Source organism: Netta rufina, assembly GCF_964035555.1.
Source record: "Netta rufina genome assembly, chromosome: 16".
Taxonomy (NCBI): Eukaryota; Metazoa; Chordata; class Aves; order Anseriformes; family Anatidae; genus Netta; species Netta rufina.
The window spans coordinates 14,250,988-14,374,490 of record NC_140140.1 but is presented as its reverse complement, the minus strand read 5'-3'; the positions used below and the strand labels follow the sequence as shown (position 1 = coordinate 14,374,490).

Here is a 123,503-nt window from a genome sequence, read left to right as displayed (position 1 = left end):
CCCGCGTTCAATACTTGTGCTCACAGCCTCAGGGGAGCAGTGTTGTGCAACATTTTTCATCTGTCGTGACGCAGGGCTAAGCCACCGATGTCTTCTGTGTTCTTCCCTAATTTACCAAATGTGCATGTTTGCTCTCTGGGCAGCAACCCTTGCAGTGGCAGCTTTGTCTTCCTGGGACCAAAACCGCTACTACCAGCAAAGCATAAATAGTGTTTCTGTTTTTACTACAAGCAGCAACATTGCAATTTGCCCTGCACACCTTTAAGCACTTGACGTACAGTGAGACAGAAGGACTTACCTACACACATGAAGGGTGCAGGATGGGATCGGCTGGTTTGCAGCAGGAATGAGGGGAAGCCACAGGCATTTGCCTTTCTTAGCAAGCAAATAAATGCACGCCTTTCGCTGGCCATTCCAGTTTGCTCTGTTCCCGGAATTTGGGCTGGGTACATAGCTCTCTTCCCATCCCTGCAATGTGTGACAAATATCTATTATAAGATAGTAGATAATGCCAGCAAGAAACATTTGCAAATACATCCCACATTGTATTCCCAATTCTTCCCCTTCACTACCTACGAATTGGTTCTAGCTTGAAAAGATATTACAAATATTACAAATATTTTTAGCACAATTGCCATTGTTATAATTGTTATGCCCAGAGTCAACCACATATGAAATGCGATGATAACAAACAAATTATAGGATAAAATAATAAAGCATTAGGCAGGCACAGGCTCTTTGAGCTGTATTCCATGCTGAGATTTTGCAAGTAGAAGTAATTTTACTGGGCTACAAAAAGATAACATTTGAACATGAAGCATAGTCTGATTTGAAAGCAGAGAAAACTGAAGCCCGATTCCACAAAAAAATAATAAATACATGCATCATAATTGCAGTGAAGAATAATCACAAGTGAAAGCTTATTGCTATAACCTACATAGCATGCGGCTTTGCTTGTAAGTTAATGATTTTGAATGATGGCTATGAAATTTCTTAGGTGAAAAAAAATGTCTCTGGAAGAGGATTTAAAGCAAAGAATGCTCATTTTCACATTTTCCTCTTTTACAGCTTTCCTGCAGCCTTTCTAATCTATTAATAGACTTGATTTTGTATAATTAATATTGCAGTCCCTGACATAAGTGAGGTAATATTGCCACCCAATTTAAATTCCAAAAAAAACACCTGAAAAAAATCTCTTCTGAAATAGCTGTCAACATGAGCATGGGGTTGGGAGAGATTCTTCATAGCCCATCAAAGATTAAAGGAAAAACAAAACAAAACAAAACAACAAACCTCTATTTTGCCTTGTTCAGTAACACCTATGTGGGATTAATATGATAGTACTGGTGGCACTTGTGGACTAAGCAGGTGTCAATTTTTACTGCCCCCTTGCCTCACAACGCACCTGAGATTATCTGCTACATCAGGGTAATGTGCAGGGTGTCACAACGATTAAATTGGAGGGGAGCAAAAAGAATAAGAGATACCCATGTTAGATAAATCTATTTAATAAATCTCAAGAGCAGAGAGGAATAAACCTGTTCGCATGATAAATGTCCCCGTTCGAGTTCTGCGTTGTCATTATTTGTGATTTAAGTAACTGTAACTGTGTGAAGAATAATAAAACATCAAACTTTTAGCTCTATGAGTAGTCTTGTTAGTTGATTGGAATCTGCTAACACCCTTTATTGGACGATCTTTCAGCATTTTCATTTATTACGTGCTATGAAGAGCACCCAGTGAGCACCCAGTAAGCACCCAGTGAGCACGTTGTCACCTGTGCCACCAAAGACCCAGTTCCATTTTTAAAAGAATGGGTTTGAGAGTTCAGCATGACTTCAGGGAGGTGTCTTCTTTTTGTAAATCTTGACAGAAGCTCATTCCTGCTAACATTATGACACAGAAAAATATGAGAAAAGTAATCTGGGAAATATTTTCTGCCATGGGGTGAAACATCAATCCTGTTCTTATTAAATATTTATTTTATTGTTATTATTTTCTGTGCTGAATAAATAATATTTGCTCATTATTAATTACAGCACTCAGGGCCATTGATATTCATGGCATTTGGCAGCCACGACGTAGCACCCTTACCCAGCTCCAATGAATTTTGCCACTAGGCTGTGGAAATGCCACCCGCACTTAATGAAATAATCACTTCCCTCTCGCCGTGCAGGGGAACATGGCTTTGTCCTTCCTTTTCAGCTAAGAAACCCCTGTATAAGGTTTTTTCTCCCATATTTTCTTGGTTAAATTGATGTTGCCAAAGCCATAACCACCACCAGTTACCCACTGGCCCTGCTGGTGCTGGGGCAGAAGAAGTTCAGGCGAGTCCCACAGCCAAAATGCAGGGCCCTGGGCCCTGTTGTAGGAAATTCACATCTGGTTTGAGGTCAGTGCTCAGTCAGGGCACTAAGACTTCCTTTGTGCTGCTGCAGTGACATTTCGTAGAGCTGGAGAAAAGCTTCAGCAGCCACTTGTGTTCGGAGACCTCCGCCGGACCTTCTGCCTACGCACGCCTTGTCATTCTGGGAGCGAGGCAAAATTCGGGAAGTCTTCATGCAAGACAGCGGGGATTCTTACCAGAAAAGCTTTGATTTAACATGCAGGGCTGCAGCTTTGTGTTATCATCCTTTAGGGGTGTGCAGCAGCCAGCACCGTGGTGCTGAGCCATGGCACGCGTGGCATCGTGCTGGGTCGGCACCGCCAGGGCAGGGGGCAGCAGCCTGGCGGTCCTGCTGGAGGGCTGCCACCTCCAGGGGGATTCAGAAGGGACTTTTGGAGGCTTATTTCCAGGGTAATTAATTCTTCCTAAACTAACCGTGTATAAAAAATGCTCCTTCAGCCTGGTGGCACCTGACACTGCTGACTTCTTAACGCGCGCAAGGTTTTACTGGCTGGGACTGGAAATAATATGTCTGGAAAAGGGCAGAAACGGGCTGGGACTGGAGAAAATACGGTGAAACAGGGCAGAAAAAGGCTCTGGTCAGTGTCTGTCCATGCTGGACTGGCTGTGCTCCTGCTGCACACTCCCCACTTCGGGCAGTGCAGCTGCCTCCTGACCCCCTGCCCTTCAGCAGGCACCCTAAAAGAACCCCACTATTGATTTCTTCTCTGTTGTATCACATGAGAACTTCTTTAATTGATTGGGGGAATTCTCTGGGAGGAAAACTCAAATCCTAAGCACTCAGGGAAGCAGCTTGGTGAAAAGAAAGACCGCAAAAAGGCTGCCCAAAATCAGAGGCTGCTCTCAGCCTTTTGGCCCGTTTGGTCCTATCATTTGAGAAATGCAACTGTTGCATGGAAGCCTCGAATAATCACTTGGTATCGATACCCGGGGACCTTGGCAGCTGCACTGAATTACTTCTTGGTCACACCGCCTGGAGAAACTGCAGCTGGAAATGTGGCTGCAATCATGCCAGCGACTCGGATTGCAGGGGCTGGGAGCTGGGCTGTCAGCTGTGACAGCTTGCTTTTCCTGCGGGAATTAACCCTTGGGGCACTCCCTCCTCCTTCCCCAGGAGGAAAAACGCATCGTGATGTGATACTGGTCATGGTTCCTTCATGCAAACCTTTGATCGTATGAACAAGGCGGCTGGATCACTAAATGTGGACAAATCTTGCACCTCGCTGTTGCTCTGGCACAGTGGAGAGCTCTGAAGCTGCCTCCCACCTCTGCCACCCTCCACCTCCTCGTCCAAGGGTGATGAGGATCCGTGGGGTTCAGCGAGCCAACAGTAGGGAAATACAAACACAGAATGTGGTTGATGGAGGTGTAGAAATGCCAAAAAGTCTGATCAGGATCCGTCCCCAAGCAGCATCCAAGACTTCAGGAGGAAAATGACAGATTCCACGCACTGCTTCTGATAAATTTTACAGGTTGCCCTGGGCTGCTGGGAAACTATTTCCAGACACGAAAGTCACTGAGATTGTCTCCTTGTTTGTGTAGTGATGAGACTGATTTTTAAAACTCTTGCTTCAACCTCACAGTGCTGCCCTGTTTTTTTTTTGTTGTTGTTGTTTTGTTTTGTTTTGTTTTGTTTTTGTTTTTGTTTTTCAGAGGGGGAGAGCAGCATGCTTATTCTTTCTGGACACCACAGGCTGAGCGTGCAGCACTGCGGCGCTGCTCACTTTGTGCTTCCCTGCCTCTGGTCCCTCTGGTGGAGGAAGGACGTGTGTGTGCTGCTGCCACCACTCAGGTCCTCTCCTCGGGTACTCTTGGCTTCAGCAGCTCTAAACAACTCCCTTGTTATTACCCCAGGGTAATGGGAGCTTAAAAGCATCACAAATTAAAAATGAGAAGATCAAAAGTGCTTGCCCTTTCCATAATCTCTTTCTCCAGAAAGAGATTTTTTTTTGTCTAGCTGGCTCAGTAATCCTTTCCTATATAAAAACATCTTCAGTAGGACACAGGGGAGGATCACAAGTCCTCTTTCTGCAGCCCTTGCTGTACGAGGTGAGCGGTGACACCTCTGTCACCACGGGCCAGGTCCTGTCACAGCATCCAACATTCCTCCTGATTTATCCTCATCCATTCCTTTGGAGCACCCCCAGTGTCCTGGAGCAGGAGCTTTTGCAGCTCACCCAGCTCCCACTGATTTCCAGTTCTCCAACTGGTTGTTTCGAATGTGTCCCTTGCAGAGTCCTGCACACAAAGGAAAGGAGCCATTGATCAGACGGCTGGCAGCAAGTTTTACTTTTGATTTGGGACAGGAGAACGGGGTGTGACATGCCACCTTGGAAAGGCTGCTGTTGGCCCTGAGGGAGCAGTAAGGGCACAAAGCCCGGGGACAGGCACATTTTGCCTTTTGGACGTGGCACTGATAGGGTTCTGACACTGCTGCGTTTGATCAGGCGTCCGTAAAGCCGCCGTGACCCAGCTGGGGTTATTAAAATGGAGAGGAGGTGAATGTCAATGAAGTGAGAGGAATAAAGCACCCACGCGCATTGCAGGATGTGAGAGCATCTACAGCTTCCAGCTCTGACTGCTCCAGGGTTTGGGCTGTGAAAAGATGTGTCCCAGGCTGATACCTCCAGCCCTGGGTGTGCTTCTTGTTGTCAGACCGAGGAGGCTGTGGACATGAGGGATAATGAGCTGCAGGGAGGCACTGCTGCTTTCTTTCAGGTGTGCCAACTTTGCTTCTTGGGTTCTTGCGAAGCACAACGGCGACCATGAAATTATTTAAATGTCATCACCCGGGAACAAGCAGCCACCAGTCCTCTTGTCTCAGGTTAACCGCCCTTGGCACAGCAAATTTCCCTCTCTGAAGGGATGGGACCGGGTTCCTGATTCAAGCTCTGGCTGAGAACGGGGACGTTCAATCTCTGGAGCCTCATGTGTACCTGGGAATAATTCCCAGCTGGACTTCATCCCAGGAGGAGGCTGGAGGAAGACAAAAGGAACCGCCAGGAGCTCAGATGGCTCCAGGGTGCTCACAGCTTTTAGCAGGTGCTGGCAGCTCCTGTGGCCACGCCAAGCCAAGTGTCCTTGTGCAGTGGCCCATGGCACATCCCTCGTGGTACAGCACACATCAGAGGTGGCACTGTGTTATGTACACCTCCAACAGCACCTAGCTAATCCACCCCTAATTAAATATACCCAATTAAGATCTAAATTCCATGTGTTTTACTCACTTAGGTCCAAATTCAGCTAAGTGAATGTTTCATCGCCGAGATAAGGGGTTTTCTGGAGCTCTGCAGGAGGCTTTTTAATTGGCTTGCAAAGAATGACCAAAACACCGGGCTCAAAGCTCACACACCTCTGATGGTGCCCACCATCAGCCGAGGCTGAAGAGCAGCCTCCGATGTGGGAGCAGCCCCGCTAACCCCAACCAGGGGGGTACCTGGAAGCTTCGGGGCAGATCCCCTCTGTGCAAGGGCCTCCTGCCATACCCATGCCGAGAAATCCCCAATACAGGTTGCAAAACCAGGCTCTGGGAGCTCCGGGTCTCTTTTTGAGATACCGTTGCGTTATCACTGCCGTTTTGCCCTGCTTAAGAGGCTAAGATGATTTAGTGTTCGCCTTCAGATGCATGTGGAGTCCCAGCCCACACGCAGTTGCCTTTTCCTTGGTTTATCGAGATGAAAGTGCGGGGGGTGGGGAAATCCTGCCTGTTTGTGTCAAACTTGTTATTTCAGCAGCGGTACCTTGGGCTGTTTCTCACAACGTCTCCTTTGTAGGATGGCTGTGCTGGAAAATAGCGATGCTTAGGGGAGGTTTTTAGAAGCAGGAGACAACAAAAGGTGCAGAAAACCTTGACACTCGCCGGAAAGGCCAGGTAGTAAGGGGCACAGCTGCAGCCCAGCCTTCTCCACGCTGCTCCCAGCAGTTTCCAGAGCACATCACACCCCTCCCGGTGGCCTTGAGCTTCTGTTACAGATCTGATGTCAGGCTGCCTGACCCTACAGTGCAGGGGGATGTCCCCATGCAGTTCGTAAGGAATGGTGCACCGACATTCATTAAAAAATAATCTGGTCTTTGTTCCTACTGCCTCTGCCATCCCAAATCCACCTTCCTGGGAAGACGAATGCTGCCACAGCTTCTTCAGTCCACAGTTTTCTGGGGGAAATAAATTGGTTTCTTCTCCGGGTGTACTCCTTTCACCTATAATAAAGTGTGTTTTATTGTATCTGACTGGGCTAATTGCTGCCCTCGTTATGCTCGGTGCACAGGTCAGATAATCAATACACTTCACCATTTAAAACCAGTAGGACTTGTGATCATTTCAGAGCCTGTCTCCTAAGCTTAGGTATTCACAATTTGCTTGTTTGTTTGTTTTTCTCCCCGTGGCTGATTTGAATGACAACGACGTTGTTAGTAGCAGGTTTCTGACACTCACAATGCCTCAGGACTAACCCTGGGGCTCTCTGTGATAATCAAGCAGCGCTTCCCTCCAGCCAGATGATAGAGCCTTTGTCATCTCAGCTGCTGTCTCCTTCTCCCACCACTGCAAGCAGCAGCCTGGTGTTTGTTCAGAGGGACGTGGAGCTGATCCCTCCTGGTACCAAAGTCACGCTCTGCTCGGCGGCAGGAGCAAACCCCGGTCTTGTGTCCGAGGAAAAAAAAGCAGTGGCAGAACAAACTTCACCCCACAGCCGCTGAAGTCGCTGGAGGCTGCCAAGAGAGCACGTCGTCATCAGATGAGTCTCCCCCAAAGCTTCTTATCCTGCTGTGCTGGAGCTTAGCACTAAGCAGGTCCCGCTCCCAGCACAAGTGTGTGTGCGCCCTGCTCCTGGGGCTGGCCAGGAGCCCCTGGCAGGAGGTGACACGAGCCTGTGCCTCCTGGTCCCACTCCTCCTTCTGGGCAGGAGGCAGCAGGGAGGGCTCAGAGGGTGAAGGAGGTGGCTGGGTGCTTGTGGCTTTGCTGTTTGAAGCTGAAGCAGCCTGCCCTGCTTGTCTGCACGTGGGGCTGGGATGTCCCCGGGGAAGCTCTCCACGCAGGAGGTGCTCCCCTGAGCACTTCTGCAAGCAGCCAGGTGGGATTCGTGCACAAACCTGACTTTAAATGCCCATAAACGTGCATTTTAAGGAATTCCTTGCCTTATCCCCCTGCCTGAGCTTGTCTTCCCCGTGCACTTTAGCTGACAAAGTTTATGGTAAGAACCATTGCGTTTTAGCTTAATTCGGGGCTTAATGATGTTGGGGTGAGCGAGCCAGCATCTGCACGGGGTAGAAGGTGAGGAGAACATGTAGGAATGGGGGAAGAGATCCCGATTCCCATCTCCTAGGACGCCCTACAGGCTCCGTGCCCTACATGCACAGCCTGCCCAGCACCCCCCCTGCCCCAGCACCCACCGAGCACCCCTGTGCAGCGGGCTGCCCCACCGGGGCGACCCTGCAAATGATCATTATCATGCAAATAAATCCAGGGGGCACTCGCAAGGGGTCGGCGAGCTGCCGGGCCGCGGCGCTGCCGGGCTCAGCCCCGGGGAGGGCTTTGGGGGGGGCGGCAGCAGCCGAAGGAGGGGGCTCGGGGGGCGCGTCCCAGCCCCGGCACCCGGCGGGACGGGAGCCTCCGACGGGGAATCGCCCTTTTTAAGCAGTGGTCCCTCTGCCTCCCCGGCTCCTGGAGGGGCTCCGGCAGCCTCTGAGACCTCCGTCCGTCTGTCCGTCCGTCTGTCCGCCCGTCCGTCCGTCCCTCCTCCTCTTCCCCTCCCGCCCTGCCCGGCTGCCAGCGGCGGCTGCGCTCCGTGCTGCGGGCGGGGGCGCGGGGAGCCGCAGGGCGGCGGTGGGGCTCTCCCTGTCCCCGTGTCCCTGTGTCCCCGTGTCCCTGTCCGTGCGTCTGTCCCTCTCCCTCTGTCCCTGTCCCTGCCCCGGGGCCGCGCTCGGGGACCATGGGATGCTGCACCGGGCGCTGCACCCTGATTTTCCTCTGCGCTCTGCAGCTGGTAAGTGCCGGAGCTCCGGGGGCTGCCCCAGCCGAGCCTCCCCCTTCGTGCCGGGAGCGAATTTGGGGGTGCCGAGGGCTGCCCGGGCCGGGAAGGGGGCAGTCGGGCTGGGACGAAGCCCCCCAGGTTGGGACGAAGCCCCCCGGTGCCCGGGGTCGGCAGGGGAAGGGGCGGTGGGGGCAGCCCGGGGCTCGCTGCGGAGCTTGTTGGTGTTTAAACCTCGGGGAAACGTGGGTTCGGTTGGTTTCTTGGTGGTTGCTTTGGGTTTGGTTGTTTTGGGTTTGGTTGTTTTGGGTTTGGTTACACTGGATTTAGTTGCTTTGGATTTTGGGTTGCTTTGAGTTCGGTCGCTTCGGGTTTGATTGCTTTGAGTTCTTGTCGCTTCGGGTTTGCTTGCTCTGGGTTTGCTTGTTTTGGGTTTGATTGCCTTGGGTTTGGTTGCTTGTTTGTTTGCCTGCTTGCTTTTTAACTCCTCGATGTACAAGTTTGTGCTTATCGACTCCAACTACACAACCCAGGCGTCCCAGCGGGCTCGGTGGCGATGCTCAAAGGCAAAGCAAACTTAAGCCGTGCCCAGACCCACTGGGTCTACATCACCCTGCATGGGATGGGGCTGCGCAGGCTGAAAGGGAATTATTTCAGCCAGCCTCGCGGTGGTGTGCTCATATCCGACGTGCTTCCATGTCCATTTATTTAGGAATAAGCTGCCTGGTGTGTCCCTTGAGGGGTCCCCATCCCTCTGCACACGCCGGTGGCAAACAAAGGTCTGGCTGTGCCGAGCCCTGCGCACCCCGCCTGGACCTGAGGGTACCCTTCTTGTCCATAGCTGAAGGCTCCAGGGCTCCTCCAGCATTAAAAAGGAAATGACAGCGTTCCTGTACTTAATTTCATGTAGATCTCCTGAATTTGCTTGATTTTGGAGTGCTAGGGGTGTGCAGGGAATGGCAATCTTTCTTCTAAGTTGTTGAAGAGTGAGCTGGAGCCAAGGGGCGAATCCAGCTAAAACTCTTTGTGCTGGGGTCGCTTGCTGTTACAGCAGCTTGTTTTCTGCCAAGAGGCAGCGAGCAGGCACTTGGCTGAAGGTGGGAGAGCCTCTCATGAGAAAAAATGGGAACCTGCTAGTTTTCTGCCCTAAATGAGAGGGGAGCAGAGTAGGAATACCCCCGTGAACTGTGAGCAGCACAATCGCAAGATGTGGATGGAAGATTTGACTCAGAGTTAAACAAAACGCAGAATAGAAGTTTTTCGCACAAAGCGCCTCCCTCGGCATATTTATGAGCGGCTTGAATGGCCGGGGAGTGTATTTAGTCTCCTGGATTATTTCTTTTGATTTCTCACCCGTGATCACAGAAGAAAGAAGCTGTGCCCTGTATTACGTTAGAAATTGGCATCTCCACCCTGACTGTCTCTGAACCCCATCACCATGCCATCCCACTTTAAGGCACACACTCGCATACACCGGAGGGAAAAAAAATGAAAAAGAAAAAAGCCACGGGCTGCTGGTGCTGTTCTTATTCCTGACAAGCGTGGGAGTTTTTTCGTATCCAAGATACGGGGACAAAGAACCCCCAGCATTTTATTTTCCTTAAGACCCTCCTCCTGGAAGAAAAGAATCAGTTTGGCTCATTCTTAAGCAAGTTTGGATGCCTCGGCCGTGGCGATTTCCCATGGCACTCGCGGGGTGAATTGGTAGAGCTGGAAAAATGTGAACTATGGGGAGGGAATTCCTGGAGCTCCGCTCCGATGGGGGTGAGGTCAGGAGATCCTGGCTGGTTCCCAGCAAGTGCTTGGGTGAGGGTGAGGTCCAGCCTGGTGCTTTTTTTTATTATTATTAATTTTATTTTAAGTGATGCTTGTCCGTAAGACTTCGCATCATTTCCACATCACTACGGCCAAGTGACCTGCAGGACTCACTGCTGCTTGGAGTGGGCTCTGCTGAGACAAAACACTGAAGCAATCAGGCCAAGATCATCAATAAATTATAACGACGTGAACTTCCTTTGTTCCTCTCGTGTCTCTGCTCTGCTTCATTTGATACTTTGAACCCTTCACAGTCTTTCCTGCGTGTTGCCAAGCTCTGTGCCTCCCAGTGCCGAAGTCCCCGGGGTGAAACCCTGGCTCCTCTGTGGGCAGTGGAGGTTTTGCCTCTAACTTGAACAGGCAGAGCACTGCAGCTGTGGCATTTCCCACTTCAGTTCTGCAGCACAGCCTTGGGTTTCTTTACATATTCTCATGTCAGTTCCTCCAGGCTTCACAGGGGCTTTTTGTAAACAATGAATGGAAACATGAAATAACACCCCCTGCCCCAAAAATGAAACAGAATTGGCTTGCGATGTGGTTTTTTTTGCAGTTTGTTTTATTATGAGGTGCAAGTCGCTGAGTTGGTGTGGGGGGAAGTGTTTGCAAACTGCAGTTTCAATGTTTCCCTGGGGAAAAAGAAACAACAACAAAAAAAGCCAAAAGCAGAAAACATATTAATCGCTGCTGTGTGCGCTCCCCAAACAAAAAAGTTTGTGATCCCGTGGCAGAGCAGAACAACTTGTGAATTCAAGGAGCTGCTACACAGCACGAATACCAACGAGATCCTCAGCCCCCCACGGGCTGAGCGCTCGCGGCAGAGGCGAGCGGAGCCGAACGCGGCCGGCTGCAGAAAATCAGGGCTGGCTCCCCAGCGGTTTGCTAATCAAGAGGGGGAGAGGCGAGGCTGTAGTTTGAATAAATAATTCGCCGTGTTCCAATTTTAGGTTATTGTTTCCTCGCAACGTCCACCTTCGGCTCTCGCTCCTGGCTGGTCTGTGCTGGAGGGAGGCCACGAGGAGGTTGGGGCTCTCCTTCCCGTGGGTCCTGCTGTGCGTTGCTGTCCCAAATCCCTCCCTTCTTCCCCGTCCATCCCTGTCTTCAGCAGAAGTTGGGGTGAGCAGCTAAATTGGGGCCACCCCATAGAGGGGTTTGTCCTCAGCCCCAGCACAGAGGAGGGCCACGAGCGAGGTGCAGGGCTGTGGTAGCCCAGAGCTCGAGGAGTAGGTTAATAGCTGCTGCAGCCTCCCACCCCAGTCCCAGTGGTGAAAGGGTAACAAGAAACACGTGTCTGACCCCATTGCCGTGCTGGCCAGGCCTGCAGGGGGATGCTCTGTCCTATTAATTTCCTCCGGTGTTGAAATACCCAAGGGTTTTGTCACCGCTTGGTTCTAGCACCTCTCCTCCAGGTGCTAACGGCGCCTTCAGCACCTTCGCGCCCTCGCTAATCCTGCCCAGGGAAAGCCCCAGGCAAGGCTGAAAAGAGACTGCAGGCCTCCCCATGAGCAGAGCAGCACCCGGATCCTGCAAGGGATCCTCTACGGGGGTTCAGGAATATCCCTCGTAGAAATTAGGGTTGGAAAGGGCTTGTCAAGGGCAGGCGTCCACGTGGTTCGCAGCCAGCAGGGCCACGGGGCTGCAGCCTGGGTCACGGTGAGGAACCACAGCTGGGGCTCAGGCAGCGAAATATTTAAAAAAAAATCCTTGATTTGCTTCTTTCCTCCCCGACAGCCTGAGATTGCACCCAAACAGAGTGTTTTCTAGAGTACTAAGCGATCGTGTGCTGAAGGCACTACGTGAATTTATTTCCACCAAGCTGAGCATGGAAAAATTCCCTCCCTCCCCATGCCCTGTCCCAATAAATCAAACAACTGCAGTTTCTTTACATTCTGTCCATGGATTGAGAGCTCAGATGCCAAGCAAAGCCTGGAGACAATTTTACAGATACATTATAAATCCCCCTAGAATAAGAGCTTCTAATGGAAAAAGTGACTAACACTTCAAATGAGCGCAGAACACGGCGCCCTGGGACGGGCCTGCAGATTGAGACTAACCAAAAGTAACTATATACCTTTATTTATTTATTTTCTTCTGCTCCTTCTCCCTCGCTCCCTTCTCGGCAATGCCTTTTTAATCTCTTGCAGAAGGGGGTGACCAGTGCTGGAAAGTATTTGGAACCAGCACAGATCCTTCCCTAGCTGCTCCCTCGTAACTGGAGCGGTCGTGGCGGCTTGGTCGAGATGCGAGGCGATGGAGAGCACGCGAGGGGTCGGGGCAAAAGGGGAGAAAATGGGCACGTGGGGTTGCACAGAGCGTCTGGGAAGGCAGGATTTGGGGGAAAAAAGAAAAAAAATGAGTTAAAATGGGTGGATTCAAGCTGGTCAGTGCCCCTGGGTCTGCAGGAGGGAGGTTGGCAGAGTGTTTTCCTCTCCAAGAGGCAAGCGGGATGGCGGTGTTGGCATTTTGGGGCTGCGGAGGTGGTTTTCTCTCCATCCCAGGGAGATTTTGAACGGGAGGCAGGGTGGGGAAAGCAAGGCCCATCTCTCCCCCTCCTTCAGCTGCCTCCGGAGCCGGGGCAGTTGGATGCATCTCCTGGGGGAGCCCTGAGCCCGGGCAGCTGTGGCACGGCTGAGCACAAAGCACTGAAGGCGAGAGCAGGTGCAGAGGGAAGCACGGTGTCCCTTTGCTCATCATGCTGATCAGGCCCACTCCAAAATTGCCTCGCGCTCTCCCCAGCTGTTTCTCTTCTCCAGGTTTTGTGCTTAGATTGCAATCCCGCTGGAGAAGGGACTGTCTTTTGTGCATACGCACAGCACCCAACACCGTGATGGCTCGATCCTTTCCTGAAGTCCTTGAACAATACTCCGGGCTAAATAATAACATAAGTCTAAGGCTATATTTGACAGATGCTGTCTTCTCCGTGTCTGTTCCAGACAAAGGAAAATTAAAGCTGTGCCAATAATAGAGCTCGTCAGCATTTTCCACTGATGCTGACTTTCAGTAGAAACCTGGGGATTTGACTAAATGAATATTTTCATGAGAAGTATCTGCTTTCCATAGACAATTCCGAGTTTTTCTCCAAAGTTTTGGCCAGAATATTTTGGCAAAAAATCAAAAATGTGCTGGCAAAGGCTTGCTGTGCTGGCGAACATTTTTAATTTTGGAGTTGTGGGGCTTTTCTTACAAAAAGTTGAATTTTTGCATGCGGAGATCTTTTTTTTTTTCTTTTTCCTGAACAACTGGAGTCCGTAATGGTTCAGCACAGCGGTCTGAGCCCAAAAGCAGCACAAGGCGAGAGGGGTTTGGGGTACACGCAGGGTGTTTGAGGCAGCCCGTGCCCGTGTTCCCCATCGCGGTGGCACAGCCTGCACGTGACTCACGGGAGCCAAGTTGCTCTGTGCCCTCTATCCAAACCCATCTAGCACTTTCAGACCAGGACTGACATTTGGCAAAGACCAAGCCAAAAAGCAGCTGAGGGCAGGGCTGGTGCTGGTCAACTCTTCTCGGACCCCCAGGGCTTTATTTCGGCTGGTGCGCTGCATTTGCCCGACCACGCTCTGTGGTTTTGCCTCCCCTTTTTTCTCTCCCCGAGCCCCGGGGCCACGCAAGAAGCAAAGGAGCTGGTTTTCCCCCAAAAGGGAGCCTCTCCCCTGCCTGGTGTGGGGCTGAGGGGCCGGGAGAGCTGCGCCTGCCAGGGGCCCTTCCCAGCGCGGAGCTGACGTTGCTCCATTGTGTGCTAATAATATACGGAAACGCGGCTCGTTTTGGCCGGGGTGCAGGATGGAGCCCTTCCAAGAATCTGCTCCAGGGGCCCTCCAGTAGGAACTCTTGGAGAATAAGCTGGATAACAAAGGCCAGATTGTGATGGCTTTTCCTCCAGGAAAACCCTGGAATAGCCTATCGCTTTCTGAGCACTTAAGAAAACGCATATGATTTCGCGAGGTCTGAGTGCCCCAGCTGGAGCTTTCCCTTCTCCCATTAACAAAGCGTTGGGTTTGAGGTCGGTAGAACCAGACCTTTCCTTGTTATTAAAAAGCAGAGATAATTTATGATTTAACGTCCCTATGGTTGTGGGGTTCCCTTTGTCCCCATTCCTCCTGGGCTGGAGCAAATGTGGTGAGCAGACCTGGCTGCATTGGTTGTGTCTGTGTTGAGACTTGGTAGGAAGAACATTTTCAACAAAGTGGAAACTTTTTTTGTGTGTGTCAAAGGCAGTGCATTCTTTTTCCATTCCCCATATCTAAAACACAAGTTTTTTGTTTTTGTCTTTGTTTTTTTTTAAAAAAAAAAAAAAGAAAAAAAAAAGAAAAAAAAGAAAAAGGACATTTCTTGCAAATACTCTGGCATTTAGCAATGTTTGCTGAAGATGATGGGAGTTTTATTGTGCCAAACCCCAGCTGTTTTGAACTTTTCAGAAGTGTTTTCAAGCTTCTGTCAAAAAAAAAATTGAGAAGTCTCACCAAGAAGAAGTTTTGGTTTTGGTGTTTTTTATCGGAATTTTGAGGTCTGAATATTTTCATCTTCCAAACATCTCTGATGTCATCACGTTGGGAGCTCCGATGTACTTCCTAAGGACTGGGGCTTAAGGGGAGAACTTCTCAAAAAGAAAGCACAGGCTTTGGGGTTGCTGCAGTGCACTGGCTCGTTGGGTTGATTTGTTACCTGTTTATAGGACACTGCTTTTTGGTCTATTTGTTGTTGAAGGAAACTCGGTGAATAACACCCAGTAGAACTGCCAATCTGAGATATTTTATAGTCCTTCAAAAATCATATTATGGCTCTTAAAGTTCACGAGATCTCAAAATAAGAATAAACGGCTCCTGCTTGGCTTGTTTATGGAGCTGTGGTAAGGGTCACAATCTTATTTCATCTTCTTCTTGTTGGGGATAGCAGCAATGGTTACAAAAGCAAGGATTAACAGCAGTAAAAAGAAGCGAAGCAGCACTAGTAAAGTAATAACAGGAAAGTGGTTATTAGCAGTAGGGATGAGAAAAACTGAAATCACCAAAAACCCGTTGAGCTGGGGTTTCAGCAGGGCTGCTGCTTCTTGCAGAACTGATTTCTGTGTGGATCACACCGAAGCTGGTGGTGATGTCCTCTGGCTCCTTGCTGGGACAGAAGTTTTATTTCGCTTCGTGTTCCAAGTTTCGCAGCCTGGAGAGGAGCGAGCGGCAGCTCTCTGCTGAGGGAAGGTCTGTGGATCGTCTCCTGACTTCCCTGCAGCTCATTAACATCGCGGTCTTTTCCAAGGGATGCTTTCTGGTCTCATTTCCGCACGGATTTAATTGCCATTTTCCTCCTGTCTGCGGCTGGTTCTCAGCACAGCTGCTCCTGTGGCAGGACGTTCGACACAGATATGTTGTTTATCGGGGAAGCTCGCATCCCAGATTTTCTCTCAAAGGTGCGGATTTGTGGAAATGAGGAGAGAAGCTCCTCTAATCCCCCTTCCTCCTTCCTCCCGGCTGCTGTGCGGATGAGTCTCGCTTTGGTAATTGAGGTGTCAGATTCCCTGACACCTTTCGGCTGAAAGGCTGACGGTGTGGAAGCAGTGACCTCCGCTGCCATCTGCCACAGCTTAATGAAAATATACTGTGGGAATCAAGACAACAGCTTGCCTTCGTCACCTGCGTGAAGGAGGCAGGCGTCAGGAGTCGCTGTGCCAGCCTCCTTCGACACCTCTCAGCGCGGCGCTGAGCTGCCCGCCTGCACCCTGCTCTCCCAGGCCAGCAAAACATCCACTTTCTTCTGGAAATTTTCTTCTCTGGCTCTTTGATGCAGTGCTCAAAGCTCTAGCAAACCAGGAGCATCGTCCTATTTCTTTCTGCAGGCACACAGATGCCGGTTTGCAGAGGAATTGAATACCACTGAGGAAAGTTTGGTTCAAGTTCTCCTCAGAAGCTAAGTATACTTGATAAAAAATGAATCACGGTGCTCAGATCAATACACAACTACAGTGAATACACAAAGCCTGGGACACTGCCTCCTGTGACCCCTTTTTGGGCAACAGGGACCTGTCCCTTGTCCCTGGTGACCCTGACAGCAGCCTTGGGCCCATTACAGTGCCTGGTGCTGAATTATATTTTCCAAGTGCTGTTCTCTGAGACAGTTCATCTGTAAGCAGCGTCTCAGCTGAACAGGGAAGGTGAGATAGAGGACACTGACGGAGGGGACGGAGTATTTTATTACCCACACAGAACTTATAAAATATGGAGTGTAACCTTGCATGGAGCTCTGTAGGGTGTGTTCATCCATCTCGGATAAACAGCCTCACCACAATTAACAGTTTGTCACTGTCTGTCCTCAGCTCCACCAGAGAACGATCTCTGTGGTAACAGCTCTTACTCCCAGTACCAAGAAGGTTCCCCCACCTGGAGATCAGGAGGAAGCCAAACCCTGGTCATGCTTGGTTTTGTTCATTCTTGCAAGGTTTGGACATTATTTCTACATCTTTACAAGTTCAGCAGCGAGATGATTTTTCTGTGGAGGATGTGTGGCAGGGCCTCCCGTTACTGCTGCCATGGTGCAGATATTCAGCAGCTCCTCGCTCCATGCCACGGGGCTTGAGAGCTTCCTTGCTCCTCTTCAAAGATTCTGTACCCTTGACACAACATCAAGCTGGAAATTGTCCCGTTTTTGTGAAGGCATGAAGTCCAAATCCCAAAGAGATGGACGCAGTCATGGACGCACAAACCAAACCAAACCAAACCAAACCAAACCAAACCAAACCAAACCAAACCAAACCAAACCAAACCAGCCTTTGCCTGCTTCCTCAGAGGGAATTACTGCGTGAAGCTGGCTGGAGAAAAACTCGACATGAACCAAAGACCCTGTGACCCTCAGCAGGACAGGACAGAGCTGGCCTGGAGTGCCTCTGTGAGCTGTACTTACAGTCCTGGAAGAACCAGAGCTCATATGTATGTATTTATGAGCTGCCAGGTCCAAAGAGGCAAGGGCATGGTCTTGCAGCTGATTAACCCTGTCAAGAAGGACTGACATGTGAGCCCTCGGCCTTGGGTGGGCTGTGGCACTTCCCAGAACCCAAAACGTGGGTTCTGGGAAACCCCAAACACCCCTGGTTCGACTGCAGGGCAGAGGAGCAGCTCTCACGGCACTCCCCTGGGGGACTGCGAGAAGAGCGGCCAAGTCTCTGGCCAGATTTGGAGGCTCTGTGCTTTTAGATAGCGCAAATATCCGAACTACTGGCTTCTTACCCACATCAAACCCAGTTCCTAATTTCCCATGGCTCCTGGTAATCCATCAGCAGCAGATTTCCGTGTGCGAGACGAGAACGGGCTCTGACAGGCGGCTGGCATCCGCACCTCCAGCAGACAACGCGCTTTTTGTGGGCTCATTGTGGGAACAGCCATACACCTGCTTAGATTGTATACGTACAGAATTAGGGGAGAAATCTGATTATCCTAATTACTCAGAAATGCTAAATATGTGCAGAATACATTTTGGCTAATTAGGCTAGGAGGCTGCTGGCTGTTCGGGTGCTGGGGGAGTGTAGCAGGATCTCGTGGTGGGTCCGTTTTGTGCCCTCTGCTTTGTGAGAACACGGAGAAAAATGAGCATGGGGGGTTGGAGATGGCATTGCCAGCCTTAAAACTAATTACAAAGCTGGGAAAGGGCAAATCTGTGCCACTTTTCAGGATTCTGGGTCTTCGAGTTTCCCATCTCATTATTTGGAGAGGAAAGATTCAAAGGAAGGATGGGGCTGCCTCGCCATGCACACAGCTGGGGAGAGCCTGTGCACAGCACCTTCTCAGACGGGTCTTTTCTGTGTGCTCTTTGCTCTGTGTTTGTGCAGGTTCTCAGCTGCTCTCAGAAGCCTGAGGAGAAAGTGCTGGCAGTTGGTTCTGGGAATGGTGCTGCTTCGTTTGCCTTTCACGGGCTCTATTGCACCACAGAAGCTCACAGTAGAAGAGGTCTTCTGGCCCCAAATGTGACTGCTCTTCCCAGAGGTGCTAGGCAGGGCAGTGGGAGGCTCTTGCTGAGTACATCCATCACTGAGGTGTCTAGATCCTGAGAACCGGGCTGGTTCCTCCACCTCCATGCTGGACATATACCCAGGGACACCACGATGCTGCATGGGAGGGCTGGTGGGCTGCAGGGTCCTGCAGGACCTGGCACACACACACCTTGTAATACTCTTGGGTCCTCCAGTCCCCACAAATCTCTGCCATCAGAGCCCAAACCCAGATCTTCTGGATATAAACAGTGCACAAACTACATGCTCATCCATCCTTGTGAGCCATGCATGCTCATATCTTTAAATAAACCAATGTGGTTTTTATTCCCTACCTAGCCAGAGGCTACCATCTACCTCAAGCTGTTCTGGGAAGGCGAACTTTGCTGCTTTTAAGTCACCAGCCGTATATTTTGGGTGCTCAGGATCAGTTGTGCTGCCAGATTAAAACATTAGCTGTGAAGTTGGCTAGGAGAAGTTACAGGAGCACTCGAACTTCCAGGGCTGCCACTGAACTAGTTTAAAACTGGGTTGTGTGACAGCCTGAAAGAACAGATAGGGGGATAGAAAAACTCTGCCATGGCTTCAGACAACAAAGCCTGTGTCTCTCCTCTGATGAATAATGGCTCTTTGTTTTATGCCTCAGATGACAGGGCCGTTACAACTGCTGAGAACTATTCCAGCGCTAAATATATGGCTGCGTAATAAAGGCTCTGCAATCTATGAACTGGGGCTGAATGGCTACTGGAGTGAATCATTTAAAGTGCGATGAATTTCTGAAGCAGCTCATGGTGACAGGAGGCGGAGGGGCAGTAACCTCGTTTTGCAGATCGCCCTGCCAGAGGATGCTTTCCTAGCGTGAGACGTAACCCAGGTTTCACGTCTGCCAAGTTTTTCCCTCGTGGTGGCTCCCAGGGCCGCGGGAAGTTCCTCACTCATTTTGGGCACTCACCCACAAAGGGCATTTCAGACAGAGCCCCGGTGTTGGGTGGTGACATACTACATGGATTTTCTAGCAGAAATCCTGGAAAAACAGCGCTGGCAGACCAAGTGGGAACGGGAACGCAGCAGCAAGTCCCTCATTCAGCTCAATGGGATTTTGTTGGACCACGTCAGAAACTGTGATAATCCTGAGGTGCTACATTAAGGAGGATAATGCTGTTTTTTACCCCAGTGGTGTTTGCACGCTGGTAGGAGAGGGGATGCATGGGTGCTGTTACCTCTTAAATTAGCTGATTTCTCCTCGGAGCCCTGCCAGATTAAACTTCCCTGAAACAACCTAATGTAGCGACGAGGATTTGAATTTCCATAATGTGGATTAGCACTCTTCTATTTTAGCTAATCCGTGCAGGCAGACCTCTGCAAGCAAGAAGGTGAAAGCACGTGAGCGAGGCGATCGGAAAGTTTGCAGCGGAGACAAGCCAGAGACGCTGCTGCTCCTGGGACGAGGAACCAGCTCCGTCCCCCACGGGGAGCGATACCCGCAGCAGGGAGGCAGGGCCACGTGTGGACAGAGCTTTTGTAAGAGATGTTAATAGAGGGCAAGTCTTTGTCCCCTTTCAGGGCTGGAGGAGGCAGAAGTGCTCACGGGTGCCCTACTTCAGAGCTGCCACCCCGGCAAGGTCACCAAACCGGCACGGCCGAGACTTGCTGCAAAAGAAGCGAGCTGCCAAAGTGGCATCTATTGAGCGGGCTTGTTGAAAAGGAGAGGGAGAGAAAAAAAAAAAAAAGAGAGAGAGAGAGAGGGAAAAGAGAAATTCAGCTCTGCTGTTGAATAAACCATGAGCTCAAGTCAGCAGGGGAGGGTAGGAGAACATCGTGCGAGGAGCGCAGCCGAGGAGGGGCCTGGCGGTTGAGGGATGCTCCTGGATGCTTAATTGGGGAGCGGGCTGGTGGGGGACCAAAAGACGCCCCCGATAACACGGAGACTGCAAAAAATCCAAACAAATCGGGTAGCACAACAGACAAGAGAAATTATGCTGGTAAGATAAACCATGGCCGAGTGACGCTGCACAAACGGCCCCACGGAAGAACGCCGCTCTTGTCTCAGCCGCCCTAATTGGGAGGCCGGGCAGCGGGTGGCGAAAGCCCCGCGTTGCACATTTTCCCTTCCTAATGAGGCCCATCCGCCCCCTCCCCCAAGAGCAAAATTCCCCCCAGTCCTATTTAGCTGAAAGGCCTGGTTTCAGTCCGCTTTCCCCCAGCAAACTCATCCTGGCAGGAGCTGCGTTAAGGAGGACGAGGAGGAAATGATAATAAATCGAGGACTCGCTCCCGTTTCACCTTGGGACGAATCCATCCCATGGGGGGACTCGGGAAGGGTGCTAAGAGGACGGACGGGGTTGCTGCTTTCCTTTTGACGCTTGGTCATGTGGAAAATAACCCCATTCCAGGCCTCGCTCAAAAGGGCTTTCCTTTTAAAATAATGCTCTTTAAAAGGCGCCGAGTCCGTATTTACGCCGTCAGAAAGGCAGCAGCTCGCCTCCATCAAAGGGAGCGTCACGGGTCTCGTTTCATCATCTGCCTGGACTGAAACGCCAAAACAAAGGGATTGCAGCACAAAAAGTAGTATGGTCAATGCCATTACTGCACGTCAGAGAACTTGTTAAATCTCAGTGTTTTTTTAAGCACAATACCGTATTGCCGATAAATCCCCGATAAGGATCTTCTGTCTCACTGAACTCCTCTCAAGCACAGCGTAGCCGACACCTACAGGAACACACGGTGTGGGGAATGGTGGGCACGAAAACCTCGAGCTGACCAACTTCCACCATGGCTCCTTCTCACATTTTGAAGCCAGCACCCTCTGGTGCCTAAACCTTCCACCATCTCCACTGTGCTTCACCCTTACTCGTTTAATCTGTTTGAGCAGTTTATGTGTCTCTGTTCTCCTGCTCTTATTAGCTTAGGGAAAAGAGAGCTCTCTTCCCAATCCATAATGCCCATGGGGAGGTTGCAGCTGGGGAGGAAACTCAGGGGACCTGGCACCCAGGGAAACTCCAGGACCACACCACTGGGGCCGTGCATGGGTTTCAGCAGCACCGAGATGTGGCTGGCACCTCAGGAGTCCCCAGCCCTTGGGTCATGGCTTTTCCTCCTCAAGTGGCTGCCAAAATGAAGCATCCCTAGAGTGCAGGTCTTGAGGGAGGCGAGGGAAGCTGGGTTTGTTACCTGCGATTACAAAAGTAATTAATCCATGATTTAAGCAGGATTGATTTCCTCCCAGTGAAGCACTCGGAAGATGAAAGTCAACAGTGATCGATGCATTTTTTAGCTACTCCATAGAAGTGAAGTTGTTTGTGGGGACTGTGGTTATTGGAAAATTCCTGCAAGACCCCAAAAGCCTCTGCCAGTCCCTATTTGTAGCAAAATGGTCGTTTGCCTGTTTGTTCCAATTTAAAACCCTTCCTATCAAAAGCATTTTACTGAAACCAGAAGCTGGACTGTTAAATGGGTTTCATTTCCAAAATACTCTTTTCTTCCCGATGCTTTCTCATTTCGGGCTTTGATGACAGGCCTGGAAGTTTCCGAGCACATTCTTTAGGGGAGAGTCGGTCAGTGTGCACCGATACGGATTTTGGAACTGGGGAGTGGCTACGTCTTCTCACAATACAATTTCACAAGGGGAATTTTCCCTGTGTCTGCTTTTTAACTGAAATAAGCACATTTTCATTTTAGGTTTATTATTATTATTATTTTTGGCAGAGCATAAACAACAGAGTGTTAGTAGAGATGATTAAAACTCGGCTGTCTCAGTATGGGTGACTTTATCCTGATGACAGCATGCCTGAAATGCAAGCGAATCACTTGGCACGCTCGTGGCCAAACTCCTAAAACACCTCCAGCTTCTAATTTGTCTGAAAACTTTCTGCATAGTGTCATGACGTGCAGAGGGAAAAGTCTCCGGGGTCAGATTTGATATATAAATCCAATCACTTCTGTGGCATTAGCTCATCTGCTCTGTCCTGACTTCCCAGCTGTTCATTAGACTGAAGTTACATCCTCTGACCACGGAGGGCAAGGTAAGGGTAATAGCTAGAGCAGGCAGCAGTGGGGAGCCTGAATTGACTTGGCATCCTTTGCTGGGACTTGCTGAGCACCAGGACCCCACAGCAGGGCTGAATCTGGGGGGATGCAGGCCTGGAAGTGGGGTGAGAGCTCCGCTTTGTGAACTTGATGGTGAGGGACAGGGTGAGGGTCTGGTGCTGGGACCAGCACAGGAAAGTTCCCAGCCTAAAATGAGACCTCTTGTAATCCTGATGGGCAGGCTGGCAGCCAAGGAAAACACCATTACAATGTTGTTAGGGTTCCTGCTGATGCGTTAATATGAAATATCAAAGATTTTGTGCAAAATGAGGGGATTATTTCTAATTTCACTCCATAGCTGGGAAAACAGGAGGTTAACACCTCTGCGGCAGCACTCTGGGGGAGCAGAACGAAACGCAGGAGATGGATCCTGGTTTGTCCTATTCTCTGTAGGATCCAGGTTGTGTCAGTGCATCCGTACCCGGCCTCCGTGTTGTTTCCATGGGCTTTTCCCTCCTGTTCCTTGGGCCCAGATCTCACGGGGTCCTGCCGCACGTGGCTCCAGCTGGACGGACACCACGCTTGGCGTTAGCAGATGCTCCAGCGCTGAACAAAGCGAGGGCTTCTGTCTTCTTCAAGGAGCTGCTGCTCATGGAGTCACAGCGAGGCAACAAGCAGCACGTGTAGCTGCTGGCAGGTGGAATGGGAAAGCTATAAAATCCTGGGAAATCCAGCCCTTCGGCTTCACTTGTCTTTCCCTAACCCCGCAACTTCACAGCTAGGTATTAGGAAGCAGAAGTGCTAAGAGGACTTCTCTGCGTCCTGGTGGGGGAGATAAAATCTTCATTGCCTCTCTGCTTTCCATGAGAAACAGATGCTCTATGAAAAAAAAAAAGGGTCTGCTTGTGCTGTAATTACTAGTGGAAATTTCTGGGTGGCCGTGCTGTCTCCCCTCCTGCTGCGGGATGACTACAAATGGGCTTTTCTTCGCGGAGCGGAGTCGCAGCAAGACCATGGCAGCTCCCAATTTCCTCGATTATTAATAATAACAATATCATTTGCTTTCTCCCCTATTTCTCAGCCACCCTGCACTTCCCTTTTAATGAATTCCCTCCCCTGGCTGCAGACTCGGCAGTGACACCAGCCTGATTTGTAATGTAAATAGGCAGCCCAGCGTAAAGGCGACCTGCAAGAGCACTGCGGGGCTCTAATTATAATTTTCATTAAACTCCTTCTGTTTACGAATATCCAAGCAATCTGGCATTGCGGCAGGAGCAAGAGGAAATTAAAGCAACACTACCACTTAGCTAAGGTGTCGGGGAGGGGGGGGACCCAGCTGTTGAGCAGAAACCAAGACAGGGCGCTGCGCTTTCCTGCGGGCGAAGTTGGGAAGAGTTATTCCTGCTCTGGCATCCTTCCCCTCCTGAGCTTTGCCCCGGCTGCAGAGCTAGCATGTGTTTTCCCTTCCGAGGCCCTGGCTGTGTTTTGTGTGTGATCCCTTCGTGACCTAATTAAGGGGCTGAGCTGCTGCAGCCCCAGAGCTGCGTGCAGGGGGACAGCGGCTGCTGGTGCGGCTGGAGCGGGACGGGGAGCGCAGGGAGCTCCGTGCAGCACCACCGAGGTCCTGCTGGTGCTTTGCTGCCCTACACGCACACCAGGAAACATCCTCGTGCTCCCCTGGATGAGAAATCAGCTTGAGGTGCTCCCAGAGAGGCATTTTTTTCATTTCACAGGGCACACTAAGCCTTGCTGAAGGGAAAGTGCTGCAGGTGCCAGGCATGAGTGAGTCTTGTGCAGGGGACACCAAATGTGAGCAATTTTGTCCCTTTAGCTAAAGCTGGGAGATGTTCTCAGAGGAATTCGGATACAGCAAGTCTTCCTTGGGCTGCATGTGGGCAGGATGGGGAAGAAATGAGCTTGGCTTTTCAAGCCTGAAGCAAGAGTTTCTTCCTCCTCTGGGAAGCTGCCCGTGGCATATTTAAGGCTATAAATCAACTCTGGGATAACCAGAGGGAAAGTAAAATTGCAGTTCACAATAAATGCCTATAAAATAGCAAGGATAGCAATAATTTTGTCTAAACTGGGTGAGCCCAACTGGTATCTCATGAGCTTTATACGCCCTGGGAGTCTTGGTCCAACCTCTGAATGGCTTTGAAATCTTTCTGGTCCACCTGGGGCTCTGCAAAATGTTCCCAAACTGCTGGTCCTACATGTAGGAGACTCCAGAGAGCTGCATGGTTAGCATCCAAACAGCCTTGTGTCCTGGGCAAGTCCTGGCCATGTGCCTGCTCCCTCCCTCCAGCAGCAAAATGCCACAGGAGGTTGATATCTGTCTCTTTTAGCTGAGCAGATCGTGTTTAAGATAGCAATTCAGAGGGTATAGGGTCAGTCCCTATAGCTAACAGCAGCCCCTTTGCTAATTTTCAAGTATTTGTATTTTTTCCCTGCATCCCTGCCAGGCAAACAAACCCAAACTTTGGGCAGCCTTCCTGGCTGAGCAGAGGCGGAGATCACGGACTGTAACGCCCTGTTGGTAGGAAATAAATCTCTCTATTAGAAAATTAAATTCCTGCTGATCTCCAACGCTGCTCTGCCTCACAGCCTTTATAGGGTTTAGATGGCTTCGTAAATGGTAGCAGATCTCCCGAGGGAAATGGCTGGGGCGTTAATGGCATGTCTTTAATAGACTTCGCTCAACAGTGAAATTCGTGCTACTGGTGGGAGAAGGCTCCCCTCCAGGCCCCTTCTTAGGGTCATTGGTGTGAGGTGGGCTGGGGTAGGGCTGCAAGTCCTGCAGCAGGAGAGGGGAACAAGGCTGCCACGAGCACAGAGCCCGGGGTAAGGCTGTGCCTTGCAGAGCAGCTGGCTGATGAAAAAGTCAGGCACTTGTTGAAGGAACTCATTATTTTTGCGTCTGTTGGAAGCAGTCACATCCCCTTTGTTCCAGTGCCCCCTCTCTGTTGCAAAGCTGGAGAGCCGAAGCAGAGCCCTGAAACTGCGGGAGGAGAAAAAGCTGGGGGCAGGGGGTCTTGTGGGCACAGCAGCTGAATCTAATGATGTTTGGAAAACTTAGGTCTGAGTGTTGACATAGGTTACAAACCGAACGAGTTTGTCATTCTTCTCAGAGCGCTTTTTGCCTGGCTCACAAAGGCACCTGCTTATTAATTTGGGCTGATTGCTAATCTTGGCAATCAGCAATCAGAGCAGTGTGCAGCACTTCGATGCTATCGGGAGGCAGGAGCGCAGGGAACGGCGTGGCTCTGGTTTATGATGCTGCTGTGCACAAACCGGGGCTCCAGGTGAAACCAAGAGGCTTCTGCACCGCCTCGGTGCCGGTCTCATCCCTTGTGCTCACCGAGGATGGAGGATGGTGCCTCTCCTGGAATGCTAAGCAGCATTCAGGCATGTGGGGCTGCATAATCACAGATCTTCGCAGCCAGGATGTTTGTGAAAGGCAGCGGTGCCAGAAAGCCACCAGGACGGTGGCATTTGTCTCCCAGGCCCTCAGAGTGACCGGCTTGCCTCGGAAACATAAGTGATTTAAAGATATAAGGTCTGCTCCCTAACATCTGTGTGAATAGAAGGGGTTCAAGCAGCTCCAGGGGAGGAAACGGACCCAAGCAAGCAGAGAATGGGGCTCATTGTGTCCAGCGGGACCGACCGCGCTGGGGGACAGAGTGACAAACGGAGACCTCCCGTGCAATTAGTCCCCTGACCTCCACGGTTCGGCGAGGGATGCCGGGAAGGGAGCTGGGGATCACAAGGCCCCGAGGAAGGTTTCCTTGACAACACTTAGTGAAGAAAAATGAGATTTCGTGAAGGCAGCGTGGATCAGCACGTGAGATGCCGACTTGGGAAGAGACAAGGACGTGGCACCTAGCAAACGAGCCCTTCGGTCAGGGGGACGTGAAACACAAGCTCAGTGAGTTGCTCTTTTTCAGACAAACTCAATTAAACAGCTGTTAAGACCATTAATATTTATTCAGAGATGCAGCCACTCTGGTAAAAGCAAGCTTATTGGTTAACTCCGTAATTTTTCTACCCACAAAATCTTCACCTTGAATAAGCCCCCGCGTACAGAGAAGTTTCTGCCCACTGCTGCGATTTTCATCGCACTGCAGCGTGGGTTTAGGGTTCCTTAGATCTCATCCTGTTTCACCATTTCCAAAAACAAAGCAATTGTACGGAAAGACTGCAGTGTAATAAGAATGATAATGCCAACAACAACAATAACAGCAACAACAATGCACAGGGCGAGTGTCTGGCATTGCCAAACTTCTGGTCTGGAAGAACCAGGAAAAAAAAAAAGTGTTCAAAACCCAAATAGATACATTTTAAAATGAGACATTTGAGACTTTCTTAATTTCTTCCTGCTGTCTCAGCTCGCTGGACTCAAGCATTCATCGTTATATGATGTCTCATCAGGACAGCAGTGCTGTGACTTCGCCCTGAACTCGAGCCATCAACCACTGCGTGGCCAAAATACCGCAGGAAATCAGCGCAAGTTTCCTCCTCAAGAAAAGGCCCGTGACCTTTCTCAGTGAAAGTCTTGGCCGCCCCGGTGGTGTTTGCACAGCAGACAAACAAAGAGCATCTTCTTAAAAAGCGAGGTCGCTTGGCAGGGAACCAGAAGCTGAGTCAACGAGTCGGGCCTCAGCCAGGCAGGGCTGAAAATCCGAGGAGCGCGGTGCTGGCCCAGGGGTGCAGCTCAGGCACTTTTGCAGTTCAGCTTGGCAAGAGAGCAAATATTGGGGGCTTACATTGCAATTCTGTCTGTGCTGAAACTGTAGGTCCACACACAGAGATCCAGGGTGGCTGTGTTCACCTCTGAACGAGGGCAGAGCAGAGTTGGAGCAGTCCAGGAGGCTGTGTCCTTGTGGTGAAAGTTATGGGAAGCACAAGAGTTTAAAAGTGGCTTTTTATTGTCCTCGTGGAAAATTGGATGGGTTTCTGGGTAAAACGTTCTTTCACATTTCATATAGGGAATGTCTCTTGATTTTAGAGAAAATTCTGCCTTGTCAAAACCTGAAGCTACCAGGTACTACTCCTCAAAGTTAGCTCCTGAAAAGTCTAAACCTTTTCTGGAGGAAGAAGAGATTTTCTGACCAGCTCAAACCACAGCTATGGGCCCGATAAAAGGGCAAACCTCAAACGAACTCCCAAGGCTACACAGCACTGGATTTTGGGAAGGTTTGTCTCCAGTCATGCACTAACACTACAGAAAACTGAAACTGAGGTGATTTGATGAATTCATGGAAGAAATCTTTCCATTATGAAGACAGTACATAAAAACTTGCCTTGTCCCTGTCTAAGTAAACTGAGGAGAGCAAATCGAGCTGATGGCATCGCCTTGATAGAAGAGTGTAAAGGACAGGGAGTTAGGGGATTATGGCAACTGATTTGTTCACCAACACCTCTTTTTCCTTAGCAGTATGGAGGCACAAGGGGAAAAGGTTGGACTCCCCAGCTAACCAGCATGACAGGAACAACAGATGAAACAAAGAGGAGGTGATCAGAAAGATGGGGAGGGCCAAAATTTAAACAAGCACCCCCCAGCCCATGTTAAATCACCCCAGAGCATCCTGCTGGCAGCAACATCCGCCAGTGACACTGTGCTGCCAGAGACATCACAAACACAGCTGGGACAGTTTGAACCCTCCGACAAGAAACTGTTCCACATTCAGAGATGTTTTTTAGGGCCACATTCCTATTCTGCAGGAGGGTCCATCAGGCAATGCTCCCCTCCAGCTCGGGGACAGCATCTCCTCTCTGGTGAGGCTTTAACAGTGCAAAGCCCTTGAGCACATCCCATCCTCCTGGCTCACAACACCTCTCTCTGTGTGAGCCTCGATATAGGACTCTCTGTAAGCTGCAGAACGTCTTCTCTGCCTTTCTTATCTTTCCCAGCTGTATAAATGAGCGATAGCCTGGCGGAGAGCTTGAGCTCATTTTGTTTGCGTGGCTAACAGTTGCTTCACGTGCTTATTTGCTGTTCCAGTTTCACTCGGATCAGCAGAAATGTGGTTTGTTTCAGCAGAAGAAAGTCTGCCGCTATTCTGATTTTAGTACCGCAACACGTAATTTAATTTAAGGAGTGAAAGGTAAAAGTGTCTTGCGGTCTAGGAAAGCAAAAAGAGCAGAAGGAATACTATTTTTAATAAGAACACTCATAAAGGAGAAAAATTTGTTCTCCCTGATGGAAAGGTCTTGTCAGCTTTGAATGGCTTGAAACCTGTTCCCCAATCTGTGAAATTTCTCCTTACAACAAATATCTCCAGACTATACCAGGGTTTCTCAGCAGAATAGTGTGAATCATCATAGAGAATGATGCAGCGAGGAAATGACCCTGCAGAGCCTTGGCAGCGGCAGCGAAAGCCGGCATTTCCCCTACTCAGCACGAGAATCCAAGAGGGGCTCAGTGGAGGGGTGCGGGTGCATCTGCACACGTCAGCAGGGGCAAACCCTGGCCCTGAGATTTCTGCCCAGGCTGAGGGAAGCAGGCGTGAAGGCTCCGGCCGCATTCCCTGCATCTGCTGCTTTGTTTCCAGCCCCAGGCCGAGGGCAGCCCAGCACAAACCTCAGCCCTGTTTACCTGCAGATCTCAGCAGTGTTTAATGGGTGTGCTCTGCACACAGAACTGCAGTGTAATGAGTGGCATGCTTGTTGGTTGGGTTTTAGCAAATGTTTTCTTAATTATCCTAGATTCCTAAGGGGACAGGGACAAGCCCAGGGTAACTTTGGGCTGCTTTTCTGACAGCTAAATCATCTCCAGGGTGGTTGGGTACCTCTCAGGTCAAAGGGCAATGTTTTCCCTGGTCCAAACAAGCCAGGAAACATCAAGAAGATGTTTTCGCCTTTTACACATCCCTAATGGAAAGAAGAGAACACTTCTCTAGAGATGGATGCCGTGAATCTTGATTGCGAGAACCCCAGGCAGGCAGCATGGGTAGGAAGGAGCTACCCTTATCCCTTTTCGGGGGCTGAAGGCAGGAGGTGAGGCTGAGTGCTGGTGCACCCAGCAGCAGGGGGATGTTATCTCTGCAGGGCACAGCCCCGCGTGTCCCCGCAGCCAACCCAGGCAGCGCCGTGCCAGCTCCGGGCAGCACACGCTGCTGCACCAGCGCACTGCACAAAGCCAATTAAATGCCTGATTGGATGAGGTGCTCACGGACAAGCGGCCTGCTGCCAGCCAGTCAGAACCCCAAGTCCCCAAATATCGTTAAGGTATGTGCAGTAATCCCCTCCTGAAAGGTTAAGTGGTTAACCTGTTCCAGCTGCTCCAGACGAGCTGCAGACAATCTGTGCTGGGGGAGATGGGGCAGCGCCTGCCCTGCTTTGCCCGCAGCATCCTCCAGGGGATTCAAACTGGTCAGAATGAGCCTCTTGCTTCAAAGGGAAGATGATTGTTTTGCAGAAGGCTCAGGAGACTGCCTCCGTTCCCTCCCCAGGCTCCTGCGCCCCTTTGCTGGTGAGGAGAGATGTCAGTGGGGGAAAGCTCTCACCGCCACACCGACCGATCCCCCTTGCCCAGGACTGATGGCCCTGACACAGAGTTCTTTGAAAAAAAGATTTGTGTTGAACTTCCAAGATAATGTTAAGAATTGCAATACCTTTACAGCCCAGAAGAGATGTGAAGTTGGTTTCCCCACTATTTGGAAGAAGGAGGAACAGTGGTCAGTTGGTAGATGTGGCTTCCCTCATTGCGTGCCTTGGCTGGGTCCTGCAGCCACTCAAATCCTTAAATGCCTTAAACCATTACAAAAGCCCCAATGCTTGGCCCCCACCTGCCATCATCTAAAAGCCAAACCAGGAAAAAATTGGTTCACGTTTCATAGCTGATTACACATAGTAGACTAAGATCATCCAAGCTTAATGTCTAATTAGTAGTTAAATTGACTATTGATGGTAAATTGTAATGATTTATTTAAGTGAAAATAAATATGAAATGTCATAATGTAATCACAGCGTACTACACTAATGAAACACACGTTTGAAATTCACAGGAAAAAAATATTCTTTGAAATCCACTGGACAAACCTGCAGGAACCATTTTGCCCCCTCCACTCACTGTTTCCCTTATTAATATTTAAGGGCTGTGGGGATGTAAAGGCCAGCGTGCAGTTGTGTGTTTGTTTTGCTCTTGCAGCTGCATGCCGAACACAGCTGTTCGGATCCAGATGAACAGTTCCTTGCCTGATACAATGGTTACAGAAGAAAAGCACATCTTTATGCAAATATGGTTTGAAAATCAGACCAAGCACCTCAACAGTAGTGGAGTTTTATTTCCAGGACATAGACCTAGCCTTGAACCAGGCTATTAGTGCTGGAGAGGAACACTGTGTCCTCCAAAAAGCTGATGTGTTTGCAGAATTTCTTTGCTGGGTGGCAGCATTTTCTGCTGGGGGAAGGCAGAGGAGAGAATTCCCTCCTCCCTCTCACCTTGATGGATGCGTGCTGGAGAGCAGAAAGCTGAGAGGTGTCAGGAATGATGGAGTGATGCTGACGGCTCTGATAAATGAGTTCTTGGACGTCCTGCTGCAGCCGTTTAAGGCGCTGCTGTCTTGCTGTCACCTCTCCCCTCTGCCAGGGCAGCCTCCCCGTGGCAAAGCGCACAGAGAGGCCGTGCCCCACGTAGGCACTGGAGCTCCCTGCTCCTCACCAGCTCAGCCGTCGGAGGGGGAAGGAGAGGTGCAAAGAAGGGCGGTTGTGCACACACGTCCTGTCCTACTGCCCCGGTTCATAGGCAGCAAATTGCTTTGGGGTGGGAGTCACCACTCCAGCTGCTGCAGGGATTTGCTCAGGGAGCGTGTCAAGGCCTTGACAAGGAACACCGTGAGTCCAGAGGCTGTAACTCTCCTTGTTCTTCTCCTTTCCAGCTTGCGGCGTTAGAGAGGCAGGTGTTTGATTTCCTGGGATACCAGTGGGCCCCCATCCTAGCCAACTTCCTCCACATCATCATCGTTATCCTTGGCCTGTTTGGCACTATTCAGTACAGACCTCGCTACATAGTGGTGGTAAGTAACATCCGCTTTGTTCAGAGCCTTTCAAGGCCCTTCATAGCCTTTGTTCTGGGATGCAGCAAGCGATGAGGCACTGAGGATAGCCCTTGGGAAATCAGGCACGAGCGCTGCAAACAATTTTAGCAGGAGGTGCCTGGCTGTGCTAAGGAACACGTTGTTTGGTGTGCTGCACTTGTGTGCTTACTCCAGACTTGGAAGACTTCAGATATTTGTTATTAGCACCAAAGTAATGCCAGGACACCACACAACAGAGAGGGAGAAAGAGATCTTGGACACAGCAGAAGCTCTTCCAGTCCCTCCAAGGCTCTGCCCCTGTGTCTCTAATTAGGCAAGAGACCTTCTGCACATGAGAAACAGAGGGAAAGAAAATTGTTACGGTGCTGACTCAGTGCATTTCACTGTCCCCAGCTGGATCACATACATATAAAGCAATTCCAGTGACTTCCTCGTGTTTATTGCTTCTCTCTCCCCATCTTGTTCCCTTCTAGTATGCCATCTGGACTGCAGTTTGGGTCACCTGGAACATCTTCATCATCTGTTTTTACTTAGAAGTGGGAGGGCTCTCAAAGGTGAGTAGGAGCTCCGGGGGTAAGTGCCTGGGCTTTTGTAGAAAAACAAATGGTGTTTAGCAGGGAGGCCGGAGGGGTGGCAGGCTGCTGTGGGGTTAAGGTGCTGGGAGCTGGTCCTGGCCTCCTGCGTACTGGGGGGCTGCTTTTCTTGCAGAGGGAGGAGCAGTGCTTGCGGTGTGGAGGGCTCATGTGGTTTCTGGAGTCCTTTGCTGGTCAGCAATAAGTGGCTGGGATAAGTCCTTGTCCAGGGGTATTGGGAGTTAATACCCATGAAGCTCCTGAAGGCTGAAATAAGCCAAGTATTGCTGCCTGGTTATCAAGGACTGAGTCAGAAATAATAAAAATGGGAGGCAAGCCCCAAACTGAGCCTGGGCTGCAAGCAATGAAGTACGAAGTGTTGCTGCAGCTTAGCAGACTACGAGCGATTATGGGCTGTGGGTTCAGTTCAGAGCACTCCACATCTGGCCTAAATTCCCAGGTCATACATCTAAGTTGCAGTCATAATTGGAACCACGCTATGTTTTTCATTAGCCCTACAGCGAGTTGTGAGTGACGTTACAAATCCTTTGCAGATAAGAAAATGTAATTTCTTAATTCCCCAATTAATCTCTGTTTCCCCTCACGACTATCTTTAGGAACTTCGCAGGAGCTCTCGCCCAAACCAGCGATTACTCAGGGGCTGGAAGCTCAGCCTGAGATGATCTTGGTCTTGGCTGTGACCAAGGAAAAAAAAAGAAGCTTATCTAACTATTTTAAAGCTCCCTTCTGAGGGAAAACATTGGCTTGAAAAACTGCTCTGGGAGCTTCCCTGGCAGCCAGTGTTTGCTCCCATCCAGCTGATATTTGCGTTCGCTAATCCCGACCTGCCCTGTGTCGGCTGATTGCTGTTCTGCAATTCAAACGGCCTCACAAACTTCGCCTTCTCCACCCCAGAGGAGCTTCATCTCGTAACCTTGCTCTGTGCTGGCGTTTGTTTCAGCAAAGCCAGCACGTGATGAAGCTTTACGTAGCCTGCAGGATGTCCCCTGTGATGGGGACCCTTTTGGTAGGGCTGAGTTTCAGGAGGTACCGTTACCGACTCAGTGAACCTCTCTCTAGAGCTGCAATGAAAATGTCACACTGCTGCTTTAGTGGCACCTGGGGGGTGGAACAAAACCAAAGATTACTTATGTTGGTTTGGTGGTAAAATCCTTTACAGCCTTGCCTCTATTCTTCATGTGTTACTTCCATTTAAAAAGGCTGTCTTGTAAGAAAAATTCAAGGTGCTGCTTTTCCTCCCCCTTCCCTGTATCTGAAGGGATTTGTGTCTTTGCAATGACAAAACAAAACCTCATTTCCACATAAGAAGGAAAGATGCACTTGGAGCAGGAGTTAAACTTTCTGTAGGACGGCATGAGGTTTCCCAGGCTGGCTAGACGTGGGCAGTGTTCTCCTGCTGCATCTCTGGCAACCTGATCCAACGCCAGCTGACATCTGTAGGGTCTCATAGATCGAATCAGTCCTGGGATCGGGCCCCAGGAGGACACCTGGGCTCGGCTGGGAATGTGTAGAGCAGGCTCTGGGAGGGGGACGAGTATCAGCTGGGGTTGGGGGCACTTGGAGCAGCAGGTACCTTTGTGCCCTGGGCACCTTGGCTTCTTGGGAAATCCAAGTTTGTAATGAGGCTGGCAGTAAGCAGGCGGATTCAAGATATTAGAAGAGCTTTGGAGCGCTGCTGATGGAGCTGGTGAGGTGAAGGCTAACTCGTTACCTACTAGACTCCATGGGGAGTGTTTCAGACATGTGTTTTCACGCTTGCTGTGTTCCTGTGCAAGTCCCTCGAGGGGCTGGTAGTTCTGAGGGAGGTTTTGGGGTGCTGTTTGCTCCGGGATCCCTGGTGGGGCTGTGGGAGGGAGCTGAGGGAAGGGGAGAGCTGCTTTCCTGCTCGCCCCGCGGTGCTCCTGACAAGGACAGCCTGCCAGGGAGATCTGTCAGCAGCTGGCTAATTTATAATGACAAAATGCAGAGAGGGCACCGAGCTGGAAAAAATGGAGTTTGTTACCTCGGCGGCTGGCGGTGACAGCCCAGACTGAGACAGGGGATAGATAACTCAGGTGGGGTGAGAAAAGGGAGAAAGGACCCAAGGGTTTCTGCTGCAACAAGTTTGGGATGTGCCTGGAGAATGAGAAAATGAGGAAATTATGACGGTTAGGTGCACTTATTGCAAGTAATTCTCTCTGCTGTGATGCCTCTATCCAAATTCCCTGGTGAGAGTGCAGGACGCAGGCAGGGGGATGCCAGGCAGCGTAGGGCTGAGGTTTTTGTGCCTGGCTGATTGAATAAACAGAAACCAGGGACACTGCAGCTGTGGAGTCTGGGAGATAAGGGCCTCTCTCAGCCCATAAACAAGGCAGCACAGGGGTTAAGGGACTGTTACAAACTGTGTCATCCGTAGAATACGGGCTGTAGGCGCACAGTTGTTGAACAGCACTTTTTGGGGCTTGCTCTTTGCCTTCCTTTACCAAGCAACTGCTCCTCCACTGCCCCTTTCCTTCTCTGGGTCATCTCTGTCTCTTCCTTCCTCTACTTTCTCCTGTCTTTCACGACAATTCCTGAAGTGCTCTTCTGTCCTCCAGGCTCCTCCTGCAGCACTCACTCTCTCCTGGCCAAGGAAACCCTGAGGAAGGCTGTTCTGGCTGGCTGTGCTCAGGGTGGTTATAACTACTCTGAATTCTTGTAATCCAAAGGGAAAATGTTCTTCCCTGCTCTGTGAATCTATTCTCTACTTCTTGAAGAGCTCAGCTGGCCTGATTTCTACTTTTCTACCCTGTCATTTTTTATTCTGTGATCTTTTCTTAGCAGGAATAAAGGAGTGTGAAACATGGCACGGCAGAATTTCATTAGGTGGACAGACACAAATAGATCTGCGCAAGCGGCTAAGAAAGCACTTCCCTTGCTGCTGGAAAGGCCTCCCTGGGTGTTAGCATATGCTAGCTTGGCTGTAAGAGCTTTGCCAGTGAGCAGGCAAGAGATACAGCAGTCTGGATTTGAAAGGTTGCATCTCAGCACTGGCAGAGAGATGGGGACATGCTAGGAGAGGCTTCTGGCAGTGCTGCCTCGCTGGCTGTCCCTGCTCGGTTCTGAGCACGCCAGCATCTGGGAGAAATGCTGTCAGAGAGCTCCATACTGCTCTGTGTCGCTGTGCTTGGTGGGACATGTGGCTAGCCCACACTCCAGACTGCTGGTCCTCCTCCTCTGGTCTGTTCCTCTTATCTCTCTCTTTTTTTTTTGGTCCATCTGGCCGTTGAGTAAGGCGAGCTGCTGGAAGCTGCCTCCTGACCATCCAGGCTGTGCTTGAAGTCCTGCGTTAAGCTTCTCCCCTTCTCAGAGTGATGCACGCTCTCCTCAACACCTCAGTATGAATTGTCAGCCTGAGTTAATAATTAAAATCCTGCTGGTAAGACACATGAGCATCTGTCTGTCCTGCTGCCATGCTGACTGGCTCTTCATCACATACTTGAGAAGCGTTCGGAGACGTTTGAGGAATTGTCATCTATTCACATTATTCCTTTGTCTCTTCCCCCTGGAATTATTCATCTCATAAGGGTGATTTTTCACACCCCAACCCTTTTTTTTTTCCCCACTCTCACCTCTACCCAGTGCTTTGATCTGAATTCAGAGCCCTGGTGGTCTAAATTTCCTCTGGAAACACAAGGAAAAAGAAAGTCCTTATTCATCAGATGGGGTACGTGTGTCATTTGTATTCCAGAGACTCTGGGTGGCATCTCTGGGATAACTTCGTACCTGAATAAATATTGTGAGGAGGCTGGTTAAATGCATGCCGAATCACAACTGTCCCTCAACTCCACCTGAATTTAGAAGCTGAAAGCCTGGGATTTGCCCTTTAAATGCGGTGGCATTGTCAACAAGTGTGCTGAGAAACGATGGAAATGCTGCGCTGCGGTCTCAGGGTGATACAGCTATTCAGCACACATGACTAGGAGATAAACATCGTATTTCCCATTTTGATAAGAAGTGTTTCCAACTTAATGGATATAAAATCCTGCTGTCAAGCTCTGGGAGCTCTCATACAGCGTTCGACTTGTTTCCCAAGACGTTACAATGCTGCCTTGCCTGATAATTAAGGAAATAAAGGGGGGGATAATTCAGAAGGATGTTCACAAGAAGAAATCAAGCCACCTTTGATTAGTCCCTTAAAAATAATGTTAGAAAAGCTTTCTAAAAAATCTTGCAGAGAAAGGAAGCTTTGTAACACAGCTGCCTCCCTGAGGGTCAGAGCTAGGTGTGAATTTCCCCGTGGGAAACGGTGGGCAGAGGCTGGGAGCAGAAAATGGACACTAAAATGTAGGTACGACACTTTTAGTGCTGTCGTCTTCCTTCTCACACTGCTGGCAAATAGATAGTAACAAGGTGCTACGGCAGTTCAGAGCCATGTGTGATTTCTGGCTGGCCTTCAACATCCTCCTGAGGAGGGGCTCGTAGCACTCTCTGCTCGTATTTCTCCCGAGGCTGAAGGTTAAGGAGGGAACGATAGCCCTCCAGCTAGCAGCCTGTCAAGGAACAAGGGGGAGTGCAGTTACACAGCTCCTCGCCCTCCCAACAGCAGGGCTTGCTCACTTCTGGGACTCATTAGTATCTTTCAACCTGCAGGCTTTCAACTTCTGAGAGTGTTTCGGTGTGTTTAGATTTCAAATGCTTTACAGAAAGGTCTTGGGAAACAGCTGTTTCCAAAATTTTCTCGCGGTTGATCTTTTTCCGATGGTTTTAGAGCAGTGTTCCTATTTCACAGTTACATCTCTCTTCAACCACCTCCTCGCAAATGATGCTGGCAAACCACAGGAGACATCCTGGGATTGTTCTCCTGATCTCCCAGCAAGCACTGAACAACTGGAGGTCAATTAACTGATTTTCCTGGATGCTCTTTCATTATGCCTCATCCACGCAGGTATCCTCGGAGGACCCCAGCCAGGGAGACAAGCAAAGGGACAGCGTTGCTCTGCATGTTGAGAGCCTTTCGTTTGTGCTGCCCTGGTGCCCTGCAGAGCTGTTGCCTCTGCACTGTCAACCCGAGGGCATCCGCTGCAAAATCAGTATTCCTGTTCCATCTGCGATGGCTGGCTCGTGGGTGGGAGTTGTGGGGGTACCTTCAGAATTCAAATGTGCTCCTTTTCTCCACTCGGTTCCTAGCAGATTATAATATTTCTGCGCAGAGCTGGAGTGTGACAGTAGATGAGCAGCACTGACTGCTGCTCAGGACCTTCCACCTGCCCACCTCCAGCCCAGCACTCATTCTGCTTTTCCAGGCTTCGTTCACGAACAAGTTCAGCTTCTGCAGTAAAGCTAAGCCAGAACCAGTTCTGTATCATCCGTCAGTCATTACAGAGGTTTGGGAAGGAGAGCAGCCTGCTCCTTATTTTGCCAAATACACACAGATGCCTCTGGAAGGAGCAGAGAAGAGCACTGGAGGGGCTCTTTGCATCAGCGGGGCAGAAGGTTTGGGAAAGCACCATCTGTGAGCTGGGAAAGGGAGGCCCTGGGGACCGGGGTAAAGAGTAGATCCTGTGGTGCCCCGTGGAATGGCTTTGTTACTGCGCTAATTGGGGAAAGCCCCAGGCAAAGAAAAAGGAATTGACTCTTTGTTGTTGTTGAGATGATTTTTTCCTTCCCTAACTCCAGTGGTCTGCGAGAAGAGCCCAGCAGCTAGGAGGGCTGGCTGGCTGCGGGGGGAAGCGCCTTTCTGGGGAAAATCCGTGTGTCAGAACATGCAAAGCTGGGAGAGAAAGAGCAAGCTTTGCAGAAAAGATGCAATTTGGTTGATATATGGGATCTCTGTGGGCCACCGAAGAGCAATGCCCAGCAGAGGGAGCAAGCTAGAGACTCTTCTGTCAAAACTGCCAAGCTGCAGGAGCAAACTCCAGCAATGTAGATGGCACAGCTCCTTGCAGTGTGTTATCCCGGAGCTGCCAACCTAATTATTTCCCTTGGCCTTAAAAACGCAGGCAGCTCCCTTTAAATTCCCAACTGTTAATAGTTTTCTCTATTGTCTTTCCATTCAGGCTTCTCGTGCGCTGGTGCCATCCTTCATCTCCATGCCCTCCTCCATCTACTGTAAAACATCCCATCTGCTGCAGTGATTATGTCGGGAACTTGGCAGCTGCCTCCTCACTTAATTGTCCACATTTCTTAACATGTGCTTCCTGCAGCATATTTTAATAACAGCTTTGCAAACTGTTTCTCAGGATCCGTGGTGCAGCGGAGGGTACCCACACAATGCGCGCGCTGGGGCGGTCGGTCTCTATTCATGAGTTATCTGGCTGGCATTCAGGTTTTCTGCTCTTGTAACTCAAATTTGCCCCTGGATACAAACATGGGTATGCAGAAGTGTATCTGCAGGCTTACCTGGCTATGCTGCCTGTACTGGCAGCAGAGACGAGTCCTCTGGGCTGAGGGCAATGCAGAGCCTAGAGTGGCTGCTCTCATCCCGCGCTGCTCTCATCCCATTTTTCCCTCTGGACTGTGGGGAACTAAGGCAGAGGAGCTGCCACGTTTGGATTCCTGTGTTAGGAAGTGAATACCCCAAGCTCTGCTGCTGTTCTGGGAGCTGCTTCTTTCCTGCAGGCGGTCTGCACGACCCTGGTATGACCAGTGCCAAGTAGCACACAGATAGGTGCTAAAAGCTTTAGAAAGAGTTGGCTGGGTGTGTGAATCCAAAACATATTTCTACCCTGTAGAGATGCATGACTTCTCTGCCTGATCTGTTTTGTAATCTAACCTTCGGAATAAAACTTCCACTCCCTTGTGGCTGATTCTGCATCAGAGTGACCCGAGAGGCCTGCTGGGGGCACCCAGCACTTAGCACTCGTTTATGGAGTGATGTGGCTGATCTTTCCTGACCCACTCTGCCAGCTCTCAGTTTGTGTTTTGCCATCTGCAGGGAGGGCTTTGCTGTGTCCCATAGGCTCAAAATCCCAAAGCACTCTGGACGCTCCAGCAGGTCTCATGCTTTTCTCGTGTGTTATTTTGAAATCTGCAGTCGGTTGCACACAACTTGTGTGATGTTTCACCACGTAACCCCCACAATGGCATTATTTATTGAACTAGCGAAGCTCAGACTAAAATAAAAAAAGCCTCTCTTGAGGTAGAGTTCATAAGGAATTGCAGCAAAAGTGTTTGTAAGAAGCTGCAGCGGTCACTGAGGTCAGCTCAGCTGGGTAACTTGACCTGAGGCTGTCAGTGCTAGGGTCAACAGAAGAAGCAGAAACACCAGATGTCAGGAGTGGAAGGAAATGGGACAGTTAGAAACAGTAGGGGAACTTGGTAAGTAGGTTAAAAGCTAGGAGCACAAGAAGATCTGCTGGGTTTTGAGATTTGCTTTGGGGTGATGAAGTTTATCTCTTTCATTTCTCTGTGTTGCTTCCATGCCCATAGCACAAGATTCTGCTCTCATTTGCCTTTTTCTTCCAGATTTGAAATCTAACATCAATGTATTTTGATCAGTGCTAGTGTTTCTTGAGCTCAGAAGCTTTAGGTTTTCCATTGATTTAATGACCCCCATCTGGCAGCACATCAGATGCTCTTGGAGTAAGTGGAGGTCTCTTTGCAACTCTTCTCCTTAGGACAGCGAACTCTTGACATTTAACATCTCCCGGCACCAGTCGTGGTGGAGTGAAAATGGTCCCGGCTGCGTAAGGAAGGAGGCTTCGATGTCTGGCATCAAAGGACTGGACAGCCATTCGTACGTCTCGGTGATAGGCTGTGCCCTGGAGTACCGGTACATCGAGGTCATGCACAGCTCCTTCCAGATCCTGATCGCGGTGAGTACGCTGCTGAGCCCACCTGAGCAACTGCTGAGGAGATGCCCTTTGTCTTTTCCAGGCACAGAGGCTGGCCTACACTTTGCGTCCCAGTTTGTATCATCTGATTGCAAAGGCCTTTGAAAATGTTCTTATTTGTTTGCTTGTTCATGGGTTCTTATGAATGATATTGCTAGAGAAATTGGACGTGCACAGCAGCAGCCCAACACGTGGGGTAATGCATCACACAACCAGCCAGCAACAAGTCACCCTGCGCCCCTGTTAGGCTTTATGCTGGTAATGTTTGGTGGGTTTTCCTTCAGGGAAAAGGATCCGACCTAAAGTGTCTGCGAGTTGCTTCAATGCACGTGTATGAGAAAGGAAAACCAATGCATCCAGAAGATCAGAGCTCGTTTTCTTTTATAAAGAGCTGTTAGGTGGAGCAGGATTGATGCTGCTCTGATGTTGTTCCTGAATTTGGTGAGACAACTGACACAGTTTGAAGTCAGAACAGGTGGACCTGAAGTGCAGAAGTGTCACCGTTAGCATCCTTCTACGCGTCCGAGCTGCCACAAGCACCATGTCCCAGGCTCGAGGTCCAGCCAACAACCAGTCCTGACGTGGACCAGGACAGGGCTTTGTTTCAAGGTGTCTTACTGACTTAGGCAGCTGGTCCTGAGCTCAGTGCTCACACTGCTACTCAGCAGTCTGTGTCTCCAGGAGTGTTTTCTGCTTCCCCCAGGGCACAGGCCAGTACTCCCTCTGCATCTGTAAACCACCACAAGGGGCCAGCTGGGGAGACAGGAGGGAACTGTAAGATAAAATACGATTTAGGTAAATATCTTCTCTATCCTTTTCTCTGAGACTTAACTCACAGTGGGTTTTTACATCCTAAACCCTGGAAATGAGGGTAAAATATTTGTATGCAAGGAAGCCATATGGGCTGAGCTGTGCAGAGTGAGGTAAATTTGTGCTTGTCCTGTAATAAAAGCAGAATATTGAAGCCCCAGGCCTGTAGCTCCTGCCAGCTCTGAAATGCTCATATAATTTTGTCATGTAGTGGGAAAAACAGAGCTTTTCCTCTCTGCTTTGCTGAGGTAAGGCAGAAAGAAGCCTTTTCGTATTCTCACTCAGACCTCGCCTGAAACCAGTCAGCCACTTCTCTCCCTTCTTAGTCTCTGAGGGTCAAACTCTTTGATCCCTGCCAGGATCTCTTTCTGTGCTCTTTATCTCATTTTAAGGCAGATTTTATTACAGGCTGCCGTCCTTCCCAGAGCGCCAGGCAGGTACTGAGCAGCAGGCTGGCAGAGAGGCCAGATCGATAGCACAAAAACCACGAGGAGGAGCTGATGGCTCGGGGGATGCAGCCAGGGACATGACCTAGTTCCCTCCTCGTCTCCCACGCATTTGAGACCTCAGTAGTCAGCAACGTTTTAAGGGGGAGGGACAAGCAAAATTGTCCTATTCTGCTAGTTTTGCTTTGTTCAGTGGTTTTTAGAAGTTGTTGGGTAGTTTTTTTTTCCCTTTTTTTTTTTTTTTTAATTTATTTTTTAAATTCCAGATACAGTAGTGTGATATCCATGTTCTTTATGCAGTACCCAGCTGAGGAGACTTCTTTACTTCTTTTCTGAAAGTCCCAATTCCTCGAGACTCCCGAGGACCTATAGTGCACCGTGCTGTGTGCCTGGGGAAGGCTGAGCTCATCTCACTGGGTTTCATCGTGCATGCCAAAGCAGAGGGAAAGCAAACCTTAGCCCATATGGCAACCGCAGTACTAGCTGTCATCTTGACTCCTGCTGGCTATATTATCCCACTCCTGGGTGTACGTTTGAGGAAGATGCATAAGGTCTCAGTCTGCTTTTGTTCAGAGCTTGTCTGTACCCCTCGAAGGCAAAAGCAGCTCCTTTAATCTGGAGCGGGATCAAACTTGGGTACATCAGTCACCACACACGAGACGAGTAGCTGTAGGGCCCAGAATGAAAATCTTGCTCAGTGCTTGAGCACCGAAGACACCGGAGGAAAAGCTCCAATTAGAATAAAAACTCTTGAAGTCTGTACTGGTGTAGAAATGTAACTGTAAAACTAATCCTAAGAACCTAATCGGGAAATGCAACCGCAGCCAGTGTCAAAAAATCTGCTTTGTTTTTATCTTACCAAGGATTCATCTTGCATCTCCCCAGCTCGCCAGCCAGCAGGGAGAGGAGTGATTTCTGGGTCTGAAATACCTGGCATAGCTCTGGGCCGCCCATATGGTAGTTCTGGGAGCGGGGAGGTCTAGGCTTTTCCTCAGGCTTCATTGAATTGGGGTGGAAATTGGAAATATCCTCCCAACCGAGAGAGCTGCCTGTCTGCTGCTTTCGCTCAGACTGACAGGTTGGAAGGCTCCCAGGAAGGCGGCAGCTCAGGCTTTGACAGCAGATGTTATGTGAGAAGCAAGGCGCAGGAGATGCTCTGCTGTTGGCAGAAGCTAGATTTTCAGTGGTTGTAATTGCATCCAAAGAGTAAAGAAGGTCAGGGAATCAAAGGATTTTGCTCCATTTTGACTATCTGGCCACAATAGCTTTCTCACAGGCTGGCTTTGGCTTTCTTGTAGCTTGGGAATTGGTCAGAAGGCTCTTTATTTCCCCCCCAGTCTCTCAGTGAGAGCACACATGCTTCATTAGCTCTGATTAGAAGTGAAACCTGGAGTACATCTGCCCTGGAGAAGGAGATTGTGCACATACTCTGTGGTGGGGAAAAAAAAAAAAAAAAAAAAAAAAAGCAATGGGAAGTTTCTCTTTTCTCTGGAGAGAAGAGTTGAATAGCCCAGAATCTTCACCAGAACAGATGCAGATCAAAGCTAAGATTTTATTCAAGCAGCAGTAACACCTTCTAAAATTTGCCTTCCCATCCTTCAAGTATTTTGTACGCTTGCAGCCAGCTGGTCCCTCCCGTTAGATCTTCCTGTAATTCAGTCTTTGTGCCTCTAGTGCTTTACCTCGGTGCTGCTCTTCCATGAACACTCTTCAACTCAGTATTTAAAAGTTAACTTCAGACGAACGAGGAACTGGTTTGTTTCCTTGTTCTTTAGGAACACACACTGCCTTTTCTGCTCTGCTGATCGGCTGGCACAATGCTTGGGACATCCCAGCTCCATCCCCTCGCTCCATCCTCTCCCTTGCTCGGCAGCGTGTGTGTTCCCAGGCTGTCCGATGGGCTGACTGAACACACCTGCCTGCGACATGTGTTCCTAATAAAAAGCTTAATCGGATACTTGTGCAGCCTGGAGGAAGCTGGTACTGAACATGCAGAACAAGTGGAGAAACAGCAGCAGAGGCTAAAGCCCGGGAACATTCTTTGGGGAATTAGAGCAATAGCTTAGTGTCGTTTTACATCACTGACTTCTCCCCTCCTCTTCCACCTTTCCTATGTGATTCACAAAGATCTAAGAATTCCTGCTATTTATTTCCCTGGGATAGAAGAGCTTAAAGCCCTCTTACTGAAATCAGCAATGAAGATGGCGTTTTGAGCAAGAGCAAAATTACTTCTGAATTCTTGGCCTTTGAAGCCTTCTGCTCAGTGTTAATTACTGATAACTGTGGTGGTGTCTGGGGGCTCGACACATCTTCATCAAGAATGCAGTCAGAAGGGAACCACTGCTGTCTCTTGGAGTCTACTCACAGCATGCTCCAGCAGACTGAGAACAACTGGGCGATAGGAACGGCGTTTCTCTGTAACTGCTTCATTCACAATTCACGCAGGAAGCAAGATGCAGGGAGTCCCAGGAGCTCACATCACCCCTGAGGTGATACGGTTAATTACAGTTTAGGTCAGCCAGTGTAAAAATGTGCTCACATTTATCTTGTAGGTCTCTTCCCTCCTTTGCCATGGAAAATCTCCTACTCTGGGCAGGCTGCAAGACTTGCAGAAATTATTTGAATAAAAAAAAATGTTCAGCTGAATAAGCAATTTATTATTGATGAAACTCTTGTCAAGAAGGAATGGGTTATAAGGTAAATGCAAAGAAAAATTTTAACATCAGTCACGTCAATTTGAAACTTTTATCAGGAAATAAAAACAAAACTTTCTGCTCCAACAGAGCTGGAATTAGGAGTTCCCTGACCCAGATATCAGGAATGGCAACCTTAGATAAGGTTTGTGTGCATATGTTGTAGCATATAATAATAGTGGATGATTGATGCCATTTTGTATGGCTGTTAATCCAAAGTTCCTACTCTGGGGCATGACAGAAAATCTGGGGAAGGAGAAAGCCTTCCTCGAGCTCCTCTGGAATCAGAGCATGCATTCAAGATGCATCTTCCCTGCTTGGATATTTGTGTGTGTGTCAGCCCTGTGATTTCGCCTTATCTCTTGTGAAATACAAATGGCTGGACCTTCAAACTCAAAAAATGTCAGAGCTACCTCTACTGCACTGAGGTACGGGGACGTGTTTCCATAGGGCCCACCCAGAGCTGGCTTGTCTCTTGGATGATTATAGGAGATGTAAAGGCAATACAGGGTTTGATGATGCTACAGAAATATTCCATTCCCGTCCAACAAGGTCTCTTTTGTTTGGGAGAGCTGGAGAAATCAAGAATGCCTTATAACTCCCCAGTAGAAATCTCATTATCTTGCCTTTTGTTTTCTGCTGTGATGTATTTTTCTGTCATATTAAAAATGAATGGACTCTACTTTCTGAGCTTCACCATGCATCATTCTGTCTTCCCTTGGAGTGAGTCACTGCATGTTACATCCTAGCTCTTGTTCAGGAGAATTGAGTTCACAGTGGAAAACAATTACGCCTCACAATAACTTTACTAATACGGTTACTGTCAACCAAGATCTCGCTAAGTGGGGTGCTATGTAAAGATGTAAAATGAAGGATGGAGAGGATATTTGATTACCAGGAAGAAGGCAGAGCAAAATAAAACCTTGCTGAATCTAGAATGCTTAATTCCCACAGTACCAAAAGCTTATTTCTCTTTTCAGGCTGGGTAACAACTTGCTACTGAAATTGAACACGGCAGTTCGGATACTTCAGAGCTCCTACAAAGCTCTATCAACTAAGCACAGACCCGCTGGGCTCCCATAAATTGCTTTTTTAACGTTCACTCTAGTTTTCTGCTCGAAAAACTGCTCCAAGCAATGGGTTGACATGAGGGCCGTGCCACGCCAGGACGGCTATTTGAGAGGCACCCCGTTGTGTTACTGCTCCTTCCCCGTGTCCGTCCTCCTCCCAGGAGCTGGCAGTTTCCTGCTAGCCTCTGCAGTTTGTGAAGTAAGACCATCACTACCGTCTTGCTTGTTTTTCACCATGCCCCAGCCCGTTTACTTTGCAGGCCCAGTGAGTGCTTGATTACTCCATGCAGCAGTGTTTATTTTACATAGAAAGACCTTTAGAAAATGAGGATCTAGAGTAAGACTGGGGTTTCCTTCCAATGAACTTCAGATCTCCAAGCCTACATTACAAAAGATCTCAGTGGCTCTGAACATTGCTGCCAGTACAGCACTGTTCTCATGGTTAACTAAGTTTCCACCTCATCTGCATAAAAACTGCTCACATCTTTTGATTGCTCCTACACCAGTGTAATTTCTCTTCCCTTTCATTCCCCTTATCACAGGAATACAGAGCTGAGGAGCTGTACCTCTGTTAATAAAACCTGCACCTCTGGTAATAAAACCTATCCCTGTATGTAGAGGTCTGTCTAAAATGTTCCCTCAGTTCCTACATCCCCATCACTTCTCACAGAGCATAAACTTAGCACTTACAGAGCATAAACTTAGTTTCAATATCAACAAAGCCAGCCCATGTTCTTGCCAACCATTCTAGTGACAGCGGGTCGCGATCTGAAGGTGAGGATGGGTCAAGTTTTGAGCTTTGAGTCTGCTCCCAGCAGTGTCCTCCTCTAAGCCTCCACCTGTACTCCCCACCTCACAGCCAATATGACTTGGCTCCACCGTTACGGTAGTGCTGCCAAGTGGAGAACAAATATTGGCTGCTAACGTCATGCCAAGTGGGTTTTGACCAGCCGTGTAAGATTGATGCTGAAATGATTTATTCTCTCTATTTTCCAGCTGGTGGGCTTTGTCTACGCCTGTTATGTTGTTAGTGTTTTTACAGAAGAAGAAGACAGCTGTAAGTATTTATCAACAGATCCCCTGGAAAGGGTTTATTAAATTTGCTTTCTATCTCAGATGTTCATCTATCAAGAACAAGTTGTCATCAGACTACTTTCCATCTCTCCCTTTATGTGATGTGGTCCTGCCTACCTTGCAAGGATCAGCTGTTTTGACCGTGTGATATTTCTCCCCACGTCACTAAGTGTTACGTGCTGTAATCTGGCTACTCTTCCAACACAAAAAAAGCGTGGTGTTAGCTACTCACTCAGGCTAGGCTTCAGAGAAACTGGGCAGCTTCTTCTGTTCTCAGGCTTCTATAGCTGAAGAGTAATGCCATTGAAATTTAAGCAGGAGAAACTACAGCAGAGCCTGGTACTCAGCTGGGCCACCTGCTGAGTATCATGTGCCATAAGCTGAGGACGAAGCAGAGCATGAGATTTCTTACCAAGAACCATCCTGACAAATTAATTTAAAAGCAGAAGAAGCACTGCATCTGAATTACGGGAAGGATGATGGAGCTGACTCTTGTGTTTGGTTGACAACTCTCCCAAGTGTCATACCTTCACTGTGATGGGTCAGAAAAGAGCAAAAATTCAGAGAAGTCACAAGGATGGTTGGGTCTGCGGGATCTATCCAGACACCTGTAGCCTGGTCCTGTATTACTGCCCCTCTCAAAATCCCCTTGAGACCAATACTTTTGCAAACAAAAAATGGATGCGTAGGGATCAAATAGAGATTCAAATAAATGTGAATTCTGCTTTTTTTGGCCTTTCTGTTTTTGAATTCAGAATGTTTAAATTGGAATATTCTTACTGAAATCAGTGGGCCTAGGCCAGTTCACTCCAGGTAAGGATCTGATTCAAAGGCTTTATACCCAAATATCACTTCCTTAAGATTTTTGTCAGGTTTGTGCAAGTAGCTCTGTTGTTTTAAAGAGCAGCTGGCATGGATGGTAGCTGAAAAATAACAGCTTTGAGCTGACTATTTGAAAGTATGTGAAGAATGTTGATTTCATACGGGCGAGATGAGCTGCATTGCTTATCTGAGTTGTCCTCGTGTTTTGCTGTTGTTTCCTGTGCAGCTGAACTCATTTGGCTTTATTGATTATTTGTTCAGAGCTTGGAATTGCACTTAGTGAAGGCACTTTGTTATAAGTAATATTTTAAAAAGTATCCGATAGCTCTTCTGGTAGCTAAATAGCTTGAATTGTGAGACTCTTTTGAATATTGCAAGGTAGTAACTTGACAGAGCTCATTTTTATGGGAGGGATCTGGTAGGAGAGGCAATCACATGGAAGGAAGTATTATCTAGAAACACAGGGTTGTTAATTCCAGGATACTTTTTATTTTTTCTTCCACTAACAAATTCCTTTTTCCTCCCAGTTTCCCAGCTTGGAGTTAAAATGCCAGCTTGAATAATTAACAATGACAAACCATCAATATTTCACACTCACAGTGGTAGATCCTTCCAGTGACCCGAACGAATTTGAGCTGCGTTTTAATTTTCTCTTCCATTTGTGGTTTCTTTTAAATGTTCCTTTGATATGCAGCATGAAGTAATTACAAGTGCTGAGGCACATTAATCAGGAAGCTCATGCTAACGTGATTTTCATGAGAAAACACAGCAGTAGGGACCTACTAACACTGAACTGTGGGCAAGAGTATTTCAGGTGTCCGGATGCACTGAGATGTCTTGGTGGTAGCAACAGAGAACCACAGCTCAGACTTTCTCTTTAAGAGACTTGGCTTTTGGGTGCTTCCACGGTTGGGTGCTGAGATGAGATGACTTTGTTAAAGGTAACAGACAGTTACTGTAAATTGCATGTCGTTAAGAAGCCTTCCTAATTTAGATGCTGCACAATTGAGGTAATATAGTTAGCATCTGTTCTTTTAAAACTGCCAACTGTTTCAATTTTAAAATACTCACAGTTTTTTTTTAAGTGGCTAAGTAAAGTTCAATCTCACTGGAAGTGCTGGGAAGGATCCCCCCGGTTTGCTTAGAATCTTTAGAGATTTCACCCGTTAACTCACAGTTGTTCCAGAACCACAGTGTCAGCATGAGGCTACCCATCAAGATGGAATTTGTGAGGGTACATCCTCCTTGGGTTTCTAAATATATTTTTAGAGTTGTTTTATTTTATTTTATTTTATTTTATTTTATTTTTCACTTCTTATATATTTAATAAACATTTTTTCTAATTTTTTTTTTTTTTTTTTTATAAAATGTATAGAGCTAAAATCTAAAATTATAGTGCCACCTTCAGGAAAGGAAAATGAACAGGCATTTATATAGTTAATAACATGCCAGTTATATATGGATGGGATAGCTTTTGTACTTCCAAACAAGATGCTCTAACTTGGCATCGAGAGGAGTCTAAGCTGGATATGTTTTAAAGGTTTTTGCAGGGCTTTCTAGGTCGATCACAAACCGCACCACATCATCCCCGCACTGACCCCACTGTGTTGGCCAAGCTTGGTAGTGAAGACTTGGCCTAATTTCAGGGGAACTAAGAGAGACTTGGAAAACTGCTCCATGGTTACTAAGGGGAATTGTCCCTTAAAACATTCCTGGTTTAGTTACATCGCCCTTCTGTGAGTACTGGAGAAGGGAAGCATTGTTCCAACTTGTATACAATTTAGAGAAATGGAGCTGGCAGAGAGGACCCAAAAAATAGCAGAGCTGCAGACAATGGGATATTCGCAGCTCTCCAAAGCTGCTGTCGTCTGTCTTGCAGGAAAGACAAGTGGAGCAAGAAAATTCCCATTTCAGTATATAACCTTCACGGGGACCGCTGTGCTGCCAAATTCTCTGCTGGCATTTACTCACGAGCCAGCCCCCAGCTTCCTTCTCTCAGCACATCGCTGAACGGCTGAGGCTTTGGCAGCTCCCTTTCCTCTGAAGTCACGGCGTGGCAGCAATACCCGAGAAGGCTGAGGGAGGTCCTCTCGTTTTTCTGGAGCTTTTGTTTGGTTCAGGTCTTTTGTTAGCTCTCTGCTTTGGGTTCTACATTAGCCGAATCTCCTCTTTGGTGTGCTTGTCCAGCCTTGGGGATCCATCCAGGAAAAGAGGGAGAACTTTCCACCTGGCAATCCATACCTGAAGAATCATTTTTCTGTTCTCACTGATTTTTGTGTTATGCCATGACACGAACCGACTTTTCCTTTCATTTCCTTCCAACTTTCTGGCCATGTTTGTTTGTTTATTTGAGTTCTGATTTTTTTTTCAGTTGATTTCATTGGTGGATTTGATCCATTTCCTCTCTACCATGTCAATGAAAAACCCACCAACCTTTTGTTCAAGCAGACATACCTGTAAGTATCGTCTCCTACGCTAAGAGGCTGTGCATGCCTCTGAGCTTGACGGCTCAGGGGTGCCATTGGTTTGGGGTTTTTCCTCCTTGCAGGTTGATTTCTCCAGCAGGCTTTTCAGGTATGGAAGGAACAAACAAGTTGCAGAACACCAGGAAGGGTGAAACTGCCTCTGCTCAGCCCCTGGTTTCCAGGGCAAAGCTTGGCTGATGGCAGTGAGGTTTATAGGAAGCACTTGGGCCAGCTGCAGGATGCTATTGTAAACAAGCTGCTGGATGCTTTTCAGCAGAGAGAGGCTTTGAATGCTGCCTGAGCAGGTACAGGTGGGAGCTGTGAGGAAGCTGAGAATAAGTGAATGTTGAGAATAAGCCAGAGGGACAGCAGAGTATGATTCTCAATCCTAAAGTTAAATTATGGCATGTCAGGCTCAACGACAGATCTCTACCAGGGTAAAATAAATGCAGCTTCTAGTTATTTAAGCCATATCTCAGCTTTGTGGGCAGTCACAACTGAACTTAGACTTGTGCATCCACGCAGTTTTGATCACTGGGCATCCTCCTATAACAGCACATCGAACTTTGATTCTTGTAACAGTTTCCCTCTGTATCTGCCCATGCTTCTAGAGAGCCTGTAAGGAGCAAAGCTAACACACCAGCAAATTAAAATGAGTGTTAATTTGTATGCAGCACAGGGCAAGTTTGCTCCTCAGGTTTCATTTGCGTTGGAATTCTGTTGCCCACAAGAACAGCAGCTTTATTTGTGCCATCCCAAGAGCTCAGCTGAGAGGGGAGAGCAGGAAAGGGAGGCATCCTCAGCAGCTCCTCTCATACCAGTGTAATAGAGCTGTTGTTGAAGTCCTGCTTTTGCCCTCAGCTCCTCTCCTTCCACTGCTGACGGCACACGAGTGCACTTCTACACAGTCCAGTTTAAAGCTGGTACTTATTGAGAATCTCAAACAAAGGCTAGCATTATCCATCTAAAGCAGCAATAAGAGTGATTTTTTGGTGCTTCTTGCATCAAGCTGCCAGAAGGCAGTTCAATCTGCAGGAATTTGTAAAAGCAGCCACCCAGGAAGGTTGTTTTGGGGAATAATATTAGTAGAGAGTTCTGCCAAAAAGAAAGATGTGAAGATGGAGGAGAAAAGTGGGGTTGGAAGAAGAAAAACTACCCGCAGATAAATCTGTAGGTGTCGCCCTGTAATGTAGCACAAGACCAGAAGAATAAGTCATTGCTGCAAAGCAGTTAAATTCCCTGTTAACTTTGGGGGTGCAATAGCATTATTAGAAGAGATGCTACAGGAGATTAAATATTGATTTCCCTCTCATTTTGTCACAGTGGGATGGAACTTCCTACAGTCTGCAGCAGCCGTGGAACTTCTGTAGGCAGCTCCCTGATTTATTGGCTTGGCGCAGCGGTGTGCTTTTACAGTACGGCGCTTGGGCTGCTTTTTTACTTAAAATGACAATTCCGTATGTGAAAAAAAGCTGGTAATTATGAAGTTTTCTGTATGGGGAGATGGTAATCCCCACTGAGAAGCTAGCAATGTAAAAATTCCTTACAAGGGTCTTAATAAGATGGTAAGCTACTGAAGTGCACAGCTAATTCCGTTCATTTCCATTGTTCAGACCATCACTCACACACTGATAGCTTCTGCCAGCACAATACAATATTTCTCTCCTGACTAACTAGAGGTGAAAACAGATGCTAAGGAGTAGATAAGATGACCTTCTATAAATTTCACAGCAGCCAAACACTAATTTTTGTTTATTCCAGACTAGTTATTGCCTCTCTTCCACATGCAGGAGTGGGAGTAGGAGTAGATACCTACCTGATTCTCAGCTAACGATGCTATAGAGTTTTACAACATGGGGCACTGAGGGCCAGCTGCCCTTGTCCCGCTATGAAAGTCATTTAATGATGGCTGAAAACATTCTGTATCCTTCCAAGAAGATGCAAAACAACAAATACATCCAAATTCAAGTTTAATTTTTAGAGCAGCTAGGGGTCAGGAGCATGTGCTTTGTTTTTTTCTCCTTTTTGTTGATGGAAGCCCCGAATGAAACCAAGTACATTTTACAACTGACTCTGAGCTAACTGCAGCTATGAACTTCCATTTTTAATTTTAGGATGGCATCACCCCATTTGACAGTAGTCAGTTTGTCCTGATGATGATCTTGTCCTGTTGCCACAACTGTCTAACAGAATCGCTTTCATTCATTCCCTGTCTAATTGCATTACCCTCTACAACCTAGTTTTACCTGTCCTTTTCCAGTGAGATCACACTCCTTCCTCTCTTCTGTGTCCTCTCCCTTGTCTTGGCTTGCATATTTCCCTACTTTCTCTCTCCAAATTAGGGATTTCCATACTCTGAAGGCCCCCCAGAACAGTGACATTGGCCTACACTGGTATGCATTGCTTAAATCTGGACTAGACCTGCTCCCGTATTGACTACCCAGCCTCTGAGTCAAGTAACTTTTCAATACACTGTCAAAGTTCGAAGTAGAATGTGTTCCTTGGTAATGTACTTCCGTGGTTATCAGCTGCTAAATTTGGCATTTAAAAGTGTGCACCCGTACTTCTGGCCTTCAGCTTCTACCCCCTGCACTGAAAGATGCTCTCACATACCTTTCACATACCTTTACCTTGAATTAGGTTGAAAAAAACACCTCCCAACACTGTTACTGATAGCAGATACTTCCAGCCCATAATCCAGTTATCACCCAGCTTTATCTCAAGCTGAACTCCTTCACTTCAGTGGCAAGGAAGTTAACAGAATGCCACACAAGTGATAAAAGCCAGGTGTTATTTCTCTTTGAAATAACAGTTTTGTACTGGTGCTTACAACCGCATGATTTTGAGGATTCTTCATCTTAATTAGCCTCTCCACCACTCACACAGTGGCACTGTTCTATAAATACAGTTATTTCAGATTCCACAACCATTTCTGTTGTGCATGTCATTGACTTTAGGGGATTTTGAGTGGGATATTTCAAGTCACAGGCTTAAGAAAGCCTTCTGGAAGTTTTTCTGTGTAAGAATACTTTCACCACCACATTGCACTAATTAATAATAAAATATTAGGCTACTTGATGGAAGTTAAATCTTTAGTGTATGACTTTCTGGGTGAAAGTACTTAACCACAGGATAATAAAGCAGTTATTTAAAGCCAAAGTAATTCTCCTGAGACCAAAAGAGAACATTCCCAATGAGATTTCAGGAAGGAAGGAAAGACTGAGCTCTCGCCTTTCCTTAGCTAAAGACCAAATTCAGGCCACGCCTGTTTCCACTACCATCTCCTCTTAGGCTTCATTGCAAAGGCATCAGGGCTGCTTTTCTTGGTCATTTGCAGTAACAGAGCTCCCATTTGAAGCAAGAGAGCTCTCACATTGTAACCGTGGAAGGGTTAACAACCAGCTTTGAAGTTTGACTAAAGCTGTTATCTCCCAGTACCCTGCAATGCCTGCCAAGACAGTAGGAGGCCCAGATCATCCGATAACTTGTCAGCACTTCCTGCCTGCTGCATCCATTCAGGCCTTTGACATCATTCTCTCAATGTGTTTCAGTACTGGGTAAGCTCAGTTACAATACAGATTAGTCTCATAACATGATTCTGTACGTAATTTATTGCAAAACCAAGAGCTAGCTGGATGATGGGAAGTAGCCTCTACTTAAAATGTAGAGAGATGGGCAATAAATACAAATAATAAATACATCTCCCTGCCTTTGAACACCACACTTACAGGACCCATAATGAATTGCACAGTTGTAAGGCTCCTGTCCACAACATGGGCACAACCTGGCACACTGAATACTCTCGTAAAGCTCATAAGTTATCTATGTAACTTTATTTATTGAGCCAGATTTCACTGACTTTGCTTCCCTTAGATCTACCACTGGAAAGGGCCAGAGGGTAACCAAGGGTGTGACTTTTATCAGATGGAGACACCAGTATTGACAGGGTAGCAACAGGAGGCACTGCTTGATTAGGGATCCAAGGCTCTCAGGGGTAATTGCTTCCTTTAATAACCCCTCAGCAGCTCTTCTGCACTGCAGCCTGCCTGCTAGCCCCAGGCACAAAGCAGCTGTGAGCATGCTGAGTTAGAGGAGTAAACCCCATACAACAGTCACCCACTTAAACTGCATTAAAGTGGTTTTTTCAGTAGATAAACTTGTACCTCTCAGCTCTTCTGAGAGGTACAAGTACGCAAATAGCTAGACTGAAACACCGTGGGAGGGAGTGGGAAAAACTAAAACTTCTTTAGGATTCATTTTTTCCTCCAAACTTTTTTTTTTTAAATGACCAAGATACTAAGCCCACTTTGGAAAACAAGAACACAACACTACATACATCAAAATCCTTCTGCTTTTCTTTCTAGGTAGACTTCCCCCCCTTCCCCCCAACAAAAACATTTGCTGAATATCAACCTGAATTTGCAAACTGTTTTGATCAACCTGAAGCTGCATGTTTAAGAGGTGATGTTTCAGCTGAAAGCCTTCACTCATCCTTAATGCTGGCTACAAAAGTAGATATGCTTATACTGATGCTTCAGCACTGAAATTGCAGTGATGTGCTTTAAGAAGCTACCTCATTCCAGAGATGCCCCTAGCTTTTAAAATTCCTAACCAAATTTTAAGCAGCTCCAAAGGCTGAAGATCCATGGACCTAACACTCCAGCTCATAACTATTCCTTCATCTAACTGCAGTCTATTCAGGTCTGGTATATCCATAACATTCTTTCCAAACTTGCACACTAATTAACCCCATTACCTCTGATCTCAGTCCTATTCCTCATTTGTAACCCATTGTATTTAAAAGCCCACAACAGGGAAAAAAGCAAAACCAATTTTGTCCTCGTCTTCACAGTTTAACTCAAGTTTAATACGAGCTCCGTATTGATGCCCTGCCTCACTTTTTCCTCTACAGGCCTGCGTAAATAAAGAAGAGCCAGAGGATGGATAAATCTTGCACTCCAAAGGTGCTGCAGGAAACAATCCCCTGTGGCCTGGATCTCCAGCAGAGGAAATGCAGGATGGAGAACTCCATTCCATTTGTTGTTCCTTCTCTTCTTTTCATATGCAATGAATGTACACCGAAGGATGACCACGCAGTCTGTTCTTAACTCTACAAGTGCCCTGATGAACCATTCCTACCATAGCCTGGTGGTACTCGCCAACAGATGGCAGCAGCCTGAAGACCTCAGGCAGAAGAAGTTCACCAGGAGCCTCTCTCAAGAGATACAGTAGAAGTCAGAGCTGCTTCCTTCTGCCACGGATCCATAGAGAAGGAAACACCATAACACCCTGGGACATCTCATGTTTTGTAGTTAGTTTCTTCCCTTCTCCTTTCCCTTGTTCTGGAAAGAGCCTAAATCCCTTAACACAACCTCAAGTCTTCCCTGCCTGTATAGAACTAGGTAAGGGCTATTTGCATTTGAGTTGTTTAGGCTCCTTGCACACCCTCAACTTTTTTTTTTTTTTTAAGTTATAGATGAGAGCTCTTCCCTTTCTTCCCCTCACCCAGGACTCTCTTCCCCTCTTCTGCTCTTTATCAGTTATTCACTCCTTAGTAGTAAGAACTGACTTCAATGTTCTGTGACTTAAGTACTATAAATGCTAAACAGCTAAAAAAAACTAGCACAAGCACCAAATCTTTACTCAGCACGGAGCTTAGCCCCATTTCAACGTGCCAAGCCATTCTCAGAGCAGCTGTAGCTTACTCTGGGTTTGCCCATCCACATTAAATTAACACTGGTGTAACCGTATGCACAACTGCTACCTGCTGCAGGACCCTGGAAAACACCCCTGGTTCCTCCTGGATCACATTTTTGTTCCTGCTTTCTTCACCACACAGCCACGCTTCGGGCACAGCCCCAACAGCTTCTTGCTGGAAGGCATTTCTGTGATAGGATAACTTGGACGGGAGGGAACAGGGACTAGGAAAGGGGTGATATAACTGTAATTAAGTTGCATTAATGAGTTGCAGCAATTAAAAAAGTGTCAGTTTTGTTAACTAAATCTCCTAGCATGTTACGTGTCAAGCAGCGAGAGCTCTCATCCAGCCATTCATGGCATTCCTTGGCTGGTACACTCCACATGCTGTCGTAATTCTTTGTCTTGCCTAGTCCAAGATTCCTTGGGATTTCTGAACAGTGCTTCACAGAGGAGTCAAGCCAGAAGCCATGCTAGGGAAGGAAAGTGTGGTGGAAGGATGGAAAAAGAAATAAAAACATTAAGTGCTAAAGTCAACAACAAAATGACGCACCTTTATTTGTCCCATTCGGAAGGGATCCAGGAAACAAAATGCTGTTCTATAAAATTAGTGCTAATAGAATATACACAATTTATATTTCCAGATGCCTACTGCAGCCAAACATTTCATGTTCTGATCAGGTGCAGATACAAGCAGCATGTTCCTGAAGTTTTCTAAGGGTGTTTTTCCTTCTGGCCAGTCCAAGCCACAGCTTCTGATGGAGCAGAACAGACAGCTGGGAGTTGCTGCTTTGCCACTAGTTTCCTCAATTTGAGGAAGAAAAAGCTCTGCCTGACCAAACATACTACCTCTACCTTCAGTGCTGTGCCAACTTAAAAAAAAAAAAAAAAAAGCAGAACACAAGTTATTACACCATTCAGAGAGGTGGCATAGCAGTGTGGGTACACAGCTGCTTAGCACTTTCTCCACCTCTACTTTGATTCAGCCCATTCCTATATTACACTTCCCTACTTGCCCTGCTTGGTGTTCCCTAAAGGGGTAGAAAAAGAGTGCTCATCATCAAGATTTTTGCATTAAAACTTAAAGGGAAAATGAATTTTAGAGGCCCCAGATAAATGATTAGAAAATCCTGAATTTACACTCCCTGGTTTAATAAAAATCTTTTCCTCAGAAATTCCATCAGATGCCAGCATTCTTCACTGGCCCTGTTTGAGAAGAACCAAAACTCAGCACAAGTGGTGGAGAAAGCAATGTTTCAGCTCTGAAGAACTGAAGTGTTTCACTAATCATTTAGCAAAGGAATTACTACACAGGGGAATTATTCTAGATGGTAGCGCAAAGTCAGAAAGGAATTCCTCAAGTTATTTTGTCGTCTGTATGTTTAATACTCTCTCATCTGACTGAGACTTAATGCCACAGCTACTACAAAAACCTGAAAACCCTTGCTAAGTACTTTAACAGGACTAAGCACAGAGCTGTGCACTTAACAGCATGCCTCTTGACTTCAAAATCCTGCAGTAAAGATTAATTGTATACAGGACTGATGACTGAATAGCTTCTCAACAACTACCCTTCCCATTCAATGATGAACACAGGTAATTACACGCCTTTCACTAGAAGTAATACAAAGGATCAGGTGAGCTTCTAATATTTAGTATTGGCAACTGCTATGAAAAAAGTCACTCTGAGAAGACAAAGCGAGACAAGACACTACACATCATATTCCACGCTTAATTACCTCCTTTGGGTTTTGTTAGCAAAGACATTCCTTCTTCATGCTCTCACAGCCCTTCCTGCTGGTCTGCTTGTGCTAGACCTACTACTGTCAGTACTGCAAGACTACACAATAACTATTCTGTTAGGGCAGAAACTCCGTTTGCATCTCCAGCAAGCTGTGAGATTAGGAGCAACTGAAAGCTTTGCTCAAGTGGGTTTTTACCAGAGGTTAGGAGTGCCCTCTGTTGGTGACAGGCATCGCTTGGGACTACTGCTAGTCAAACCAACTTTAATAATAATAAAAAAAAGCCTAGAAATAGCTGGCCAGTTTAGCCTCCTGTCATCCCGTTGATGCTCAGGCTGTGTTCCAGCTATGCAGAGCTGAAGTTTAAGAGGAAATAACACTAATCCAACACTGAGCTGTTTTCCCCTCTACAGATTAGCACGCCCACTTAAAATGTATGCAGCTTTCGCTGCTATTTTTAGTGGCAAAATAAAGCCAATGATAGCTTGAACCCAGATGCAATGCTTAATTTAGCACAGTGGTACAGCTCTGCTCACTGCAAAAGCTGCTGGCTGGCAGGAGACCCACCAGCTCCTTGGAGTTCGAGAGTTTAAACTGCTCAGCTGGTAATTTCTCATCATTGCGAAAAGCTGCATTAATATTTACCTGACACCTTAAAGTTAAGGAGATGAGGCTTTGACCCTGTTCAGTGCCTGGGGTTGGACCTAAACAAGTGACTCCAGAGCTCGTGCTCCAGTCTTCACAGCTGTGTTTAAGTAACAGGTATCAAATCTCTCAGTCACATTCAGATGCAGAATTATTCCCACTTACACAACTTGGCATGCTTGGTCCTTATCCTCCTCCCTTCTTTTGGGGGTTAGGAGTCTGCAGGTCCCTCACAATATCTTCTGTGAATTCCCAAGGAAACTGGTGGATGGTATAAGGTTGTTTCTCCCTCTCATGCTTCTCTAACTTGGATTTCCATCCTTCAGTGTTACCTACAACTTGATTCCTCTCTGACATTGTGGGATCCCCACCAGCAGGGCACATACAAGAATCAGATACTCAGATCTCTGTAAGATAAGCCTTTTATTCAGTGAAAGAACAGCTAATTTAAAGACATTTTTCCCCTGCAGTTAGCAAGCTATAGTACTGGCAAACCTTTATTTGCTACATGACAGAATATTACATTTAAAAATCACCACTTTATTAAATGTGCCTCCTGGCACTGGCTAAGTTTTAGGCCAGGCTGCCCTGCAAATAAGACAGTATTAAACTACTTTTCTTCCTCTGTTTTATGAGTGGATTGCATAGATTAATGTTTCCTCTTTAGCACATCATAGCTCAGGACATGAAAGTCCTCACACTCTGCCGGATGACTGCTCTGCAGATCGGGCACAGTCTCAAGTTGAGGGCACACTCTCTACAAGCTACCAGGTGGCCACATGGAACAAACACAACAGACACGTCTCTCTCCATGCACACTTTGCATGTCCTTTCCTCTTGCAAGCGGCGGAGCTGTTCTTCCGTGCTCAGCGGAGCTGCTTCTTCACCAAAAAAAAGAGAAAACCCAAAGAGTTAGTATCATGACAGCTCTAGAGGGCCAGTCCTGTCACCTTAAGTAGTCACAAAGCAATTTGCTCATCATTTTGTTCAGTGACTGACTGGTAAAGTGTCAGAAGTACCTTTCTCAGGCAAATTTCACTCAAACTGAAAAGCTACAGCTATTACAGACTCACTCTTACCTACCTAAGGCTCAGCATATCTAATCATGTTGGACTGAATAGGGACAAGTGTCAATATTGCAGTATAAAGATATGTAACATCCCTGATTAAAAAAAGCTATTTTAAAATAATAGCCTGCTTCACAAAGGAAATCTAATTCCTCAACAAGGTCCCTGTGTTCCACCACCATTTGGACTGCTACACATTCCTTCTCAGGATTAAAACCAACAAATACAATAACCACTGCTGCTGTTCCTATAAAAACCTATCCTGACTGTATCCAGGCAGTTCCCTCACCCACCACTGTCACCCCAGTGCACCTTGTTCCTTTTGTTGCTCAGACTGCATTTCTTCTCTTGACCATGAGGTTTCAGCATCTGTAGAACCAGGAGAGAAGATGGCATTAAAATGCTACCCCTTCCTTCCCTCTTCAGAGGGCACTGTTGAAAGAGATGTGATGTCCTTGATGTCAGTGCCACTCAGTCAAGCACTTGTTTACAGAACTGTTAACCTCATGCACTCAGCCTGGTCAAGCCAATGCTTTCTGGTGCTTATGGCACTGTATTTTTGTAAGGAGGTTGGCATATGTCCAAATCGAATTCTCTCCTCAGAGGTGGTTTATCTATCAGACAGCAGGAGTCAGCACCTGCTCACTCACTATTTAATCACTCTCACCTTTGAGAGAGTCATTTTATTTTTTTGCTTTAGCTAAAGGGGTGGCCTGCTGATACAGAGACAGGAGCTTTGGAAAGTAGGCTTGTACCAGAAAAAGTCTATGGGAAACTACATCTTAGATAAACTTCACTTGTCACAGAGACTCCATAAGACAAGTAACACAAGACAGACATAAATAAGACACATTATCCAAACAGAACTATGGGTATTTTTGATGAAGTCCTTGATTGGATTTCAAATAGGCTTAGAGTACACATTCATCCTAAAAGCCTTGCTTCACACAACTGCCTCTGTCCGCCCATCTGCATCAACTGATGTGAGGATGTGAGTTTGTGCAGAAACCCTACAATGTTCATCTGCTACTGCAGTTACGGGCAGACAGCTTCAATACTGTCTGCTACACCACAGCCTACTGGAGAGGTGCAGTTACTGATACTACAGTAATCACAGCCCCTTATTCTTCAGCCTCTTCAGGCTTAGGTGCATGACTGCTGTTAATTCCAGCCTAGGAAGAGAGGAGGCAGACCCTCAGGACAGTCCCAACAGTGCTCAAGATTAAGTGAATGAGAGGTTAAACTTCCATCAAGAGCATGGGTGGGCAAATCAGGCATACCTCTGCTTTCCTTCACACTGTTCTCTTCCAAATCTAGCTGGAGCAGATCAGAAATCAGTTCAGACTCAGACAGGTAGTGAGTCCCAGTCAGCATGTACTTGTTGCCTACCAGGCTAAGCATCAAGAATGGGTCAAAGCCCATCTCCAGGACATTGCGTGCTACAGAAAACGGATCCACAGAAGGAAGGGACAGCGATCTCCAGTTCCTTAGAAGATCTGTAAAGCAGTGAGCAGATACTTCACCAAAAAAAAAAAAAAAAAAGCAGGGGAGGGTAACTGGGCAAAGAGCATGCCGCTCTCTGAAGTCATTCATATATGAAGTGGCATTAATTTCACAACATTCCTCAAGTTATCTATATAGGCAGACCAGCATCAAGATTTACAGCTTTTACTTCCAACCATAACTCACAAGTCATTGAAAGCAATTCCATGAGAGCCAGGAGACTAACTTCAGGTGTTTTATTGGACAGTGCCAGAGAATGAAGTCTCCATGTCTGGCCCTAGTCCAGAATCTTGTTTTCATATCCCAGAACAGAAGCCTCAGAACTGCTTTCATGAAGATCAAGAACACTCAAATTGAAGCCTCTCTCACCTCATAATCTAGCTCAACCATTCATCAGTTAACACTAAGTGGGAAATTCAGCTGGCAGCCTGTTCAAAGGCATAAATCTTTAAGCTCACCTAGTGGACAAGCTCTTCAAGAGCATAAGGAAATCAGTTTTCCACAGTTACACAAGCCAAATTTCACCTACTTAAGTTTTCAGCAGCAAATAACAGATGGTAATAGATCCCCAGAACCAAGCTGGGACCTTCTAGCTGTTCTCTGGTCTACTGAATACACTTCAAACGCTGCAGTCTGAACAACTCCACAGACAGAAACAGAACCATCAGAGCACCAACAAGTCCAGGTAGGGTTAGGCAAGCAGCCAAAAGTCACATCATCATCCAGACTAGCTGAATGTTCTGTTTTGAACAGGATAAAAGGTCTTAAGAGCAAGTACATTTGCTTCTTGTGCTAGAGACCATTTCCTAAGGATAAAGAGAAACTGCTTCTAGAACATCAAAACACCTCTCAAAAACACCAAGTCTACAGAGTGCACAGAAGCTGGGGTGAGGTGGAAGAACAAACACCACTTTTGACAGAAGACAAGACTCCACGTAATTACAGCACCAACCTTGGGAAGCAGAAGAGTCTTGTTCAGTCTGATCCCTGGAACGTCCCTGAAAACATCACAGGATGGTCACAGAAGAGCAGCACATACACCAGACTTCAGCTAACAAACTCCCATTCACTACACACAAAATATTCATGACTTACTGAAGGGCGAGCACTGGCAAAGGACTCCTGAACACTGTTAACAAATTCTCTCCCCCTCGACCCCAACAGAAATTCACACCTGCAAGCAGAAAGTTTTAAATACATTAGTACAGGGTATCTCAAGAGCTGGCTTTAAGACAACACATGGAGAGAGACTCCGAACACACACACACACACACACACACACACACACACACACACTACATTTTAGGAGAAATAGGAGAGTCAGCAGGTGAGGAGACATGATTAAGTTGTCAGGCCAACCTTTGGTTCTCCCACAGGTGAAGAGAATAACACAGACTAAGTGGCAGACCTACAAACAAGTTTTCTGTCTTGGCCCACTACTAAAACCTGAAGATGGTCCCTTACCCTGGAACTTTGGCCTTAAGGATTTGGAACCTCTCAATGTTTCAGAGACTTTGAGATGGTTACAGACTATAGCAACAGCTTATGCAGTTAAACATAACAGAATTTACTCAACTAGCTTCCCACCTGGCTCTAGCCAGGTAGAAAAACCTAGAAACTAATCTATAACAGGGCCTGGAAGCAGCACCCTTTACTTGTACACCTGTGTCTGACTGCCTTGTCCCTCAGCTGGTGGTACTTTTGTCTCATGGAATAAGAAAAACACACACTACAACACACACAATGTGCCTTTTGGCCTTGCTACAAGACAGATTTGTCAGCCAAGACCAAGTTACCTTGGATTCCATTTGGCATGCTCCCTCCACGGGTCATCTCCAACAGCCCAGTTCCTCACACTTCCATTACAGTAATAACACCTCACCACATCCCCTTGTCCTGAAAGAGACATCAAACAGTGTATGAGATCTCACATCACCTGATGCTCCCCTAGCCCTAGATGAGAAGCTGGGGAGAGATTCAGCACAAACCCCAGACTCCAGGACAGACCAGTTGAGCACATGACAAATTTATCAGCATTGTACAAGTTGTTTAGAGGCAGGAAATCCAAAGATAGTCAGAAATCCCAGAGCTGCAGCTGGCTGAGATGATTCCAGAGCTGGGTCACAAGCTAACAGCCCACATGTGATCATCTAGTTCACGTGCACACACACCTACATTTAGAGCACAGCTATAAGCAGTTATACCTATAAACACACCATTTCTAACCATGATCTGCCAGAACCAGCAGACAACACACACATCTGCTATCCCATAAGCATAAAGTTTTATGGCAATATGGTCCCGAGCTCCCCACCTTGCTACTGCAGGTCTCTTCACAATCTGATTAGTTCTCAGCTGTGCTTGGCTTTGATTTCTCTACACTGCCCTAAGGATGATGGAAGTTTCAGTGCAGCCTGAACAATTTCAGTAAATTTGGGTCAGAGACATGATCTTCTGAACATCAGGGCACCATTTGGCTTATTTTGAGCATTTGGTTCCACTGCTCTCCAGCTTAAGTGGCAGCAGAGGATTGCCATCACAGGCTGCTGCCTAACAGTCCCCAGGTGAGCCTTTGTGGGGGGCTCTTAAACAGCAGATCTGCAAGAGAGAAATCAAGTCCAGCACAAGGCAGCTTTTAGCTGCAAACAGTGCTTTACAGTTTATCCCGTGCTCCTGGTCAAGCTGGTCTTCTGTCCTTATTAAATTTCAAGGAACAGAGAAACAGCAGCAGGTAAACTGAAGTAGCTGATGCTCTTCTGCTACAGACATGCTGCTCCCTGCTGTGAGCAGACAGGTGCAGATTTTTAGTATTTAACTGCATTTACCACAAGATTGAGGTTACAAAGCTTCAGTGAAAGTCTTACAGAAGTAGAAAGCCATTAGCAAACAAACTTATTTAACTCAAGCTAAGAGGAGCAGGTCAGTTATTTAGACAGACCTTCCTACGTGCAGGCCAGAGGTGCAGATTTGAGATGCAGCAATCACAACATTTAGAGATGAAAGGAAAGGGCAGCCTTGCTAAGAAATAGTACTCAAATGGAGAAAGGGGCAAGTCAGTTTTACTGCAATGATGAGAGCATGAGACATTCGTGATACCCAGGATTTTTCTCAGAGGGAACTTTAGTCTGTAGATGCAGACTGCCACTTCCCTCCACATCTCAGTTACTGATGTGCAGATATGAAACCCACAGATCCCTTCATCACATGGAAGAAGGAACATTTCTAACACAATTATCACTACATTAGATCACAAAAAAAGGATTTCCCACCCACAACATTTAATTACAGTCAATCATGATTATACTAGAAGGATTTCCTCCAACTGCTCAATCCAGGAAGCTGGATTCACACTTTCTCTGACTTGATACCTATCCAGCAAAGCTTTCAAGGAGGAACCACCATAAATTCATATGATAACAAGAAACATTACATATTTTGCTCAAAAAAGCATCTTTTCTAGTTTGGTAATACAAGTCCAGTGTCCTTATTACTTATGAACGTGAGCCACAAATGGGTTATCTACCTATAGATTTCCTTGAGTTGGATTTTTGAGAAGGCTGAGGTGCGAGCCTGGGCTTACACAAAACATGGCATACAAAGGAAGTGCCTCAAACCCTTCTAAAAGTGCAAGCAATAAATAGGTTCAACACCCATTAATTCCAGTAAAATATATGCTTAAAACACATCATCCTTCCATTCCTGTCAGTAAGGGGAAAGGCAGACTTACTAGTGGATTCATCAGTACCCAAAACCAGAGTTCAGCATAGGAGGGTCTTCTGCCCAAGCAGTACATAAAGCAGCACGTGCAGAAGGAAGGATGTGGTTTCTAACCATACCAGGTGTACTTGCAAGTATCTGGGCGAGCAATAACATTAAACACATCTTCAAAAACTACCTCGAATAAGAGTTTTAAGAAACACTGCGGATTTCAAAGTAGAGCTTCAGCTAAAAAAGGTGCTAATTCATCAGGTTTGCTTCCACGTCTAGGAGCTACAAACTGGTGTAAAGATACCAGCTCACATACACATTCGTATCACCAGAACAGAGCCAGAAACGTTTCACCACCAAAGTGCTGGTAAATACTTCAGCATAAAGCTACAAGCATCATCTAAGGAAGCAGCACCAATAGGCAGGCATCTTAAAGTGCTGCAGGATCCCAAATCAGCAGCACATTCACGAAGATATCGTGTGACAGCAAGGTAGAAATGCAACTGATCCTGCTTTACAGGGGACCACACTTGCAGAGGACAGCATGCTTCTTTGAGGGCTTTGGCAGAGTATGTTAGGTTGATGTGCAGCGTGGATAAAACACTCACACTGTGCTGTTAGCCAGCAATCTCAAGTACTCAGTTACAGCCCCTGCAGAGCTTTTGTTGTTTGCTCTTCAGACTGTTTCAGGTAAGCAAAACTTGCACAAGACACGGTCAACTCCTCTCTCTAGCCAAGTCTTCTGCTTCTGCATTTCCTCCAGCATTTGGTACAGTAAATTCAGATTTAGCTATGGGTTCCCAGGAAGCACTGTACACAAACATACTTTCACAACATTACACAGATGGAAAGAGACTTTCTTAGGTGTTCCTACCTGTGTAAAAATATCCTGCTCCAGCCAGTTGCTCGGGACGCATCTCACTACTTTGCGGCCAGTTCTGAAATGTTGACAGCCTCATCTCCTCTGTCACCATTTCTGGGTGTGCTGGCAGATTGGGCACGGCTACCTCCTCAATGTCCATCCACTGCAGGAGGCTGAGGAGCTGCCCATCCACACAGTCAAATATTCCCTGGAGAGGAAGCTGTTGCTGGTTCTGCACAGTCCCATGGAAAAGAAATTCACAGAAAGGGAAGAACTTCAGGTGCTCCAACATCGGGCAATCGCCAGCTTTCCAATCCTTCAGGATACCACCACAACAGAAGCACTGTACGCGGTCTTCTGGACCCACAAAATAAAACCCAGCCTCAGCCAAATCCAAGGCAGGCACCGGTGACCTGTCTGGCCACTGGGAAAAAGTCCTCAGTCTTCTTGCTTTGTCCCTCATGCTGAAATTGAAGAGCTCGAAGTGAGCAGTCCTGAGAGAAGCCTCTGCTGGTACTGTGTCCGCCATGCCCTCGTTCTGAAAGAGAATGAGATAATCCAGAGCAGTCAGCTGGATTCCCAGGGTCAGACAGCACTCACCCTGCATTATTTGTCCTACATCCCCCCTGCTCACCCCCACGCATATTCTGGAAATCTCGTGCTCTCGACAACACCGAGCTTGTTTCAGAATTGCAGCCTAATCGCAGATCTGGTGTTTGTGTACTTTGCTGAGCCCTTGCTAGCATGTCTGAATGGAGGAGACCTGCACTTTCTGATCCCCTCTGCCAGTTTACCGGAGAGATGCTTGTGGGAACAGATAGTAAAGGAGGAGAGCAAAACCTATGCTACCTCTTGCAGAGCCAATCCAGCTTTCAGCCTCAGATCTGTGAGATAAATCCCCAATCATTTTGCTCAGCCTTCACACTAGCATTAAACAGACTGCATTTTTGCTCATAAAAAAGAGACAGGGCAGAAAACAGCTACAGCCAAGCAAACACGGAGATCACATCCAGTTCACAGTACCAGGCTACTCATAACCTCATTATGCCAAATTCACATAACAGAGAAATATCCCTGTTACAGAGAACTCTCCAGGAAACAGCCCAAAATAATTAAGTTCAATTGATAAAGAAAGGCAGCCTTAACTCAAGGAAAGATAAGACACTTTCTGCCTGTGCTAGTTCTACACAAGGGGAAATTAAAGTTAACAAATGCCCAGTTATCTAAGTCCCCGTCCTACCTAAGGGAAGGGCCATCCCCTGCAAAACTTAGGCTGCAGCTCAGCTACTGCTTTGAACACTTTCTACATGGCTTGTAAACACACTTTGAAGGGTCATACACTCATATAAGAGAATCAAATTGATTGCCCCCCAGAAGATGACTAACAGAATAGAGCATTGAACAAGCTTCACAGTAAAAGGAAAAGAGAGTTACTCCACCCAAAAGCTTACCAGCTGATTTTTTTTTTTTTTATAAAAAAGACGTGGCACAGGAAGAAGAAACATATGTTTAGTTTTAGCTTACAGAAAAAAAAAAAAAACATAGCTGCTATGGTTTGCCTACTTTAAAGGCATTAAATCTTCTACAAAGCATATAAATAGCTAATAACAACACTCCACACCAACTCAATACATTAAATAGCTATTGCCCAAATAAAAGATAATACTCTCTCACTATCCTCTGCTTACACCTACTTAGCAACATACTTTCAAAGCCACATTACAGCTAACATCAACAATTTTCTACAATTAGGGAAACAAAAGCACAAAAAAAACACACACCTCACTTACCTGAAGTAAATTACAAACAACTTCCAATAACCAAAGCCCTCCCAACCTAAGTTTCAGGCAATCCTCGCCTCACCTCCACACCACAGAGACCTTTCTCCAAGTGAGCAGAAGCCCTCACACAAGGCTAGTGGTGCTGCCTGGCACAGTGGCCATTTCTAAAGCATCTTTTTCCCTGATTGGTTGGGTTTGCACTGAAATTCTCTCTCGGCCTAATAGCCCAAATTTTCTCAATGCAAGTCAGCTGGTGAGGATGTGAAGTTGATCCTGGGGTTTTTCCAGAAAAGAACTGCTTGATGCTAAGAAACAAGTAAGTCCTGTGACATGGTTAAAACCTAGCATATTAGCTGTGGCATCTTGACTTAAGATAATACTTGCACTCCTCCTGTTTTGCTGTAGTGTTTTTGCCACTAGATATAGAGACTGAGCAGGACTTCATAACACCCAGCCCTTCTGCTCTACCATCTCCTAGGGAAATCACTTTTTTGTCCTTTTTATATGTTTTTTTTTTTTTTTTTTTTTTCAGTTAGCAGCTGTGACTTAAACACCATGCTTATGAAGAAACAGAATCTGTTTTAGCGCTCCTGCAGATGTACAGATAATCACTAAAATGTACACATGGTAATAATAGCAGTGACTATGATAGTGTGGTGCTAAAAGGCTTTGTGCTTGGATGGCTCTATCATACATCTCAAGTACAGCTGCCTTCAGCATGTTCTTGTTTTTGCAGGTATTAAAGCAGCCTTCCAATAGTTCCAATTCCAATAGGCAATTGAGTGAAGGAGCTGCTTAGAGACTTGGAAGATTTAAGCTGTCAAAGACTGTGCCTCAGTTTCCCTGTCCCTCAAATAAGTATTACTGCATCTTCTACCTCAGAAGTGTGGTCTAAGGATTAACTAGTCTGATTCTGATGTCCACTGAAATCTTTTTAGGCCCTGACAATGTAATGGAGTCTCAGTGGGCACAAATTATCCTCCATAGCAAATGTCTAGCCATGTTAAGACAGTTTTCAAAAGCCCCACTGAAACAGAGGAATTTCGTTATCAGCTGAGTCAGGTCCAAACACCACTAGTGCACTGCAGTCCTCTGGGGGAGTTGCTTTCAAACCACAGCAGCTGACACTGATCTGTGCCATGCCAGAAAAGCGTGGGAGCCTTGGGAACATTGATCACTGCTGGAAGTAAAAGGGTTCTCAGTAGGACTAGTGATTTTCCTAAATTGCTGATGTTGTGTGCAATTACGATTTCTTCTTTAATTTCCATTTCATACAATAGAGACAAACATAATCATATTTTAAAAGGAGACTGTCAGATGTTAAGTTATGACATACATCAAATCTGCCACGATGTCACACAGGGGCGTGACAGCAGCTCACAAAGTGCTTGCAGTAATGCTGTGACTACAATAGCATCACTCTATCTTCTTCACCTTGCACTCACACATACATGCTTTGCACCTTACAATTTCCAAGAAAATGTACCATAAAATGAAAGACAATAGCAACAAGAATTTACTGAAGAGTGCTTGAATAGATCATGTTGCCCTTACTTTGGGGATAAACACTAATTCTTTTGCTACTGTCACCTTTACAACTTGAAATCTTTCTATTCCTTTGCTTTCCCGTGGTCATAATTCAGAAGGAAGGACTTTAAGGTCAGTCTTGAGAGGTGCAGTTACTTGGAAATGTGGTTGTCTCTACTAACTTTCTGCCTGAGAAGATGCATGCATCTTATTCTAAACTATGCATTTGAGAAAACAAATTGCTTCTGTTAACGTAAGAGCACAGGTGTTTTATGCTCATAAAATGATAAATTGGGAACTTTCTTCTAAGAAGATGTCCTTTTCTTACAGGCAAGCCTATACAAATATTTTAATTAAACATTCTGTTGTTGAAACATTTTTAATTAAATACACATTTATGAAAATCCCTTGAGCAGTAGGGGGCAGTGCTTATATATGAAATTTACAGAATCTTTTAACGAGGAGGTGATTCATTTCTTTTGTCCACAATGAATTTGTATGCAATTGCACATTATCTTCTGCTCCATGTATCCTGTTCTTGAAGAATGTATCCTAAAAATGCAAGATACAGACTTAAAAAACGTCCCTCTTACCAAGGCTGTTAGGGGACTATTTATGGCTTATGGCAAGTTACCTGATAATAGATAAGAATGATCAGTTCTCATCTTATGACACATTTTACAAGCAATGGGTTGGTTTTTTACCGCTTCTAACTGCGTTGCGTCTAAAATTTGATCTCAGGAGGTACTGGGAACGTGGCATGCTCCTGGGTCTGCTGACTTCACAGTCTCACCCTTAGCAGCAGGCTGCAAAGCAGGGATGCTTTCATGAAATGCTTAAAAAGTCTGACCACAGCACAGGGCAGCACTGCTGCACCCACCCTCGTGTTGGTGTAGAGGTGTACTCAGCTGCCAGGTCTGTTCAATTCCACTTCTCCTAGGGCGAGCCTGTGGGGTGGCTGGGGCTATGGTTCCACGTTTAGCCTATATCAAGGGCAAACTATCTCAAAATACATCACAGATATCCTCTGCCTCTGTTTTAAAGATGGTGATATTGAACACAGGGCAGCTGAGTAACTTGTCAGATTTATGAGGTGCCTTGGGCAGTGTCAAGAACAAGCTTGTTGTTTTTTTTTCTTCTATATTGTCCTTTCCCTATCTTCCAAGCCTCTTAAAGACGGAAAAGCTGTATAAGAGTTCAGAGGAGCTGAAAGACAGCTTCTAAGTTAATTTACAAAATTTGACTGATTCTAGCAATGATGATCTTTTGATCCTTTTTTGTAACTGTTAATACAGAGTTCTTTTAACATCATACAAGCTTCAAGACAGGTTTAAGGTTTTCTTTGGAGCACACTCATATAACAGATCTTAGAGGGAACATTTCACCAACAAAGGAACGCTCATAAGGACTACTGACTGTAGCAGAAGAAGTGACAAGTATGATGCAGAGAGAAAAATAAGCCAGCATGCTCAAGGACGAGTGATGGGGTTTTATTTTAGCACACAAAAAATTTTGAAAGCAAGTAACATTCAATAACGTGTTGTATGAAATTAAGATTTTTTTTTTTTAGCAATCTGTATATATTTTTAGTTCCTCTTCAGGGGATTAAGATGTCCTACTGAGTTTTTGAGCTTGTCTTAAAATGAAGAGCATAATGAGCTAAAGACAAACAAATGTGGAAAACAGTAAGCATCAACCAGGAGGCCAGGACAGTTCAGTGATAATGATCAACAACATCACCACCATGCCCCTGCATGAGGAAGGCATTAAATTCTACACTGCTGAGCTTGTTTTGGGGTAACTGGAAGCCCGTGCCAGGCAGTGAATTGAAACACTCTAGGAAGAAATAAATGTAAACATAATTAATCAAAAATATATTTGCTAATATCAGCCTGATTTGGAAGGAAAGCAATCAAATACAAGGGCCAGAGTATAGCTGAAGACAGGATGTGAAAGAGCCTAAAAGGGCTGAAGTGACAGGAACCCTTGGAAACACTCCAGCTGAGTTCAGTGTCTCTAATCTTAAAGTTTTACATGTATGTAATGGGATAAAGCTGTTCTGTATGGTTTTAGCTCAAGGAAGACTATTGTGCTTTCATTGTTCAGCTAAAAGTGAATCCAAAACATCCTGAGGAAAGAGGCTTTTGTAACAGGGGAAAAACAGTGTATCAGCTGGCATTATCAAAGAAGCAAGGAGGCTGGGAGCATGGATTGAGGTGCCATTGCTTGACATTGCAGCTGATCTGTAAAGGGGCAGGATATCAAGGAAACTTACAATAATTCCTGTTCCCATTTGTTCAGAACCACCCTTAACTGCTCCATGGAGACAAGCACCCATTTTTCAGAACAAAACAGGGCTCAGTTCAGACCTTGTGAGATAACTGCTTTCTGGGCTGAGGCATTAAATTAGTTGCCATAGAAGTAGGTGACTGCTTCTGTTTCTCCATTTAGGGTCTTGCTCTTCATCTTCTGGCTGCCTCTTCCTTATCTATTATCCTTGATCTCCCTTCACACTGAATGGCCAGCTGGAATCATCCTGCAGCAAAACACCTGCACTCTGCTGCTCTCATGAGAGCTGCTGGCAATGTATTTCCTGCACCACTAAAACCTTTCAGGACGCCTGTCTGTCTGTCCAGCTGTTTTCCAGTGCAGCACTGAGGGACCACAGCAGGCTGCTTGCTGTCTGTTGACACGAACTCCAAGGCATCCATAAAACAAATCCGCTGTGGACAGGCAGCATGATCCAATTCAGTGAATGATGGCAAGGCACAGTGAAAAGTGACTGGTCACACCAGAGACAAACACAAAATCATTCCCCTAGGGCAAAGCTTAAAAGTCTCGCTTTGCTTCTCCATTCAGCTCAAGGTCCTTTCTTTTGCCAAAAAAACAAGTAGAGCCACATATCTAAAGGGATCTTCTCTGCTCATCACTGTCTCCCTTGCTGTGCTTTCCACCTGATGACTGGTCATTTTTAATTCCTCACTGGATATTTCAACAATCAAGAACAAATTTAACACATTAATAACATAATAAAAGATTAATCCTTCCCTGTGTTAACAAGCATTAATTCAGGCAAGCTGAAAAATGTTGCTATGAATACACTTACAATAAGCTTACACTGCCAGAACTAATACACAGGTAACAGATGCATGTTTTAAGTGATTTCCTAAGGATTCCAACCTTTTAATCTCCTCCCCTAATACTTTCTTTCAGCCCTAACTACCACAGCATCTGATTGCCTCAAGACTTTATGTACTGTAATGGTTAGGAACAGCTCAAATGTAGCTTGCAACAGTATTCATGAAAAGTGCTTAGAATCAAACGCTATTTATATACCAGCCCACAGGAACAGAACACAGTACATATCAAAAGAAAAATCTGCGCAGCACAGCAGATAGTCAAAAATCAGTAGAGGAACTGATAGTACTGGGGTTTCAAAGAAAAGCAAATTAACATTATAGTTCCTTGGAACAAGGAAAATTAGTGTTTCTGCCACAAGTCATTATTATGTTTTGTAGGGTTTCCTAAATTCGTGATTTCAGTGTCCAGTCTATTACAAAAATATGTTATAGAAGATAGAGTGCGTTGAAAGCTGTTTTTTTTGGATTTGTCAGGCATTGTTATGACTTTAATAGAACACATTTTTTAATTGGTGGAAAATCAGCCATTAAGGAATATGGAACATCTAATTTTCCCACTAAATTCTGTTATAGTTTGGAACATGTTTTTATGGCACAGAGATGTGCCTAGCTGCCTATTACTTGGGCAATAGGCAGAAAAGTATGTTCTTGAGCTCTTCACACTAACAATCACCTGTTTCTCCTAAGCAAATTGACTCAGAATAGGTTTGTTTTGGCCCATATCAATAATTGATAGCAAGAATGAAAGGTAAGGAAGAAAGATGACGGACCAATGTGAAAGGCACTGCAGATAGATGAAGTGAAAAATGGATGAGACAATTCAAAGAAGTAAGCAAAGACTGACCTTACAAGTTAATTGAAACCACGTAACAGCAACAAGGAGTTGCTGATGACAAAGAATGAGAGGGACACTTGTGATCAGTCATTGCTTAGTTGAGGTCCTTGCTACAGCTTTCCAATGAAGTTGTCTTGCAGTGAACAGCATGTGATGAAGATGTCAGGTATCTGTTCACAGGACATGTTCTTTGCATAGGATTTTCCTTCTCATGTTTTCACAAAGCATGCCAGTGACATGAAAAATGGGAAAGAACAGATACTACTGTGTGTGACTGCCTTTATTTTACACTAAAGTGATGGGAATTAAAGCTGGATCCTTGCTTTGGTTACATTCCACAGGGGGTGTAGGGAGCAGAGAGGGAGATGATTCCAGCATGACAGTGCTTGATTTTTATCTCCCTGCTCATAGCAGAAAGGGCAGCATAAGATTCCTGTAAAATCCAATTTAAGAAAAAATGATCTTCTGTAAGTTACAAACTCTTCCAAGATTTCCAAGGGTTAACAAAGGAAGAAAAATGTATTGTTAAATATGTCTTATATGAGAAGAACATACCACTGTGTTTGTCTCAACAAAGCCAAAACAAACAAACAAAAACATGTGCTAGCCCACGGGTTACACTGTTTCTCTCCAAGAGTATTCTGAGAAGAGATAAAACAATTCAATTTAGCTGAAACCATTCTGAATATTGTGTCTTACCCATGTGCTTCAATTGAGGCTCCTTACTGGTTTGTTTCTAAAAGATTGTGTACTTCTCAATGGACAGGCAAGATCATTCTTAAAGTCACCAGGGAGAAGCAGCAACTCACACTTTCCTAATGCAAATGAGAAAAAGCCCAGAAACATGGATTTAGACAAACACATGCATATATACCTGACATGCTCTGACTTTGAATTTAAAAAAACAGGTATAGTATAATAGCTTTAGTTCCCTGTACCTCAGGGTGCTGAAAGAAATACAGTTCTAACGTTCTGCCTACATACACTCATGGCTAGGATGATTCATAGTCACATAGCTGCTATATCAAGACTAGTGAACATACACAATCACATGGACTTCACAGCAGTGCCCATCACCCAAGTGTTCAGGACAAACATTTTCTTCTTTCTAACAGATGTTTCACTCTCATGCCTTGCTGTTTGATTTTTCTCACGTTTATTTCTGAAGCAATGTTCCCTGGATAGCCATTCCAGCTCACCCAGGGATTCTGACGAGCACACGCTTACTAAAGGTGGCCATAACATAAACCATTTGGCAAACAATTAAAATGAAACATGCCAGTTAATACTTGCAAGCTAAGACAAAGAACTCAAAGCATCTCCAGGTGCTGAGCATTAATGTAATATTCTTATCTCTTGATGACTGATCAGAAAAAGAACAAAAAGTGGACTGTACAATTCAGATATTTTTATTGGAATAACAAACTCAAACTAACAATTCCTGAACTTCTAAAGACAGAGTAAACTTTGGTTTTAACTGTATCTAAAAGAAGGGATGGTTGCATTGTATAGTACCATTCACAAGGACTAAAATTTATCAATTTTACCCCCAAAAATAAGCATGAAAAGGTTACGAGAAAGGTTTGTAATCTCTGGAACTACTGTTTGGTATGTCACTCTTAACTCTGAGCATTGTACAAGTTGGTACTAGGCACAGTTTGGGCCTAGTTATTACCTCAAACAAGTACACAATATATTATACACATGTTGTGTACCTAATTTGGATTCAATTTTCTCTTAAATATGTTCCTAATGTTGTGTGTATCTGGTAACTGTAAATGGTGTATGTTTGTATTAAGCAACCTACACAAGCATTATATTCAAAGGCAAAAGAGACCTACCAAACTACATGTAAATCCCTGCAGATATTTTGATACTTTCAAGAAAAAGTCAGGTTTCTGGACATTTATTTCCGCTCTCCAGATGTCAGGAACCTATATAACACATTACAGGACGGTTTCAGTAAGACTGTTAATCAGTGAAAATTCTGTTATAACTCTTATTACTGCACCAACTTTCAAAGAAGCTAGAATTATATTCTACAAATCTCTAATACCTACTAAGATGTTTCCACAGTTCCGTAGAAGTACTAAGACAAAACTTTTTGTGTGTGTGTGTGGCTTAAGAGGCTCCTAGTCCGCCAGACTCCAATCAAGTAATGATTGAACTATCACTAGTTCAATAGTTCAGTTTTTAAGTCAATAGGGCAATACAGTCTCTTGTAATTACAAAATTATAAACAGTAAGAGAGCCACACAGTGCTGAGTTCTGTCTCATCACAAAATGTTTATGATCTGTTCATCAGAACTCAGATATAAAGCAGATTATCATACAAGTTTCTGTACTATAATAAGTAATCTAACAAACATGCCTTGGGGAGGGCATGGGCTGACTTTTTGTTCTGTGTAGCACTGAAAAAATTGTATATTGACCAAAGGGTTCTATGTGGAATCCTAAAAACTGGCAAGAAGTTGCAACAGTTCTCGTTGTTATGTGTTCTACCCCTTTAGGAAAAAATAAAAATAAAATAAAAATATAAACCTATACACAAGCAGCAGTTGCAGTAAGTTGATGATGATCCACAACTCAAATACTAGAAGGGCGCTGCTTTTATTTCACCCGATTTCTTATTAAGGAAACACCAGGCCACCCTGAAAGCTGCCAAAATCCAGCTTCCGCAGAAGCCAGCACCCAGCAATTGTAACTCAGCAGCCTTATTTGCCCCTGCTTCGTGCCAACACCCCTCAAAAAACACTTGTGTGCTTGGGAACCCTGTGAAACCAGCATCAGAGACGCTAAGGGGGGCAACGTTTCACTCAGATTTAGCACAGTAATAGCTGGAGGGGAAATAAAATCCATTAATCTGACAAAAAACGGGATGAGGGACTACGTGAAGGTTCGCTGAGCGGCCCCGCCGCCATTTCCTCACGGCCCCAGCGGTGGGCGCGGGTGCCCGGGGGCCCTGCGCGCACTGCGCATGCGCGACAGGTGCCGCCGCGCTCTCTGCGCGCCTTCCCCCCCCTCCCTCCCTCCCAACCCAGCCGTGCGCTCCCGGCGTGCCCCGCGCTCCGTGGGCGCTGACGTCACCGCCGCCATTGGAGTCGGCGGCTCCGGCTCCGTGGCTGCAGCGGGGCGGCGGGGGCAGGGCCCGGGGGGGGATGTGAGGGGACGGGGCCGCCGCGGCACCGTGAGGCGAGGCGAGGTGAGACGAGGTGAGGCCAGGCACGGCTCGGTCCCCGCCGGCCTTGAATCCGGTCCTTCCGTCCCCTGAGGAAACGCCGAGCGCGGGCCAGCGGCCCCCGTCCCTCCCCCTCGGCCCGCGGCCGCCGCCTGAGGGGAGAGGCCCCGCCGGGCCCTGCCCGCCTCCCGCCCGCTCCCGCTGCACCACGGCGGCCCCGTGCATGAATTATGTCTGCCACCAGCGTGGACCCTCAGGTAAGACCCTCGGGAGAGGCTCTCCAGCCTCCTCGTCCCCCTCCCCTCTCTGGGCACGGTGCCTCGCCGCCGCCCCGGAGCGGTGGCCATGTCTTGGGGAGGCCCCGAGGCGCCTCAGCCCCAGCTCAGGCAAACCCCAGCAGCGCCTGAGCAGGCCCTCAGCCCGCCCCCCTCACCTCAGCCCTCCCCCGTCAGCCGTGGGTTTTGCAGTGACGATGTAACCGTTTGTCTAAAATTAACTTTTTTTTATTTCCCTCTCTCTTTTTTTTTTTTTTTTTTTTTTTTTTTCTTCCCTTCTTTACTCGATCGCCTGCCGTGGCTTTCCAGAGACCGAAAGGACAGGACAACAAAGGTGAGGATCGCGCGGGGATCGTGCCTTTGGAATTGTTACTGCAAGAGTTGGGTTATTTGCATACCTGTAGGTTAGCAGGAAGGTGTTGCTGGTAGGATCTGGATAACAAAGGAAGCTGGGCCTTGCTGCAAAAACACAGTGCTGCTATTCGTGTGAATTTGCTTGCATTCCACTTAATGCTACAGAACTTACCATACCAAATAAATGTGTTAGTACTAAGCATGTTTGTAATAACGATTTAATTTTCTTAAAATAACCTAATTCCATGCAAAAATATGAAGGTAGGCCTGTTCAAGATTTTATACATATAGACACTCTACATACTTTTGCTCATTTTTCTGTATGAATACAGTCCTGTTTCTGGACTCCAGTTGACTGTGTATGTATTAGATGTCATAAGTAAGCCTACAAACCTAACTATTCTTTAAATTTAAAATTTCTTAACTGCTGGAAATACTAGGCTTCTTATAATAATACCTATTCTTCATTTGAAATTTAACTTCAAAAACAAGTTGTTCAAGAAAATACACTGATTTGTGCTACAATTGCTAATAAGTGTGTAAATGCTAAGGTTTTGAAACTAGCCATGTCTTTCATAAGTGTTTTTAAATTTATCTTAACATGCCTTAAAAATCCAGCTGCCTCTACTCACAAGAAATTTGACACTATTTCCTATGTTTGTATACACTCTTTTGCCTCCACTCTCCTTGGCAAACTTTCTGGAAATACTCTTATAAATTCTCAAACTACTTGCTAAACACAGTGTTTTGTGTAGTTTTAGTTTAGTTTAGCTGTTCTGTGAAGTAGTAGCTATAAGTAGGTGTTTGATTAAGGCAAGTATCTGTAACTTATGCATTTAAAAGATGAGACTTAAATTTTGCCTGAAAATGGCAGAACATCAGGGCACTGAGCAGTCATTATTTTACAATTAAATGTAACCTCATCTGATTTCATTTTTGTCAACTTAAAATTGGAAGAAACACATGCTGGGAAAGCTGTGAATTAGTTTGAGTTCTAATTATGTACCAGAACACCTGTTGTTATCTGTTTTACACAAACTTTTTGTGAAAAACTATTATTTCTCGGTTCAGAGATGGTTCACAGGGGCTGTCTATTAGGAAACCTGCAGGAAAGCTTGGCTTTCTAAACTTGCTCAAGTTTAGTTTTGTAAACAGTAATACAAAGACAGACAGTGGGAACAAAAGTCATCCCTTTAAGTTTCTTCATGCTGTGAAGAAGTATGGCTTTTCATAAAATAACACGAAATGAAGCAGTTTACTGGGTTGTTTACTTGCTGCTAAGCAGTATTATAATGTGTTGTAACTTTTTTTTTTTTCCCTAGTACAAAATGGTTCATTACATCAGAAGGATACAGTTCATGACAACGATTTTGAACCTTACCTTTCTGGGCAGTCAAATCAGGTTAGTGTATTTTTAACCTTTTTTTTTTTTTTTTTTTTTTTTTTTCTTGGGCATGTTGTTGGCACTCAATTCGTAGGATGTGTTAAGGGAGCAAATTCCTTAAATAGAAACGGAAAAAGAAGTGACTGGCATATAGTGTTACTTCGTAATACAAGTGCTTGTGCTCACCCAACTAATGCTACTGTGCATGTCCAGATTGCCACAAGTGAAAATGAAGTTAATGCTCCAACTAGTGTCTGCTGATTGCTCCTCAAATTGCAGGTTATTGACATAGCTGAGCTGTGAGAGACTACTGAGTCTTGCAGTTATCTGAAAGATGAGTTGCGTGTGAGAGTCTGGAGGTTCTGCTTTTAGGGTCTCCTGATTTGTCTTTTTAAATAATCCTGGAGATTGCCCTAGTGGAAATCTGGATATTGCTTTTGAGAAAAGATTGCAGAGAGATCCTGCTTGCTTTATACACTTGAGCAAATATTGCTCTTCTGTGTCCTCTGAAATATCTTAAGACTTAGAAATGTATTCTCTTAAGAATAAGGCACCGTAATGCAAACTCTGAATGTAACTTAGTTCATTATAACGTACATTAAATCAACATCCAGGACTTAAATAGCATTGCAATTGAAAATTTTCTAATACAAGTAATTTTAGACTTAAAATACGAACTTTTTAAAGAGAACAAAATGTTTAGAAACTGGAGATGCAAAAAATTTTTTCACACAAAAATCTGCTTTGATAAGAAGGAGGCATGGCAGAGGTATGTTGTTACTTCTTGGCAGAAAGGGTAAGTGGTAGGTTTTAAAAAGTAAATCTGTAATTCAGCCTGAAGCTGATAAATGCCAGTGTTTATACTGGTGACATCACTGAACTTACTGGCAAAGGAACATTCACGTGCATGCTTAAAAAAAGGAAGAGGATGAAAGAAAACATGTAATGTGCTGTTCTGTTTCATTTGAGGAAATTGTGACTTAATCTTGAACAGTGAAGCAAATGACTTCAGTTCTAGTGGTGCCTACTGGGTAGCTTCAAGGTGCATTAAGCCTTCTGTTAGCCAGAGAGAAGAAACTGTTACAGGTTTTAGATCCTGCAGCTTTCTGAAAGCTGCTGACTGTAGCACAGCATAGATATTGCAGAGCTCGCTTCCATCCTGGAAGCCATCTAGATACACTGCTGTGGAAGTTGGGACAAATACATTTAGGACAATGTGGGTTGTCTTAGCTCTGCACTGCGTGGACTACCTGGTATGCAGGTTTGGTGTGCAACATAGGCACGTGGTCCAGACTTGCACAAAGTTAAAATCATTCAAGAAGTAGCATGTTCCCTTCTCTGGAGCTGTGTTGAAGAATGAATGAAGCACATTCTCTTGTGCTCTGGCAGGTATAAAGGCATGAAATTTTTGGAAAAAATAAAGTAAAACTTCTTTGTGCAAAATTAGTTTTGAAAGAGATCAAGGTCGTATCCTTTCTCTGATTTCTTGAAATCCCACTTCGTTACGTTTGTATGTAGTTCTTACTTACTTAAAAACAAGATGTCTTGTAACATGAATTGTACTGAGCATTAAGCTCCACATAGAAAAAAATCAAAGACTGTCTATTACAGTTAATTTCTAGGAAATATATCTCTGTATTTTTCTAGCTCTTAACAATCCCAGTTATTAGGTTTAAAATGGAAAAATTACTATGACACAGAACATCTGTAATTCTAATAAAGTCTAGGTCCATTGAAGCATAGCTACATTGACTGGTACTTATGCTCTGACAAGAAGTTGGCATGCTGCAGGAACCAGGTGTGTAGGTGGTCTTACAGTTCTAACTGGAAAGCAGCAGTAGCATTAACTAGGACTGAGATTTTTGTACAGGACAGCCATGTTTCTGAACAAAGTCTTATCTAGTTATTTACTCAGACTAATTCAGCCCTTTTAATTGCTGTAAAATACAATTAATGTACAAAAAAAGACTCAAAACTGAATTCTTTCTTAAAAATACTTTAAAAATTAAACATTCTCCTGACACAAATGTGTATTTGATGTTCAAGTTCAAATGTAGGTTGATAATACTGTATTAAAGTTAATACTTTAAAATTACAAATTAGTCTTTACAATGAGTACTAAGCATGTTACCTAATTAAATAAAATTTAATTGTCCTCCATCTTTCTGTTGGAAACTGCACCTCATTAGGGATGCCTTTTTCTTTCCACAGAAAGGTCCAGTATCCAAATAGCAGCAGTTAATGCAGAACAAGTTCAAGGTGTGATAACTATTATTAACTACACTAAAAGTACCTTTCAAGTGAGAAGGTACCTGAGTGTCTGTTACTCAGATACTAAGCTATGCTCAAAGCAAGGAAGGCATCCCCCATGTGCTTTCAGCCAGAACCAAAAGATTTTTTTGTAAGCGACAGGGTATTTATTACTAGCAGTGTGAGTACTTCAGGAGGAAGGATTTCTTTCCTAATTAATTCAGTGTTGTTTTTTTTATAACAGGAAGGGTGCAGATAGTTCCAGGATAAATGTGTTGAATGCATGTACCACTGCTGCAGTGAAGGATTTCTGTCAGGGCTGCTCATACATGCCCTGGCATAAAGCCAGTTGAAGTAGACGAATGCTTTGTAAAGATGTCTGCTGAAACTTCCCTTAATCTTGTTAGAATCCTTGTGGAAACTTTGCAGGCTGCTTACAGGAGGTGACAGTCTCAGGGATTGTCTAGAATCTTCAGCAGAAATATTTTAGAATAAAACACCTGCCTTCTTTAGAGCTGTTCTTACTGCTCTTAAGAAGTTCTTTATCTGTGGAATATGAAAAGTATCTCCTAAGAACAACTTATGTCTCCTCCTCCCTCCAACAACATATGTTCCTACTTTTTTCTGATATTAATAACTGAAGAAATAATACATTAATATCAATCACAATTTAAAGTCTCCCAGGAAAAAAAAATCATGACAAATATTGATTCATCTGGTTTGGGAATCTTAGAAAACGTAATGTGTTTTAAAGGATCTTGTAGTGGGAAGGTAGATAACATTCCTCTTGTTAATGGTGGATATAATTTGCACATAATGGGAGCATGAGCAGTGGCAGCAATGATGTCTTTTGAATCAGTAGCATTGGAGTCAGGCTGAAATCTCAGTAGTGCTTGCAGTAGTGTATGTAAATCTTGGTGGCATTTTATGATACCATTCTTTATATGGAAAGTAAGGGTATTACTTTGGGTGTCATGAGAAGTCAAAAAATGAGGAATAAAACTGACTCTTTAATTTATCGATTGGGTATTATGCTCATCTACAGCAAGGAGTCTTTTTGCTTCATTTTCTGAATAATCTAAGAAATAATTGTATGTTGGGAAAAATGGAGGAAGCTTCTGAATCTGGACTAAAAAATAGGAGGGAGAAAGGGAGGAAAAGCTAGAAGTTTGGAGAAGGATTTGCTTGGTTATAACAAGTCAGTCTTTTATTTCATAGAGCGGAAAGGTGGCCTGTTTGGAAGTACAGTGAAGTCTTGCCCACTTGTAACTTTACTACTGAGGGAGGAGGAGACTTTCAGAAACAGTTTGATAGGGTTTGTCACAAACACTGGATGGCTTACTGGAATATGTCATGTGCTGTATGTGTATGTAGCTGTCTCTAGCACATCATCTTCATTTCAGTTTCTAGTCATTAGGTCTACTTAAATCAAACTTGGCACACCTTTTAAAATGCGATCTCACTCTGATCCCTTGTGTGTCAGAAGTAGCCTTTGCATGTTTTACTGCTTCAGGTCTGGTTTGCTTTTTAGGAACTTTTGGCTCTTCAAAATAATCCTGTAATAAGGACTGTAACTGTATTTTCTGTATGCTGCCATATTAAAGCAATTTAATATTAAACTTCTCCCATGCAGCTCTTTCTGGTAATCAAGATAGACTAAATATCCTTAATGCTGTGAGACACAAAATGTATTGGTACATAAGTTTCTTGAAATATTCTGGAGTATTGGCAGGATAAGTAGTCCTAGAAGAGGCCGCAAAAGACCCCATAATAGTGTAACTAAGCTTATACAATTTCAGGTACTAACATCACTGTGAAAAATAGCACTGGGACATATTGTCAATGTCCAGATACTGACTTTCGGAGTGTGAACTAAGATCTTTAATTAGAAATTAATTACCTTGTTCCTATTGTTCTTTTTCTGTTTGGTGATGTACAATGTTGTGGCTATTTATAAACCAAGTTTTAGATATCTGAAGTTACCTTTTTTTTTCCTTTAACAGAACAGTAGCTATCCATCAATGACTGATCCTTATCTGTCCAGTTATTATCCACCATCGATTGGGTTTCCCTACTCTCTCAGTGAAGCACCATGGTCTACGGGAGGAGATCCTCCAATCCCATATCTTACCACCTATGGACAGCTCAGTAACGGAGATCATCATTTTATGCATGATGCTGTTTTTGGACAGCCTGGGGGTCTGGGAAATAATATCTATCAACACCGTTTTAACTTTTTCCCTGAAAATCCTGCCTTCTCAGCTTGGGGAACAAGCGGATCCCAAGGACAGCAGACTCAAAGCTCAGCATATGGGAGCAGTTACAGCTACCCGCCTAGTTCACTGGGTGGTACCATCGTGGACGGGCAAACAGGATTTCATAATGACACGTTAAATAAAGCTCCCGGAATGAACAGCATCGAACAGGGAATGGTTGGACTTAAGATTGGCGGAGATGTTACAACTTCTGCTGTGAAAACAGTAGGTTCCGTTGTCAACAGTGCTGGGATGACAGGTGCTCTCTCTGGTAACGGTGGATCTAATGTAAACTTGCCAGTATCTAAACCAACCTCGTGGGCTGCTATAGCTAGCAAGCCCGCAAAACCACAGCCTAAAATGAAAACAAAAACTGGACCTGTGATCGGAGGAGCGTTACCTCCTCCGCCTATAAAGCATAATATGGACATAGGTACTTGGGACAATAAGGGCCCTGTGGCAAAAGTTCCTGCCCCCCAACAGATACCTTCTCCTCAGTCTGTTCCACAGCCACAGCAACAAATTGTTCAGCCTGTTCCAGCTCAGCCTCCTCCATTGACTCAACCACAGTATCAGAGCCCTCAGCAGCCGCCCCAAAATCGCTGGGTAGCGCCTCGCAACAGAAATGCAGCTTTTGGCCAAAGTGGAGGAACTGGTAACGACAGCAACTCAGCTGGCAGCACCCAGCCTAACCCTGTGCCGAGTGGCGAGTCCCATCCTGTTCTGGAAAAACTGAAAGCTGCTCACAGCTATAACCCTAAAGATTTTGAATGGAACCTTAAAAATGGACGTGTGTTCATAATAAAGAGTTATTCCGAGGATGATATTCATCGTTCCATTAAATATTCTATTTGGTGTAGTACGGAGCACGGCAACAAACGGCTGGACAGTGCTTTTCGGTCCATGAATAGTAAGGGCCCGGTCTACTTGCTATTCAGTGTCAATGGTAGTGGACACTTCTGTGGAGTTGCGGAGATGAAATCACCTGTGGACTATGGCACCAGTGCAGGTGTCTGGTCTCAGGACAAGTGGAAGGGGAAGTTTGATGTCAAGTGGATCTTTGTGAAGGATGTGCCCAACAACCAGCTGCGACACATCAGGCTGGAGAACAATGACAACAAACCTGTTACAAACTCCCGTGACACACAGGAGGTGCCCTTAGAAAAAGCAAAACAAGTGCTTAAAATTATTGCTACTTACAAGCACACGACCTCCATCTTTGATGACTTTTCTCATTATGAAAAGCGCCAAGAAGAGGAGGAGGTGGTGCGGAAGGTAAACTTATTAAAAAATTTATTTTATACACAGATATGGGGAAAATGAAATGTGAAGGCTGCTTTGGTGGAAAAAATGTAAGTAGGAATTCAAAATGTTTTTCATACATCTCAAATTGGTGATTTTATTTGTTTGACAACACCGAAAACAAACTGATGCTTATTTGTCTGTGACATGATTTCATAGCAAATGCGTTTCAGAACAAAAGGTCAAGCAGTGATGCAGGTAAAGGACGTCAATGTCCGTTTTTTCAGTTATTTTTATCTTAAAATGGTTAATAGATTAGAAGCTTCAGAGTGCAGTTCTGTCAAAGGTGGCCACACGAGCTCTTTGCCTTACAGATAAGAGGTGTTTTAACACTGATTGGAACCAATCTATCAAAATTGGTATCTGTTGTGGCATTTGAAATTTGTATATTACCTCTGAGAGCAAGAAGAGTCTGGCCTCGTGTTGTTTGTTCAGTTGATCTCTGGAAAATGAGTTGCATAAAATTGCTGGAGTAGTGCTAGAAAGGTTTCTGCTGCTGAAGTCACATGTATTATTTGGGTAATTAATGGCTTTCGGTTCCCAGGTCTAATCTGTCTACTAATTCTTGAAAAGAAGTCTTGAGTGAGGATGTATGAAAAACTGGGGCAGTAACTGGGAAAGTGTGGTAAACCTTTTATATATGCTTTTATGGCCCCAAGAGTCAGCTGTCCTAGGATCTCAGCTTCAGGGATGCCCTTCTCCATTTAGGCAGTCTGGAAGTAAAGGACTGACAAAGTAAAAGGTGTTGGGACAAAATAATAGTGTAGTTACTAGTTGTGTAGTGCTTGAAGCTGTTTGATAGCATTTCATATGCCTCTTTTGTATGGCATCTGAAATAAAGCATGGATTTGCCAGGCTGGTTTAATGCAGCTCACTTGCTTCAAAATCTTCTTGAAGTAAAACCCAACAAGAGAATATGTATTGCTGGGCCTGAAATCGAAGTTGCTGTTTTAAAGGTTTTATTGGCATTTAAAAATGGAGATAAAATTGCTTTAAATTGTATTCATAGAATGTACCCTTCAACCAAGAGAGTGGAGATGAATGTATCAAGAACTTTGAGCTCAACCTTTTCTAGCCATCTGATACAACATGCCTGGCATATTTCAGCACAGCAGGGAAGGAGAGTTTAAGATTTGAAGTTTTTCTTCTGTACTCTCCACAGGGTTCCACAAGCTAAAACCTGAAGCTGATACCTCAACGCTTCATTTGTTCTGTAGACAATTAGCAATTTGATATTTCATGCAATGTGTATGTCGAAGAGCTGTTCCCATATGTGGGAGAGAATCCTTAAATGATCATAGAACGGTTGGGGTTGGAAGTGGCCTTTAAAGATACCTGGTTTCAACCCCGTGTCCCATGGCAGGGACCCCTTTGGGCAGCCTGGGCCAGAGCCTCACCACCCTCAGAGGGAAGAATTTCTAACTTGTATCTCCTCTAAATCTCCTTTAGTTCAGAGCCATTGCCCCTTGTCTTGTCACAACGACCTCCCCTTATCTCAGGGAGTGTGGTCTCTTATTCCAGACAATAAAAATAGTCTTGGAAAGTTGATCCCCACCCTCCACCCCCTTGAATAAATGGATTTTAGAAGTCCAGTTGATTACTAGAAGAGCTTCTTTGCAGGATATACACACAATTAAACTTATTGTTGTGAAGTTCCTGCTATTGAAGTTGAATCCTCCCTAGGATGCCAAAATTATCCTTCCTATGTGAATTTTTGAAGAATCTTATTGCCAGTTAAGGTAACCCTTATGGCTCAAACGGCTTTTTCTAATGCTTGTTTGCATACGTACATACGTACCGTCTTAATTGGTTTGCAAGTCGCCATGGTTTTAATTGGTCATACTCTGTTCAGCTGTAAAATTGATGAACATTTGTGCTTCTGTTTCATCACTGTAGTGATTACAAAAGGCTAAAATTCTTAATCTCTTAATAGAGAGCTTGAACACTTCATTTATACACAGATGTTTAGAATGGAAGAAAAACTTAATGTAATGTATTCAATGCGAGCCACTGGCGTTCCAGGGTTTGGGTTTTTTTGATATTCATGGTTTGTTGCTAGCCACTGTTTCCTGAAGTAAATAAGGGGTGCAGCATAAAGCTGCAGTGTGTGCTCTCTGAGTTTAACTCATCTAGGAACATCTGTGTTCCTTGAAATCCTCAAATGAGGATTAGTTGGGTGTAATGTAATGCTGGGTGAAAATCACTGCAGTGCCAAAGCAGCACCGCTGGTCATGCTGATGAACGAGGGCTGTGTCGTGTAGATCGAAGCCATGGTAGATGTGCTCATGCTGGCGTGCAAGTCCAGCTTCTGATTTGCCATACTAATAAGCTGTTTTCTCCCAGTCTGATCTGGCACCTGATAAATGAGGAAGCCAAAGCAGAAGTGGTACGAAGCTTCTTCTGGCTCCTGCTTGTTTTCTCAGCCAGTTCCCTAGGCCACTACAACATGTCTGTGTCCACATGGAGCAACTTCCCTGGTCAGAGCTCATGTTCTTAAAATGCAAAGTTGCAACACATGAGAAAAGCTTTAAAAAGAAAATCCAATATGATGTAGTCTTAAGTAACACTCCCTAGAAACAAGCCTGCATAGTCTTTACAAAATTGTCTTGCAAAGTAAAACAGCGTGTAAAGAACATAAACTTGTTGCAGATTTTTGTATGGTCACTGGCAAATCGTGGTAGGACAGGGTGGATTGAGTGTAAAATGCAGCCGTTCGTCCTCCCCGACGTGTGCTTTGCTAGATGGTCCCTGGTATTGTGCTAGGGCTGCTGTGCTCTCGCCTCTGATCTGTGCCATGGCAGTCAGCTAGTCCAAGGTCTGTACCGTCCTGTCATGTTGGAAGGGCTGAGTAGCTTTATCTCAGAAAGTTCTTGCATCGACAGCTTAGCATTTCTTCTTTTGGGAGTACATACTGTGAAATGTTAGCTAGTGCACGACAGACATACTTGTCTTCTAGCGTTGTGTAAAGATTTCCTTTCAGTATGCTTTCTGTGAACGTGCCCGTCGACACAGAACTTTGAGGGATGGAATACCGTCCTTCCTCCAAAACTAGTTAAAAACATTGCTGTTTTACAATTGATGCTAATTGTTTCCTGCCACACAAATCATGAATGCTTTCATCCAACTGACCTTAACAAGCACAGCTTAGCAGAAAGATTGCCAGCTACTTTATACTGGGGTGCAGGGAGCAGAAGTTTGACAGGGAAGGGTGTCTCCAGAATGGAAGTTACAAGGTTGGTGAAAACCAGTCTTCCCCGTGCCTGATGACTGCACGTATTAATGTCGCCAATGAGAAGCAGCGTGCAACAGGAGCTCCCTGGTGAGAGATCAGAGAATTCCCCTGGAGAAGAGAAATTACGAAGGCTCCGAATGGATCTTAGGAGCCAAACAGAACAAAGGTTTTTAGTAACTTACAAAGTTGCTTGTACTTGCTTGCAGTAGTGCCAAATAGCAATGCAGGAGAGAACTTGAGTTAGATCTTCAGAGATCTTCCAAAAAGCAGCAATAGTCAAGAGCATGAAGAAGTGTTGCATCAGGCTCCTCCCTGTCAATCTATATGGATTCAGACATTTTTAAAAGGAAGACTCAGAGTAGCCCCTGAGAGGGGAAAAAAAAAGAGCAGCAAGGTAGGAAGAACTGCTTAATAAATTTGTTCAATAGATAGTTCTCTGTGAAATTGTAAAGCCTGAGCTGAGTGTCTGAGTAGTCTGTGAGAGTGAAAGACTTCTTTAGAATTAGAATTATAAGAATCACTGGATAGATACCCCAAAAAAGTTGTCAGAGATGACAATGGGAATGGTCTATTGGGCAATGAGGTGTAGTAAAGGTTAACTGCCACCTTAGAAATTGAAGTGGGATAGAACTGCTTTCATGGAAGTCTGAAAATGGGATTGATTTGGTTCAGTTTTAAATTCTCTTTCCAACCACCTGTTGTTTGAGATGACAGGCAGCAGTCAGTTCTTTTCATCAAGAACATACCACACAGTTTGTTTTGCTGATTTGGTAAAACAACTTTCCTAAGGTCTTAAATCTTAGGTTAAGAGCTTATTCAAGATATTAGTTCACTTTTTTTTTTTTTTTTTGAAATTGAAGTATTCTGCCTGGATGCAGAAACCAGGAATGGACATAAATATTCCATTTATAAACATAACAGGAATCGTATTGGCTACTTAGCTGGTCACAGCAAAAAATCAGAAAACTTCCTTAAGGATTGGCACACTTGCAAATAATGCTTACACTGCAACAAGCAATTTGGAGGTAAACTTTATACAGAAAGATTCCACAGAACAAGTAAAATGAGAATTGGGAGTTGACACTTCTTTGTGCTTAGGTAGTTTCACAGTAGTTTGTCTTGGCCTAGGATTTGGTGCTATATCAATGTATTAAAGTACAGCACACAGAGTCTTTACATGCTTGTTTTGAAATTTGCAGTCTGTTTTAAACACCAGTAGGATGATGCAGAAAGCAGTGAGACTGCACCTTTTCTGTTCATTCTGTATGGGGTCTTAGCTGGAAAAATGCACTTGCTTCAAAATACAGCAGCTTGTTTTATCCCGGTTTTCTTGCAGTCATTCTGGTGTTCTGCACCTTCAGGGGCTCCTGAAGCAATTATTGAAGATGTCCTCCCTGCTTGCTGCTGGGAGAACACAAATTAGCTAGATGAAGACTTAAAATAATTGAGGGATTCCTGCAGATACCCGTTAGATTATCTGTTTTCTGTATTTGTGGCTGGCAGAAACTTTTGAGACTTCAGACAGCTGCTGACTTCTGTACCAGAATGTTTTCATCAATTTTTGGGTTGCTCTGTCTAGCTGTGCTGTTTTTTATCAGACCATGCAAAACATGCATCTTTTCTTCCACAAAATGAATTTTTCCCCAATTCGTCAAGTATTTTACGGTGCCTCCCAGAATAGCTGAACAGGTTAAAAGACTGAGGAACAGAATTTCTATAGAGATCAAATCCTGGTCGTATTGAATATGACTAAACTCTTAAGTTCAGTCTTAACTCTAAAGTGCTTCAAAATTATACTGGTTCTGTGGAGTTCATTAATCTACCTGCCTCATTTTTGTTCCACTTGAAGCTGCACTTTAAATTCTTGCCAAATCCTTGGGTTTGTCAGGTATATACAATATATTTATAAAATGTAGTGGCAATTTTTTTGACAAAGCATGTCATTGTCTGGGATCACATCAGTGCTGTTATACTACTGAAAATGCTTTTCCTTGTTCATTTCACTAAAATCTTTAACTATTTTCAACTTTTTTTTCTCTTTGCAGGAACGTCAGAATCGAAACAAACAATAAGAATATACGTATACAGTTTGATATATATACTAGAACTGATATTAAATTCGACTGAGAAACGAAATTTATGTATTCTGGTGCTTTATCGTGGCATCAGGATAAATTAAAGCTTTCAGCTCCAATATATCTTCTCGTGCAGGGGAAATTAAGTTGTTGCATCTTTGTAGTTTATTTTTGCCCAAGTGGATCTGCATTAATTTGTATCTTTTTTCTATGTAAAATTCTGTAGAAATCATTAATAAAGGTGTGTCTCTTTTTATTTTTTTAAGTTGGTAAACAGTTATATTAACCTAATGTGGACCTATACACGAGCATACTAAAGTGTCAGTGCTTCCCAAAGACTTCATTTTGGCACAAATTATGTTCCTAGCCAGATATAGAGATTATGGAGAATACATGACAAATCTTCCTTTATCCTCTTCCCAACCCGTGTTTCTTCATGGCAAATGCAAGAAACCATGCATTGATTTTTGTCATTTTAAAAAACAAAACAAAACTAAGATACTGCACTTCGGAATTTTGAAATGAGAAATCTAAATTTCAGATCACTTTGTGCAGCTGCTACGCCTCTTTATTTATCTGTACAATTACACTTTTAAAATTGCTAATGCGCCATTGTTGTTTTTTTCTGTCTAGTAGAAGATCAAATTGTCAGTGAAGCTGTTTCTCTGGAAAATATTTCCCTTTCACATTCTGTTAACCAGTGCTTCAGTGTGCATTCGTTATACCATATCCTGCCGAGGGTGAGCGAGATGCTTTCTCTCAGCCATAATTCTGCTTTATGGTTTTTGTAGCTTAATAATTAATAATGTGATGCTATCAACATTGCAGGGGTTTTGGACAATGTGTTTAAACCTGTTTCAGCTTCAGGTGTTATTAGTTAATTGCAGATCATTTTTAATCCTTCCCTTCATTACTCCCTCCCACCCCCCCGAGTCCTAATGCCATTTAAAGTTTTTATACCAATAATGCTGAGCTTTAACGTAGGAACTAATAGTATGGATAATATGATGGATTATGCCTCAGATGTTTAAAATTGACAGTGTGTATGTCTAACTTTTTTCTGTTGGATGAGTAAAAAAACCTGTTTTAAGAAACTGAATTTGCTGTCATGTTTTTGTGGAGTGAGGGGACCGTCGGAGAACCTGTCACCAACTGGAGTTCCAATTAAGCATGGAAATGGTGCTCATGTCCGCTGCTCTAGCACACTGAATCTGCACGTGTTTATTGTAGAGGATCTTTTACTATATTAGAAAGCAAGTATCTTCTGAATACTATTTACTCCAAAAGGACCTCCAATTTAAATAAAGTTTAATCTGTATCATTTAGACTTGTATTTAGAACATATAACTCTGTCTCTGGACTGTTACTGCCTGTAAGGGGTAATGGACAGCATCGGATTAACTTTTTCCTCTAGGAGAATACAAGCCTTAATAAACAATACATATTTAGCAAGCCTGATGTCATTTTCGTTTTTTCCCTACTTTCAGTTGTTTTTCTATGTTAAAACAGCCCATTATGCAAGCTCACGAATTGGATCTAATTGGAGAAGTGTTTTGCTCATAATAACTCGGCTGTTCGCTACCAGGGTGCTTGATATTTGCAGAAGGGTTTCCCGGGACTCTGCAGAGGACGCCTAAGCTGCTTTGAATGTTTCTGTTCCTCAGATGAAGTATGTGTACAACGCATGTTTGCTGCTTGTGCTTTTCTTTCTCTCTGTGTGATAGAGAAGCTGAAGCAACAGTTGGAAGTTGCCCTGTAGCCTTCAGGATGTGTTACTGCAGACACGGGGCACTGGGATGAGAAAAGAACCTTCCAAATAGAGCTAAAACTCTCGGAACTGTTCCTTTTACAACAGCAGGCTGTGTTTCACAACTCTAACTTCTGTAATTTGACTTTTTTTTTTTTAAGATGACTTTTTGAAGCAATGCTGCATTTTATAAGCAAGTTACCATCTAATAAAAGGGCACGCTCTTAGTTTCTGCTGTGAAAGACAGGACGTTTACAAGTGCTGATTCCAGAGCTAAAAGGAATATTCAGCTCTATAATCTATTCAGATAAGTTAGTCACACAACTTTCATTTATTTCCTTAATTAGATCTTAAAAAATGTGTCTTTGCTCTGAATTAATACAGGGGGTGTAAATATTTTCTACCAGAGCGAGAACCTCGAGCTCAAACTGGTTTGGCGGTGTTGTTAAGGAGAGCTGTGATGTGTCTCAACCTGCTGCCAGGCTTTGTGGTTAGCAGAAAAAATTTGTATCAGCTTCAGCACGCTGAGATTTCCCTTCCAGATACTGCAGCGGTGTGGCTGGGTTGTACAGCAGTATCTGAGTTAAAGTGGGGGAGAAAATACTTCTCAGCGGATAAAATTCAGTGCTAGGAGATCTGAAACAGGCTGCTAGTTGTGCTCATTTTCAACCAACTGTCCTTGCAGTTTAACGAGATACCTGAATTTAATTTGAGTGTTCAAATGATGCTGAGGGGAGGAATCGTTCTTCCAGTGTCTGTTCTACATAATGCCAGAGTTCTGACTTATTCTTTATTTAATCCAAGCAGTGTTTTTACAAAAATTTGCCTTTGTGCTTTTTGAATTTGTGCTTAAATTCCCTCCTTAAATGAGTACTTTTAATTGTTTTTAGAACATATATGCAACAATATCCCTGCTGCCTACCACTTCTAAGCCAGATGCAGCTGATGGCACCAAATACTGATAAGTGAAATAGTTTTTTGCTTCCGTTACTGGTCGGTGCCTGCAGCACATCCTGCTGACATCCCCCTGTCCTGAGGTGTGCATGTTGGATAGCAATGAATGTTGCATCACTAGGAAAAAGAAGAGTTACTCTCTACAGGTAGTCACGCCAAAAGTGACAGCACTGAGTGCTTGGGCTTCGTGGAGCTCACATTTGTTGCTCTGAAGGGTGGTTGAACTCAGCTTCAAGATGATTGCTCTGCCACAACGCCGCGTGCTTGTAAATTAAGGGCAGAGTTTGATTCTTACTCCACTCGTTCTTGGGAGATGGAACTAGAGGAATATGGAATTTAAAACCCTACAATTTTTGCTTTCACCCTTTAAGGAGCTGTTGATATTAAAGGGTGGGAGCGATTCTTCACAAAATACTTGATTTTTGTTTGCTCAAAGATACTAATGGATTTACTTAAAGATGTTAGGGAGATCTCAGAGAAAAACAGTCGTATTTATTTCTGAGCATTAGACTGACCACAGCGTACTACAGGACATGGACAGGTTGTGCAAAGGACCTGTTTTTGCTTTTCCTCTTTAACAATAAAGAGTTAGCTGGGGAAGAGAGACAATTCCAGTAAATATGAGCATTAAAAAAAAAACTTTTATCAAACGAAAACAACCTTTGTGATGTTACTGCTCTTTTTGTGTACACCTGTTGAGAAAAGTAGTTGGGAGGATTGAGGGAAGCTCATGTAATGCATCAGATAAATGCAAAAACAGAGCACAAATAGTATCGGGGTAGGAGGCAGGGGGTGTTTTGGTCTAATACTCCTTTTCCTTGTCTCTCAGCTACTCTGAACACAGAGCGGTGAACAATCTGTTTCACTTGGAAAAATCTCTGACTTTTTCTGATAGCAGCACTCAGCAGCTGCTCCTTCAAGGAGAAAGCTGCTTGCTATTTTGGGGAAAATGCGAGTTTTTCATTTGAATTTGTGATGCTGCCCAAGAACAGTGCGAGTGTAGCTGTGGCTTTTCTGCGATAACCACTGCGTCAGCAGCCTGCCTTGTCCACAGTTCTTTGGAGCAATAGCAGCTCTTACTTGCCTATTTTAGAAGCGAGGGAATTGAGTCAAAACGTTGACTTTTTGGTGTGCAACTTGCCCGAGAGATCCGGGATTTCCTGAGCTAGGTGCTTCAGTCCCATGGACTATTTGGCAGCAGTACTGCTTCAGCTCACATCCACTGGCACTGGGGTGAATGAAACTGTGTATGAATGTGGCTGACAGCTCTCCTGCCTTCAGAAAACTTTCCACTTCTGTGGAAAAAAAAAGAAATGTAAAAATTAACTTGCATATTGCACTTGGATTGCTCCTGTGATAGGTAATAGTTCTCATTTCCTAGCAAGAGAATAAGCAGGGCAGGGCTTTAGGAGTTACGAGAAAGGCTTTAGTTCCCAGGTATGCTGCTGGATTAATTTCCTTTTTTGTGTAGGATCATTATTTCAGGGCACGTTTGTAATCCCTTGGGAAATCCTCCATGAAAGCGTGCTGGCTTGGCTTCCGTGTCATCTGAATGCTTCCCGTAACGCCCCTGATCCTCCTTTTGTGAAGTTCCTCAGGTGAGCTACCAGCACTGCGAAGATGACCTTGCAGAAGTGGTTTCTTCAACAAGCAGAACTTCACAGAGCTGGCACGTAAGCTGCCTTTTAGTGACTCCTTTAATTTGGAGAGCGTGGGAGGTTTTATGCCATCTGTCTGTTTATAACTTATTCAAGAAATTATTTTTACCTGCAAAGTTTCCATGACAACAGACGGTTGGCAAAGCCTTCACCAAATGCATTTCTAATGTCCGACTGCTGCTGCATCAGCACGTATGGTGTTTCACTGTGCCTTCGGTACTGGAGCTAACGTGAAAGAGGTGTAAACACTTGTTTTGTCAGATCTGCACTCTCCAGGTATTTTTAGGATACGAGTGCAATGCGCTGGGCAGTAATACATGGTTAATTTTTCCCATCCCTGAGGATATTGTGGGATGGGAGAACAGCAGGTGTTAAAAAATGACATTGCCAAGCTGTATGTACGTTATTAGAGAGCTTTTGCATCGCGTGTGTGCTCTGTCCACTCCCTCCCTTGAAGAATTACAGCATCGCTGTGCTCAGTTTCACAGCACGGTGGCTTTGATTTCTGTGCTGTGCCGGGCAATGAGCCTCTGGTGGATCTACAAATCCTAATGTGGCAGTTCTCCCAGTGGTAATGCCTCAGTCTCTGCATCTCCCTGAAGGTTAGGGGTCTGCAAACCCTCTTGAGAAGTTAAAAACCACCAGGTCAGGGAGTGAAAACACGGCAAAGGCGGAAACGCAGAGCGCAATCTTACACTGAATGTGCTTTGCTGAAAAAGTGTTTAGCCCACTTCTGATTAGAAGTTTTGGGAAATGGGGGTCATCAGGCTAGTGAGAATTAGAAGAAATCAATGCTTACACCTTGCTGACGATGCATTTTCTAATTAAAGACCGCGTGCAGGGTAAGAAATACTCTTGGCTGCAGAAAATCACGTGCTACTAACCACGCCTGGAGCCAGCCTCCAGCTGGGGATAAGGCGGCTCTCTGGGCAGAGCAGCTTCCTTTTCACTCCTTCTGGGGTGAGACTTCTGGTTAAAGAGCACGTTTTGAATTTAAGAAGATCTGGGGATTTATGGAGGCTATTTGGCAATCCTATCCCTTTGGTGTGTATGGAAATCCTTTTCTCCTATAAATCTGTTCCGTGTAAATTTGTACAATGTTGGCAGAATACAATTATGTGACTGCACTTAGCCTAATTTTGAGGGGAAAAACTTCACAGCTCTGTAACGAGCTGCTGCTTTTGTAACCTTGAAAAGTGTCAGCAGAGGCTTTTGGCCACTTTAAATAAGATGAATATCAGCAGCCCCAAAATCCATTTCCACGGGAGGGAAAGATACTTCGATGTTCTGGCCTGTGATAACCTCATTTCATAAATATGTCAGCGGCATTTATCCCTAGCTGGCCTGAAAAATTAGAAATCTGTAAGTGCAACTGGCCAGTGAACTTTCCAGACCCCTGATGCTGCCCTCCTACAAAGTCTCCCCGGCGCTCTGGGGTAGAGGAGAGCTGCGATTTCCCATTCCTGCTGCTCAGCTCTGAGCTAGGACAGAGCCTGGAGGGCAGGGGCAGGTTGGGGCAGGTAGCAGAGTGCTGCCTCCACGGAGCTTTTGGAGCTGTTCTGCTCAAAGGCTGCACGATTCAGCCCCTAAAAGAGGCACTGGGTTCCTCCCCGTAGGTGCACGGGAAAGGGGGAAGCAGCCTGGGGGGCACTTGCAGAGGAGGGGAGGTGTTAGAAAGGCACCAGGTACCCCTAGGGACCCCCTTTATGGGATCTTGTCAGTCTGAGAGACCAAAGGGATCGTGGTCGGGGTTAGAAGCGTGCTGGGTTTTGCCTTTGATCCAAAAGGCGCTTTCTAAAAATGCCCCTTTGGATCTGGAAGGTGTGGGGGGGGGGAGTTAGGGATGGGGAGAGCGCCGAGTCGGGATTGCTTCCAGGAGCCGTTGCATCACAGGGAAGGGGGATTGGGAGGCAGGAGCTCTGCCTCCGCCATCCGCAGCTCCTGGAGGCGTCCAGGGAGCAACAAATGCTCTGCAGACGGGGACCCCACGGTCCTGGCCAGCTGAAAACAGATTTTCTTGGTGATTGAGTTTCATCATTTGCAGTGCAGTTAGCTTGCAGCTTTCTCAGGCGTAATTCTTCCGGGGCACTTCTGCTTCCTCAGCAGAATAAGAAAATTCTGTACATAATAAGATGGTTTTTTTTTATTTAAAAAAAAAATGAAATAATATCAAACCCTGGAATAAATCCTGGGATTTCTCCCACTCTGTAGTAATTTTTATACACATGGGTTTGTACATTATATGTATATAAATGAAAGGGCAGTAGCTGGCTGTGTGTGAGCTGCAGGGGTGGGATGGCCCCAGCCTCTGCTCCTTTCCACTAGCTGGCAGCCTCACCCTGCTTCTTACCAGCAGTGCCTTTTTCAGCCAGGTCCCTCGCTGTCCGTCCTAAGAAAGCAGTGATAATGAAGAGAAATGCGGGCTGGTTAAAAAGGAAATAAAATTGCAGAGGAGGGAGGAGGCCTGGAAGGCACAGTGTGGTTTTTGGAGGTACAAAGCCAGGAAAATGGACCCTTTTTGACATTTTTAGAAAACTTTTCATCAGTGAAGAGGTCCGGGGGGTGCTCAGACAGACACCTGTGCATATCCAGCCATGGGGGGCTACAGCCTGCCCTTGGGAAGGGGTCCTTACATTTTTTGAGTGCAGCACGAAGTCTTTTGGTGACTTCCCACAGTGCTGTGTCCTCCTTTGACAAATAGGTTCGTTAACCTGTGTGTGTGTGCCCTCTGCTGCCCGGGGGTCACCGTGGGTTCCTTTTTCCCTTGTGCTGAATGCATACTTACAAAAAATGTCCTTTTTTTTTTAAAGTTCACCCTATACCAGGCTTGGTAACAGCAGCTCGCAGATTTATGAACTTAAATTTTGGCTGTTTCAGTGCAACTTGACTTTCAGAAAGCCTGGAACCCCTCTTTTAGTGCTTAAAATCAACATAACTAGTGCAGGGAGGCTTGTGAGGGTCACAACCAGACCCTGAATTTGAGGGGTACAGCTAAAAACCTCCTCTCTAGCCCAACACGACTAAGACTAGACATGAGCAAGCTAAACCAGCAGAGGAATAAGAACAGACAGAACGAGATGCTGAAGATCTTACAGCACTCGTGCATGGTGCTGCGTGCACTCACCTGCAGCTCTCCTGCTCTACCAGCACCCCCACTTCGTGCTGTAGCCCAACTGCATTGGGGGGAGTCAGACCTGTGCTCTGGGCACCGATTCAGTTGCTGTGCGTCCAGCAAAACCAAATTGGTGCTAAAGAAATGAATATCCCATTTCTGCCTCCCCTGAGCACAGCACAGTGCATCGCACAGCTCCGACTCGGGGTCCGAAGGTGGGGACTGACTCCTTCGGGCAGGCACGGAGAAAAGATTTGTGTTTGTTTTCTGGTTACAGAGCCCCAGGAGGTTGGATGCTGCTCACCTGGAACTTCTCCCCTTGTGCACCAGTTCCCAAAACTCTCCCGAAGATCCCAGGAGCACAGTGAGGTCCCTTCCAGCCCTTGCTGCTGTTGCTGTTCCCATGCAGAGCACCCAGAGAGCTGGGTGAGGGGAGTGCAGCTCCCAGCCAGCACCGGCTGGTGTAGCTCTTGCTCCAGCTTCCCACGGCGTGATCGCAGCCGTGCAACTGCTCTTGCCCCACGTTCTGGGGGCTGCACGCACTGCTGGAGCTGCTCCTTGTCAAAGGAGTTTCTGCTTTGGTCCAAACAGCCACAAGAAACAAAAAACAACAACTAGAAAAAAAAAATAGAGCAGGAGAATGAAGGGGAGAATGCGAAAAGCAGGCGCGCAGCAGCTCCGTTAGGAAAAAGGAGAGAATTGTTTGGCTGGGGGGTGAGGCATCGAGGAACATGATGTTCAGAGCTGAATTACAGCTCCCTGCCTGCCGTCTGCTGTGCTCCAGCCGAGCTGGCCGTCCTGCTCCACCCCAGGAACCCTCTCCTCCTGACGCCAAAGGTTCCCGTCGGTGCCTTCCCTCTTGCGTCTTTATTTCGGGGCAATTTCCAGAGCATTAAGCCGCGGCACAGCCCCCGATTCTGGGACTCCCCAGCTCAGTCATTAGCTTCCTTTTTCAAAGCCTTGCCCCGTGTGTGCTGTAAGCCTCCTTGTGCTCTCCCCGCTCCCTCCGCTTCGCCTGCCGCAGCAGCTCCAGCCTCAAAGAGCTCCGTCAGCCCCACCACAACCCTGCCTCGCTGAAACCACCTCGGTCCCGATTACTCAAACTGTGCTTTTGCATCTGATCTTTTACAGGCTTTGTAATGCTTACCCCGGTGAGGTGAAGCTAATTAGGATGCAACTCCCCGCAGCACTTCTCCACCTCTCCCTGTAACCGTGCCAAACGCTTGCCCGTCTCTGGGCTCTGCACCCGAACTGGGCAAAGCGCACACCCTACTGCTTTTATTGCACAAAACATTTACATCTCTGTATCAGCTGGCGTTTCCGTACGGGAAGGAGTGTAAACTTTCCTGGAATGAGGTGGATGGGGGTGTGTTTGGGGTTCCCACAGCGCAGGAGGGTGTCAGAGCCTGGGGCACCGCAGTTACCCCGGGCACGGCCGCGGATGGGGCAGCTCGGGCGGCCTCTGGGGCTGGGGGGGAGATGGGGAAGAGGGAGCTCAGTGCACAGGCTCTGTGTGGCTGGGGAATAAATGACTGCTAGGAGGCAGAAGGAGTTGCTCAGCTGCGGGTGAGCTCGGTGAAGCAGTCTTCTTGTCACCTTCCACCCTTACGGGCAGAAAGGGCTGCAGCAGGGCTGTGTTAGCGCGGCGCTAACTTGCAGAGCGGCAGGAAGGGTTAGCCTCCTGCTGTGCTTCCAGCCTTGCCTCAGACGTGAGATTTTGGGTCTCAGACATGAGTTTTTGGGTCTCAGACATGAGTCTTTGGGTCTCAGACACTAGTTTTTGGGTCTCAGATAGGAGTTTTCAGGTCTCAGACATGACTTTTTGCGTCTCAGACACTAGTTTTTGGGTCTCAGACAGGAGTTTTCGGGTCTCAGATAGGAGTTTTTGCATCTCAGACACTAGTTTTTGGGTCTCAGACACTAGTTTTTGGGTCTCAGATAGGAGTTTTTGGGTCTCAGGTGCTAGTTTTTGGGTTTCAGACATGACTTCTTGGCTCTCAGACACGAGTTCTTGGCTAACACCAGCGCACCCATGCAAATGTTGTCCCTGGCACCCAGCCTGCACAACACAGGGCAGCACCCAGCAGGTCGGCCGGCGTTTTAATACCCAGAGAGGGGTCAGGGCACGCAGGAAAGGCAGCAGCCCCGGGGGCAGAAGGGATGTGCAGCAGGCTGACCGCAGAGTGCTCAGCCCCAAAGCCCAAAGGATTTCAGCTGGGCTGAACCAGCAAATGTGGCCGGGAAGGGGGCAGAATTGCCTCCCCAGTTCCCAAAGGGATTTAATTCCGCCTCCTGTCTCTCCTCCTGGAGGCCAGGAGGCGGTGGAGCCATCCTGCGGTCACCGGGACCCTTGCAGCAGCGCGGGTGGCTTTGTCCCGCTGTCGTGCAGGAGCTGCTTTGGTTTGGAAGGTGTGCAGCTCATGGAAAGGGGAGGTCAAAGAAAGTAGCAGTCCCTCCGGGCCGTCACCAGGGGATATTAGACCTCGGGCGAGGAAATAATCCAAAGTGGGATCATTTCCACAGGCTGGGGCTGAAGGCACACCCGTGTCAGCAGCCTGGAGCTGCGCTATCTTTTTGGCAAGCTCAGGTCTTTCTGGCCAAAAATCCCCCACGACCTTGAATCTGATCACTTCAGCCCTGTGCTCCGGGCAGCGAGCCTGGCTTTTATAGGGACACTGCCTCCCAGCAGCGGTGCCTCGCCAGGCCTCTGGTGGCACAGAAAAACCCCGTGGGCCTGGGGCAAGGCATGGTGAGGGCTGGGTTTTAGCTCTTTGGGGGGCAGCAGAGGCACGATGCCAGCTGAGCGCTCACCCTGTGCTTGGGACACCTGCATTAAGGCTGGGGACCTCGGAAGCCCTGCCGGGTCCTTCCCCAGGCAGGAATTTCTCCTCCTTCCCAGGCTATTTGGTGTTTCCCTGACCTTTCCTCTCTTTTCCTACCCCCTGAACCATTTCTGCTGGGCTGAGCCCACCCCTTCATGCACAGCTATGGGAAATGAGCCGTCCTCTCCCCTTCCAGCAGCCTTTTGGGCCCTTGGCTGTTAATTTCTTTCCCTTAACCTCCTTCTCCTTAGGCTTACCCACCCCTATCATCATCCTTCCCCTGGAGATGGGGCTTTTGCCTGCGTTTCTTTCTCCTTAACCTATTTTCAGCCAATTTCTGTACCCCAAAGCCGAGCCTGCTGGCTGCCAGGATAGGTCCCCGTGCTACGTGGCGACCCGAGAGCAGCCGTGTGTGTTTTAATCTGTCCTTACTGACCGATGGCAGCACTTGGGTAGGACGAGGCACTCCTAAAGCTGTTCCCTGAGCAGCTGGCCTGAAAATAGGGACGGAGCCGGGTGCTTTGTGTACATCCTCGAGGCCTGGAGGTAAATCTTCTTTCCCCCCCGGCTTGCATCCCGCTGTGCTTCCCTTGGGAGGGAACTGTGGCTCTCCTGGGTGTGGGGGGACCGTGTAGGGGAAATGAGGTGGTGATTTGTGCCCAGTGGTGACTGACATGTAACGGCCTGACCCAGCCCCGCGGTGCAAAGGGCAGCTCGTGTTCCCCGGGGCTTTTCCATCAGGAAATTCGGACTTGACTCCACTAAACCACGGCTGCACGAGGCCACGTCGCGGATAAATCCACCTCTGAGTGAGTGCCTGGTGCCCGAGGGGCTGCGGTGCCAGGGCTGTGGGACTGATCGTGTTGCTCGGGGCACCTTTCTCACCTCAGCAGCCTGCAGGGTGTGTGACCCCCCGGAGGAGGTGCCCCCAAACCTCCGAACCAGCAGGGGAATCGCCGCGGGATCACCGACAGCCACAGCTCCTGTGCTGGCGTTGACACAGATCACATCCCTCAGACCGTGGGATCACAGCTCTGAGCACAAACCTGGAGAGCCCTCGGGTCCAGGAGGAGCAGCGGGCACTGGCTCAGCCCCATCAATCTTTCCTTCATCCCCTTGCCCCCCCAATTTTGGGGTCCAGGCCCACTCTGCCCCATCGGCCCCAGCAGCTCCCCGTTACCTGCGTTCCTCCGGAGCTGTCCTCGGTTTCTCGGTGGCCCCTGGAGGGAGCCAGCAGCTCTCCTGCTGCACTGCAGCTTGCCTCAGCTCGCTCCCTTCTGTCTTTTTAACGCCAGCCGAGGCCGCTTTGGGTTTATTGGGGTCTGGCTGCCTACCCTTGGCTTCTTACCCCTCACTACCTGCTCTGCAAAGAACCGAGGGCTCGTTCCGGAGCAGAACTGCCCCGTGGCTGGCACCTCACCCCAAGGGTGCAAGGAAGAAGCCCGGGTGGTGCAGATGTCCCGTCCCCCAGGGGTGACCACGTCACCACATCATCACCCCTGACTTATGGTGCTGCCAAATGAGGTCAGAACGGTCCCGGGACCTTGCCGCGCTTGACGGACGAGGGAGCAAGGCGGTCTCCGACACCTTGCTACGTGCGCTGCTCTACTGGGGAAGAGTTTAAGGGGGCAAATCCGGCTTCTCTGAAAGATCTCTGCGTCTCTAGAGCCCTCCCGATGGAGCTGGGGCTGCCTGCGCCTCGCAGCCTCTCGCCCTCTGAGCTTCTGCAGTGACACCGTACCTGGCCTCGCTGGAGCAGCGCTGGGGATGGGGTCCGCAGGAGAGGAGCCGCATGGAAGGAGCCGTACGGGCACGGCGTGCTTCCTCCCTCCTGCCTCTTCCCGGGGCTGGAGGCGAGCCCCCCGTCCTCAACCGCTTGCTTGGGCGACGGATCTGCTGCGGAGCAGCCCCGCAAGCTGCACGTCCTCCGCTTCTTCCCCCCAGGAGCCCTCCCTAAATGTGCCTGGGTTTTCCAGGCGAGCGCGAAACCAGGCAGTCCCACAAAGGTCGGGCGAGGGTTTTCTCGCCCCTCTGCTACGCAAGGAAGATGCTCTGCTAGCGGCAAGGTCGCGTGTCCCACGTCAAACACCGCAGGGATGGAGGATGGAGCTGGCTACGGGCTGGCTTCCTTGGACAGACGCAATGCTGAGAAAAAGTGGAGCAGAGCCGAGGAATGGGAGGGGGCGCCGAGAGTTGGGTGTATGCGGCTGAATCCGGCTACGTGGCTTTTCGCAGCCAAAAATAATGGAAATCTTCCCTCGCCCAAGTCCGGCTCTCGGGAGGCTCGGGGCTCGGCGTGGCTTTAGGAAGCTGGAAACAACGAGTCTGACAACAGAGGTTTATTGAGGTCGAAAGCCTAACCTGGGAGCCCTTGGGGGCTCTCGTGGTCCCCCTGAAAATGCCCAAGGGGACGCGCCCCACCTTGCAGGCTGCTGACAGAGCCTGGAGGGGGGGAACCGGAGGCTGCCGTGATGCTGCAGCCCCCCGCCTCGCCGGACCTCGCTGCTTTTGGAAGAGAGCAGGCTGGAGATTTAGCTCTGCGAGGAGCTGAGCTGCGACGGGGCTGTTGGGGAGGTCGGGCAGGAGGGGACCACGGCCCCGTGCTGCGGCCCCGCAGCGTGCAGCGAGCCCCCCAGTGCAGGGGGCTGCGGGGAGCGGTGGCGAAATAGAGGCAAATGTAAAATAAAGCAAAAAAAACACCCCCACCACGGCAAAAAAATGATAAAAAAGCAACCTCCGCAGGGGGTGGGTTATTCGGGGAGCTCGGGGACTGCACCGGGCTCGCCCTTGGGGGGTCCCGCAGCGCAGGAGCTGTGCAGCCGGGGGGTTATTGGGGCCCGGCTGCTGCTGCTGCTGCCCTTTGTGCTCCGGGGCCGAGCCCCCCTGCGTGTCCCCCCCCCCCCCCCCTTTTCTTTTCCTTGGTGCCCTCCCCGCCGCCCCCCGGCCGCAGCTGCCGGGCATTGTTCGTGCTGCTCGTCCGGGGGGCGAGGATGCTCCCGGGAGCGCTCCGAGGCTGTTGTTGGGTGTAATTAAGGAAGGGGGGGGGGGGGGGAGGTTTAAAAGGGTGGGGGGGGGAGGTTTATGTCCCCGATTTCCATGAAAATGAAGCTGTGAGGCTCCTCTCTTGGCATTCACCGCGTGCCTTAATTGTATGGACATTAAATCAAGGTCCGCTGTGAACACGCAGAGAGGGGCTCGGGCTCGGCCCCCGCTCGGAGCAGGGCGGGCGGAGGCTGGGGGGGGGGCAGGAGGAGGCTGGGGGGGGGGGGGCTGGGGGCAGGCGGAGGCTGCCGGTGCCGAGGCCGCCCCGGTGGGCTCCCCCCCCCCCCCCTCCATCCATCCCAGGGCTCCCCATCCACCGGAGGGGGATGCGGGGATGTTATGGGGTTGGGGCGAGGAGGGGGGGGGGGGGGCCAGCATTAAGCATCGCCCCCCACACACACACACTTCGCTGCCCCAAAACCCCGGGGCTCGGAGGCTCCCCCCCCCCCGGGGGGTTCCCCGCGACAGGACGGACGGACGGACGGATGGACGGACAGACGGACGGACAGACGGCAGCATCCCCGGCTCCGACCCCTCCCAGCCGAACCACCAAACGCCCCCCCCCCCGCCTCCAAACCCCTCCGCCTTTCCCCATCCCACCCCCCCCCCCCGGGGGGCCGCCGTCCCTTGCCCCGGCAGCCCCCCAAGTCGGGGGGTCGGGGGGGGGGGTCCCGGCGGTGTTTCGGGGGGGTCCTCAGCCCCCCTCCGCCTCCTAGGATGGGGAGGGGGAAAGGTAAAGCCCCCCCCCAAACCCCTTTCCCAGTGCTGGCGGCGGGGGCCGAGAGCATCCTTCCCTTTGCGCCCCCCCCCTCCCCGCCCCAGCTCCGCCGGGGGTTGGTGCAAGCAGCGCTCCACTTCGGAAAAAAAAAGACGAATGCGGAAAAAAAAAATTAAAAAAAATTAGGAAAGGATAAAAAAAAAAAGAAAGAAAGAAATTTGGGGAGGATGGGGAGCAATTGGAGCGGGTTCGGTGGTCGCTGCCGGCCTCGGAGGCGTTTTAGGGCTTTAGGACGGTTTCGCTCCCGATACCCGCGGCTGCAAATCCTCACCCCCCTCCCCTCCCCTGCCTCCCCTTCCTTTTCGTCCGAAAAAATAATAATAATAAAAAAAAAAAAACCACAATAATTTAAGAAAACAAATAAATCACGAGCCCGTGAAGGTCGCTTGCAAAAGGGGCGAAAAAAAAAAAATAATACAAAATAAATAAATAATAATAATAAAAAAAAAATCCTGCTGCTCTTCCAAGGTAGCAGTGGGGCCGGGGCTCTCCCCCAGCGCCGTGGCCCAAACCCCAGCAGTGCGGCTCGGCACGGGCAGCCCGGAGCAGATTTTTACCCACTCCCGTGGAAGCAGCGCTCGGCGGCTCCGGCGGCACAAACTCTGCTGCCTCGCTCAGATCCAGTGCAAACGCCCTCCCGTGGCTCAGGATGCTTGTTTTTGTGTCGGCAGGCTGGAGATGAATAAGAAAGGCGCCTAGTCTCTCGTTAGCTTTGAATTTCAGACTTTTTTCTCTTTCTCTCTTTTTTTTTTTTTTTTTTTTTTCCTTTTCTCTCTCTCTCTCTCTCTTTTTTTTTTTTTTTTTTTTCTCTCTCTCTCCTCCTGCCCTGGAACAATGCAGAAAGACCCCAGCAGAGTGAAAACCAGGCTCCCGCTAGGCTTTAAAAGCAAGATGAACTTGGTGCACCACCCATCTTTCTCTTCTCTTCTCTTCTCGTCTCCAAAGCTCTTTAAAGGGGTTATGAGGCGTCTCTCTCAATTTATCCCTTTTCTCTTGATCTTCCTAGCAGAGGGGTTTGGGGTCTAGTCCTGGCTGTTTCAGCTGATCTCATCCAGGCTAAGGGATTAGAGCTTCTTCTCCGCATCCCGGCTCTCAGCACATCTGCTGATTGGGTTCAGCACAAGAGGATTACATTGGGACCCAATGACGTCACCGCCAGGACATAAGTTCTCCTCCATTAACCAAATCCTCATCAGCAAGATGTCCTTGAAACTGGAGGAGGAACATTCAGGACTCCATCGCCAGCCCGTCCCCACCTTCCTCCCGGGCGGGCTGCCGGGCTTTTTCGGAAAAAATATTGTTTAAGCTTTGAGCACTTGCAGCTGCAGCGATAACGTACTGCTCCGGGCTGGCGGACCGAGGCGGGGTAGCAGAGCGCGCACCCTATAAATAGGGTTCTGCACCTAAACTGTTAATCAGAGGAGCTTTATATATTCTGTTGCTTTTTCTTTTTTTTTTTTTTTTTTCTCTCTTTTTTTTTTTTTTTTTTTTGTTGGGAAGGGAGGGGGTGGAGGGGCAGGGGGGGGAGGGGAAAGCTGCATCCTACAGTTATATTTCCAAGCTCAGAAAGACATCAGCGGTAATTTTCTTTAAAGCTGACACGGCTGTAATTTTAAATCCTATTTTTTTTTCTTTTTTCTTTTTTTTTTTTTTCCCCATTTTTTCCATTTTTCATTTTTTTTAAATTATTTTAGAAACGTGTAGGATTTCACCCCCGTTCCCTCGGAGAAGAGACAATGTGCCCCGTGTTATATAAAGCCGGAGCTTCCCCGTAAAGCACACAATGCGAATTTTACGTTTGCACTTTGAACGCCAGCTTGCTCCTTGCTCCCTGCGCCGCACGAGCGCGGCCCCACGGCGACGAGGGCCTGCGTAGCTGAAAGGAAACGCTTCCCACTTCCAACCAGCAAACTGCGGGAGGATTTTTCAAGTTAAACCCTTCCACCCTGGCTGTCGGAGCAGCGCCTCTGGCCCGTGGCCTGCCCCAGGCTCCGCGGCCCCGCTGCGAGCCCCCGCCGCAGCGCGCCCGTCCCACCGGGTTTGGCTGCGGCTCTCGTTGGCTCAACTTACAGACCTCGTCACCTTACAATGCAAAGGGGCACCGGGATTTATTTATTTACCTAGGGTCGCCGAATTTCATCTCTGGGGAGAGAAAAAAGGGGTTGGAGAGCAGCAGGCTGGGTCCCGCTCGGAGAGGTTTTGCTCGGGAGCCTCGCGTGTGTTTCGTTTTCCAGCAGCAAGCTGCTGGCTCACTGCTCATTATCCGTCGCCCCTCCAAACATGCACACCCCAAAAATACAGCCGCACACGCACGCACTGACACCGATTTGGGGCTGGGAGCTGCAGGGCTGGGGCTTTCCGCAAGCCCTTGCTCCTTGCCCAGAGGAACTTTTATGGCCAGGGCGCGATGCGCATTTGCTAGCAGAGCTTTCAGGCGAGGATTTATTTGCGTCTGTGCAGTCCCCCAGCCCCTGGCATTTCCCTCCTCAGGCAGGGGGGAAGGCAGGAGGCGATTTTGGTGGCAGGCATCTTGTTGTGGCCCTGAAAATCTCCCCCAGCCCCAGAAACAATTGTTTTCTGGATGGCATCTCCCTTCCCCAGAGCCACCCCAGGCTCCGGGGGGGTGGGTGGTGAAGCGGCCTCCAAATAACATCTCCTAAGGAGCAGCTTGGGTAGCGGTGAGCAAGCAGCAGTGCTCTGCAGCGAGGTGCAACATCACCTCCCGAGCCCAAGAGCCATGTTTAGCAGGCAGCCTCAGCGCCGCGAGCCTTCGCCCTGCCTGCGTGCGCTTTTCTCCTTCCCTTTTGTAGCGCCGCAGTGCCCGCCGTAGGCACCGAGCAGGGGGGCGAGGGGAAGCGGCGTTACGCAGCGAGGGGAATTCTCCCTCCGCTTTCCCTCTTCCGAAACGCCTTCGTTTCATTTTATTGTTTCAAACCTGCTTAGTTAGAGCCGTATTGACCTATTTACCCTGACAGACCGCCGCTCCCGACCCGGCATCGATCGAAAGGAAAACAAGGCGACCGAGCGTGGCCTCCCCAGGGCCCCCCTCCCTGCTCCGCACCCCCCGGGGACCCTGGGGCCTCCATTTCCCCCAGCCTCCAGCCCCGACAGCGCTTGAGGCCGGCCCCATTGGGGCTCAGTCCCCATGGGGTGCCCCTTCCCGGGCCGGGGATGTGCGGGGACGCAAAGCAGCCTCACCCTTGGCCTCTCCATCAGCCTCCCCATCGGCCTCCCCTTGGCCTCCCCCTTGTACTCCCCCTCTCGCTGCCTCCGCCGCCTCCCGGCCTTCGCTGTCCATGGTATTGAAGGCACCAAAGGGAGGCTCAGCTCCGGCCTCCTCGGGCCAGGAGGTGCCGGGGGGGTCCCTCCAGCCCCCCGCAGCCTCCTGGAGGCTCGGGGATTTTTGGCTGAGGTTCAACCCCACTCCCCTCTGGCCTCCCCCGGGGGGCTGAGCAGGCACCGAGCAGCGTCGGGGGGCTGCGATGCTGCTCAGCGGGGCGGCAGCTCTGCGGGACAGAGCCCCCAGCCCTGGCTCAGCCCCAATAAAGTTTGCGGGACAATAAATTCCCCCGAAGGCTCCTTCCCGGCCCCGCAGCCTCCTCCAGGGTCGCCAGCACTGCCAGCGAGACATTTTGTGCGGAGCTCGGCCCTTCCTTAATCCCCAGCGCAGCATTTCCACGGCCCGGAAGAAAACAGTCAGATGATTTGCAAAGGACCCCCTTTTTTTTTTTTTTTTTTTTTTTGGCTTTTTTTGCTTTTTCGTTTCTTTCTTCTTCTCTCCCCCCCCCCCCCTCCTCTTTCGCTCTCTGCCTTTTTAAACCTACCACCTACTGTTCCCCGAACAAAGGGATCCCGGAGACGAGCGACATGCCTCCACTTTCCTGCCATTTCCAAGCCCCGCCATGCGTAGACGACCGCCGTTACAGAAATACCCGGGATTGAACCCAAAATCGACTGCGGCACCGCAAAACCCGCGCGGCCCCGGCCCAGGCCACCGTGACACGCGCACACACCACTCACAGATCACCCCTTCGCCTCCCCAAAAATGCCCCCTCCTTTATTTCTGCCGTATCGGGGCCGCCTTTGTCTGTCCCTTCGGCACCGGGCTGCGGCCCAGGTAGCGGGGCAGCACCCAACACCAACCCCAGCACCGCCTCCGAGCCCACCCGCGGCCGGGCAGAAAGAGAAATCACCTTAAAATGAGGCCCAGCTCTGCCTCCACATCCCCCCCCAGAGTTTTTTTTTATAGGCTCTGGGCCTCCGCTTTCTGCCCCAGAAATCCCAGAAAGGGACCGGCGGAGTTTGGTCCCCCCGCCACGATTTCAGGCATTCTTCCACATTTCTCCTTTTTTTTTTTTTTCCTTTTTTTTCTCCTTAGAAAGCAAATCATTTTCTTAGAAAGTAATGACACTTACAAGAGGTTTGGGAACAAGATCTTTCTATCACGTCTCCTCTCCCTCTTTTTCTCTCTCTCGTCTCCTTTTGGTCTTCTCGGCTGCTGCAGGGTGCTGGTGTTTGGTGTGTTGGTTTGTTGTTGGTTGTTTTTTGTTGTTGGTTTTTTTTTTTTTTTTTTTTTTTTTCGGATCTGTAATAAAAAAATAAAATAAATAACTCGCCTCCCTCCCCTCGTCCCCGCGCGATACACAATTTGCTGATTTGCAAAGCCTCTCCCCATGTGGAAGAAAGCCGCCTGCTCTCCCCACGACTCGCTTTCCTGGCCTCCCAGCTCCTTGAGAAAGGAGGAGGGCCTTGTGCATTACAATTCCATTCAGCCTCATTCATTCTGCCTCTTTCTAACGGTCTTTGGGCAGCAAATCCACACCGACGGGGGGTCAGAGCCCCCTCCTCGCGCCCCCCCCGGCCTGAAGCGCACACAATAGCCGTCAGCTAACAGCACAGCAGCAACTTTGAAACATTCAGCCTTCCGAAGCCAAGAATGCCCGCAGCTCCCCAGCCCCCACCCCTGCCACTTCTTCCTGGGCTTGACATTTCAAAAACATAGAATGATCTTCATTTTTTTTTTTTTTTTTTTAAAAAAAAAGGGGGGAAAAAATTATCCGCACGTGGTTTCGCAGGGCAGAAACCCGGTGTTGGGAATTTCCCGGGCAGGAGAGGGTCGCTCCATCCCGTAGCTAATTACCTGCTGCCCCTCTCCTTGCTGGAAAAAGGCTTTTTTATTATTTTTTCCTTTCCCCGGAGGTGTTTATTTGGTCGGATCAGCCAGCAGGATGGATCCCAGCCTGTTTTTTCCCAGCTGTGGGCACAGCCGAGGGCTGGGAGCTGCCAGGGGGTCCCAGTGGCTGTGTGGGTGCGGAGCGCACGGCCCCATCCTGCTCCCGGAGATGCTCCATCCCCATTCCCGGTGCTACCCGAGGGACTTGGGGCTGATTTTTCTGGGGTTTTGAGACCCCCAGGGCTCTGTTCTCCCCTGGGATGAGGAGCAGCGAGCAAGCAGCAGCCGGGGTGAGGGCCGAGCTGTGTCCCCAGCCTCCCGGGTGCAGTTGCAGTTCCTCCTCTGCTTTTTGCTCTGAGGCTCATGTGCTTTCTCCTCTTCCTGCCTGTCCTCAGCATCCCACAGCCTCTCCTCACCCCTTTCTTTTCCCGGGGAGCCCCCCGGCTCCCAGCAGGGCTCCCCCAGACCCCAGGACGTTGTGCAGGGAGGGTTTTGTCTGCGGGGGGCAGGAGGGATGGTGCTGTGGCACCGAGCCCCCGCTGCTGTCCCCGCTGGGATCACAGGGACTCGATTAGGGTTTCAGCAGTGGCAGAGGGGGATCAGTGGGATCAGTGCCTCAGTGTCCCCAGCTCCCTGCGTCCCCAGGAACTGCTGAGTTCCGGGGACAAGGCTGGGGACCCGTCCCCTTCCCATTGGACTGGGACAAACCTGGGGATGCTCCATCCCTTAGGGGCCAGCCTGGCTCTGCTCCAGAGAGGGAAAGGTCCTGGGAGGAGCGGGCAGGCACCTCTGGACCTGCTTTGGGTTTGGATTTGGGTTCAGATTTGGGTTTGGGGAAGGGCTGTGCCGTTGGGTCAGGGCTCCGCCATCCCCCCGGCGCTCCCACACTGGGGTTTAGCCGAGGTGGTAGCAGGAGGGGAAGGCCACAGCTTCCCTCCACGGATCTGAGGGAAAAGGCCGGTCCTAGAGGCAGCCCGTGGCTACTGCAAGCCTTTTCATACAATTAAAAATCAATGACACTCGGTGCACACCCGCAAATAAACGTCGCCCCCTCTGCCTCCCTGCTCCCCTGGCCACCCCCTCCGCCGGCCGGTGGGGAAGGCATCTTCTCCAGAGCCTGTTCATTACTGCTCTACTTAGGTGGGGAATTGCTTAACCGCTCTCTCTCCAGTAAATCATATTAACTCCAAGCACAGCTATTTATAAAATGTTCCACAGCCCAAGAGGACGGCATCCAGATCACTCGAAGAAAATTAGGCGATTAGGCGTGCATAATCCCAGCCCGGCGCGGCTCCGTGCAGAGCCTCGCCAGCCTCCTGCCTTCAGCCAGTGCCTGGAAGTAAAGGAAACGCCGGGTTTATGGGAGGCCCAGCCCCATCCCGATCCCGGGCAGGGATGGGGAAACGACCTTCTGCTGGGCAGAGCACTCCCGGCTGCCTTCTGATGGCTGCGAGACGAAGCCAGGCTCGGGGAGGGCTCCTCTTGCGGCCCCGCTGCTGCACGAGGGCCCCTGCGAGCATCTGAAGCTCTCCGGGCCGAGCTTCTCCCCCACCCCCTTCCTCCTTTTGCGACCCATTAAACGTCTTCTATACATTTCCTCTTCATCTTGTCAAGGCCAGTTGCTCGATGACTGCTGGTTTCCCAGGCAAATCACACCAATTTCGGAGTTGATGTTGAAGGTCCGCATTGGCTCGGCAGGGGTCCCAGCGAAGCACTCATCCATGGAGCCGGAGGTCAGGCTCTGCCCTGCTTCGCCAGCTGAATTATTATGATTTTTTTTTTAATTTTTTTTTTTTTTTAAGGCCGCGTTGCTCTTTGAACATTCACGGATCGGCTGGCAACGAGGATGACAACAACAACCAAAGGCAGGGCGTCCTCGCCGCGAACGCGCTTCTCGAGCCTGGCCGAGGCTGAGCGGATGCCGAGCGGTTGCAGCTCTTCCTTGCACCCCAAAACCCTCCAAGCGATGGGTTTTTAGCGGGGCGCATGCGTGCAGCACCCCATTACCCCCGAGAGCTTTGCCCTCAGCACCAGGAGCGCCCGCTGCACGGCCCCTCGGGGTCTGTCCGTGCACGTCCAAGTTTGCGCTCCTTTTTTAAGGTTTTTAACACCTTATGTGCTAAAGGGTGCCACATCTGCACCTTGGCCCAGGAGCGTGGGCACACGTACACACATGCACCAGGAGCATTTGTGCATGTGCCCTTCCCTTCACCCCCAAGGGACTCCGCCGTGGAGGTTAAAAATAAAATAAACCGGGCTCCCGCTTTTCCCCTCTTAGGCTCTTTCTCCCTTTTTCCCGTTTCCCCTCTGCCAGCTTCAGCGTTTTTAATTAAATTAGGAGCCTCAATGATGTTTTGCTAACTGCAGCTCCCCGCTTCCTCGTGGAGTAGCCGGCGGAAAGGTATAATTTTGCAAACAGTTTCTTTAAGAGCTGGGCCTGAAGTGCCATCAGCGGGGCGTGTGTGAATGGAAAAAGAAACACCTCCACAAAAGAGGGGATTGTTCCCGGAGGACAATCCGAAGGGGGCCCACTAAGGCCTGTCCTTCACAATAACGACGGAGGGCGATGATTTGAATGCAGGGGGCCCTACTTTCAAATCTGGACAAAAACAAAATGGTAATCAGGGTTGAATCCCTCACTGGTCAAAGCAGTGGGCAGCAACTGGTCTCTTTAACTCCCCCCACCCCCCTCCTTCCCCCGAAGCGGACCCCAAACAAGAGGAACTCTCCTCCTCTTTAACTTTATTTCCTTGATTAGCTCTAAAAAAAAAATAAATATATAATCGCCCGGGCGGACTCGGGGGAAGTTTTTTCGGGTGGTTTGAAGGGCGAGGAGGGCTCCTCTTTGCAGGTGCCGTGGGGACGTGCCTGGCGGCGGGCAGGTAAGCGCCGGGGGGGCTTCTCCTTTCCTACAACACTTGGGGGGCTTCCGAGGGCTGCCCGGGGCTGCCGAGGCAGGGACAGGGAGATTTCGGGGTACGGTCCTTGCCGGGAAGGGGCTGGGCTCCGTGGGAGCCCAGATGTTGCCTGGTTTCGCGGGGTCACTTCGTTTTCGGGCAGCGCTCGCGTCTTCCTCGTCACCAAGCCAATTAAACCCTCGCGTTCGTAGGGTGGGCGCGGGGGGGAATTAATAATTACAGAGCTATGTTTAAATACCGCTCGCCGCTTGTTTGGTGGGGTTTCTGCGAAATGTTGGCAAAAGGGGCTCTGGAAAACCGGGCGCAGGATCTGGCTGCGCCGAGGGCTACGGGAAGGGGGGGTCTGGCCACTGATCGGCCTTGCCCACTGGGCTAGGGGCACGAAGGCTGGCCCCTCGCTGGGGACACCTCCAGCTGCTGCCATCCCAAAGCCCCTCACCCCATCCTTCTGGCTTTGCTCCCCCCTGCAGCCCCCAGTTCAGCCCAGCCAGGGCTGCTTATCCCATCTGGGGGGCGTCCAGCACCCGCACCCCATGGCCCCGTGCATCCTATTACCCTGCATGGACCTCACAGCCCCCTACAGCTCCCCACCTCCTTCTCGGGGCATCCCCATCCCGCTCAGAGCCCCCACAAGGGATGAAGAAATGGGGCAGCCCCCCGCATACCCACAGCCCCACTCCCACTCGTGCCACGCTGCCCGCTCCCCAGGGACAGCTTTTGAGCTCCACTCGCGTGGTGTTGCCGAACACGCCGGGCTCCTCTTGTGCGTGTGTGAGAGGGGTGTGTGCGATGTGTGATGGAGATAACTCGCAGAATTTATTTTTAAGCTGACACAGCTCCCGTCAGCACTGAGGACATCCCGCTGCTGGCTGTCCGCATGCACTCTGCACCCGTCTGTGCGCCTCCGTGGCAGCCCCAGCCCCAATTTTGGCCGTGCACCCCTTATTTTCCCTCATTGAGCAGCGTTTCTGCTCACTCCTTCCCCTGCTGTGGACCCATGGAGAGCCGGGCTCAGGGCTGCCCAGTGCCCCCCAGCCTCCAAATCCGCACCCTGCCTGGGTTTGTAACTTCAGCAAGCGTGAGCAGTTCTGTCCCTGTTGGGAGGACAGCACAGCATTGGGCAGTGCCACCAGGTATACCACAGCAAGTCCCTTTTCTTTGAAAAAAAGGCACAGAATGGCTTAAATTTTTGCTTTTAGGGAATGGGCTCAGCCCCAGCCTTCCCTGTGAAAGCATTCCGCAGTCTGAGTGCTTCAGGGAGATTGTTTTACTCTAAGGAAAGGGAAAAAAAAGTATTGTCAGCACGCGTTTGCCACCCTCCCTTAAAAAATCAGCCTGTCTCCCTAAGGAAGGTCCCGGTGAAGGCAAAAGGCACCTTCCTGCCTGCCTCCTGCAGGTGCTGCGCTCACCCAGCCACCGCCAAAGGGACAAGCACACATCTTTGTGTGCTGGATGTCACCGCCGTCCCCTTCCCCTCTTCCTTTATTTACCAGGAGTGCTTGGAGAAGGAAAAAAAAAATAATCTCCCTCCTCCCCTCACCCCGCGAGTTTCACCTCTCCTTCAATATTTGCCCAAAAAATCTTGCTCCCTGATAGAGGCGGGAGCCTGTTTGCTTAGAGGAGGCTTTCCAAACAATTTCAGCAGCGGGTGAGCAGCCGGGCAGCATCCGTGCAGGGTCCAGGCACCGCTCCGAGCCGCTGCCGCAGCCGCAGCATCCTCGGCGAGCCCCCGTGCTGCGGCTTCGGCGGGGAGAGACCGAGTGCAGATCCCCTAAACACCACCCGGGAAGACACCCCTGCCCTCGATTCCTCTGTGCCAAGCCTGGTGGTCCACCAGAAACGAAGGCCCCTCGGAGTTTATTACGGGAGGGGGAAGTGCTACATCTCTGCTGCTGCAGCATCGCAACCTGCAGCGGGGTTTTTTTGGGGGGATGCGTGCGCTCGGCGTGCGTCGCAGCAACGCTTCGGGACGGCTCTGCTGGGCTATCCCAGAGCATCTGTCCCAGTCCTTTTAGGGTTTCAGTGCTTTCAGTCTTGGTGCTTCATTGCATGAAGTTTGGGGCAGTAGTTTCTAGAGGGAAGAGTGGGTTCGTGGTGCACGCGAGACTGTGCGGGTAACATGGTGTAATCTGTGGTTACGGGGTCCTGCCGGTCCTGCTCGCCCCCTGAAACGTGCTCAAATCTCACTCTAATGCTTGGATTGAAAGCAGGGGAATAATGCAAAACAATCCCTTTCACAGGGAGAATTGGTAGAATGAAAAATGCAACCTCAAATGTTCCTAGCTGAGACAAAACAAGAGCACGTTCGACAGCGTCTAGTTAAAAATAAAGGGGAAATCTCTTAATGCAATGACTGAATTGCTGTAGCAGGCATCAAAGCACCCCGATGCTTTGAGGGAACTTTATTTCCATCAGTCTTTTTAAAGAGCACAACATAAAAAAAAATAAAAATAAAAAAAAATCCCTTACCATCCCGCCTCCCTGAAACCCTGCCATTTTCCTCATTAATTTTGTAATTAATCAGTTAAGAAGTTCTGACTTATTGGATTAAAGGGACGGGGAAATGCAATTCCGCCCAGCCTGATTTGAATGCGCCGTTGTGAAATAGCTCGTTGGAGCCTCCTGCCTCAGCTCCATGCCCACGCCGAGGAGGTGAGAGGGCAACGGGCACAGGAGCCCCCCCGGGACCCTTATAGGGACCCACGGCCAGGAGGTGAAGGGATTTTCTTCCCCTTTTACCACTGGGGAACAGCAGGACTGGGGGGTCCACGGGGGTCTCCCGACTCTGGGGCTCCCCTTGCCCTCTTGGGGCTGCCCCCAGCCCTTCCTGCTGCCTTGGGGCTCAAGGAGGAGCCCCCCACCCACTCCCACTGCTCAGCTCCCCCCAGCTCAGGGCATGGCCAGTCTGACAAAATAGAAGGAGAGGGTCCCCCCCTGCTCCCTGAGAGCCCCCTCTGCTTGTCCCATCCCTGTCTGTCCCTTCCTGTCCCTGCCTGTCCTGTCCCCACTTGCAAAGCTCCCCTCCCGCTGGTGGTCACCTCCCTGCTCCCTGGCACTTGGCAGCTGGGGCCTGTGGATGGAGATGGGCTGCAGCACGGGCTGGAGGCACCGCAGAGCATCTGGGGACAGGAGGAGGTGAAGGGACAGAGTGTGGGGTTTCGGGGAGACCCAGCTTCTCCCCACCACCCATAAAAAGCCACGAGGGCGCTGGCACCCCAGCGGCTTTTTCCTCCGGGTGATCCCCAAGTGCCAGCCAGCTGCTGCGTCCCCAGCATGACAGCCAGTGGCCTGGTGACCTCCTCCAAGCCCTTCCCTCAAAAGCCTCTCCATGTTTGTCCTTCCCCTGAGCCACACACGTCCACAGGACAGGCAGCACGGCACGGGGAGCAGCACAGAGCCCACCGCAGCGTTCCCCCGGGACCCAGCTCCACCTGGACCCAGCGCCGTGCAGGAGGCAGGAAGCAAGAGGCACGGCACGGGCTGATTTTGTGCAGTGCTCACTGGGCAATTAGACACGTCCAGTGGATTATTTTTCTACCTCTGCCTTTGATCTTTTGAAAACCCGACAGCTTTCTAAACGCCGTTCCTCTCTTTGCAGCCATTTTGCATTTCTGGTGCAATTAATGTGCAGCGGCGTTCCCTTCCCTTCTCCTTCTCCCTCCAGTTCTTCCCCGAACTAACAGGCACATTTCTTCTTTCTCCTCGTGTCATCACCGAAACACCAGAATTACATTAAAAAAAGGTATTTTGTTGGTCATTTGAGGACATTCTGTAAACCCGATGCCCTGACCCTCCTGCTCAAGATCTGTTACTAATTTGTAAAACTGGCAAAACCTGCGCATGGAACTGGATGCTTTATGCTAATTATTTACTAATGATTTATTTATTTATTTTAGTAGTGCAGCAAATCTCTGGAGTTTCTGCATTTGGTTTGCGCTTTTAAGAGCTCGGAGTAAATGTAGGCAGCACAGCAAAGCGCATCTCCTCGGAGGATGGGGAGCGGGATGGGGTCTGTCCCTCTCAGCTCCGTGCCAGGTACCGGTGACCTTGGAGCAAACCAAGGCTCCTTCCCGTGGCGTTGGGTGTTTGGGTGGTGCTGGTACTGCTCGTGGTTCAGCGTGATGCCTCCCTGCACCCTTCTCTCCCTTGGTGTCGATGTGGTAAATGACGGCACCGGGCATGCAGCAGGGAGCATGTGCCCAGCTCTCAGGAGAGGAGCACGCAGAGCATTTAATTTCCCTTTCAACGACTCGTCTCAAGGCTTTTCTGTCGCTGGGTTTGTTTGCACCAGCATCACTCCTCACCCCTTCCCTCCTCCCATTGCCCCAAAGCCTCTGCCAAGGCACCCGGGGACATCCACAGCCCCTTGCCCTGCCAGGCTTCCCAAAGCATCGCTCCCTTCTCCCTCTGAGAAAGACGAGCAGAGACCTTGTCCTGCTTCATCCCCTCCCTGCGTTCTCTTTCCATTTCCCCAATCTCTGCTCCTCCTTTCCTGTCCCCTGGTAGTCCCAGCCCTCCCTTGGCAAATCCCTTTTGGGATCAAGCTGTTCTCAGGGGCATGGAGGTGAAAATCCATCCAGAGACCGTAACACCCACCCTCTTGGCTATTTCTTCTCCCAAAGATCTTCTCAGGAAGACACAGGAGGTAGGGACAGGCATGGCAAAGGCATTTTCTCACTCAGGATAAATCCCTGTCCTACTCCTCAGGACAGAGACTGTTTCATACGGTGCATGTTTGCATAGATTCAGCACAAGGCACGGGCCATGCTGCTGTTTCCCCAATATTTCCACTTTTCTGTCTCCTGCTGTGCCACGGTATCGTCTTTACTAGGGACACACAGATTTTTATATCCCTTTTTTTTTTCCTTCCCATGCATGTCTGACTTGCTTTTGGGGGATTATGGTTTCAGATGTATTGTTTATTATTCATAGCATTAATAATAGGTGTCAGCTTGCTGTAGTAATTAAATAATTAAGAAACTCGTTCCCGTTTGGTCAGCCAGAATGCCCCATATGGCAGAAATATGCCTTACACTGCAACGAACTAAATATGTACGTAGCTGGGAACTCAATGTTAGGTTTAGCTACCCATAAAGTTAAATATGTGCATTTCTTACCCAGCCAGATCCTCCACAGACTCATAAAACAAGTGATACAGTGATCTGCTCTTAAGATGCTCTAAAAGCTCGGAGAAATTTGTTACGAGTGCTCCTTCTGCAGGCTCTTGTTCCCGTGAATTGGTGCCGAGATTCATGGTTTGCCTTCCCATCCCCTGCTCTGGGCTTTTCCAAGCCTCCTGTTGGGAACTGGGCACCCAAGTGCGATGCTGCTTTGTGGGAGATGCTGCTTTTTGGAAAAAGGATCATTGTCCTCATGCTGTAATAGTTTAGGCATTGCCAAATGCTCCTCGTGCTGCCCATCACCTCCAAGGGGTCACTCTGCCCAGGCAGGTGATGGGACCAGCACCCCATGGCTCAGCACCTTTCACTTTGGAAGCAGCCGAGCCCAGCCTGGCTGAGAGAGCATCTCCCCAGTCCCCCATCCCTCCCTGGCTCCATCCTGGGGAAGAGATGGGCTTTCACTGTGGCACAAGGAGTTCCCAAGGCCAGGAGCTGTAGAAACCCTTCCTGCACTGAACCACAGCCAGTGCCCGAGGGATTTCTGCCCCTCGAATGAAGAGCAGAGGCTGAAAACTGTGCGAATAAAACCAAAGGTGCTGAAGGTCTGATGGCCATCTTCTGTGCCTCAAGGTCAGATGTAGCTGAGGAAGCCAGGGCTGCACCCCTGCACGTCCCTGCTGCCCTTCTGAGGAAGAAGGGAGCTGAGCTGAATTCGTGGCCTCTTCAGTTTGCTCCTTTCCCATTACCCAACAGTTGCAGGCCAGCAGAAAGTTCATTATTTTATTGCTGGATTTCATTCCTGGTCTTCTCTCCACCAGCTCCTGTTGCTCTCAATGTATATGATTATTTGCTTGTGTATTGGCAGAGCCAAACCCGGAGTGGTGCAGAGCTGGCCGTGGCCATCACTCAACCTCTCACTCTCAGCCCAAGGTGGTGGCCAGGTGAAACAGCAGCAATCGCTTCTCTGACCTCAATGAAATTCAGCTCCCTCCGTAGTTATGGCACCCCCGAGGATGAGATCCAAAACCCCATAAATAAATGTAGATTACCCAGGAAATCTGCAGAGCGAAACCAGAAGGTCCTGAGCAGGACACAAGTGGAGGAGAGCCAGGTACCCATGCAGCTAATGCCTTCTCCCACCTCACTGATACAAACCCCTGAAAGGTCAAGAAATAAGTGATTGATTGGAGGCAAGGTAAATAGCAAAGGAAAATACAAGTTCAATCACACAGAGGTGAGCTCAGTTATTCCTTTACTTTTTTTTTTCTCTCTCCCCCCTGTGCCCAAAGGACAAACGTTGGCCACACGCCGGAGTTTAGTGCAGGTGGGCTGAAAGCCTGTGGAAGGGAACCGCGAAACCACAAAACCAGAGCCAGCAACATTTCACCAGCTCCTTTGTTTAAAAAAGGGGGGAAAGCATTACTGTATGGCGTGTGATTTCAACAAACCTCATTTCTGTGCTTAAATATACAAACCCGGTGAGACGTCTGCGCCCAGGAAAGGTCAGGCTTGGCAGGTTTTTCTAAATTCCTCGGTAGAAATTTGTGTGACCCGGTCCGGTAGTTTTAAAAGCCGGCAATGGGAAAATGAAAACAAACTGTTGATGGCCTAGAACACGTATATATAAGGGATCTGATGATATAGCTCCAAGGTCATAAATGCTTGGAATATTAAAATAAACAGCGGAGCTCTCGAGTTAATGAAAAGCCGGTTAGGCCAATAAACATCTAAAAGAACACATATGAGCAAGCATCCATCTTTTCAGTGCATCGAGTGAGTGCTGTTTACAGTTTTAACAGATTTTAGGGCCGGTTCCTGTTGGAGTGGGCAGTAAACAAGTGAATCAGATGGTCACAGTCCAGGCTGGATTTCGAAGTCACGCAGAGCAGCGTCCAGCAGCAAGCAGCCCTGGCTAACTGCTGGGCGTCCTCGGGAGCGTGGATGGGTTTGGTACGTACGTGGCTCTGTTATACACCTCGCACCCTCTGCACAGCCCCAGCAAAGGGCTGGTTGCACACAAAGGAAATACGAAGACATGACAAAGACAGCCCAGCACCAGCTCTGAAGGAAGAGCTTGAGATCTCCTCGGTGTGCTCAGCATCCAGCACTGCCCAGGGGCTGGAGCCTCCCTGCATGGCATAGGTCCGAGCCCATGTGCTGAGATGATTGCAGGCCAGTTAGCATTATTCCCTGCCCCTTCTTTTATTTTTCTTTTATTCAGACATGCTATGAGCATGTCTTTTAGCCGACAAAGAGCTTGTGCCCTGGTTCAGCGTTCACCTCTGCGGTGTTTTGTCCATCTCGCCCGCTCCTTGCTCCACCCCGCGCCGATCTGAGAGCTGCCGAGAGCAATGAGTTTCACCCTGAGCATACCCGGGGAAGGGAGGAAGGCTGCACTTTGCATTTCAAATCCTGAAAACATATTTTAAGGGCTCTGCTTCTGTCTGTTCTCCAGTTCTTGAGAAAAACTCAGCTAAGGAAAGATTTTGGTAGGAGCCCAAAAGTGACATTCGCCTGCCTTTTCCAGGTAATGCATATGCATGCATGCAAAACTCAGGCATTGGTTGTTTCTGCCTCAGGATTAAAAGCTATGGCATGAACAGAAATAGAAGCCCATCTTTACAAAATTGCTTTTAAAAACCCCATATGCCGGTTGCATACCCTGCAAAGATGTAGAGCTGGGGTAGTGGCGAGGCGATGGGGCTGCCAGCCAGGAGCATGAGCAATCAGCTCGGCTTCCCTTTGTCCTCGGGTCAGTTCTGCTTCCCCACTCTGCTTTCCCACCCCTAGGAGCAGGGAGGTAAATCTTAGGTGTCTGGTGTCTCAAAATAATCCTCAACATTGGCAAATTTGACTGGGGGTTGACTCCAGGTTTGTCCTGAATTCCTATAAACGCCCCTTTAGGTTTGGCATCCAAGCAACAGCGGGAGAGCCCTCTGAACTGACCCTAAACCCAGGTTTAGGTTTAGAGGTGTGGACAGCCCATCAGCAGCAGGAATTGGGTCTGAAGAAGCCGTGCAGGATGGCTTCTTGCGATAGAGAAGAAGTTCAGGCTGCTTTGGGAGAGCAGTGCCCTACGACTGCTGTAAATTGGCCGGCACAGCCCCGACTTGTGCTGTCCTCAGGCAAGCAGCAGCTCAGAGCTGGCTGCTCTCGGCCCCGCTCTGAGCAACTTCTGGGGAGAATAAATCTCTTCTCCTTTTCAAATAAACGAGAGAGCTTCACAACACCGAGGCCGCTTAAATTTACAGCAAAATAACACCAGGAAGCGATTCACAACCTGATTTGTATTCCCAGGCTTCTGCCCGTGGCGTGGCGGCGAGTCCGGCCCTGGCGAGGCTGAGCTCACGGCGCAAGCAGAAAACAAGCACGGCATCCAGGGCAGAGGACTCAGCCCTGCTTTGCCCAAAGCCTTGAGCTTTGCCTTCAGCAGGGTCGGGCCCTACAAGACCTCTCCCTTTGCTGCACGCCGGGGTTGGGGCTGGGCTGCTCCGTCAGCCGCCGGGGACTCTTTGTTCGCCACAAAAGAGGAACCGGGAGCGCCGCGAGCAGCGCCGCGCTGCAGGACGGTCGCAGCAGCTGAGGGGTTCTCGTTTTGGTCAAGTGCCATTGAAAAAAAAAATAACACGAGGGCTAAACGAACCGCAGGAACCTCGTGGATGAAATACGGAAATCATTTGGGGGGAAAGAGGTAGAATTTGTAGTCGGGAGCTGGGCAGCAGCAGGGGGGTTTGCTCTCGCCCTTGCCCGGATGATGCTGCAGCATTTTGGAGCGTGCATTTTCCCCTTTCAGGGCAGCAAGGAAAGAAATTTCGGGGGTTGTTTTGGGAGGTCTGGGGACTGCCATTTTCTTTCCCTTCAAAGATCCCATTGGAAATGACAGGCGCCTTCGCGATGATTTTCCTAGCCCTGCATTAATCTATCTGATTTAGTTTTGCTTGAATGAGAACCGAGGCGTTTCCTGCTTATTTCTAGCAAAATTCTCCAGTCTGCTTTTGGAGTCACCACAGTTATGTTTTTTGAAAAATCGGCTTTTAATCTGAGAAAACATTTCGGTGGGATGCTTTCACTATGGAAATCTGCATTGCCTTTAAACGTGTTTGTAGGATTCCTAATAGCAGGAGTTTTATGTTTCCCCAAACTTTTGCAATATTTAAAACCAATCAGAGGACATGGGACTGGGGAGGGGTAATTGCAAATGTCCTACATGGTAACAATTTGAAACAGGCTGATGGTTTGGTGAGGATCTCAGCTCTCCGAGGTGCGGGCTGGAGCCTCCTTCCCCTGGGATTAGCTGGGGCATCACTGCTGCCTCGGTGGCGACGTGAACCAGCACCTTTCTGCCTCGCTTTTGAAGGCAGTTAGGAGAACAAATGCCCAGACCCAAACTGTGTGAAGCTGCACAGCCCTGGAAAAATTAGGAACGATGTTAGCAGCAGCAAAGAGAGCGAGCACCTGCCTGGGATCCTCTGGCAAAAGCCAGGCGAGGGGAGCACAAATGGGACTGCACAGAAATCAAGCAGGAGGCTGTGGTGTTTTTTCCATGTCTCTGTTTTCAGACTCAGAGCTCTAAAATGGCTTGAAGTTGTTTTTTTTTTTTTTTTTTTTTTTGTAAATTGTGAGCAAGCTCAAAGGAACCCGAGGCTGCAGCAGAACGTGGTCCTTTCCTTGGGGGAGATCGAGTGGCAAACAGAGAGCAGGGGCTAAGGAAGTTTTACAGCATGAAAGCCTGAAAGGAAGATGCACGTGAAAAAGGCTTTGCACTTTCTTCCCTCTCTCTTTCCTTCCATTGGGATGATTTCTATTTTATTTGTGGATGTTGAAGAAAACAGCCTACTATTTTTCTCAACTAAAAAATAAACAAACAGAAATTAGAGCTGATTTGAGCTAAGAAATCAACATTTGAAAACTCATCTGAACTTGCCCATTCCCCCTCCTGTTATTCTGCACAAGCTGGATCCATTTTTTCCCCCTGAAATCAGCTGTGAAGGAGAACTTCCCCTGATTTCAATGGGAACGAGCTAGAACATGTTATATTTAAATATTTGAATCCTCAGCTGTGCTACCAAGGCATGTCAATCTGCCTTAATACTTTATTTCAGGTTATTATATTAACAAAACTCAATGACATGCTAGAACAAAATTGCATTACATGCTAGCGCTGTGTTTTGAGCTATCGTACTCTGCACTGGCATTCCTTCTCCGTCAGTGAATGATTGTCTGTGATCTATTTGTCTAACCCCGTTTTGAATACGTTACAGTTTTTATCCTTAAAGAAAAAAAAAAAAAAAAGATCCTGGAATAGCAAAACCAAACAAACACGTTTCTCAGTGCCTGGATCCGGATTCTCACAGACTTGTCCTCAGAGCATGCAGAGAGAAAGAGCAAACGCTCTTGGGTTGGATAGAGGCTGCCAGACGTGCTAGCACACAGCACCAGGGGATAGCTCAGCCAAAAGGGAGCCCGAATTAGCGACCGATATTAGGAATAAGCCGGTCATGCAGCACAAACATGATCCTGCAATTATAACCCTTCCTGCTTCGGGCGCGCCTGATGCACAGTGTATGCGTGGAGGCACACAAAGCAAAACAACCTCGCTCGCAGAGTTAACTTTGTAAATCTGGCTGCAGTGGAGCGCTGAACACGCAGGCTGCAGTCTGCAGGGCAGCAGCAGCTCCTCATAGTGCTGGGATGCCCGCATGGGACGCCCAAATGACTGCAAGGAGGGCAAAACCACCGAGGGACCAAATAAAAACCCTACCCAAATGCGGAGCTTAAGCCCTCCGTTATTTGGAGACAGAGGGTCAGCTTCCAGAGCCGGAGCTGCTCCGACACCGGGCGTCTGCTGAGTCGGGTCCTGCTGCACGCCCAGCCCACGGCAAGCTGCAGCTGCTGCCAAAAGTGCATCCAAATTATTTCGGGCACCAGGGAGCTCTGCAGCGCCGGGGCCGGGGCCACTGGCTGCGTATTGGGGCACGGGGGCTCTGCGGAGCAGGCTCCACGGAGCCTTTTTCTTCTCCACCGGATGACTTAACCCTTCCAGCTTCCTGACAGCTGAATAAATAGGCAAATGAAGCGGGGCTTAATCTAGTGTCCACCCCCCCCCTGCAAAGGCCCTGTATTAAAGAACTTAAGGAACTAATTGCTTCTGTAGTGTTATTGCTGCCCTGCGACTGCTGACAGGCTCCCGGAGGTTTGCGCTCAGCCCGCGCTCCTTATTTTGTGAGCATTTGCTATATTTCCATATTAAAACAGCCAGGCTGGGGGAAAAAAGAAAAAAAAAATGGAAAAAGAAAAGGAAAAGAAAAAGAGCGACTCATTAAAACTGCATCATGTCACCCGGCTGAACTTCCCATCCCTCCACTTCGCCCTTCAATCAGCGGCAGGGATAACAATTAGATGTGAGAGCTGCTCCGAGCGGGCGGCGCTGCCTAAAGCAGCCGAGCCCCAGCTCAGCCGCTGCACGTTGGTAATTGATGAGGCTCGGATGGCCAAATACAGCTCTCCTAGCAGGGCAGGAATTGTGGGGCTGTGCCCCTTCTTTTTTTCTGGTTCTGATTTTTTTTTTTTGTGCCCTCCCACCTAGCACGGCTGTGGCGCATCCCAAAGCCGCTGCCATCCCTGCCCCTTGGTCCTGGCACATCCCAAAGCCGCTGCCATCCCTGGTCCTGGTGCATCCCAAACCTGCTTCCATCCCTGTCCCTTGGTCCCAGCACATCCCGGCCCTGCTGCCATCCCTGCCCCTTCAGGCCACCGACGAGGGGCTCTCGGCCAGGGCGGCAGCAACGCTCGGCTTCACTCAGCCAGAAAATTTGGTATTAGGACTGGGAGAAAAGGTCACCTTGGAGGATCAGAGATGGAGAGTTAAAAGAAAGGGGATGGGAGTGGGAGAGAGGGAGGAGGAATGGGGGGAGGCTGCGAAGGGAAGGGGGAAGGGGACGTAGGATTTCTAAGCAGGCCTGACCCGGGAGGATAAAATATCCTGTTTTCATTGGTTCAAATGAACCATTAGGGAGAGAGTAATTTGTTGACCTTTTTGCTGCCTTATCATGAGATGAACAGCCTTAACATGGGCTTCACGTTTGCCTTAACCCTACCGTAAATCATAGAAGAATCGATTTTTTTTCCCCCAAATAAATAACTAAATAAAAACCAGCCTGTGTTTGGAGATGATTTAGCAGAGCAAGCCCAGGTAGATATGCACATTGGTTAGACTCTGCAGAGGGCATCCACTGCCTTTCTTGGTTGCTTTTGTTCCCTTTTGGGCAAGCGAGGGGGAACTGGGGTGTGCAAAGGCTCCATTTCCTTCGGGAATTAAAAGTGGAAGGCAGTGATTTTCCTCTTATTTTCATCAAGCCGGGTCGGCAGCGGGTCCAGTGGGGTCAGTTCACATTCCCCTAAAGCCCGTCTCCTTCCCCTGCTCCTGCAGACAGCCTGGCATGATTTTGGCCTAAGAAAGGCCAAATCCTCTGGGCTCCGTCCATCCCTCCCTGGCCCACCTCTGCTCCGGGGAAGGCAGCAGAAGGAGTGAAGTTCTGCCCGAGTGTGTTGGGTTGCACGGGTTGGGTTGGGAAGATCTCTCCAAGGGCTTCTTGTGGATGCGGTCGTGGGTGAGGTGGGATCCTGCCAAACAATTCCTGTGCTTCGAGGAAATTCAGGCTCAGCCTCAACCCTTAGCCATATCTCATGTCCAGCTGGGCAGCTGAATGCTTCTGATCTGCCCGCAGTGTTTTGTTTGACTTCCCTCACCGTGTTTTGCCGTCTCTCCCCAGCTCACTGGGGAAAACGTGACACACACTGCAAAAATTGACCCACTCCAACTAGAAAATGACTTGAAATTGTTGCGTAGCCGGGATTTTTCCCTTTGCAACACAGGTATGTTTTGTGCTTCCACTGAGTCCCTTATTATGGGAAATTTAGATATGGAGCAGAAGCATCTGGCCTTCAAAGGACTCCCAAATTGCCACGGGATGTTATGATAACGCTGCTTTTATGTGGCTGATCTTTTCCATTTGTCCTTTGCTCTCCAGGTAACAGCTTGGAAAATGTCACCTTTCCGTAGGTAAAGAGGATGCTGTAGGGCTTGGGATAGGGCCTTTTATTCTAATCACCCTACACGAGATGCAGATCTCCAAGTAGCCAGCAAATTCTTGTCGAACGAACCCAAATCGGGGAGGTCAAATGTTCTCGTGGAGAAGGAGAGATAAAGACGGCTTCTGTGCCATTTCTTGACGATAGCACCTTCTGCAATTGTTCAGGAGGATATTTAACATGACTTCTAGTGGCAGGCTGGGTAACAATATACCCGCGTGTGCCAGGCTAAAAATAAGCTCCAGAACCGTGTTTGTACTACGCTGTGAAGTACGGGATCGCGGGGAGAGATTTC

At 47.8% G+C, this 123,503-nt stretch overlaps 3 protein-coding genes across 4 annotated transcripts; 2 read left to right on the top strand and 1 right to left on the bottom strand.

The window, feature by feature from the left end:
• The first annotated feature begins 8,210 nt into the window (after positions 1–8,210).
• NKAIN4 (sodium/potassium transporting ATPase interacting 4) lies at positions 8,211–55,327 on the top strand. Its single transcript, XM_084296496.1, has 7 exons — positions 8,211–8,388; positions 31,057–31,194; positions 31,689–31,769; positions 39,386–39,583; positions 45,617–45,677; positions 48,888–48,972; positions 53,894–55,327. The coding sequence occupies exons 1-7, from the start codon at positions 8,335–8,337 to the stop codon at positions 53,901–53,903; spliced, it is 627 nt and encodes a 208-aa protein (XP_084152622.1). The 5' UTR covers positions 8,211–8,334; the 3' UTR covers positions 53,904–55,327.
• Positions 55,328–57,743: 2,416 nt separating this feature from the next.
• BIRC7 (baculoviral IAP repeat containing 7) lies at positions 57,744–64,734 on the bottom strand (the record flags this gene model as incomplete). Its single annotated transcript, XM_084296386.1, has 7 exons — positions 57,744–57,940; positions 58,445–58,501; positions 59,413–59,628; positions 60,588–60,633; positions 60,731–60,809; positions 61,432–61,531; positions 64,218–64,734. The coding sequence occupies 7 exons, from the start codon at positions 64,732–64,734 to the stop codon at positions 57,744–57,746; spliced, it is 1,212 nt and encodes a 403-aa protein (XP_084152512.1).
• Positions 64,735–74,575: 9,841 nt separating this feature from the next.
• YTHDF1 (YTH N6-methyladenosine RNA binding protein F1) lies at positions 74,576–88,708 on the top strand. 2 transcript variants are annotated; one of them, XM_084296511.1, is made up of 5 exons: positions 74,576–74,923; positions 75,251–75,275; positions 76,618–76,697; positions 80,933–82,459; positions 87,764–88,708. In XM_084296511.1, the coding sequence occupies exons 1-5, from the start codon at positions 74,897–74,899 to the stop codon at positions 87,788–87,790; spliced, it is 1,686 nt and encodes a 561-aa protein (XP_084152637.1). In that variant the 5' UTR covers positions 74,576–74,896; the 3' UTR covers positions 87,791–88,708. The 2 variants fall into 2 exon arrangements, with proteins under 2 accessions (XP_084152637.1, XP_084152636.1); XM_084296510.1 differs by having other exon boundaries at positions 80,933–82,536.
• The last annotated feature ends 34,795 nt before the right edge of the window (positions 88,709–123,503 follow it).

What these genes read in the sequence shown, in the direction of transcription:
- YTHDF1 (XM_084296510.1), top strand. Translation starts at nt 74,897, where the DNA reads ATGTCTGCCACCAGCGTGGACCCTCAG. An exon ending in GAAAGGACAGGACAACAAAG is followed by an intron (nt 75,276 to 76,617) that starts GTGAGGATCGCG and finishes TTTTTTCCCTAG; the next exon opens with TACAAAATGGTTCATTACAT. An exon ending in TTTCTGGGCAGTCAAATCAG is followed by an intron (nt 76,698 to 80,932) that starts GTTAGTGTATTT and finishes TTCCTTTAACAG; the next exon opens with AACAGTAGCTATCCATCAAT.
- NKAIN4 (XM_084296496.1), top strand. Translation starts at nt 8,335, where the DNA reads ATGGGATGCTGCACCGGGCGCTGCACCCTGATTTTCCTCTGCGCTCTG. An exon ending in GACCTCGCTACATAGTGGTG is followed by an intron (nt 31,195 to 31,688) that starts GTAAGTAACATC and finishes GTTCCCTTCTAG; the next exon opens with TATGCCATCTGGACTGCAGT. An exon ending in CCTTCCAGATCCTGATCGCG is followed by an intron (nt 39,584 to 45,616) that starts GTGAGTACGCTG and finishes TCTATTTTCCAG; the next exon opens with CTGGTGGGCTTTGTCTACGC.